Consider the following 144,179-nt stretch of genomic DNA (forward strand, 5'->3'; position numbering starts at 1 on the left):
TACCTATAGAGAGCGGGGCCATTTTTTTCCCTTCTTTGAATCAAAGGCCTTTGTGTATGCTCTAAAATAATAAAGACAAGCATAGCACTGTTGTTCATGCTGACAACTAAGAATGCAAACTAGCCGCTTATCTGTATGCAGCAATACAACAGAATTTTTTACATATATATATATATATATATATATATATATATATATATATATATATATATATATATATATATATATATATATATATATATATATGCACATTTAACCCACAAGCACCCCGCCCACTTGAAATGTATTTTTGCCATGAGCCACAGAGCACAGTGATACTCGTCCACACTTGGCCTACCCAGCCCCATCTCCCCCTCTTTTCTCGCTACAAACAATGCTGCTTAGGCTGCCGCACTTAATTGCGCATCATACTGGTACTGCACTTTCAATGTCTGCTAATCGACTAAAATAGCGGAGTCCCTCAATAGGTATATCCTTTCGTGCATTTTACAGGCTTTGCTTCGTAAGTTGATCAATCATTAACAAAAGCAGTCTATGCTTCCTATTCTTAAGGGCAATGAAACTTTCATGCCTTTTGGCACTGGAATATTAAAAACGTGCATCTCCTATGCATCTGGAATATTAAAAACGTTGTGCACTGCAGGATAACTCGCATAAAATATCACAAAGTGCTCCCTAGTGCAAAGAGGCGAGAGCGATGAGCTCCTTTTGTTTGTTTGCCCTTGACGGAGCATGTAACGAGGGCATGCGAGGCGAACACCACAGGCAGTAGTGCACATGCTGCACCTGTTCAGCTCTTGCGAAATTGGTCTGAACTGGAGAGGGTATTAAATGCGAGGCATTTCTTAGAGAACATCGGCGACTTTGGGTCTGTCTATATATATATATATATATATATATATATATATATATATATATATATATATATATATATATATATATATATATATATACATATATATATATATATATATATATATATATATATATATATATATATATATATATATATATTGTTACGGTGCATCATCGACAGGAGCAAGCGTGGCACTTAGCGAAGATGAAGAAGACGCCTGTGCGTTAGGCGCTTGCACGAGAGGCAACTCAGACATCTTGTTCGGCTGCCAACTCTCAATGGACGCTGTCCTGTAAGCCAAGACCTCGCTCCGTCACATTTGGTGGAAGTGCTGGGTAACCGCCTCGCAACGGAACTTCGCAGCGGCCGACGTTTGAAGGGTCATTCCACAACGATGACGGAGAGTACGGCGTCTGCATCTGCTCCTGGTGTTCCTGCGGCCGGAGATGATGCGGTAACTACATCTCCTTCTGTGACCACAACCTTTGTGCTCGAACCCCCGCGGGATCCTGGCACGTTCAGCGGTTCCGGCGATCCAGATGAAGTGGACGTTGAAGATTGGCTGGCAGAGTACGAACGTGTGAGTACTCGATACCGATGGCGCCCGACTCTTATGCTGGCAAACCTGTTATTCTATCTTAGGGGAACCGCCAAATCGTGGTATGAGAACCATGAAACAGAACTTGTGAGTTGGGCAGTGTGCAGGGAGAAAATGCTAGACCTGTTCGGAAAGCCGATTGGAAGAAAAATGGCCACGAAAAAAATGCTCGCGTCTCGGGCGCAGACCTCGACCAAGTCTTACGTCTCCTATATAGAAGATGTGTTGTCGTTGTGTCGCAAAGCCAATGCCGATATGCCGGAGGGTGACAAGGTCGGGCATATTCTTAAGGGGATTACGGATGACGCATTCAACCTCCTCTTCTGCAAAAATTTTTCTACAGTGGACGCCATTATAAAAGAATGTCGGCGCTATGAGCAAGCGAAGAGCCGGCGGATTAACAGCGTGTTCACCCGCCTGCCGAATACGGCTGCAACATCATCTTGCGAAGACCGTGCAAGAACACAGCCACCACCTCTAGATTCATCGGATCAGGTGACCCGAATTGTACGGCGCGAACTTGAAGCCATTGCCTCTGCTCCGGCTCACACCGCTGCAAGTGACACCACCCCACTCACTGCTAACATGGTTCAAGCTATCGTCCGCCAAGAACTCGCCAGCATAGGTATTCCCTCGGTGTGCGCTTTGCCCAGCCCGCAGCGAGCTTCATGGCGTCCACCCTCGTCCTATCGCAAGCAGCAGTTCACGGCCCGATCTCGCGACCCTGCGGCGTGGAGAACCGTCGACAATCGACCAATTTGTTTTCATTGCCACCGTATCGGTCATGTCGTCCGTTACTGCAATTACCGCTGGTCCTCGCCACCTCGGACTTCATCTCAACCTCACTACCGACAGGACAGCACCCGCTTCGCGTCTGCCGTGCAGCCTTCTCCGCAAAACAACTACAGAAGGTTCAACAGCCGATCTCCGTCACCGCATGGTCATCAGTCGCGTTCGCCTCCAGAACGTCGCCAGTCGTCTCGCTCACCGCAGACTCGCAGGCCGTCATCTCCATTCAACCCCGCTCCTGCCTACCCGGAAAACTAAACGGTGCAGCGCCCGGAAGTGACGCTGCATCTTCGACTCCCTCCACAAATCCTCTCTTGACGCTTCCGACGAGACAAAATTTGTTAGACGTTGCCGTTGACGGTGTGCCTATTTCTGCCCTTATAGATACTGGAGTGCACATTTCTGTAATGAGTGCGAACCTTCGCCGACGCCTACATAAAGTGCTCACGCCTGCCGCTTCCCACAAACTTCGTGTCGCTGATGGGAGGACCCCTGATGTTCAAGGGATGTGCACGGCCCGTGTGTCCATTGCTGGTCATCTTACATTAGTTCAGTTTGCCGTCATTGAAATGTGTCCTCATGACCTAATACTTGGTTTGGACTTCCTGTCACGTCATTCTGCGCCACTGGTGCTCTTCAGCTTGAACTGCCGTAGTTTGCCGATTTTCCAGCAGACTATTCTCCCCGTTTACGCTCTCGTCACCACGTTCGCTTGCCTCCGCAAGCTGCTACATATGTCACTTTGTGCTCACGTCATGTGCCCGACGGTGACTACCTCGTCACTCCTATAGTCGACGTACTGATGGCCCGAGACGTCGCCCTTGCTCACACTGTTGTCGCCGTCGCTAATAATACAGTGGTTATACCACTACTCAACGTGAGTCTCTTGACTCAAGTTATTCCGCAAGACATGTCTTTGGCCACCCTATCTCCACTTGACAGCTGCAACGTTACTGGTTTGGACACCGATACTACATCCCCCTGTCTTGGCCGCAATTACACTCTGCCTGCAGATGACATTAACAAGATGATTGCTCCCGACCTCACTGCAGTGCAAGCTGCCAGCCTCCGTAGTCTGCTAACATCACATTAAGACGTTTTCCACTTTGACCACCGCCCTCTCAGCCAAACAACTGCAGTGACTCACCGGATCAACACTGGTAATGCCAGTCCTATACGGCGGCGTCCATATCGCGTATCTCACAAGGAACGCCAAGTAATTCAAAATGAAGTGGATAAAATGATTACTAAAGACGTAATAGAACCCTCATCCAGCCCCTGGGCCTCCCCAGTCGTGCTCGTTCAGAAGAAAGATGGCAGCTGGCGCTCTTGCGAGGACTATCGCCATTTAAACAAAGTGACCCACAAAGATGTCTACCCTTTGCCTCGGATTGATGACGCCCTCGATTGCCTCCATGGTGCCCAATACTTTTCGTCTATCGACCTTCGATCTGGCTATTGGCAAATTTCCGTCGACCCCATGGATCGTGAAAAAACCGCTTTCGTTACGCCCGACGGCCTCTACCAGTTCAAAGTCATGCCGTTTGGACTGTGTAATACGCCGGCAACTTTCGAGCGCATGATGGACTCCCTTCTCTGAGGATACAAGTGGTCCATCTGCTTATGTTATTTAGACGATGTCATCGTCTTTTCGCCCACCTTTGACAGCCATATAACACGTCTGTCAGCTGTTCTGGATGTTTTTCGAAGAGCTGCTCTCCAGCTCAATTCTGCAAAATGCCATTTCGGACGTCGCCAAATCACCATACTCGGCCACCTTGTCAGTGCAGATGGTGTTCAACCAGATCCCGAAAAGGTGCGAGCAGTACAACAATTTACTGAACCACGCTCAACCAAGGACGTCCGAAGTTTTGTAGGGCTATGTTCCTATTTTCGTCGATTTGTCCGCAACTTCGCCGACATCGCTCGACCGCTTACTGATCTCTTAAAGAAGGACGTTCCCTTCGCATGGGGTATAGAGCAAGCGGGTGCCTTTTCGGCTCTTATCCCTCTGCTGACTACGCCACCAGTACTGGCCCATTTCGACCCAGCATCACCTACAGAGCTTCGGACCGATGCCAGTGGCCATGGAATTGGAGCGGTCCTTGGCCAACGACAGCACGGGAAGGACCGCGTGATTGCTTACGCCAGTCGTCTTCTTTCACCTGCCGAACGGAAGTTCTCCATCACTGAGCGTGAATGCCTAGCTTTAGTGTGGGCCGTGGCGAAATTGAGGCCTTACCTGTATGGCCGAACTTTTTCCGTTGTTACGGACCATCACGCTCTTTGCTGGCTGTCATCGCTAAAGGACCCATCTGGACGTCTTGGTCGCTGGGCGCTCCGTCTGCAAGAATACTCATTCGTGGTCCACTACAAGTCGGGACGCCTCCACACAGACGCAGACTGTTTGTCACGTTATCCGGTTGAAACGCCCGACTTGACAGACCTTGATTCAGACCCCTGCGTTCTCTCCATCCACGCTTTGGGTGATATCTCCACCGAACAACGACGTGACCCGTCGTTACTCTCCATTATCGAGCGTCTGACCTCTGCTCCGACAGACCCTTCCGTTCGCCTGTTCGAACTGCACGACAACATTCTGTACCGTCGCAGCTACAACGCTGATGGCCCGGAATTACTACTCGTGCTTCCCCATCACCTGCGTACCAGCGTTCTCGAACAACTACATGACGTACCTACAGCCGGTCACCTAGGCGTCTCTCGTACCTACGATCGTGTGCGACGTCGCTTTTTCTGGCCCGGACTGTATCGTTCTGTGGTTCGCTACGTCACTGCTTGCGACCGCTGCCAACGCCGCAAGCGCCCCTCTGTGCTACCGTCTGGCCTCCTACAGCCCATTGACATACCAACGGAACCATTCTTCCGTGTTGGCCTTGACCTGTTGGGCCCGTTTCCTACGTCCACCTCCGGAAATAAATGGGTTGCAGTCGCCACAGACTACGCCACACGCTTTGCCATCACTAAAGCACTGCCGACAAGCTGTTCCACTGACGTCGCTGACTTTCTCTTGTATGAAGTCATTCTTCATCACGGCGCTCCGTGGCAGCTGCTTACTGATCGAGGAAGGTACTTTCTTTCACGTGTTGTGGATGATATTCTCCGCGCCTGCTCCACTGAGCACAAGCTTACCACCGCTTATCATCCACAGACAAATGGATTGACCGAGCGTCTGAACCGAACGCTGACGCAGATGCTGTCAATGTACGTTTCGCCAGATCACCGTGACTGGGACAAAGCACTCCCCTTTGTCACGTTCGCATACAATTCTTCACGGCACGACACAGCTAGTTATTCGCCGTTTTATTTGCTATTTGGCCGACATCCAGCATTACCATTTGACACGCTCCTTCCTTCGGCTGCCCCCTTATCTACTGAGTACGCCAGCGATGTCGTTTCTCGAGCCCATGCAGCCCGTCAGTTTGCCCGTGATCGGCTGCACTTGTCGCAAGCGCAGCAAAAAGAACGCTATGACAGTCGCCACCAAAGCGTGCACTTCTCGCCGGGGTCTCTGGTACTTCTCTGGACACCAAACCGCCAAGTCGGCTTATCAGAGAAGCTACTATCACACTACCATGGCCCCTACAAAGTGTTACGACAACTTAGTGACGTGAGCTACGAGATCGCACCCCTAAACAATGCCTTTTCGACCACCTCACTCCAGACAGACGTTGTACACGTTTCCAGACTGAAACCGTATCACCCTCCTCGTTCGTTGCCGCCGTACTAAGCGCCGTGACGGCGCTTCCGCCGCAGGGGAGTGATGTTACGGTGCATCATCGACAGGAGCAAGCGTGGCACTTAGCGAAGATGAAGAAGACGCCTGTGCGTTAGGCGCTTGCACGAGAGGCAACTCAGACATCTTGTTCGGCTGCCGACTCTCGGTGGACGCTGTCCTGTAAGCCAAGACCTCGCTCTGTCACAATATATATATATATATATATATATATATATATATATATATATATATATATATATATATATATATATATGGGTAATGGCACAACGGGAGCGTTATCAACATTTATTTCCCAACAGTTTCGGGAGGGGTCCTCCCTTCATATATATATATATATATATATATATATATATATCCGTCTGTCTAGCCGCCTATGACTTTTAGCTCTCCTGGCCGTTTCCATAATGGTATCGATACCAAACGTGGTATGGCATAACATTACTGTATGAAGAATATATTCGACTAGTAATGACATGAAAATCGTAACATGTATGTCATGAATGTCATGATTTATATTTCATGGTCCTGCAGCTTTCGCGATGGCTTCGTTTACATGACATGTTGAAAAACTGGTATGATACGACATGATTGGATGCCGAACACAAGCGACCAACTCTAACGCAAAAATCATGACATGCGTGGCATGTAACCACATGACTACATGCCACACTCATGATGCGCTCGCGGCCGTATCGTAAGCGTCACATATAACAGATTTGGTTTTACGGGGCGTGACTTAATGACGAAGGTATGATACTGACGTAAACATTATAAACATGTGATGCGTGTCATGTAACATGACTGACTACATGTTACGCTTATGATGTGCTCGCGAGCCCGCCGCGGTGGTCTAGTGTATAAAGTACTCGGCTGCTAACCCGCAGGTCGCGGGTTCAAAACCGGCTGCGGAGGCTGCATTTCCGATGAAGGCGGAAATGTTGTAGGCCCGTGTGCTCAGATTTGGGTGCACGTTAAAGAACCCCAGGTGGTCGAAATTTCCGAAGCCCTCCACTACGGTGTCTCTCATAATCATATGGTGGCTTTGGGACGTTAAACCTCACATATCAATCAATCAAATCAATCAACATATACTCTTGTAGGGGCATCATCACCATCATCATTTTTTCCATCACCGCGCCGCGTCTCTCGCACAGCTGGCGCTAGCTCGAGCTGCGCGAGAATGAGAACGAGCTGACACGCCTGGCGTGGCGGACGCTGGTAGCCGACGTGGCTTCGCTTCAGGCCTGCAATAAAGTGGCGAAATCGGCACGGCCCAATCGGCCGCCTTCGACGTCATCTCACGTCTCTCCTTCTCTCGCCGCTACATTGGTGACCCGGAGAACACGCCCTTCGCCGAACGGCCCGCTGCAATGTTCCCGCAACTCTGCCCGCCAGTGCCGCCGTTCCAATCGACCTACCCAAAGGTATGGTTTATGCAACTCGACGCCGTTCTTGCGGTGAATGGCGTCACGGACCAGCTGCTGATGCACGTCATTCTTCTCGACGCCCTACCGGTAGAGTTGCGCCATCTCGCTGCCACTTCAAGCACCAGCCCGCAGCCTTACGATGCCCTCTGCACTGCGGTGCTCGCCCGCAGCGGCAACACATACCATCCGCTTCCGTTTACCCGCACCAGGCAGGTTTCCCCGGCGTCGCAGAGCAAGGTACGCACGCAAGCGCACGCAGAGCAAGCGACGGCACGCGACACCGTGGCCCTCGCCGTTTCCGCGACCACCAGCTCAGACGTCTCGGCCTCCTCCTCGCCGCAGCTGCTGGTCAGCTCCTCGACGGTGCCCCCTGCCGCTCCGCCACCTGCCACTGGTGCCAGCAATGGCCTGCCGGGTGCCTCGCCACATTCCACTCGCACCTCCCCGGCCAGCAGCCGACCACCCTCGGCGTCCCCGCTCCCAGCCCCTGTCGCTGTCTCTGTTTCGTGGTCTGCGACAGGCCCCAGCGCCGTGCCTTCGCGGAGCCAGAGCCTGCCCTCATCGTCGGCGTCGACACCGGCAACCACCAAAGCAACTGCCACCGTCGCCCCCCAGCCCGTGGCGCCGCAGCAGGCACCTACGTCGAGACCCGGCGTCGCACAGGTGGTTTCGGCTAGCCCCAGTCCTCGCACCTCTGGTGCCCCCCGGCTAATCCAGCCGAAAGAGCCACAGATCCTGCCCAAGCTGTCGAGCGGCAGCGCGAACATGACGACGCCTTCGGCAGTGGCGACCACCCGGTCCCAGTCTCCACGGGCAGCCCAGCACAAGGCCACACCGCGGCCCGCGCCTGTACCGGCGCCGCAGCCTGCGACCACAGTGCAGCGCGGAGCCGCGATGGGGCTCAACACGGGGAGTCCGCTGCTCGTCGGGAACCCCGCGGCAGCGCAGCCGGGCATGTTTCCGGCTGGACCTGCGCACGGCACTTTCCTGCTGAACCAGTACATTCCGGGCCTGGGCCACAGCCCGATTCTGATACAAGGCGCACTGGGGCAGACCCAGAGGTCTCTGGGACAGATAAAGGGGGTTCAGCTGGCCCTGCGGCCACCCCATGCCACGGGCCTGACCCTGGGACCTCAGACGGGGCCCAGGCCCCATGGGGAACATCCAGGACCGCCTGGCACCCCGACGCTTGTCATTCCACAGAACCTGGGGCCAAGGCCCAACATCTTTCTGGCACTGCCACGCATGATGTCGCCCCCCTCGTTTGCCATAGTCCCGGGACAGCCACTGACGCTGCAACAGCTGCAGGCCATGCTGCCCACGCAGACCATGCTGGCCCAGCCCACACTGGGTGCGTTCCAGACAGACCAGCACCAATCCCTGGTGCAGATACCGACGTTCACCCAGCCGCAGATACTGGCGCATGCCCACCATCACCACCACCACCACCACCACCATCACGGCGCCCTGTCGGTACCTCTAATCTCAACAGGCGGCAGTATAGTGTCCTCTGCACCCAGCGCCAACATTGTCATCCACCATCCTGTCATGACCTCGCGACACACGGTCCACTCTCGGCCTTTCCGACCAGGTCACCGTGAGACCCGCTTGTCGGCTACCACAGCGACCCGGCACTTCCTCCTGCGTCCTCTGCGCAACTCCCAGAGTCGTCCACCAGAGACACACTGCTTACCAATGGCCTATAAACGTTGACAACCTGGACTTGCCAAATGAACACTTTATGGACTGCCGTTCATGTACATAGCATTTGTCGCCCTCTTTCTTTTTTTCATATGCGTTCAAATCGCGCAAAGCGCTAGGGGGGGAGCCCTGTAGGGGCATCATCACCATCATCATTTTTTCCATCACCGCGCCGCGTCTCTCGCGCAGCTGGCGCTAGCTCGAGCTGCGCGAGAATGAGAACGAGCTGACACGCCTGGCGTGGCGGACGCTGGTAGCCGACGTGGCTCCGCTTCAGGCCTGCAATAAAGTGGCGAGATCGGCACGGCCAAATCGGCCGCCTTCGACGTCATCTCACGTCTCTCCTCTTCTCTTCGCGCACCGCTACACTCTCAATTGCGGGACAGTCAGTCATGTTTCATCTCGATGCGTTGTTTTCACATGTTATAAGAAAGTAAAGCTGGATGCTTAAAAGCTCATTCAGACATATGAAGCTTGCAGCATTGCTAGAAAAAAAACGTAGCTTAAAGGAGTCTTCACAAAAGCAAGCTTGTTACGAAAACACGACCTCAACTCATTGGGTATGGTGACGATACACAAGCCAATATACTTGGCGCATCTTATTGAAGGTTGTCGAATGACCTCGGACAAAACAAAGTAGCTCACCTTTGTGAAAGTAATTTAGGCTGAGCTCAAGTAACTGAGCACAGTATACCTCAAAATCTTTCCGTACCACAGCAGTTAGACCCAAAGTCAGTGGAGGTCTCTGAAAAGCGAACCCTTGCGCGGGGAATGGCAATGAAATCTAAGCCATAGCCTGGTGCTCTTCTTCCTTGGCTTTGGAAAAAGATATCACACACACACACCACCCCAGAGCCACCTTTGCGGTAAGTTATTGACCACTACTGATAATCTTGAAAAGGAGACAGAGCCCTACAGCAATAAAACAAATTATTCTATGTAAATATTCGCCCATTCAACTCTGTGGCTCGCTGATTGGCCAGGTCCAAGCTCTACAGTCATGTCTCCCGCTCCTCCAACGTGTGTGTTGATGGACGATGGCAGCAGCCGGCATGCTCAAGGCTAATCTTTGTTTGGGCTAACATGTGCCCAAAAAAATGAAAAGGCAAGGCACAAGCAGTGGCTGCAGCATACAACACATCAGCCGTTTATAGTCTGATCGTCGGCAAAACCTATCGGCTTTTTACAGTAGCCACCAAACATTCGAGTGTTATCGCTGGGGCTTGCGTAAACTCTAAAAAAAATCTTAATAATTCGCATCCTGCGCGTAATCTACACAATATGGCATGCCACAATCGCGAAGCTTCTCCTACTGCGGCACGCTCTGCACTCAACGTTGTCTAGTCTTTTAGGATGAAATCTAGATCATCAGCCTGATTACGCCCACTGCAGAGCAAAGGCCTCGCTTGTGTTCCGACACTGAACCTGGTCCCACAAAGACTGCTGTCACGTTATTCCCGCAAACTTCTTAATATCATAAACCCACCTAGCTGTGTCTCCTTCTCTCCCGGTTCTTTCGAAATCTAGTCAGTCACCAATAATGACTAGTGGTTATTCTGCCGACGCGCTACGCACCCTGTCACTGTTCATTTCTTCGTCGTGAGTTCAACAATGTCCAACAATATCCGAGTGTTGTTGCCGGGCGTTGGTGCCATTGGCTTAAGCTCATCTGCGTTGTTTTTCTTGTCTGGTCCTGTTGTATGCTAAGGTCATTTATGGAATGATGGCATGCCATCCTATGTCTTGTGTTCGACGTCGACGAAGATGGCCAGCTTGTCAGTGATGTTCTTACTTATGCACTCGGTGAGGCCATTGGTCTATGGGTGGTTGACGCTGGTCCAGTGGCGACTTCTGTGGATGCATCTTGCGATTATATCAGTTAGTACCCCAGTAAAGGCTGTTCTTCTGTCAGCGATCAGGACTACCCGGGTGGTGTGACGCACAATGGTATCTTCAATGCGGAAATTCTCTACCTTCAAGGAGCTGCCTTCATGCAGGGTCCCTGTCCATGCGCCGCGAGTGAGGTAGTCGGGAGCTACGAAGATTCATTTGTTTCCAGATTTCAACAGTGGGAACAGCCCCAGTAATGTTACCCCATTGTTCTACATTGTCTGGCAGGCCTGGTCGGCGGCGTCTTCCATAGCTGAGTGTCAGCAAGTCCCTGGGTAAGGCGTGACGTCGGCAGTTAGGTGACGACACTAGTACTTCTCTTGCATCCGCGCGGCGAAAGTGCGGAAATATCCAAGCTGCCGAGCCATACGAACATCACGTGCAGCTTCCAGAAGCTGGGCGCAACGCTGAAAGTGTAACAAGCAGGTAGTCAGCTCGAAGCGTCGAGAGAAGCTTCTTTAGAGAAACGCTATTCCGCAAAAAAAAGAAATGATTCCAGTCCTCACTTACATACCTTTGGAAAGATAGGGACCTTGCCACGCGAGATTCTACGCAAGTTTTGAGTTTCGGGTCGGCTCACTGTCGTTCAGTGAACTCGTTGGCACATACGGTCCGACAAAGCAGTCACCATCCTGCTCGTCCTGCAGTGGTGGGACAGCAGCTGGTTTCGGAGAGGTGAACCATGTTAGCAGAGGTGAACTGATGGTGGAATAAGGGTGCTCTACAGGACATGTAAAGCCGGCTACAAAAAATCGCACACATCAGAAGAAACAACACCGTGCAAATGATGGTGCCTGACATGCATTTAATGGCGCTTGTTAACGGGACGATCGCACTGATGAGTGCTCACTAACGAATACTCACACTCATGAGTTCTCACTGATACACTCACCCCTTTTAAATCAGTGAATGAGTGTCAGTGCACTCATGAGTGAGTGTACCAAACCATGCATTCAATGCGAGTGAACTATAGCTAGAGAACTTGCCGTCATATTCTTCTGATCGGGGTGACCAGGCGAAGAGCGTGAAAATGGTAAATCTCGTCTTCCTTAGCTCCGCCAAAGTCAAGTTCATTCTAACTCAAGACGGCTTCCACTGACATCTTAAATAGGCAAAAAAAAATATGTGCGCATGCTTCAGAAGCCTCGTAGCATGGTAGTCGATATTGACAGCTGAGGTCTCCTTCACGTCAATGCAAACTGCAGTAGTATGCTTGTAAGTGCGTTTGTGAAGAAAACATGGAGGGCGCTTGAGCTTCACCTTCAAGAATAGAACACAACAGCGTGATTGGGCCCTGTTGGCGTACCCTTCAACCATGCTTCAAGAAAATGAATATGTGTGGGCTTATCACTTGCCAGTTCAAACTACCCTAGAATGCCTACTGCATACAAGTAGTGTGGTGAAGTGCCCACTACGCCATGATTCTTTTTGCATTTTGGCTGAATACCTAGAACTCGCCTGTGAAGTTTCGCGCGTACCTGCATATCTACATACTTTATAATGAGTAGACACCTTCAAACCACCCGCTTCTTGCTCAATTCACTCATTTTGACACCTGGTACGATTTTAAAATTCGCCACGCCCAGTTAAATTCTTGTAACCAATGCCTTTTATTACTTGTAAAAGCCCGTTTACCTAGAGGCAGTGATATTCATTGCTCTTGTATCACTGAGGTACTGTAACGTGGTTGTAACGATGCACAAAACAATCTCATCTGGTTTTAATGAGACCGCTTCAATGATGAACTTGTCCCAAGAAAGAGAATGTCACTCAAGGTGCAGCTATATCGGACGACACAGTCGTCGGTCGTCGGGTCATCTAGTTAGCGGTAAGGCACTCAATGAAAAACTATAGTTTGTTTAGATTCTTGTTTAGAACCTTGTTTAGATTCAATCATCTGCTAAAGAAAACACAAAAAACTCCTTACGTACCGTTTCAACTAACAGCTCAGTAGAAAACCACGAAATGCGTGTTTTTTCTTTGGTGTCAAGAAACATTGGAAAACGTTTTGTTAATATGTTTTTCTTAGTTATCCACAGGCATATACAGCGATCACGTAAGACTCATTGAAATCACCGAGGAAGGAAAACAGGAAGCCACTTAGTCGTAGGTACTCTTTCGTAAGTTGCCAGCTTGTCAATATATAACATATATGGCGCGGAGGGAACGATCTGGTTTTGAACGTGAAGCGTCGTACAATGTTGCGACATCACACGACTGGCTCGAGTGACTAGATGTCCGGCTTCTTTAGCCGCCGCTACTGAAGTACGTAAAAAGAAAGTGACATTTGAGCGCGTTAGTGCAAGTTGAATATCTTAACGGAATGTCGGGAACGATGAACACAATTGGCACAAAGCACCGCCGTCATCTCGTTTATTTCTTGCTCGTCTTCCTCTTTGCGGTGCCCCTGCTAGACGTCGATACGTCAAGGCGCGCACATGGCTGCGAATAGGTCAACGGCAATATTGGGATGTTATAATGGTGCCGCAGCATCGAGTCCTTGGTTGCGTTATTCTATAGAGTTTAATAAAGGGACATTTTGGTGAGTTGGTGAAAGTTGAAGATCTTATAGAGGCACTATCGAGGCGCCATTGTGCAATGTCGCCTGGAGGGCAATGTGTGCTGTGTGTCCTGCGCAAAATGTAGGCACATCCATGAACTGTTAGCGCCGTCACCGTTAATAACGCCGCCATCGTCCTGCTGTCCCGCTACTTACGCAGCATGACCCACTCGAAGTTGGTGTATCAAGAATTTTCAGACGAAGATTTCTTTTTTTGGGGGGAGGGGGGGGGACAAAACGTAGACAAAAAACGATGAATCGGCACACCGAGGGCACCAGCACTACGTGGTGTGTGAAGTTGCTACTAGAGCTTATGTGAAATACAAGCAAAATTCCATTTTTGCTGAGCTTATACGCACTACGAGCCTACGAAGCAACAGTGGTGGAGGTGGTGAAATAATAGCGCTGTTTTTATCTTGAAGTTTGATCACACAGCGCTACTTCCCTTTAGCAGCTCTCGCAAGTTGCAATGATGCGCGTTGATGATGCACGTTGGACAATTATTGATGTATTCTGGTACAACAGGCACGCCCTTCTTGCAACGACATTGGATATTTAGTTCCTGTTTGGTAAAAATACAAAGTCATAAGCAAAACCATATTTTAAATAAGCGTGAGGAGAGATAGCTGCACCAAATAACAGGAACAAATCGCTTGTTTCGCGTCCTTTTATATTTTTTCAGCTAAGTCGCATATGCATGGTGATGATAATGAGGGATTATATGTAAGGCTCACACCCACTATGGTAGATTGGGCAAAATACAACTATTTATGGATAAAAAGTTATCAGTTATGAATTTGTATATATAGTAAATTATAGGATAGGTGGAAGAAACTGATAATGATTTACATAGATCTTTTGTCGTCCGCTTCGTATGTGCCGCAGGTGTTCGGTAGGCCCCAATACTCAGCACTGGCCCATTATAAAGGACAAAGGGAACCCTATGAATGACGTTGCATCAGGGCAAGCTTTATTTCTGAAAAAAAAGACAGGTGTAGTTTGAACATAATATATTTTTGCTTTAATTGCCTTAAATATTTAAACATGAGGTAAAAAAGGTAAAAAAATGAGGTAAAAAAGATTTTGTTGTGGACGTAGGGCCCCTCGGCGGCACTTCTAATACTAATGTACCGACCGTTTTAGTGCGCTAACGAGGGCGAGCAAACTAGGCGTTGCCCGTGTGATGACGTACGTAAGCGACCGGAGGCGCCTTGCGGTAGTTGGTGAGCGCCACGGCTCTGCAATAGCGCCAATTAAGGGCATAGTATCACGAGAAGAAGATGAAGAACGTCGGAGAAACGGGGCATAAGGACCTATTTGTGAATGAAATGGCAGGTACGCTAGCTACGTCATCTTTGAATGACCCGATAATTTGGGTATTTCTAGCCTTCAAATTCATTCTAGGCACCAAATTAGGAAGAAAAAAAACGCTTCAATCTGTCAAGTAATAAAATATGCCCATCACGAGGAATTCAAGTCGCAGACACTGGCCTATATATACGGCTGTCAAACTTCATATATGGATCTTTGTGTACACAGACCTCGTCTGTCAGTTCACCTAATTGTTCATTTTGCGGAGTACACGAGACAGAAAACCCCATCTTCTTTCCTTTTACATATACTCTACCTCACACAAAATTACTTCAGCTGCTTTCTTCTGACTATTTGTGGTATATTTAAATGAACCATGTATATTTTCTATAAGGCTTTGTTCCTTGTACATAGTGAAGGGAATAAATGGTGCCTTGCAGGCATGTCTCAAAGGTTGAGAAAGATTTAATTTCAAAATAGGTTTTCCCTGTTGCCTTCTTTACCTTATTGTTCGAATCCCCGCCCTAATTGCTTCCATTCTATCTTGGTATACTATATATTAGTTTTTATTGATACATAATTGTTCTGAGTGAACTAAAGTTAGCCTTTCATTTAAAACGGTATGTCAAAAATGATCCGGTGCTTCGCCAATCCGCCTGCGTGGGTATCATCCACAGTCTCTAGGGTCTACACTACACGATTACTCATCACCCGCAGCGGCAACGCTAGGCCCTTGTGGTCTTTCAGGTCGTCAAACTCACCAATGGCGACCACGTGGAAGCGCTCCGTAAGCGAATCAAGCATCGCCTCCATCGCCAAAGTTCCGGTGGCGCTGCTCTGGTGCCAGCTGTTCAGACCTCGAATCAGCCGCTGCGGATGCATCCTGCTTGTGCTGGGTGCGATGGGCTTCGTCACAGCCGTCACCATAAGCAAAAGTCTCGTGGCGTGGTCGTCCAGTGAGTGCCAGCTTTTAATTTATCAATCCAGTGCCCGATGGTTGTTCCTGCGAAAGTGGTTCACTAGCATGCGGATGCGTAGGTCTATTTAGCTGAACGTTTTAGACTAGTTCTGCGAAATTCAACGCACAATGTCGTAGGAGTAAATGTCGCGCAAATGCGGTTCAGATGCAGTGCGATGGCTCGCTTTCCTTGCTTACCGTACCAAATTATGGACTAATGCACAGTAACGAACAAGCTTTATCACCCCCTGAGAGAAGTCGTATTTTATACAAATGTGCAGGCAGCATATAACATGTTGTTCGGTTTTCAATATCCCAATAGTCAGGCCATGGGAACCATAAAGGGAACACAATTCATCTTTCTTCAAAAAAACGTATTCTGGAAAAGACTCAATGTAAGCAATTTAACGATTTACGCTCATGCTCGTCCTGACTGCAATTAGCAAAATTTTCATACTAGAGAGGAACTGTTGTATTCTCTGTGGCCTGTATATCCGTCTACGAATTAATATTGAATTTGTGGTAGGCTGGTACTGCGCTTGTCTAACACGAAGCGCGTCCTGCAATGCCAGATTCATGAGATAAGCGCTGCATTCCTCGAACTGGTGCAGAAATACCAGCTACATCGGAGAGATATGTGTGGAAGAAAGGAAGAAGTAGCGCTGAACTCCATCAGAACGCTTACTGTTGTGCGATGTGCGTTTACATCAGAGCTAGAATACAACTTGCGAGATGGCTGCGGGTGATTCCGGGCTGTCGTAACATGGAGGTGAAAGGGTTGCATAAAAGAAATATGACGTATTGTGATGGAGGTATACACAAAATTCAGGAGACTGTGGGAAACGAACGTTGCCCTGGTGGTGTGCCTGAAATATACACGATGCGCCGCCTTCGTGAGCTTGCTGAGAACCAGCTAGTAGGACAAAGCAGCCACGAGGTGCACTACGAGCATGTTTTAACAAAGGATAATTAAAGAAAATTGCTGGAGTGGAAATCATTGTGCAGAACTGAAGCCGTTCCTCTGGCAAGATGGCGGTAGTGGTGGCCATCTTGCTAGGGACATGATAAAGTATCACCGTTCAGCGATTAAAATTGAAGCGTTTCCCTCGCACGCCCAACAAGTTTAATGTGGGAACTTATTCGGGTCACATAGTGCTTCAAGTGCGTCTTACATGTACTAGTTTTCCTTAGTGAGCCTCTAATTGGAGGCAAATCTCTTTGAAGATTCAGTCATCCATACTCGTTTCTATGTGTTATTTCGCGGGAACAACTATCTTTTAATATATAACTAACGTAGCATTTACATAACATATCAAAGCCACTTGATCTTTAAGTGGACACTATCAGAAAAGAGCATGCTTCCGCCATCTTGGCAGTGGCAAAAGCTGGCTTCACTTCTGCTCGCAAGGCATTGGGGAGCTTCCACTCCAGCAATTTTATTTAATCCTCCTTGGTTTTAACGTGCCCTCGTACACGTCGCGTGCACTGAAACGCATGGTGAACCCGATACGACACTACCTGGCTTTGTCCGATGTGCGTCGTGTTTGTAGGTACTGTGGAACGCGCAGCACCAGTGAAGAATTGGACACTTTGCTGAAAACTGCGAAGCAGCGGGCAAGCAGCGATGCCAGCGATTATTCTCCGCTACGGGTTCAGCGATTTGGTGTGCGTGGTCGACTACTTTCGCGAGACTGTGTTGTACAAAAGGCGGACGCTGTCCGATATGAAGTACGTCTCTGACGTGAAAGAAAGAGTGGGACCTTTCGACGTAGTGCCAAGCATTGTACGGCGTAAACGTCTAAGTAATTGTGTTGAAATAGTGCTTTTGAAGCTCGACGTATACTGCCCAGGTTGCTTGTTGTGAGCCTGAATTGAAGTAAAATTAGTAGTTTCTCAGGCAGAACTGAGGTAGCATTTGGCCCTCTGAAAGCTGTTTTTGAGCGAGAACATATAAATTAGGTAGTTCATAGTCTTTTGCACTATATATTGCAAGAGACTACGCTTGCAACTGGTAGCGTGAACACCACGAAATGCTCGTATCGCTGTCTTTAAAATAAGCGTTTGAAGCTGACGGCGAATCGCGAAATCAATGTCCAAGGCAATCTTCACATGAAGAGCCAGTGTTGAGCAGAGATTAGTGGTGTTAGCGGAAATCCAAACATGTCGCACCGGTCGTCCTTTAACGAAGTCGGCTTGTCGTCATCTGCAGACCATTCGGAAGATTGTCGTCCGCAACCTTAAGCCTGATACTTTAAAAAAATGCCTTTGAACAATTTGGGTGAAATTGACTTCACGGTGGTTTCGTGCTTGACATGCAGTGTGTGGTCAGTAACGGAGCATGCGTAGATTCTCACGATTTTTCTAGCAGTGGTGTTCTTGTAACCGATCTGGAGCTGTGCACGTGACCTACAAATATATTACCATATTTACTCAAATGTAACACAAGGCTTTGTTTTTCTTTCAGATTTTTGCTACTAATGTCGACCCTCGCATAATGTGTAACAGTGTTATTTTTTTTGTTCCTAGACCTTATGAAATGTCACCCCGCGCGTTGCAACCGTGGTCGTCTTACAATCGAATAAATACGGTGTTTTTAATATGCGGCATGATGCTTACGCAACCCAAGTTCTCATCTGCTTTCTCGAACGCTTTCAAGGGATGCTCTAATAAGTACATGTCAAAATTTCTAGTGCAACGACCCATGTGCCTACATCCTGCAGGTGGCCTAAATTTCCGGAGCCCTTAACTACGGCGTCTCTCATAATCATATGGTGGTTTGGGGGCGTTAAACCTCACACATCAATCAATCAACCCATGTGCACGCCATGCGAGCACTGGCGTCGTTGTAGCTGCCATGTTGTAGAATATGGAATAAGTGAATCTAGATTCGTCACGTCATGTGCATTTTGTCAGTAAATTGGTTCGCGGGTTTAGTCAACTGCGTAAATTCTGCGAAGTATTCCGCTCTGAAAGACCATACCGTTACAAGAGATGTATGCCGTAGCGGGGGGCAGCGGAAATAGGGATGGCTCCGGGAATTCCAACTGCATGGTATTCTTTGTACTGTACAAAACACAGGCATCTAGCATTCCGCGTCCATAACAATGCGACCACCGCGGTCGGAATACCGAAGCCGTGACTCAAAGGTCAGACGTTGAGCAGCATGACCACTTTGCCACCTTGTCGGAACCTCCGATGTTTCATCAAGAGTGTGTCATTTTGCAACTTGAACCGAACTAAGTACAGGTGGCAGAGACAGATTAAAATCAAGTAATGAACAGTGCTTCAAAAAACGGGACAGATTTTCTGAAATACCCAAGTGCCGTAGCTTTCCGTCGGACAAACAGAAATAGCGCCTTACACATCTTTTTTCATTTTTAGTCTTTTCTGCAGAAACAGTTCTCCCGAAAGGAGCCATTCACCAGGCAGACTGGGGCCCTGCGACGCGATACGTCACGACAGCATCCGTAAGAAATTTTGCCCTACAGACGCACGCGCTACTATATTGCTCTTTAAAAACGCGGGCGTGGGTAAACAAATATTTTTTTATTCTATGCAGATTGTACCAGTACGTTCAGCAAAGCATTTCTGAAAAATTGAAGAAACACTTTTTTACCTCAAAAAACCAACGCCGCAAAACTTATAAGAATCTGTCCAGTACGAGCGGAGTTGCGAAGATTTGTCACACGCTACAACCGCATTCTCTCTTCTCTCGTTCCGACGAAAGCACTGGAAGCTAAGCAGGAAGGGATGGGAGGGGCAAGCAAAAAACGTCACGCGCGCCTTCTGATCTTGAACACTCTCTTCTTTTTTTTTCTTCGAATTCGCAAGTTTTTCAGTGGGATCACGCGCGCACGTGTTGACATGCAGCGGCCTCCCGGGGTGATCTCTGTAACGACCGAGTGCGCCATGTTCAAATCAGCCTATGGCCGATAGATGGGCTTACTACGAGTGAATTTTGGGCTTATTCCGTCATTTGTCGAGATAAGAGAAAGTCATTTTTAGGTGACTTTGATAATTTATTGTTAATTCCAGGCCACGTGCTGCGCTATATCATAGGGCTCGCGTGTTGTCGGCAGCCTCTGCTACCGATCGGCAGCGTTTTCTGACCGGGCTCAAAAAGTGTTGCAGGGCCCTATTAACAGTCACGTCGACTACACTAGCTCCCAAAGGCTATCTTTCGGTCTGACGTAACACACGCGCTTATGTTAGAACACAATTCCCAGTTTTACAACAACTAGCTTCAAGCTTCGTAGCGATATTGTGTATGTCATAAACAGTTGTCGTCAGGGGTCTAGAGATGACTGACCTGACTTTCAGTCATAGTTGATAAAAAATCCTTTTTACCCTTTACAAAAGTTCATAGCCAACACTGCGACTTTGACTAACGTTTAATGGATGCAAAAGTTTCTTTTTTTCGGACACTGTTTCAAGAAAATGTGCGACACTTTGGGAAAATGCTTAGCTGTTACGGGGAATGCCAATGATCAATTCATGCTTTACGCATCAGCTTTATTTTTTGCCTCCACCAAAATTTTCACTACCAACCAATGCTCACAAGACCAGGGAGCGTGTTTTCTTTGGCACAGGCCCCTTAACTATGTCCCTTTTATCATTTCAAAGACATTTATTGTCTTCAATGCGTGAAATGTGGGAAGGTGTTTGATCACATAGGCTGTATAATGGACGGACCGACGGACGGATGGACGCACGGACGTATGGATGGATGGATGGATGGATGGATGGATGGATGGATGGATGGATGGATGGATGGATGGATGGATGGATGGATGGATGGATGGATGGATGGTATTGGATGGGTGGGTGGGTGAGATTGCGTGGGTGGATGGTATTGGGTGGGTGGGTGGATGAGATTGGGTGGGTGGACGGTATTGGGTAGGTGGGTGGATGAGATTGGGTGGGTGGACGGTATTGGGTAGGTGGGGGATGAGATTGTGTGGGTGGATGAGATTGGGTGGGTGGATGAGATTGAATCGGACTGGATGGTATTGGGTTGGTGGATGAGATTGAATTGGACTGGATGGTATTGGGTGGGTGGATTTTTGGCGCGAAAAGGCATAATGCACTAGAATAGTTCACAATAACATATTTTCTGCCAATTGTCGTCGCAGAAATATCCTTAATCTAGGCCAGTGGTTGGGTGCACCAAAATCACTTACGAACGCAAAACTTAATCAAATGAATTCCAGGTGCCTGCAGTGCGGCCCACGCGACCAGTGTCCGACCACGTTGGTGCGCAACGAGCGAAACAAGCGTTCGACAGGAGACGCTCCCGCAAAGTGGCCGTCGCGGAACGTGTCCGCCTTGTCGCTGAGCATGAACCAGAGAAAATCGAGCCAACGGCGGTCAAAGAGAGAGGTGTTCCTGGTGGAGATCAAGATTATTCCGTATCTCATCGGCTGGCAGGTAAGGGACAGCCCAAACCCGTTCAGTCAATGTCTATTCGCGGGCCACCGGGCTAAGAGGACCAGATGTTTCAAGAAAGAAACTTCCGGGCTTAAGGACTTTACTAACGGTACTCCAACATTATAGTGCCCCGATGTTAACCAAAGATTGGTTTTTTTTTCCTGTCAAGTACATTAAGGTCAACGATAACTCTGGGGACATCATTAGTGTACTGGGTGTTGAAACGTTACTGAGTCCAAAATTTTCAAAAACCAAGAAAATCATGTGCTCCCTGTCCTCGCCATTTCTTTTTTTTTATGTATACCGCTAGGCGCCTTAAGATGGTTAAAAATATCATTTGGCGATATAGATAGTGCTATTATTGGCACTCACAAATAAATAAACGTGGTTAGTTCCCCTGTATTCGAAAACTCATAACCCGAAAGCGAAGCGTGCCTTTGCAGAGGTGGTTCAGCATTTATTGTGCACAGTTTCAGCGACAATAACCAGTTTGTCACTTTTAGAAAAGCAAGCAGCTCGAAACTTCCAATGCTCGTACACCTCAAGCATCCCGAAAAACTGGAATACCGCCCTGGTTACGTTTATACCAAAGTCGGGTAAACCTATCAACACTTAACACCTGCGTCCAATTTCTCTTACAACCGGCACAGGAAAGCTTATGGAAACCATGGTTCGAGAACGCCTCTCATGGTATCTAGAGTGCACAGGTGCCTTTTCTCACACAATTTGTGGCTTCCGACCACACAAATTGGCCCAAGACGTTTTACTACAACTCCACCGTGAAGTAATACAGCCTGAAACTATGCGCAGCAGCAATAAGGTCATCCTTGCCATGGACTTGAAAGGCGCCTTCGACAATGTGAAACATAGTGCTGTCCTAGCTGATCTAAACACCACAAACTGCGGTGAAAGAACCTTTTCCTACACGCGAGATTTCTTGTCTGATAGGGAGGCTTTTCTTCGCATTGGGGACGGCGAATATGGTCCCTACCTCATGTGCACGAGAAGCACACCACAAGGAGCGGCCAGGGTTTGCATTACGTTGGCCGAAAGAATTAAACACATTACTGAATTGTAATAAATTCTTTATTGAATAATTTACCAGATCAAATTCAGAAAATTTACAGCCTTGTAGCACATGAGTTTAACAAGTTAAAGAACACAAGGTGTTTTGTACGATTCTCATCATTCGTAAACGTCTATGACTATAGTAAACGTTATTCGGAAACGAAGCAAGTTTGCCGCTTTGATGAGCGCCTACAAGCGAGCATTGAGCACTGCTGCGAGTGCAGGGGCATCGAAAAATTCAAACAAAATGATGTTCTTGCCGAATTTTTTTCGATACCCAGGGGCAGACTCACGTCGAGATGACCGCAGCGAAAATTCTCCTGAAGTGAGCAGCGCGTCAGACTCTGATGAATCGGTAAGCGTGTTTTGATGGTCGTCTTTTGAAGATCTCTAGCGTTAATAGTGCTTTCAAAACAGCACTGTGTATTCAGACTATCTGCTCTCTCAAAAAAAAAGCAAAGAAAACTCAACAGGCAGGAGAGGGTGCCTCGATATCAAAATCCCATGATAACAACCATCGTTTTGTGAAGGTTAGCTGTCGAGCCTCAATTATTCAAAACAAAATCGCTAAACATTCATGATACGCAGCGTCCGAGCCACGGGGCCCTTTTACATTCAAGTAAGCATTTTTTTTTCGGTCATGTTATAATATGAATATTCAAATTTAGTTGTAACAGGAACAAGAAGAAATATAGCCGAGCCGTCTTGTATTTTGTTTCTTTCCCCCTCTAGCACTACCGATGGAGATAAATTATTATTATTATTATTATTATTATTATTATTATTATTATTATTAATATTATTATTATTATTATTATTATTATTATTATTATTATTATTATTATTATTATTATACCCAGAGTTGCCTTTGCAGGAATTGAAGTAAAGTATTCCTAGTGTTAAAGCCTTTATTAGTCGGCAACCAGCGATCATACGCTATTTGGCGACAGTCACGGCCAAGCACGGACTCACAGCGCGAGTGGCGTCCTTTTTGGGTAGACGCACTAGAAAGCACTCGAGGGTTCGACTCATTTCAGAGTTTGGAGGCATCGCTACACCAGCAATAATAGCTACCCGAATAATCATAGAATTTCTATATAATAGCTGCAAATGTAAAACTTTGCTTTTGCAAGTTACAGCATAGTGGCACGTGATCAAAACTAGTGAGACCTCAGAGTCTTTTAGTCTAATCATTGTGTGCGCATGCGCACACGCATGTTATTATTCTCTTGCTAACTCGCACAAGAGGGTGTGGATGCATGTCACGAAGAGTAATAGTTTTTGCGTAGCATTCATACACCGCCAGCTTTGTGTTTCTCGAGCCTTCACACCAACTAAAGCCTATTCGCGAAAAAAAATATTTAAGGTACTGATGAGCCACGTAATTTCTCTCCTCACAGACTACGGTTAGTGAAGAAACCGAGACGGGCGAGACGCAAACGACGACAGATTTGTCGAACGCTCCTCCTACGAGAACAGTCGACGGTGTACCAGCAACGCCTGAATCGGCAAATATCAGCGATGCCAGCATGGTGAGAAATTTCACAATTTGCGCATCTTAGCCCACTGCGTCACCTCTTGTTATAGAGCATGCACGAGCGGTGGGACTGAGTGTATATTTGGACTAACTTTAGCGTCAATATTTTGAATTTCGCCAAACGTTAGCAGGACAACAGCAATGTCACGAAAACATGCTTCTATTGAGAGTCTGTAAAAGTTTACTCCTGCATTGCTTTTGCTCGTACTTATAGCGAGAAACGGAGTACCTTACTCACTAAAGTTTCTTGCGCTGTGGTATAATTCACTAAAGCGAATTTAAGCCTATCCTGACATCGAACAAAATGTGAGCGGTGGTAGTCCTTCAGTGAAAAAAAAACTTCCAAATAGCTTTGAAAATGTTAGCCGCATGATTACATTCATCGCGCGTCTGCTGTGGTGGAGCAGTGGTTAAGGTGCTTAGCTGTTGACCCACTGTTCGCGGGTTCGGTTCCAGCTGCGGTGATCGCACTTCGATGGAGGTGACGCGGTAGAGCCCCGTGTACTGTGCGATGTGAATGCACGTTAAAGAACACCAGATGGCCGGAATTTCCGGAGCCCGCTACCACGGCGTCTCTCATGGCAATATCGTGGTTTTGGGACGTCACCCAACAAGACACGATCAGCTGTCATGATCGTCATGAAGGCTAAATAAGCACTCACTTCGTGCAGCCAAACTGTGTTTCTCGATTATTTAGACTGGCTGCGCACGCGTTCTTGGGGTTTGTCACAGAACTAGCGCTAAAAATGGGCGCGCCGCCAAATTCTTGCGATAACGCGCGGGAAAGACGCCCCGAGGTCAAAAGAAAAAAAGAAAACAAACGTCCAAGGCTCCCCGGGCGCGCGCTCTCTCCTCGGAAGCGTGGCTTCGCCGATGAACGTCCTCACCCCACATCGGCGGCCGAGCAAGCACTCGATTTTTCTAGAAGGAAAGGGGCGTGGTCATGCCGAGTTGAGTCATCCGACGCGGAGGGCATTCGAACCGTCTCGCCCTCTCCCCAGCCTCCGCTGCGCATCGCGCCGACGAAGTGACGAGAACTTTCTGGAAAGTCCCGCGGAAGGTATTTAACCGAGCAGCGGAGATGAGAGATCAGGAGAAGACGGAAGCTAGCGCCAGAGCGCGTTGGGTATCCCGCCGTGTAGTCGGCGAAGGTTTTGTCCGTAGGGACAAAGCAGGAGAAGAAGAGGATTTCCACCTGAGGGGTGAAGGCTCGAGCTACAGGCAAGAGCGTTGTCTACCGCTATCGAGCGAAGACGTGTGGCAACCGCTGCGTGTGTGAAGCCGACATGTTTCCGGTGAAGAAGTTTGAAGCTTGGAGAGTGGCCAATTGAAGACGCGAGGTTTCCTGGAAGAGAAACTTCAGTGGCAGCGGAACGACAACAACGCTGGACTTTGAGTGAGTGATTCTCGGAAGAGTATCATCCAGACTTTCGTTCCAAGAACTTTGGACTGAATAGGTTTTCTATCTCTTTAGTCTTTAAGTGTCTTGGTTGTTCAATGCATGCGAATGCATTGTAGTGCGTATCGTTGTCTGTGTCCGTTGTTTCGAGTGTGGCTGATTGTACTGTGTAGTACATTGTTTGATTGGTGACATATTGTCCTCATCTATTGTGTAGTGTGCATTCTTGTGTATGGTTTTCGATCTGCCATTATTGAGAATATAATTGTGTTTTGTTTATCAACTCTCGGCCCTGTCTTGTTCTTTGGGCCACAGCCGGCGTCCGCTGGCGTGCCAAAAAGGACCACTTCTAAATTGTCCACGCTTTCGTGGTGTGGTTCGGGGGGCCGATACTTCGGCCCTTGGAATTAGCCCGGCGATCGCCTCCCTAATTAACGGGACCTGTGTGTGACAAGGTTATTGTTGGTTTCCTAGAAACATTTCGATAGTTCGTGTTCTATGTTTTTCTTAGGATTGTTTGCTATCCTTTGAACGACCACAAGGTGCAGACTTATTCATCAATTAGCATGAAAGATGAGTTCCGACGACAGCACTCTCCGCAGAGAGCGTAAAACGGTTGGCCTTACGGAACAGCCTGTGCGACGTTTTGCGCTACAAGACTGAGCAAACACAGCACGTTAGGTCTTGTGTAGGGAACCCTTCTCAGGATGAGGTCTAAGTTACGTGGAGGCGACAGAATGGTGGGCAACACGGGAAACTTAAGCGGGGATCTCGCGGGTGAAGAAAAAAATTTGACCAATTGACAATGATGTTAAAGACTCGATTATATTTTATCCGATTCTTAAAGAGAAAGGAAGAGAAAAGTGAGCCCCGTAACTGTCTGCATCAGAGTGCGACACCTCAACAGTAGCTCACGAGGGATGGGGGTAAGGAGAGATTAAAAGGTTAATAGATAGAGAGAGGAAGGAGAGAGCGAGGCGCAGGGACAGCGAACTACGGAAGTAAAGAGGAGATAGAAAAGATGGACACGGTTGCAGGAGTCCGAGGACTGGGCACCACTCAGCGAGAGCTCTTGTCGGCGGCAGGAGATGGCGTAGGCGAGCCGGTCGGCCAGAGCTGCGCTGTCGTCAGAAATCGCGTGTGTACAACCGGTCGGCACGAAATCCACAGAACGAGTCGACCCTAGTCACGAGTTGAGTAACTGTATAAGGTACCTCTAAGTTACTCTAGTCACGAGCGCCGACGAGTGCTCCATTAGATTTTATGTTTGTTTCCAGTGTGCCTATTACAAGGCTTCTAACGAACAGGTTACCAGCGAAAATACTATTTTAAGTCATAACTGCCATCTCTGCCTTTGTATAGAAAGTGACACGGGAAGAGGAGAGCGGTTTGGCGTGATGCTGGGTGCCGCATAAAACTGCCGCGTAAAACTACTTTGAAGGCCCCATGTGGCCCCAAGAGGCAGTTTGCACGGGTAAGCCACAATTGGGCGACTCCTGGATTATACCATTGACGAAAGAATCACTCGGGGTTGTCAATGAGATATGTATTCAAATGATTTAAATGCCACTGAACAAATTCAAATGAAAATACTGAATACCAAATTCACGCGCATTGATAACTTTGTGCAATTGGTGGATTTTCATGCGGAAGTCAAGTACCGAGGACGGAGGTCGTCAAGGAACCGGTTATTAGTTCACATATTATCGTTGAATACGGAAACAGACATAGTATGCTTTTTAAAAAAAATATTATAGTACTTGCTAACCTTGGGGTAGTAATGGTCTGTCACATATGTTACAACCCTGCTAGTAAGTGCAGCTAGTAACGGCGAGGGTGGTAACAGTTACTACCTCTGCCGTTACTAACAGTATTGAACTGTTACTTCCCTGGCCATTATTAACCATGCGTAGAAACGTATAAAGATTTGATGAAAAAAGTAGCAACCAAAACTGCCGTGTTCATTTGCCACAATATTTTTATTAATACTGATCAAGTCAATGTCTCATTACTATGAAACTTTGTGTAATATTGCATATTGTCATGAACGCGAAGAATACACACACTTAACCAGTTCACATCGCTACCAAACTAAGCGACTCGCGGAGTATTTATAGGCCCTACTCAGAAGATGCATGTCTGTTACAGGGGAGCACTTTTAATTCAGAACAACGTATGAAAAAATGCAAACTTGGCGCATTAAACTCTCCTACCTGAATTAACGTGTTGTACTACGTCTTCAGACACATGTAATAAGTTGTATTTAAAAATTATCTGACATATCTATTTATTATAAAACTGCTACAAGCAAGCATTGCGTACAATAGCCAAAACAAGGCACCATACTCACTCACGTAGTATGCATTTTAACGGTTCATCATGCTAGTACATTGGAAGTTTAAAATTAACAATTGTTTCCGGAGCCTTATGTGCCAAAACTACGATATTAATATGAGATACGTCACAGTGAGGAACTCGAGAATAATTTTTACCCCCTGGTTAAGTTCGATCTGCTTGTCAAGTTTGTTGTATTTGCCTACTGAAACACGTGTAGCACTTGTTTAAATTTTTTGTTGATTAAGTTGTACTTCTCTATTTTGACAATAGCAGAGTGATGCTTACATATCTCATTTGCGTGATTAAAAAAATATTTTCTTTCTTGATTCATGAATATATTTGATGTCATTTTTCTGCTTTCAGATATGTAGAGACGATTCCCCCCATAATTTAACCGAGCAGGAATTACATACAATATCAGATTACATAGTGAACGACCAGGTAGCAACACGGTAGTAACGGTGCAAAAAAGTTGGTAATGGCTGCAGTTACTATGTATTTCTTTGCTGTTACTGCGTACTGACTAACAAACTGTGTACTAAAGCAGGTGTTACAGGTAGCAAAACGTTACTAATGGTCACCTAGTAACTGTTTTTAAACGTAGTTAGTAAACAGGTTCCAAAGGTTAGTAACGGTCGAAAAAACCACGAAACTTGTAAGCACTGCATTTACTACCTATTTTGCTTGCAGTTGCTACTTTTTTACTAAATTCGTTAAACAGTGTAGATAATGACGAGGTCTTGTTAGCAGATATGACGTCGGGTTGATAATATTCTCCTTTTCTCCACACAGAAAGAATAAAAAAAATGTTCGCCCCTTTTTTGTTAAGTATCTAACCAGGCGCACGAAAACGGCAGGTAACATCACAGTATACGTCAGCAGCTTATGTATTATCATACGTACTGGTCCTCCCTGCAGAGGCCCAACTGCTGTGCGATAGCTCAATCGGTGTAGCGCAAATGGTATATTGTAAGTTACCATGCAACTGTGGTAGTGAAATCAATTAGTATACTTAATTGAAGTGTAAGCTCAAATCAAAACAAGTGTGTTAGAATGCTTGACGTTTCGATCAGCAAAATTAAGAAATATATATTGCTGTTTTCTCGAATATTCCCCGTAGAACTTTTTTGGTAATGGTCGCGAAAACATCAGTTAGGCTGATTTGTTCAGATTTGCTGCATAAAAGTTTTCTCTTTCAGTGAACACCGTAATAAACGTGCACCTACCTAGGGACCCGATGTTTTCTTCATTTACTGATTTCTTTTAATGACGTGTTTAACAGGGTACTTTGAGTTAGCATTTTTTTACATGCGCATTTGCTATTAAGACGTGAATTTTTAACGGCACTAGAAGACCACATGGCCCATGCAGCACACTGTTTTGTGTAGAAATTCCTTGTTGTTATTTCATTTCGGGATTCGTCAGTGGTCAAAATGATGAATTTTTGACATTACCAACGGTTTCAACTGGCTGTGGGCGGTTCACAGCAATGTCCCTATACGATAAAGCAGCACAGGTCATTAAGAAATAACTAAGCACATGCCACGGTGGTCTAGTAGTTATGGAGCTGGACTGCTGGTCGGTAGGTCACGGGATCGAATCCCGACTGCAGTGGCTACATTTTCAATAGAGACGTAACTTCTTAAGGATCATGTACTTATATTTAGGTGCACGTTGAAGTACGCCAGGTAGACGAAATTTTCGGAGTCATACACTGCAGCGTCTATCTTAATGTTATAGTGGTTTTACGACGTTAAAGGCCAACCAACTCCGGCGATTTTTCGAGGTCAATTGATCTCAATAAAATTCGCTGAGTACGTTCCTTTGTGCATTTTTGTCATTTATGTCAAATTACAGTTTTGAGAGATGCACCGATTGTTTGCAAACGAATTTCAAAGATCGCCTCGAAAAGCTCACCTCGCTTGCCAGAATTATTAGCAACACTGTCTTTGTGACGTCATGTTTGGCCTGTCAACAGAAGTTACGCAGCCGAATCCGATAGAATCGCTACTTTGGCCACAACAGCGTTTATTGTGCGCCCACGAAGCAACGGTGGTGTTTGGCACTGGTATAGCACAGGAAAGCTTACTTCCTTCCTTTGTGCTTTTCGGCCGGCGCTTCGCTAGTCTGGCTTTCACAGTTTTCATACTCCGCGCCGGCGGGACTCCGGTTCTTACCAAATAGTACGTGATAAGCAGACAAGTCGCCCGATTTGGTTTCAGTTTTGGTATTGCACTTTCTTGCTTATAAAAATTATTTCCAAATTTTTTGAGAATTTCAGCCATTGGGCTCATGACAAGAGTGTCTCGGGAACATAACGCCATCACCTTGACATGGTCGAAAAATCGCCGCAGTTCGCCTTTAAACGCCATCAGATATCATTGTTACAAAATAACCGCCCAGACAACTTTTTATTATATGCATTCCGTGAACTGTGGATTCACCGTTCATCTTGCTTTCAAAATGCGAATATTGAATTGAATTGCGTTTGTTTGCAGCAAGGTGGCGAAGAATGACCAGGCTAAAATGCTGCACTGTACCACTTGAGGGGAACCTGGCCGCTTCATGCACTGAGCAAAATAATCTTTGATTTATGATTCCTTGTTTTTTCTCTGGAGTACTTTTCATAGGATTCGAAAATTGCCCAATTCAAACGCCTATCTTTCGTTGTTGTTTTTTTTGTTTTGTACTTAAGCGTTTTGTATATTATTAGTGATGTATATATCTTGTAAGTTGCGTGATTAGTGGTGTCCTGGTACTTTACTTTTTGAACCAGGTAACAGAAATGGAAGCAAACGAGACATCTGCTACGTGGGAACCAAGTTCGCAAAGCTCGACAGAGACACACGCGCACAAAAGAGAGGTGACAGTCATGTCTCCGAAACTATCAAGTGTCACCCAATCGAGCAAGGTACGAAACGCCGAAATGTCTTTCACGATTTTCGACCACAACCGCATTTACTCATTGTTTTTGTTCAGTTGAATATTTATAGCTTCATTATAAGTTCCCTACTCCCAGCAATACTGTCACGTGGTCGGGACGTTGAATAAGGCGAGCGTTGGCGTGTTACAGGCGAAAGTTTTTATTGCGACGAATCTTGACTCGGGAAATGAAAACTGAAGCTACAGCAACACGCACTGTACACTGATAGCGGCGAACAAAGCGCCAGCCATCAATAAAACTGATTTGCGGAGAGGCGCGTCTGCGGTACTGGCGGCATCGAAGGTTCGTGCGCTATCACTGGTAGCGGTTGCCAGAGCTTCCGAGTAAGCTCGACTATTCGCATTTTAAAACAATATCAGAAAACTGCGAAGCCTCCCGAACATCGAGACGCCATCTACCCTGATGGTTGCTAACATCTTTGATGGATGAAAAATGTGAAGCTAGAAACGGGGGGCGTGGCAATACTTCGAACCCGCGTACGTCAAACACGCATACAATACTATCAATACTGAGTGCGTAACAAGAAGTTGTAGAATTCTATCGAATATATATATTTACTATGTAAGATATTTGTGTATTCGATGTCTTTTACATAGAACTCTGTTTGCTCTCGTCAAACCAAATATATCCGGGTTTGGCTATATTTATTATTATTCTTGTGTTATGGCAATGGTTATGGCAATCTACCTTTCACATATGAGCCAACATCCGGAATGTATACAATTCTGCGATGAAATGTTGTACTGCAATATCGCTATACCTCTCTTACTATTCTCGTGAGATTTGCTATCTTTCATTGTTACTTTCATAGATGCGGAGCAGCTTATGGAGAAGATCAGTCAGGTGTGCGTAACCACCCTTATTGCGCACGCGCAACAGCTGGCCCAGGCACTAAGAATGCGCTCGTGCACTAGCGTGGTCCGGCCTGTGTAAAGGGCTGGGTATGAGATGTGGCCTTCTCTTAACACTCGCTCAGCAATCACGTGATAACGTCAAAGAACGAGTTTCTGCCGACGCGCGATGTGCCCACGTGCTCCTGGTGGCGTGCTCCAACATTTGTTCGGGACGAGCAACGGCAACAGAAACTAGAGTGAATTCACGGTCTGCTCCACTTGCAAGGACGCGTTAACATCGAACAAGGTGGCTGCATTGAGCGGGACTTAAGTCGACCCATGCGCTGCTTCGCATGACACTTATGGTTTCCCTTTAGTTGGAGATGGCGTAATTTTTAGAAGACGCCGCCATATGCCAGTAGAAGCAACCATACTGTCTTAAGAAACTTCGAGCGCAAACTAAGATAGCGGCAACAGTTAGGGACGGACACCAGCACTATCCAGTGATAGGTTTATTAAACGATATCACACTTATACACGTTTATATAGAAAGAAATGCAGATACACACACAACAGATAGAAACATCTGAAAGAAATAATAATAGAAAAAATGAAAAGCGAAATAAAAAGGAACCAAGAAGAGCACCCGGACCCTGTGTTCCTTCAGCCTTAGCACAACTTGTGCAAATCTGTCTAATTATTTTTTCATAATTTATTACACGAAAGTCACAAAGTATGGATAACTGATATAGAGCTCCATAATGCGGGTGATAATCGTAGCGATCACTTATCCCGTCGGTAGCTAAAATTTCGGTGAGTAAAGTCATTTCAATCGGAATCGATTTTATACTGGCTTTTTATTATTCCTTTCAATTGACTCTGTGTTCGTAAACAAAAGCCCTAACGTTTTTACGCATGCCTTTATGCCTGTCACTTTCATATTGTCGTTTTAAAGTTCACGTTTTTTTTTCGCTGCAGCAAACAAAGCCTTGGCCAAAGATCATCATAAAAGTCGACGTGGTATTCCCAACAAAGAAGCCCACCTCTACTTCTGTTCACATCAGCACCAACGTGGTAAACGCTGTGTTCTCTTCTTATATATTTAGGTGAAAAGTGATTAGGTGCTTGGTATCTACGTGTTCATACAATCTGACGGCAAGGGTGTCTTTTTGTGTTTTTTAGTACTGCCTGTCTGCTACTGCGCAGCCAGGAGGGCACACATCAGGAACCGTGCCTGTGCTTCCCCCCCTCTCGGAAAGTTAGTTTTTTCTGCCATTGCAAACATAACACAAAATGCCACTCCTAGACACTTCTGTTCCCGGCCTTCACTTGGGATCAAACGCGTGCCAATTCGCACTCTCGAAACAAATTTCTGCTGCCTACGACACTGCCTGTCTTTTTAACTATTCCTACGGCCCCGCGGCGGTGGTCTGGTGGCTAAGGTACTCGGCTGCTGACCCGCAGATCACGGGATCGGATCCTGACCGTGGCGGTCACATTTTTGACGGTGAAGAAATGCTTGAGGCCCTTGTGCTTAAATGTAGGCGCCCGTTAAAGACCCCGGGGGCGTGGAAATTGCCGGAGCCATTCACTACGGTGTCTTTCATAATCATTTGGTGGTTCCAGGACCACGAACTCTAACAATCATTGTTAATGTGGAAACCCTAACGCGTGAGTCGAGCACACAGCGTTAACTGGACAACACGGCAAGCGGAGAGGCAGCCAGCATTTTTTTTCTGTGCGGTAGAAGGCAGGGTTTCAACAATGCTTTGTGTATGACCGTGTGTGCGTTTGTTGCCTCGTTCGATCATTTTTAGTTGGGATGTGATCTGGTTTCACCCCAAAAGTTATAACCGCTAGGCACAGGCCACGCAACATTGTATGAGAACAAACTTTTTTTTGTTTGAACAGATCGGTCCTGACTACTTATGTAAACTTGAAAGTGCCACGCGTACGAGGACGCAAAGCGCACCTGTTCTGTTAAGTGCCCACTGGGTACTCAACTGCTTTGCGCAAGGTGTTTTTGACTGTTTGGGAAGCTTCGCGATTGCTGCAAATAGTACCGTAATTATCACGTGCAGAACGTGACTATTCAAAGTTATTCAAAACCTTACAGGAGCACCAAACAATAACGCCTGAACATACGATCATTGATTTATATTAGAGAGCACGTTCCACCAAATATCAGATTACCGGTGCTCTACATCTGTGATCGCTGCATCTGTGATTTCAGTTGAAATGCAGCGTTATTTTTGGCGGTTTCTTGTCCTTGCACGTCTCGCGTGGTCTTACCATCGACATTGCGACAAATGGTGGTGGTGATAATAAAGCAAGTGGTCCAGCTGAGATACAAGCACTCACATAAACAAAGAGTTCATTCTTTCTCTCGCCAGACTTCTTCAGCTGCGATGACTGGGCTAAAGAGCTCGAGTTCTAGCCACATTGACACCTCAGAGCCTCCATCCGTCAAAGCGATCGCCAAACAATGGTCATCGTCGTCAGTAGAACCCTATTCCATTCCCAAAACAAATCCGCTAAGAAGCAATTTTCTCCACAAAAATGCCCGAGAATTCCGCGTTTCTCTACTTGCTGGTCATAATCTGCAACAGAGCTTGGATATTAGGCGACGCATTGGGGTTGTTTGGATATATCGCATTTTGTATATTGGCCAGTTATTTTTTATTCAATTTATTTGTGAGCCCCACCACGGTAATCTAGTAGCTAAGATACTCGGCTGCTGACCCGCAATTCACGGGATCGAATCCCTGCGGCGGCAGCTGCATTTTCGATGAAGGCGAAATTTTGTAGGCCCGTGTGCTTAGATTTGGGTACACGTTAAAGAACCCCAGGTGGTCGAAATTTCCGGAGCCCTCCACTATGGCGTCCCTTATAATCATATGGTAATATTAAGAAGTTAAACCCCACATATCAATCAAATCAATCACTTCGTTTGTCAGGCTAAATATGACGCCAATGTAAAACGCTACAAATTTATTCCCCGGCGTGTGTGTGTGTGTGTGTGTGCGTGTGTGTGTGTGTGTGTGTGTGTGTGTGTGTGTGTGCGTGTGTGTGCGTGTGCGTGTGCGTGCGTGTGTGCGTGTGTGTGAGAGAGAGAGAGAGAGAGAGAGAGAGAGAGAGAGAGAGAGAGAGAGAGACGTGTAGAGGTATCGTCCATCTATCTTGCTTTCACCTGCAATGGCAGATGTGCAATGAACTTCTCCATGAGGTCTTAAGAAATCTTTCGATGACGGAATCACCGTTGGCTTAAAGAGCCAATCTTGAAAGCGGACTGATGCTGGTGATGTTGTGTAATAGTGGACACATCAATACCTAACCCACCTAACCCACTTTCCAAAGCAAAGTTGGGCAGACGTTTTTCTTCTACCAGGTGTCTTCGGCTAAGGTCACTCAAAGGACGGCCTCATATCACACTACAGTGAGAACTTCAAGGTCACCGCCAATTGAGTCAAGTGGAAAAGAAACGCTGCCATCCGGTGAACCATCTCACGTAAGTGCCTTCGGTAAGATTACATATCATTCACGGAAACAACTTAAGTTATCCTGAAACTTCTGGTAACCTTAATTTGCATTTTCTTCATTAGTGAAACAGTTTACTATTGAGCAACGTGACTCACGCAGCTCTATTCTAGTGTTCACACGATGAAAAGTGCGATTAGGTAGGTTTAAAATAGGGTGTCTGGTGCTTTGGACACTCCTCCTACTCTAAGTCACTCTAGTATTGGCCGAGAGCTGTCACTTCTGTGGTTGCCGTCACGTTTGACTGACGCTAATCTTTCGGTGGTAGGCTTCGGAACTCCTGCTAAATTTGAGAAATAGTGTCCCCTACTAAAAACTAGGCCCTGAATGGCTGTCCCACATACTCAGTGGCCTCGACGCTATTTCTTTGGTGCCCCGAAACTATTGGGACCCGTATTCGACAACTTCCTATTCCCAACTACGCGGCACGTTGTGATGTAACAGTTCTGGCAGATAACGCAGCGTCGTAATCCATACGAGAGGAAAGCTTCCCCCTTTAAGCAATTTTGCCCAAAATTTAAAGCAGCTTTGAAGTTTACTTTGCGTCACTAAGGGTATTGCGGAGAACACAGTTTCAAGTTATTTTTTATGTGTGTGTGTGTGACTACGCTAAATGCGTTTTGTCAGGGCAAACAGGCCCCGTGACGATGCATATATGCTTGATGTGGCTCTTATTGCGACAGAAATTATGTGAACACTCTCGATTGGATTTCACCGCCGTTGTCAGCGGTGGCGTTGATGTCATGCACCGTATATGTATGCGTATCGATATATGTAACGCAAAAAAAAACAGAAAAAAGACTCTGGTACGCGAAATCACAGGTGGGACTTCCATGTCGTGAATGCGAGGCGTTAATTACTGAGCCACTGAAGGGTACCTCCTTCAACGTTCAAACGACAAGCTATTTATATCTACCACTTACCGCTGTTGGCTGGCATGTCGGGGGGAGGGGGGGGGGTCTATCGTGTTTTCAGCAAGCAGCAAGATGGCGCAGTGAGCGCGCGGCAGCTCTCATCTCTCACGCGTACTTTGGCCCACGTAGAGAATAAGGGGGTTGTACGCTCGATCGCGTGACCTTATCTTGCAGTAGAAAGGATCGTACGTCTTGGCTAGCCTTTGAGTTTCGCAGGAATGACTCTGTAGTTACCGGGCGCACAAAAATCACTGCAATCGTTGCACAGCCTCCATTTGCGAAAAGGGCGCGCTTTTCAGACACAGCGAAGTAACAACTGTGACGCTTATTCGCGTTCAGCTGTATCTGTGAGTATGTTTCGTGCGTCATTTGTGCGTGAGAAACGTGGGGCACGTTTCGATCTGATTGTCATTCTGCGTGTGACCGTCCAATTTGTTGCTATCAAGTTCATTGCTTCGCCTTTGCGGTAAAGCTGTCACTTTTTTATACAAGTCTGTATTAGCGTATAAATAAAGGAGATATACAGTACAGTCCTTTCTTACATGACACAGCAGATTATTCTTAGGCACAGGAAAAAAAGTTTTCAATGTCTATTTCTAAGAATTCAGGCTCACCCTACGTGCAGTGGAAATCTACGTAATGGGACAAGCACTGCGAGGCCGATGAATGTGTTTGGGCAAACTGTGTAGTTGTGCGCCATTCATCGGCTTAAGAGGCATGCCAGCTACATTCTAATGCTTAAAGGTGGCTCATAGTCCGACGTAACGTTGAGGCTCACGTTCGATCACAGTTATGAAAAATCATAACTGTGATCACACGTACCTGGAAATCGACGTTATGTGAAGATGCGGAGGAAAGGTGACCGTGTTGCAATTTGTTTATTGAGCAATACGTCATCAAATGACGCTAAACATGTGTACAACTGTTGCAAGCACAGACATATGCCGAAGAGTTGCAGATGTTTATATAACCAGTTGTTTTCACTTGCGCAACGATGCCAACTGGAACATACGTATTAGCAACACCAGATGCTGAAATGAAGCGCTGATGCTCGCGAGGGTGCTGGCCCTGGACACTGCTACATAAATCTACTTCACCGCATGGAAACTAACCACAATCGACGTTAACACGACGTGACGGCCGTATCAGAGGAGTACATATGTGGTGTTTACAAAGTTGGGTAGGCAGCACTGCAACCACTATTGACGTTTCACGAAGATCGGCGTCTATTTGAAAAGTAGTTCCGAGACCTGGCGTAGCTCTGTGGTACGATGCTTCATTGCCACGCAGAATGTTTGGGTTCAATTCCAGCTGGGACATTGTCATTTATTCTTTGCATTTTTCGGGTCAATGCTGCCAATGTCGGGTACTTCCTAATGCTCGTGCGTTAAAATCACATATGTGTGTTCTCGTCGTTGCTGGGTAGATACCAAGTGTCACTCACCTATCGCACATACCCGCATACCAGCGGCACATACCCACCAGTGGGTATGTGCCACTGTCTGGCGGGAAGTGTTTGACGGCGTATCCGATAGGATTGTGACATTTCATGTCTTGACCAGCGCGTCATATTCATCAAACCATCTTACCCAGCCATGCTAATTTTGGTTCACGCCATGTTAAGCAGGTGTGCCCGAGAGCACCCAAACGTAAGTGGATAGATAGATAGATAGATAGATAGATAGATAGATAGATAGATAGATAGATAGATAGATAGATAGATACGCTCAAAGTCACCGAAGTTCGCTAAGAAGTGCTTCGCATTTAATACTACCGAGAAGTGGACGTTGCATTCTGCTGTTTTGCGTACCACAAGCTGCCCCCGATAGGGGGTGGTGGTAAATATATACGAGTAGCTTTGCACGGACATTAACTGAAGTTTGTCTTGGTTCATGCAGCGCGCTCAAGAAGACGACTCCGTCGTCATCGTCGCGTATGCGCTGCATCAACGAAGATGAACGCATACCAACGCGCTCCAACTTCCATTTTAATTATGTTCGCCAGTCCTTACACCACTACTTGTACCAGTGTACTGGACTGTACACTGAAAATGGTGCTTTAATTCACAAGTTTTCTTGCTTTCTTTATTGACCACAATGACAGCCACCTACACTATAGAAGTCTTTATCGGATACACAAATGTACGCATGTTAAAAGGCACACTGGCGAATGTTAAAGCAGAGATTGGTGAAGAAATAAAACTCCCTCGAAAGAAAGGAAGGTTTCCGAGTTAATTTAACCTCACAGGATTTTATTAGTACAAATGTGACAATCATCGGCTATGTTACTAGCTCTCCTTTTACCAACTCTATAGCACGAGTGGGTTACGCCTAATTAAAAACTGGCCTTTTTCAAGGACATACTGCAATGTGGCAGAAAGCTCCTCCTTTCGATGTTTCCGTATATGCTTAAAACATCGGTTCGGTAATTTCGCTAATGGTGCTATCAATTTTAACAGGCATCCATCTTGCCGGAAACTTTTGTACACAACTGGTTTCCGCTTCACATGTGTATCTGGTGTATGTAAAAGCTTTAGCTTATGGTATATGAAATGCGTGACAATGTTTTTGTGACGTAAACAAACAGCGATCATCTTTTGCTTTTACCAGGCTTCTTCAGTTCAGGAAACCGTACAAATCACCTCAAATTATAGCAATACAAAGATGTCACGATCAACAATCACTGAAATGAGCTTCGAACAAAGAGTGGTCACCAGAAAAACTGCTACTGATACTGACGTCACCTCGGTAAGAAGGCATTTCTTTGTTGTCACATAGCAAAAAACTCGCTCTTCTTTTATTATTAAGCAGTGTTTTAGATGGGTAAGAACCATAGGTTGGCAGCATCACTTATGAGTCGACTCTCTTAGACTCACTGAGGCTCACATTGAGCCTTGAGTCGGAGTCTGAGCGAGTCCAGGCGAGCAATATTTTGGTGAGTTTGAGTCCCAGTGGGTCCTATTGATCAAACATTTAGTGCATTAGTTTTAGGGTTATGGTATGTTTTATGAGTGAATCTGAGTGAACTACATACTTTTTTCGAACCTTTGGTCAAAACCACGTTTTTATAAGTTGAATTTTCATTATAATCGACAGTTTAGGGGGGCGTGAAACAATGACGCCTAATATATCACCTCACTGTCATCAAACTTCGCGAATGGGTAAGGAATGCTTCTGCATCTTGAGGTTATATTATTACAATATGCTATCGTTTTCCGCCGTTTGCAAAGAACCTGTCAGCCCTAAACTTTGTTAGAATATGTCTCTTGGGACGTAACAGTACACAGAGATAATATACCGGACTTGGAGAAGGGTATGTAGCCTGAATTCCTGCTTCGAATTTCATCAGACGCATTCAACAAAGACGGCCGGACAGACAACTTCGCATCACGGTGTGGTAAATACGTCGCAGTCACATGGCGCTACAGTGAGCTCGCATAGAATCACAGCATCTGCAGGATCGTCAAGTGCAAGTGACGTTATCCCGGTAAGATGCTACTTATAGTTCGTTCACATATATTTGTCAAATTACTTTTTGCTCAAACGTTCATCGCATTTTTTTTTGGGTGCGCGGCCGCAAGAGTCTCTTAACATCTATTCGCTCTCAGATTCAAAGCAAGCCTAAGCTTAAAAATATAATTTGTATGAGTGAAGTAGTTCAGCATGCTAAAGATATTACAGGGTCACTTATTGCTAGTATACAGCTTTTCACGGGATGCAAAAAAAAGCCGCCATGATGGGCCTCGTGCGGGAGTGCAAAGGCTAGTAGCCTAGCTTCCACAGTGGATATTCGAGGTGTCACGCCAATTTGCGAAGCCCAGGAGGGACTATTCTGGCGCACAGAGAGTCGTTCCTGAAAAGGTCTATAGCCACCTGGGCCGGTGACACGCTCGAAGTGTTTTAAGTTCTCACTACAGCAGTCGCTGCCACTCTTTGAGCCGTGTCACAACTTTGAAGCTAGGAACCTCAAGTACAACTGTGAGCTACTTTTCTACACGTAAAAGTAAATCACGGTGCCTTATTTACTCTGCGCCGGCTTACTACGCATACCTCGTAATTCGGTGTGGTCTATTTCCACGTTTATTTCACTCTAATTAACGGACAGTAGTTGAGAAACGCCGAAGTATTACTGCTACAAATGAATGCATTTCCTGCACTTACTATAACATTACCTTTGAGTAACCCTGTATCAATACCTCTATCAACGCTTGCATTGATAAATTGATATAAATATTGTCTATCTCTCATGGCGGCTGCAATGTAGACGTCTGGTGGAGCGATTGCCGTTTCTAGGTTATACACGTTCCTCCAGAACAGTAGAAAACGCTCATTCCTCGTTCCTTCCAAATATTGGAGCCCCGCTGCGCTGGTCCGGTAGCTAAAGTACTCGACTGCTGGCCCGAAGGTCGCGGGATCGAATCCCGGCTGTGGCGGCTGCATTTTCTAAGGAGGCGAGAATGCTGTTAACCCGTGTGCTCAGATTTGGGTGCACGTTAAAGATCCCCAGGTGGTCGAAATTTCTGGAGCCCTCAAATACGGCGTCTCTAATATGCATATGGTGGGTTTGTGACAGTGAATCGCACATATAAATCAGTCAATCAATCAATCCATCATGAATTCTCGTAACTAGCTCCTTTATTACATTCCAAATTTTTAAAGTTACATTTCGAAAATTTTAATGTTTCGTTACATTTTCCTTACATTGGACTTTTCGATCGAAACAAAGTGTTCAGTAATGCTGAGGCAAAACAATGCGAGTATTCTTGGAGCTCACATCTAGCTACAAAGATACGAATTTGACAACGCCGGCAGCAGAATACACATAGTCTGAAGAAATATATATAAACGCTCCTGGACGAATTTTTAACCAGGCACCAGCCACATCGCGGAGATGTCTAACTGCAACTTTTGTGCTCGCCTATTTTGAGTACAACACGTATGGAGCGCTTCTTTTCACCTTGTTTTCCACACGTGCAACAATATAAGATGTAACAAGGTATGCAGCGCATAAGCAATTACTTAGAACTTTGAGTTACCAAAGTCACCTATGCAGAGTCCTCAACCGCGTGAATTTCTTGAGTTACCGTAAGCTTAGCCTATAGTTTTACGAGCCACTGGACTGGATGCAAGTCTTGAGATTTGCTTCAATGTAACACAACTTTAATCTCATCTCCCTACCTTACCACCGCCATTTATTACTCTTTTGCTCACCCGCTGCTTTTCTCCGGTGGGGAGTAGCAGGCCAGAGAAAGCTGTAGCTAAAGGGCCATCTTATCTCCCTTTCTGCAAAAAAATCTCTCTCTCTCTCTTTCTCTTGACAATCACCTGCAATTTTTTTCATACTTTTTGTAAGCTAGTATTTTTGCCCACCTCGACGCTGCACTCAGTTTTGTATCAGCGTCAGTGCTTTGACACGTTCACGCAAATAATTGCTATGTAAGTTTTTGCTAAAGCGACCACTGATGCGTTGTACGATGCGCCCCAATGATAAATACATCTGAGATATGTGGTACAGCAAATCTGTCTTGCCTGAAAGAACTTGTCTTTTCCTTTTGTTTTTGATACGTGACGCCTATTGAATGTACAACATTGTGTCATCGCCGTGATACAGGAGATGAAGTCTACCGGTACGAACAGGGCGAAAGCGGCCTACCCCGTTGATACGTCCGATGAAATTACAACCACTCCTTACAACGTCTCCTGGCCGACCGAGACTTACAATGTCACGATTGCTGATCGGGTAAATATTTGTGTTTCTCTGTCTCGTAACAGATAGTTGTGGCATAACAAATGGCTAGGGATGTTTTAAAAATATCACATTGGGTATAGAAACGTGTATTGTACTTTCGATGCTATGGCACTATAGCTGAACTTTGCCCACGTAGTACATGCCTTTATTAAGCAATATCACGCCGGGAAGCTGGACGTGGGCGCAAAGCACAACGAGAAGGCAGATACAGAGGCGCACGCACGAACTATAGCCGCGGATCTCCGTCAACACATTTCTCGAAGCCTCAACAGTCAAATGCCAAAGAGGAAGAGTACTTCATCACAACCTACGGCGGTCGACGTTCTACAGTGGTACAGAACGAGCAAAAGCATCTACCCACCACCTCACTGATACCTACAACGCAGCGTAGCAACCACACTACGGCAGTTGCAAGTACAAGCCATATGAACTCCCATTTGGGTAAAGTATGTCTGCCCGAAGCTATACACCACAAATATATATGCCAACACTGCAAGAAGGCACGAGCGGACCATAGACGCCTTCTATGGCACTGTGCGCCATCGCCGAGTAACCAGGAAGCAATTCCAACTGTCGTCAACAGCAAGACCATCCGCCGAGAGCCAGGCAACCAATGAGACGTGGTCCAGGACAGGCTTAGCATTCTGTAACGCCAGCGGCCAAAAGTGGCACCCCCACAGGTTTGACGCGAGTAGGTTGCTGCTCCGGACATCCGAGCACGCTGGAGTCTGCCTTTAATTTCCCTACGCCTTCCCCCCTTTATGCTGAATCGTCAATGAAGTTGTTTCTCTCACTCCCGACCCGTAAGGCAGTTTGCATAATCTAAAATATCGCAAGAAAGTGGTAGTTGTGACATGAAATCATTCATTCGTTCATTTATTCATTCATTGATTCATTCATTCATTCGTTCATTCATTCATTCATGAAAGTGTCCATGACCTCAGTCAGTTTTTCTCTTATTTTTGTGACTGAGATGTCTGGCTTAACAACCACACAATTTTTTTTCTCGTGACCAATGGCTAAGTCTGTTCTGTGCCCATAGAACCAAGTGTTTATAAATCTATACATCATCCGTCATTTCCTTATTTTTCTTAGAGAACCAAGTATTCATCAATGATCATAATAACAGTCATCACTGCTTGACTTCTAAAAAGTAAAGAACTGCCTGCGCTAGCTTACACAATATCCCCAGTCCCTGCTTTACATTCCTATTTATTTTGCTTTGTTAAACGTTGACTTTAGTGTCTCGGTTATCAAGACGCATAGCCATTTAACAAAGAAAACCAATCAGTGCCTGCCATTTGAAGTTTGGCAGTTTGTCTGGAGGTTGTGCCATCACAATCGGAAATTTGCACTGTCAAACCTCCATACTACGCATTGCTTTTCTGACCAATATGGTTGTGCGGCAGTTGTGTAATGTTGCAGCTCAGTGCAACCTTTCGCTTTTATCTCCTATCTTTATATACACTTTATCTTCATATATAAACAGAAAAACATGTGAATCGTACGCGTCGCAACGAGTGCCGGGTAATCAATGTTTAGAAATGCCCTGCTTTCTTGTCATGTAATGTATTAATAATCAGGCTAGCCTACGTGGTTGAACATATAATCACGGGGTGTCCTTTCACTATCTTGTCGTTTATCGAAGTGGCATGGTTTATCGATGTGGCGTTTTTTAACGAGACATCAGTTTGTTGTTCATTGAATCTTCCTTCGAATTTGGTCATGTAAAATATCCCATTCTTCCTACATGTACTCACGCACACTTTCCGAGATGTCTCATATACTTGTACATTTCCACTGTGTGGACAGATGGAAGCCGGTCACGTGCTACAAGTATTACACGTTTGCCACAGCTACCGATGCGCTAATTTAAAGGGGCCCTGCAACACTATTCGAGCATGGTCAGAAAACACTACCGATCGGTAGTAGTGGTTCCCGACAACACACGAGCCAAAAAATATAGCGCAAAACGCGGCCTAGAATTCACAATAAGTTATCAAAGTCAGCTAAAAAATGCTTTGTCTTCTCTCGATAAATCACGGAACAAGCCCAAAAATAACTCGTAGTAAGCCCATCTATCAGCCATTGGCTGATTTGAACTTGGCGCACTCAGTCGTTACAGAGATCACCGCGAAAGGCCGCTACCTTTCCACGCGTGCACGCGCGATCACACTGAACAACCGGCGCCTTCGATAAAAAAAAAAGGAAGTGCTCATGCTCGGGAGGCACGTGTGTTTTTTGTTTGCCCCTCTAATCGCGCCCTTTTTAGCCTCCAGTGCTTTCGTCGGGAAGAGAGAAGAGAGAATGCGATAGCAGCATGTGACGAATCTTTGTAACTCCGCTCGTACTGGACAGATTTTTGAAGTTTTCGCGGTGATGATTTTTTGGGCAACACGCTTTTGCAGTCAAGTAATTTCATGGTTACTTAAAAAAGTGTTTCAGGGCCCCTTTAAGTTTGACGTGTGTCGGTTGAGAAATAGGACTATTACACCAGATGCCCTGATGGCCTGGTAATTACAGTGCTCCACTGCCAAACCGAAAGTCGCGTACTTTAAAACCCCGCCCGGTGTAGATTCCGTTCTCATCATGGCAAAATGCTAGGGGCACGTGTACTTATATTCAAATACATGTACACGTTACAGAAAAGCAGGAGGTCGAAGTTTCCGGAGCACCCCTCTACGGCGTCTCTCATTGCATATCTCAATTTTGCGACGTAAAACCGCAATGGATATTACTACAACATTAGTGCGCTGTATTATATTTTAATAAGATTATTCCCCTGCGGTAACAAATAAATTACTGCAAAATAAATTGGTATCACATTGAAATCATGTGAAATTTCACATGATTTTTGTGTTATATTGCATGCTCATTTTCAGTTTCTGTAATATGTATAACGTTTTGTGGGCTTATTGCTATTTCATAGCAACAACTTCTCATTCAGTTATTACCAACTCTATTTCGAATTTGTTTCGTTTACTTTATCCAACTTCTTATAGACTGCGACTTGGACCAAAAGTGACGAAGAAAAGCATTCCAGTAAGTTATGACTTTGATCTGCTGTAGGTCTTATTATTCATTGTCAACATTTTTCTCTTGCATTGTTTATGTCTAGGTGGGCACAGAAACACGCTGATACTGTTGTCCAGGGTTCGCTTTCTTGTCTAAGATGCCGTATTGCGGCACTAAGGAGTAACGCAAACGCTCTGTGAATCAATGCGCAGTACCTGAACGATAAAGCAGTTACTCGAACCTAATTGGTGTTTCGTGAACTATAGGTAGCATTTTATGTAACGTGAAGGGGCTTGGAAAGCAAGACAAAAAATTCAGTTCCGTATAAAATAAGGTGTAGCTTCGATAGTGTCAGCACTGCAGTCGACAACCAAACTAAGCTATGGTCCTAGCTTCGTCAGTCGTAGGAAGGGTTGTAAGCACTCGTTTACTCGGCAATACGTCTGTGAATTAACGCACGGAAAAAAAGCAAAATTAGAGGGGTGTCAACACGGGTTTGCTGTTTCACTGAAAGCGACGGTGAAAATAGCAATAAATGACAGGCAGGTGGCGACACCGCGATGAAATCTCTGCACCAGTTAGTCGCAACGTGATTTGTACTGGTGGTGTGTACTTATGTTTATTTAAATACATATGAGAAATAATATCATACAAGACACCATATTCTTTTCTAATTAAAAATAGCTGGGTAAGTTTAGACAACGTTTGCGCTTCAACAAACAACATTCGAGGGCTACCGGTACCACGGTACCTACGTCAGCCTCATTCTCGATGCTGTTCTTCCTGTAGATTTTTGTAATAAGGAAACTTCGACTTCTATTCCTCTCACTCGTGATAACTTCGCTTGCACAAAATTTTTGAAAGCAGCAGTTTGGAACGAACATATTGTCTTCAATGTTCTGGTGTTGCAACAAGTGGGCGCTGCCTGGCACATTAAAACGGCTCTTCACTAAAGACGTATCATGAGGCTGGTGAAAAAACTTTCTCTAACCTGTATTTTATTTTCTTCTTACTTTTTTTCGTCAGGCACTCGTCAACACGAAGATATAGTGTGGAACACCACGTTCTGCGCAACGGAAGGCAAGCGCAGAAAATGAGACGCTTTATATTTTCCTCGCTGTGTAAAAAACTGTTTGCGCCGTTACACAATAACACAACGGTACCTCTAATTATGTAAAATAAAAGATCGAATGAAATATTTCTGCAGGGAATTCCACAGCTAGCCTCGCGTCATTCACACACTTCAAAACATTTGCCATATTAATTCGTTGATTCCCGGTATTTGAATGGAGCAATTGGCTTCGATCATAAACTCTGTTCTCTACAAATATAAACACACTCTTTAGAGAAGACAATGAAATCGTTCTGATCAAGTCTTACCGATTCACAAGGCTAGAGGCTTTGATAACTCAACCACTTTACATCCCTAGATGTTTTAATGAACACACTTGGAGAATCAATCGATAACGACTACAAACGTGAAGCCATGGCACATGGCTACAAAAACCAATTTCTAATATTTCTCCTACATTCGTGTTCCTTGTTGCTAAAGCAGTATCCCGTCTTGCTGATATAGACTTGGCCGCAGCTACAATTCTATCTTGTTGATTATGATTGAGTACCCCTGTTATGCGTGGTCCGTGCAATACCTCCATGCGTCGCTGGTTCATTGGCGATAGCATGGATTGATAAAGGCACGTTGAAGAAAAAAAACTGTTCATTTCTGTTTCCCAATATTGAACTGTATACCAGCTTTAAAATGCTGGCCATGACGGAATTCTTGCCTGTTTAAAGGCACTGATTTCAACCGAATTTCATTTACGTTATTTATTTATTTATTTCAAATACTGCAGCCCAATGCAGGGCTATTGCAGGAGTGGGGTACATACAGTAGGAAAGAATATAAGTTACATCAAAACAAGTTCTTCATCAGAACAGATCACAACAGTTATCGCCACATTCTAAGCACAAGCGGGTACATTATTGTGCTGCAAAGGATATGCAAAAATATACAAGTCTCAAGCTCTTTAAATTCATACGTTTAAGCGCTCAGAAGGAAGCGTAGGGGCAGATAGGATGTAACCCCACAGTTACCGTTTAGAACGAATATCCTCTCTAGACCCTATGTGCATTAAAACGCCCATTTGTTTTGTTTTTTTTTTAGTTTTCATAACTCTTGGTGGTATTAGAGCCACCTTTCTCGGTGCAATCGCATCCTCTATAATGTGGCGTCCTCTGGTGAGTGATACAAAAAGAACTATGCAGTGGAAACCATGCTTTCCTGCTTTTGAAAATAAAAGTTTTGACTTCCGCGTTCTAGTGGCAACGTTCCGGTAAGTCCAAAATCACTTAATTATCTCCCAGTTATATTTTAATTGTTGTTTCAGTCTACCTGAAACAGTTTAAGATTACTTATCGCTCGTTTGTTTACTATAACAGCGAATATTTTTGTTATCAGGTAATGTTTTCTTGAAATGTGCATCGTAATGTACACTTGGTCTCAATGGGTGCAATCGCCTTCTTACGTTTTTAAATCGCATGTGGTTTGTGTTGAGCTCTTTGCTGTTAGGCTTTGGCAATTGTTCTATCTAATAGTATGCGATAAAAAAGCGGAATGTGTTTTGAGACGAAAACCCGAGCTGGAATTGTCGGACGATGAGGCTATGCCTTCACCAGTTCCTAGAGTCGAAATACAGGTGTGGTGCAGAATTTCACATTGAGCAACCGCGGAAGCTGCGGAAAGCAAAGATGCCAAAAACTGCGCTAGTAAGCCACATGCTACAGCTCGTAAACCAAAATCTAGGATGTTCTCTCCAAACAAAGTTCTACTGCACAACGTGTGGCATCTTCCTTCGCCTAACAATCGCCTGATACTGCTAAAAAGTTTCACAACATTTAAAAGTGCTTTTCCGAGCAAAGGTAAAATCTTGCTTCAAGGTGAGCATCGTTCATTTCTTACGCTTTGAGGCCCAGTGTGCATTATATAGCACACACTGTTGTGCTAAAGTTGTTTGTCATACAGTCACAATTTTTTCTGGTAATATATGATATGTGTACACATAAAAAAAATGTGCTTTAATTGCACCTGTGTCACAACAATTTCGCACGGGTCTGAGAAGGAGCAGTAATTAGTACTTTTTGCCCCCCTGAAAATTATCTGTGGCAGAAAGCGAATTTGTTTTATCTCGACCTCGTACTTAGCACATAAGTACGACATGTTCCATCTTCGCCCACTTGAATTCCTTCACATTTACATCATACCAAATGCAATCCAGTTAAAAGACTACAAATAACGCCCCCTTTCTTAGCTTTATTATCTGTTGGTTTTAAAAAAATGTTTGTCTATAGAAGAATAACGAGCTCTTCAAATGCTGCTTTTTTTTTTCGTTTGCAGAGACCATGAACTTCAACGTAATTACGAGCTAATGAAATAGGATTATTATGTTCAGCGCAGTCGATAAATTATCTTTTAGATTACCTTACATCTTATTTTCACATTTAGAAAACAGTTCGATGGCCTGTAGTGCTATATTTGATGAAGGCGGCAGTGTTTTCTGTATAATGCGTATTATAACCTACTACCGAGTGGTATTCCATATATCATCATCGTCGACGTCATTGATGTTGTTGTCGCTGTTGTTGTGGTCATCGTTTTCCCGAGGTTTAACCATGAAATTTTCCAACTGAATGGAATGAGCACAGTCTTTCAAAATTTCGGATGTCAAAGTAAACAGTATGCACTTCCACATTGGGTATGCAAATCAAGTGAAATTCCTGTTGAAGTCGACTTAGTAAATGAAGAAACATTACTTCGATAAGCAACATTCTAACACAAGGTTTTTTTTTTTGTAGCAGAATTATCTACATCATTCAGAACTAGGAACTTCCTATATTTACGCTCGTATAACTATTGTTCCCCGTAATAAACCAGCAATAAATAATTCTCGACAAATTCTAACGCAAATTTTTATTATCATTATGAACCGAATCGCACATCTCCATTGACATGGATTGAAAATTTCATCCGCTTATAGACAGGTGTTGCTAAATTCAAGGGCGCTCAACTTTCTCTTTGAAGCGCTTTTTTTTTTTCAATGGCGTTCCGCAGGCGTAACCAATGCCTTTTCTTTCGTGTACGAGAGCACATCTATTACAAAGCCTGACTTCCTGTACGAAGAGCTCTGTTTATTCAAATCACCATCGTTTGTTGAAATAGCTACGTAGCCGTATCAGTACTCTGAAAATTTTCAAAGCAAGCGTTTCACTACGCTGCGTCATACATCGCGTCGCAAAACCTTGTGCCACATGAGCGCGAGCGACGGGAGTGACGGGGTGGCAGGGGAGACTTCACGCCACGTGAACGGCTGCGGAGAAGTTTGGCAGCTGCGCTCGCTATGAGCCTCGCCGCTGCTGCAGTTCTATACTCGGGGACAACATTCTTTGGCAATGAAGGGAAGGCTACGGAACGAAACTCAGCGTGTGTCTCCGCTGAAGAATATAGTCTCAAATACGTCTGTGTTTTCCGCGTGAAGATAATAAAGAACAACATTAATTCATTTCCTACGGGATGCTGGTAATAAATAGAAACTGAAAAATTCAAGAAGATATTGATATTTGTTTTAATTCATTAAGTGTCATTTGACGTTCTTGCACGTCTGAAAGCGTCACACATTTTAGGTGCCCCTCACATTCAAAATGGCGTCTCCGTCTTCAGGTGAGTGCTCGTCACCTTCCAGCTATTCCGACTACTCCCTGAAGAAGCTTGTTTTGAATTTCATTTACGAATGGCTGTGTAAACAGACGCAGCCAGTTCTATGCAGTTGTATTATTCGAACATGGCTAGCATTTGAAAAGCAAGTCGAGCCGGACTGCTTGGCGGAAGAGCACATGCACTGTAGCTCCACCCCCGTAGCTTTCCTTTCGTCGCCACAGAATGTCGTCTACGAGTATAGTACACTCTACCTCGGCGTTACCACCTGACTAAGCAAAAGTTTACAGGATGCTTCTCCAGCGTCTGGTCGCCAACTGTTCAAGTCTGGTCGTGGACAGCGGACGGTCAGGCCGCTTGTGCGAGTGCTGCAGCTAGAAAGCGGCGGAATCTGGTGGTGTGGTAGATATAACTAGACGGAAGACCACGAAATCTAGGGGGCAAAGATGCCTGCTCAAAGACCGCCGAGAAGGAAGGTCCGATTAGCACTTAAAAACTAAGCTTGGCAAGCCAGAAGCGTGTCAAGTTTTAAGTTACTCTGACCGCCAAGCCAAACGTAGCTATCACTCGTTATCAGTTGATTTCAAAGAAATAAACTTCAAATATTTTTTAAAGATAAGTAAAGCCGGGTGAGCTGTATGTGGACGTGTTACTTCTTCGGAACTAAACATTCGTAGTGCATCAAAGCCACCACTAGTGTTTATCGCTTCCTTCGCGCAGCCAGCTACCTGTCCGCCATATTCAACAGCCTGCGAGACCCCTGCGACAACTTCTACAAGTTCACCTGCGCAGACTGGCACGCCGCCTCCAGCGACCTCCAGCAGTACGACAACGCCGACGACGCCGTTACGGGATTCATTGAAGAAATGGCCAGGACGGTGCTCGATGGTAATGCCGTAAACGTGCTATTTTAGGCGGTATCATCTTTAATTTAAGAACTAGGTGTTCGAGGCTCATTAGATAACTGACGCGGACGCATTCTCAACAATGGCAAATGAAACAAGGCACATTTTTGTATACATGGCAGCCCAATAAATTTCCATCACTTCTCATGATTCTTACTCTCAAATTTAGTGCGTCCGTATGTGGACGCGTCAGTTGCGCAGTTTATCAGCGACAACCTTTGTAAGTCTCTTAGAAGCACGCCTCTGACGCGTACGCGCCCTTCACCCTTCTATTTATCGCAGGTGGTAGACCGGCCGAGCTGAAGCCCTTATTCAACATCTGGAACGCCTGCAAACATACAGGTTTGTTACTCAGTTTGGCAGCCGATGCACAATTGTGAGGAGGCAGAAAATATGTGTCAAAATTCGAGTTCTAAGCCCAAACGTACCCAACAAAAGTTGATGCAGTATCTCACTAGTAGAGCCAAGCCTCAAAAAGTGCGGAGTGGGCCAGTCATCTTTACTTCTCGTTGTTTCTGTCTTTCTACCTGTGTTTCTAACTTTTTTTTATTTCCAGTTTTTCCATTTTTAATATTTATTTGCATCAATGTCGATTTTTCTAAAAACGTTTATTGTTTTCTTTCTATTTCTTGATTATTTCCTTTTCCTTCTATTTTTGTACGTGTCTTTCCCTGCCTTACGCCAAGCGACCACGTCAGGTACGACAGCCTGGGGAACTAAAATGATCCGCACTTAAATTCTGCGCACTGAGCGTAGACCTGTACACTCTAATACGATGCGATCACGTCTTTCCCTGGCCGTCTTTGATACCCCTAGGCACATATTATCTATAGAGCAGGGGCTCTTTGAAATTGATACGTATTATGTTTCCTAGATGCTTCTTAAGCCTCGCTTGTTTGCTTGCGTTGAAGTCTTGCAAATGCGAACTCGCCATTCACGGAATCCTTATACCCGAATCGGTTGCTCCCTTTTAGCTTTCTTGGGTGTCTGCAGCATTTGATAACGTCCCATGACACTAACAAAACATAATATAATAAACGAATAAATCAAGTTACGTTCATTAACTTCTTTGACCGTCCTTTTTTACTGCTTCAGACCCTCAGTTCGGCGGAAATATCACGCATCATTGTTTGCAGGTGTCGTGACGAATAGCAATCTGAGGAGCGCCTTAGCTTCCCTCGGACTCAACGTCAGCAAAGCCGCTTCCGTCACCGCGAGTGACGTATTACATGCGGCCGGCAACCTGCTGTACAAGCTGGACAACGCGCCCATTCTCTCTGTGGAGCTCGTCTCGAATCCTTGGAACGCAACGCCGAAGTTAATAGTGGTGGGCGTCTTCACCTTGCGCATACTCCTCCGAGCTCATTTTCACGTTTTAAAGTATGAGTTCGGTTCTTATCCTCGCTACATTCACTGGTAGTGCACTAGACCTGCCGCGACTTATAGCCTTAGTGCCACTCTGTCATATATCAGCGTAGGCATTAAGTGTCTAGTGCACTGCACAAAGAACACTAACGAGCTATAGCAGCCGTTCTAAAGAGCCAAAAAAAACACAATAAAATGCATCGCACGTTGTAGTGTCTCTTGCGCTCTAGGAACATACGACACAGTGAATTGTGGAGCATACCAGAGAGGCATTTATTTGCGCTTTTAGAATGTTTAGCCCACTAGCCGAAATATGCAATATTAGTATGCCAATGTAACACGCTGCGCAATCACCATACCTAGGAAATGAGCGACTAAAGTTCACCCGTGCGGAAGTGCTGAGGTCCTTGTACTTATATTTACGTGCACCGCTAGGGAACTCCATGTGGTCTAAATTTCCGGAACCCTCCACTATGACGCTTCTGGTAATTATAATCTGGCTTGTGGACATTATTTGCGGAAGTTCTCACTCTGGCCAGCAACTCGTGCCTATATCGGCTGAAGGTACCCCGAGAATGAAAGCGTCTTTTCTGCGCTGCTTCATCAGTATCGCGGCCCACAACTTAGCCCATGTTTAAGTAAACTAAAACCTACGTTCTCGTGACCTTAGGCTTATGTTGATCTTGATTGCTGACATGCGGTGATAAAAAGGAGCAGAGAAGAGAAATTGGAGGAGGTTGGACGTGAGCAGTGAATGATAAGGTGGAGTTCTTGGTCTACGGCTAAGGTCTCTATTACACGACAGCGTATACCGGTGAACCAGAAGTTGTCCGCCGTATCGTTCCTGCGGTTATAGCTGGTTGCGCGGCAGTCTTTCATGCTCACCCCCCTCCCAGCCCGAGTGAAAAAGACTTTTTCCTCACGACCCCGCAAGTACTCGCCATCAGGTGGCGCCACCCACGGAAACAATTGCACCATCTCGGCACGGCCCGTATTGCCCGGGAATCGCGCTTGCCGGACACGCTAGCGCCATTGCAGTGGGCAAATTGTCACCGATAAGATATCGGCTCTTGAGTTGCAGCTAGTTTTCTCTGGCGCAGAATTGCGTGAGTGGGTTGAGGCAGAACAGGTGAGGCAAGGGGATGAACGCGCGGCTGAGTGAGAAGTGAGCAAGGAAGCTGATAAGAAAGTGAAGCAAATCCTTCAGCTGAAGCTAAAGTTTCAAGAAGGAGCTCCGAAGGTAGATGCAACTGCCAATTTTAATTTTATAGTTCAGCCAGATAGTTGTTCTTTAATGCATAGTCCGCAAAAATGGCTTCCATTGTTCAGCGGATGTAAGCGTGCCCAGTACTTCGGATCAGCTTGTTGTCCACTATTCTGAAATTTTAACATATATATGCGTATGTACATAGTGCAGACGGACCCACAGAAGAAGCAAATGAGGTATCTCTTTTGTTTTCTTGTATCCTTGTCGTCATATCCACCATCTTTCCTGACCTGCAAGAAGCACTGTAACATACCAAGAGCTTATCTGTAACAATATTCAGAGCTTTTCTCGCATCTGTGAGATAAATTTGTTTAAATCCCGAAACTCGCGTGCGATTATTTGTCACGAGATATTACTGAACTGAATTTCAGATATTATTGTTAATGGACAGCTTCTTATTGGTGTAAGTGGTTAAGAACAAAGCCCGATCACACAGAAAGCTAATGTAAGCGTGGGCAGCTTATTGTGACTTTGCAGCTACCGTATAATTGCGGTGTGCGTAAACGTAGACAATAGAGCTCACACGCAACAAGGCTTGCACATACGCACGCAAGATACGTTATCATAAGCAACTCTAGTTGGCCTCTTCGCGCACGCTATTATTGCACTCGTAAGATCTGTGATCGGGCCACTTGATATTACAGAGTGTTCATCTTGCAGCAATCACACATGCGATCTATACTATATGCCCCCAACGCCGCAGTGGTATCGCAGTTAAGGTGTTGCCCTGCTGAACATGACGATGCGAGTGTGATTTCCTGCTACAGCGGCACAATTTCAGTCAAGGTTGGGTGGAATAAGTGCCCGTGTACATTTTTTCGGTGTGGTTTGACCAGGGGGTCAAATTTAACCAGGAGTACGCTACTACGGCATGCCTCAAATGCGTATTGTGCTCCTCGCACGTAAAACATCTTTTTAACCCGAAAGTGTTTTATGCCGGGGTCCACCAAGATTTCAGTGACGTACTTCCGTCAGAGAAATCACGTCTAAAAATATCACACATGTTCATAAGACAGAAAAGTTCCGTCAATGGGTGCCGAACCCACAACATCTCTGTCAGCTAATATAGCTGCTGGTGATGCTATCCACTGCACCACGGTGACATGCTTTGTACGCTTTATAGATGCGCCTTTTATATTGCCACAAGGCAGTAGTGGGATTGGGGCATAAAGCGGTAGAGGGTCCCTGGCTGAAAGAAAAGACTACGAGGTGAATAGAGACTGGTTCCAGCCCGCCAGTGCGCCAGGCATTGTCATCGCGTGTAATCGTTGTAAATATCTGTAAATATACGTTTTCTTGTAAGATTATTGGTGGAGGTGCCGGGATACGCCTGCCTGGCTTTTCCGGCAAACCAACACGGAACTTCAAAGTGGTCGCCACCTTCATTTTCCTGCAATGGCTCAACAGGCCCACCCACAAGAGCAACAACAGCCGCAGCTGCAGCAGCAGCAGCACCAGCACCAGCACCAGCAGCACCAGCACCAGCAGCACCAGCACCAGCTGCCTCCTCTGATTCTCCTGCCTCCACGAGACCCCGGAACCTTCTCGGGGACAGGCAAGGACAAGGTGAATGTTGAAGATTGGGTCGCTTTGTACGAGCGCGTGAGCGAATACTATAGGTGGGACCCTACGTTGATGCTGGCCAACGTTGTATTTTACTTGCGGGATACGGCGCTCACCTGGTATGAGACGCATGAGTCGGAGTTGACCAGCTGGGACGTTTGCAAATTGAAGCTTCTCGAGTTATTCAGCAGGCCATTTGGGCGACAGCAGGCTGCGAGGAAAGACCTGGAATGTCGCGTGCGGACATCGACAGAATCATATGTATCCTACATACAGGACGTATTGGGCCTCTGTCGAAAGGTGGACGAGAACATGAGCGAAACTGACAAAATCGCTCACATATTCAAGGGAATTGCCGATGACGCATTCAATTTGTTGATCGTTAAAGATTGCGCCACCGTCGACGCGGTTGTGAAGGAGTGTCAGCGCTTCGAGCACGCCAAGAATCGTCGCATAACCCGCCAGTTTGCGCGTCTGCCTAATACTGCAGCCACTTCGACCTGTGAAGACAGCCCCAAGTTCACGCAAGCTACATCGTCCGAAAATGTCACCCGAATCGTTCGTCGTGAACTCGAAGCAATGGCTCCTGCAGCCATCGCCTCTGACGGTCCTCAAGACAACGCATCCACCGTCTCCCTCATCCAAGCCGTCGTTCGCCAAGAAATAGCAAATCTCGGCATCACACCTGTTTGCGCCGTTCGCACCACCGAGAGCTCGGCTTCTGTTAACCAGATTCCGGTGTACCCTTCACGCTATCCTTCACGCTACCGGAACCCTGCTGAATGGAGAACATCGGATGATAGACCGATCTGCTTTCACTGCTCTCGCGCCGGCCACATTGCACGCTACTGTCGCAATCGTTGGTCATCCAATTCATCTTGGAACACTGGGACATGGCGTCGCTTTGAAGGCAGTTCTCGCCGCTTTTCTACTCCGTACGATCCACAGCCTGCTCCTACTAACGTTCAGGGCCGAAGGTTCAGCCGGTCACCATCACCCCAAGGCCGCCGATCTCTCTCGCCGATGATTACTCGATCCAGGTCCCCTGCACGACCTGGGCCCTCAACCTCGGGAAACTAGACCATGCAGCTCCCGGAGGTGACGCTGCATTAACGACCCATTCTGCAAATCCTCTGTTGACGATTCCTACACGCCGCAATATTTTGGACCTTTTGGTGGATGACGTTACCGTTACAGCCCTCATAGACACTGGTGCACAAATTTCAGTCATGAGCGCTGCTCTCTGTATTAAACTGCGAAAAGTGATCACGCCTCCTATTAAGTGTGCAGTAATGCTTGCCGATGGGAGCACATCTGCCGTTCTCGGCATGTGTACCTCTCGCGTGTGTATTGCTGGGCGCCAGACCGTCGTATTGTTCACCGTGCTTGAGCAGTGCCCACATGACGTGATTCTTGGCCTCGACTTTCTCTCTGCGCAATCCGCCCTTATCGACTGCTCGACGGGTCTTCTTCAGTTGGAACTGCCTTTTGACGCAGCTGTTGCCCATGACGCTCAAAGTCGCCTTTGTGCCACCGAGTTCCTGCATCTTCCGCCGCAAGCCGCGACTTACGTGCAGCTCTTGTGTGATCCGCCTGTGCGCGATGGTGAATATGTCGTTTCACCTATTACCGACGTTGTGCTAAAGCACTCCATTGCTGTCCCGCACACCGTGGTGAGAGTATGCCACAATCAGACCCATCTGTCTCTTTTGAACTTTGGTTTCTCCACGCATGTGCTGCCTGCTGGTATTAAACTAGGCGTCATGTCGTTGTTGCAAGAGTGTGATATTTCTGAACTGTCGGCTCAGCAACCTATTCCGCACGTCAACTTGCTCACAGCGCCCAACCTGTCAAGCATTGACATTGCCAAAATGATAGCGCCAGATCTTTCGCCCTCCGAAGCACAAGACCTCCACCGTCTGTTGACATCCTATGCGGACATATTCGATCTTGACAACCGCCCTTTAGGCCAGACATCAGTTGTGACCCATCACATCAACACCGGCGATGCCAACCCAATTCATCGCCGCCCTTACCGCGTCTCCGCTGCCGAACGCTCTGTCATCCAGAAAGAGGTCGAGGAAATGCTCGCCAAAGGCGTCGTCGAACACTCATCTAGTCCGTGGGCATCCCCGGTCGTGCTTGTCAAGAAGAAGGACAACACATGGCGGTTTTGCGTCGACTATAGACATCTCAACAAGGTCACTAAGAAGGACGTTTACCCTTTACCAAGAATAGATGACGCCCTTGACTGCCTTCATGGCGCAAAGTTTTTCTCGTCCATTGACCTTCGATCTGGTTATTGGCAGATCGCTGTTGACCCACGGGACCGAGAAAAAACAGCATTTGTAACCCCCGATGGGTTATACCAATTTAAAGTAATGCCGTTTGGGCTTTGTAATGCGCCGGCCACCTTTGAGCGCATGATGGACTCCCTTCTGCGCGGCTTCAAATGGTCCACTTGCTTATGCTACTTAGATGACATAATTGTTTTTTCACCGACGTTCGCAAGCCATCTAGAGCGACTGTCCAGTATTCTCCAAGTATTTCGCAACGCTGGTCTCCAGCTCAACTCCTCCAAATGCCGTTTCGGCCGTCGCGAAATAACTGTACTTGGTCACCTTGTTAACGCATCTGGGGTACAGCCCGATCCAGACAAAATTCGCGCATTGACTCAATTTCCCGTGCCCTCTTCTCATAAGGATGTCCGGAGCTTCCTTGGTTTATGCTCCTATTTCCGCCGCTTCATCCGAAATTTCACCGATATTGCGCGGCCTCTCACCGAGCTTCTTAAAAAAGACGTCCCATTTACTTGGAATTCGCCTCAGAGTGCTGCATTTTCGGCACTCATTGCAGCCCTCACGACTACGCCAATATTAGCCCACTTCGATCAGACTGCCCCGACAGAAGTTCGTACGGACGCGAGTGGCCACGGAATTGGTGCTGTTTTAGCTCAGCGTCAGCATGGACGTGACTGCGTCATCGCCTACGCCAGCCGCCTTTTATCCCCTGCCGAGAGGAACTATTCCATCACCGAAAGAGAGTGTCTTGCTCTTGTATGGGCTTTCGCTAAATTTCTCCCGTACCTCTTCGGCCGCAGTTTTACTGTTGTAACTGATCACCATGCACTCTGCTGGCTTTCCTCGCTAAAGGATCCCACGGGACGTCTCGGTCGTTGGTCTCTACGCCTCCAAGAATACACCTTCTCGGTCGTCTATAAATCTGGTTACCTCCATCAAGACGCCGACTGCCTGTCACGGTATCCAGTGGATCCACCAGACGCCACAGAGAGAGCTACGGAAACTTGCGTCTTATCAATATCAGACTTTCTTGATATCGCTCCTAGCAACGCCGCGACCCGGATTTACTTCCCATCATAGAAAGCCTGAGTTCCGCTACTCCGCCCACTTCCCTGAACTTGTATTTCCTTCATGAAGGAGTTCTCTACCGCCACAACATGCGCCCTAATGGTCCTGACCGCCTTCTCGTCGTGCCTTCCCATCTGCGTGTAGATGTTCTCCGACAGCTTCACGATGAACCTGCCGCTGGTCACCTGGGAGTCACCCGCACTTATGATCGCGTCCGGCGCCGTTTTTTCTGGCCACGCCTATATCGCTCTGTGCAAAAGTACGTCGCCAGCTGCGACCTTTGTCAACGTCGAAAACGACCAACATCGCTTCCAGCTGGCCTTCTTAACCCTATTGAGATCCCTGCTGAACCATTCTACCGCGTAGGGCTCGACCTTCTCGGGCCATTTCCCACTTCTGCCTCCGGGAACAAATGGGTTGCCGTGGCGACCGACTACGCGACACGTTACGCGATCACCCGCGCTCTTCCAACCAGCTGCGCTACCGATGTCGCCGACTTTCTGCTACATGACATCATATTGCATCACGGCGCTCCTCGACAGCTCGTTACTGATCAAGGCCGATACTTTTTATCTCGCGTCGTCCAGGATATCGTACGTTTCTGTTCCACGAACCACAAGTTGACAACGGCATACCATCCACAAACTAATGGACTTACAGAGCGCCTGAATCGCACTATCACGGACATGTTGTCAATGTATGTTTCTCCAGACCACCGTGACTGGGACGCAACGTTACCCTACGTCACCTTCGCTTACAACTCCTCCAGACATGACACCGCAGGCTATTCCCCGTTTTACCTTCTTTATGGACGGGAACCCTCTCTGCCTCTTGATACACTCCTTCCCGCTGGTTCAAGCTCCCCTGTCACATACGTCCACGATGCCATAGAGCGAGCCGACGCAGCACGACAGATTGCCTGAGAACGACTCATGCTTTCTCAAGCCTCTCAGAAAGATCGATATGATCGTCACCACCGCGAAGTTTCGTATGCACCAGGTTCTCTCGTACTTTTGTGGACCCCATGTCGTCACATCGGCCTCTCAGAAAAACTTTTATTTCGCTATGACGGACCATACAAAGTCCTTCGCAAGATCACCAACCTCACCTACGAGATACAGCGAGTCGTCGACGAAGCGCACTCAATGCCACCACCATCCACTGTTGTGCACGTCGTCAGACTGAAGCCTTATGTGTCACCCAACACACCCCTTTCGTGACAAGCGCCGGGTCGGCGCTTTAACGCCGCGGGGTAGTGCCACAAGGCAGTAGTGGGATTGGGGCATAAAGCGGTAGAGGGTCCCTGGCTGAAAGAAAAGACTACGAGGTGAATAGAGACTGGTTCCAGCCCGCCAGTGCGCCAGGCATTGTCATCGCGTGTAATCGTTGTAAATATCTGTAAATATACGTTTTCTTGTAAGAATATCTACCGCTGCCCTCTCACAGTACTGTTGGTAAAGTGTAATAATGCATCATGACAGTGGAATCCACGATTACTTCCTTTAACACGTCGTTTTTACGTCTCCGTCGTATTTGTCGTGTTTTCAATAGGAGTAGTAAATTTTCTCAATGCTTTAATATATTGCCAGGTGGTGACCTTACCCAAAGTGTCGGAGTGACTCATAGCATCCATCCATAGCAAAAATAGTACTGCAACGCATAGAGCAACGCGCCTGCTTCACCCGGATGTAACTCCACGTTCCCCGCTTACGCTTGCCACGCAAAAAAAATAGTGGCTGGTCAACACCGAAGACAACGCGCGTAGCGTTTCAGTGTAATCGAGCAGCGGCGTTCAATACCACCAGTAGGTGACCTTATTCCAAGTTTGGCGAACAATTAGTCATGCTCTTTTGGCTGTCACACATGTCTCTTTGGCTCTGCTCTCACCCAGTAACTACTACAGCTACCACAGGATCCGTAACCACAAGTGCATTTTTGATCATTAATCACTCAGTATTCATAGATGTTAGCTGTCGGTATGCAGATCTATCACTATAAGCGCCAACGTGGATGTATTTACGAAAAATGGTGCTTTTACTGTCAATGAGGAAAGATATATCTATGAAGCGCTCTAATATCAATGTACTTTGTAACGCTGCGTTTTACTTTCGTGTGATAGCAATTCCTATGACGTAGGGAACAACGATGTTTTTTTTCTATTACATACTGATTTGGTGCCACTGTTTCTCCTCGTTCACCAACCGCAGATTTGTTAGTTTACCAATTAGTCATGTGGTGCGCGTGGCATGTAAGCAGAATATGCGGCATGCTGGAAATGATCAACATTTTTTTTTGTTGGGGCCATAGATGTACAATGCTGTAAAATATGTGGCAAGCTGGACAGTCGACATGGACTCGAGAACTCAGACAGACGTTCATTAGCGTCCGGTTGTGGTGGAAAAACTTTATTGGTTATTGAGGAGCAGGGGTAGAAGCGGAAAAAGCGAGTAGGTGAGTCACTATACCAGGACTCCATTGATCCTCGAAACACGCTCCGCCGGGTCCGAGAGGCCTCTTTGGACCTTCAGCTCTGGCCGAGCGAGGAGGTTCTCTCACGGCTCCCTAGAGTACGCTCGTAACCCAGGCGAGTCTGTCTCATGTGGTAATGAGCTCTGAGTGTAAAGAAAATGATGGCTTCTAGTCTTTTCTTTGAACGAGCTCTCTCGCCTGCAGGTTTTGTTTTTCTTGTGTGATGAGCGCGGGAAACTCAAAAATGATTTTATAAGGGCTGCTATGCATACCTTAAAATCTATGGCTGTAAGCGTCTCTACAAGCTAAATACGTCTGCATCGTGGATATGTCCCTGCGAAAGCTTTGTTCTACATATTTGACGCGGAAAACTTGTCTGTGCAAGCTAATACCTGTACTCCCATTCTAATAGTTTTCAGACTTGAAAATCACTATGCGACTATCTTCACTTTCTACGTGTCCGTCTATGCTTTTCCGCAGCTGGGAGAGCCGGACATCTTCGTGAGCCACGTCGACGTCCAGGCTGAAGCCAGCAAAAAGCAACTCCCGGCTCTGGCCTGCAAATTTTTCAATGCGTGGGCGTATTTGGGTGAAAGAAACGACACCCTCTGCGAAGCTGTGGCGGACATCGCGTTCGCACTGGCTAAGGTTGATCACTTTTCTTGCTCTTCTTATCATAAGTGGTCTCCACAATACCTTCGTGTGCTTCTGACAGATATTGATTCGTTGATTGACTGGGTGATTGGGTGATTGAATCATTTACCGAATTAAAATTTGTTTTATAATGTAAGAACTTTCTACGACTTTGTACTGTCCTAAAATATAAACACCTACATATTTAAGTTATCGAAGTAAAAATCTTGCAGAAATTACCAAGGTTTCTGAATTCAGCTGTTCCTATTATACAGCTTAAACGTATTGTCCTAACTACTGCAATGAAACGGGTAGGATTACCTTGTTGTTATAGAGCTTAATATACGCCTACCATTAGCATTATTCAAAAGGTGCTGTTTCTTGAAACGTTTAGTGCATACTATTTTGGGCGTTCTTGTTTTTGCAATCAATTCTCACATTTCTCGTAGGAAGCATTTGTTTGAATTTAACTGTATAATTAAGTTTTTCTATGTTCACTGCGCCGTTATTTTTTCACTCCGTGATTTTTTTTCTAAGCGAGTACTCGGCATACATTCATCTAGTGGCGCAAATATGTGCATGCAAATGCTGTATATGCTGCTAATTTCACCTCTCGGATGATGTTTATAATTTTCTTGCCGCTTGCTCGCGGGTTAGGTGGTAAACATGTGTTCTCACAACTAGCTGTTCTTACTGTTCATAGCTTGCACGTACGGTCAATGACGCATAACATAGCTCAAACATAAGACATAGAAGACGTCATGGCATTATGACCACGCGGCAAGTAACCCACTTCAGTGAAATAACCACGTCGCTTAAGAACATTATTGGTCCTATGTGTGAAGCAACCAGCATGAGGTGTACCGATAACACCAACGTGACATCTCAAAGTTCACACCACGTAATGTTGGTTCTGTTATATGGCCGTTACAAGGACGTAAGTGCGAGCCGTCTATACTATATTGTCGCAACGTGGAAAGAACAGGACACAAGAATTCGTTTCGACGAGAATAGCAAGGCTGTATTTGCACAAAAAAAACACAACACAAGAGCAGACGCCCCAACGTCGTCTTTTTTGAAATGCCAGAAGCTGCTGCCCGTGCTGCTTCCTTTGATCTCCTCTGTTGTGCTGCCGGCTATTAACCGCGACATTAGCCTCCCTTCCAAAAAAGCATTGTCCCGATACTTCATCGTCATGGCGGCAGAGTTTTTAGTCATTGGCAGCCTACGTGTCCATTCGCACACACAGGGCTTCATCCACATCACGCGCACAAACTCTGGTGCATGGCTGACGCCTTGAACGATGTAGACTGTCGGGAATAACCTCATAGCTGAACATCACTGAGCCTTCGGCGGACTTTACGGCCCGATGTGTTTAGAAAAAGTGGTTAACGATTTAGAGTACTATGTACTCTACTATGGGAGAGCTGGAAGCCGTCCCTCAGACGATTGAAGATTGAGAAAAAGCGCTTTTCTCGCACGCCCGATGTACCGCCGTGAGAGCTTCTGTTAGAGACGACGACGGCAAACTGGTCCAGACCCACACGCTCTTTCCCGGCTCAAAGGAAACTGATTGGGCACGCAGGTTATAGCGCCAATCGTGTCGTGGTCTTGCAGGAGACGAATGCGTTTGTGCACAAGTTGTAGAGCTTCTAGCAAGCTAATTTATGCAGTCGGCACTTCTTTCGGCGCCATCGTTTTTATGCAGTAACATCAAGGATAGTTGTGACTTCAGAGTCATGGAAAAGACGGAGTGGTATCGTTCGTGTCGTCTATTGCTCTGCCGTATTGTATGCGAAAGTGACATAAGGCAGTATCATCCCAATTTATATGTTCCACATTGTGGTACAGAAGGCACTTGATCTTGCCAAGGATGAGGAGCCTGTCGACCACGCATTACAATAACTAGCTGCCCTTTCAAGCGACAATGTTTCTTCCCGTCACGCACACACCTAGGTGACCTTCCTTTCGCCCTTCGGAACGTTCCTCCTTCCCCGGCTGCTTTTGGCACTGGCTGCTCGGTGACTCTTTTTCTAGACGATGTGCGTTGACTGCGAGTGTATTCTCGCCTACCGGCGCGTCCGACTCTGTTTCTCCAGCGTCGCCATCGACTCGCGTGGGAGCGTGCTTCCACTGCCGTTCACAGCAGCACTAGGCCAACACTGCCGCTTAGCCTGCAAGGACCCGCCCCTGTGTGCAATGCGGAAGGAGAGGACCTTACTGAACCACCTGCCGATCCACAAGGAATTTATATACTGACAGATCGGGATACATTGCAATTTCTCGTACTGTGACGGTACCTGCTTCGACTGGGCATGTCCCACGTTCCATCCGTTCACGTTCCAACTGCCCGTGCTCCTGTTGTGTCACGCATCGACATGCCTGCTTCTTCAAGAGTCACGCCAAACATTACGGGACAGAATGCGACTGCTGCTGCTCTGATGGTGCCTGCTCAGGTGGGGTCTGTTGCGATGGCCGATGCTGCGCCTACTCATGTTCCGACGGCACGTTCTCCTGCTGTTCTGGCTACGACCATGATACCTACCGTTGGGCATACTCCTGATGCGATTGAGGCTGCCATTGATCTTCAAGCCTCGGAGGCACATTCACATGCCGCGCTACCGTCGACTGTGCCTGTCTGCGTGCTTCAAGTCCACCACTGAGGCCAGGAGAAAAAGCCTCCTCTCGCAAAGGCATAGAATTCACCTGGCGTTTGTTCTTCTACCCTTTCAGCACATTGTGGGCTGCCACAGTTCTGCCAGATTGCACAGAAATGGCATCAGTACAGGCGTGGACACCGTAGACTGAAGTCCACACAGTCACTGATCCTCTTCAGTGGATCAGTGACTGTGTGGACATCCTCTTTCTAGGCAGGGGATGATGTGGTGGTGAACTCGTCCAAGTGTACATTACTCTTCCTTTTGGTGTCATTGCTGTGCATTTCTTTACTTTTTGTGTATACTACAAGTTTTCGTTCTTAGTTTGCATTAATTGCGTGTTAGGAACTAGCACGCTTTTCATTTCAAGGAGGCGGGGAGACGTGGGGTTGGGGTTTCAATTACGGTTCTGGTTTCGGAGGACGTTGTACAATTTTATATGTAGAGCTGCTTGCGCACGTAGTTGCCGCCCGCCTCTCTGCTGTGTCGCTTGACCTCCTCCTCGGCCGGCGCTTCGAGCGCCGGGCCTCTTGACTGTCCGTGTGTCACGTCCGAGGCACGTTACAACACACTGGATGAAGAGTTCATGGGTCGATTCTCTCGCTCCACCTGACTGCTGTGGGCGGAAACAGATCAGACGCCTTTGTAGAAACGGCACTGGTGCAGGCATCAGAGCCTTAGACTCAAAGGTGACAGTGACTACGGACGTCCTTTCTCGGGGTAGGTGATGGTGGGGTGGTGCATTTGTCAGCGTGCCTTGCTTTTGTGTGTATGGTGTGCCCGCTGTGCATTTTCGTCCTTCATTATGCACTCTGTTACGTGTTACCCTGGTATGCTGTTATATTCAAGGGGGGGGATATGTGATATTGTGATTTCGCTACCAGTTTCGGAACCGGTTCAACGGTCCCCAGATAGCGCACTACCATTGTATATATTGTCCTGTAAATAGTAAAGAGAGTTTCCGCCTGGGTATCAGCTGTGTCACTTATCTTTCGGCCCGCGCTTCAGGCGGCGTGCCCCTTGGTTATAAGCGCGTCACCTCCAACGAACGATACAACAACAGTTTACGCTGCGAGGTTCTCTTCTTTAAATTTGAACTCCTTTTATCCGCAATAATACAAACGGTTATCGAATGAGAGCTTCCATCACTAACACTTCCGGGCTTTCTTGACAACCGTGCTGTCTTATGGAATATTCCCGGTTTTATAACATTATATTGTCGCGTTGTGAACAAAGGCGACGTTCACAAGGCGGCTTTACGCGGACCATCTCTCGAGAGTGGTCGGCACAGTGCAGTCAAAACAAAGGAACTTGCGTTTGAACTACGTCTTCGTCTGCCTTTTTCTCGCCGGCAGAATGAGCGCGTAGCAATATGCATGTAATGTGGTTGGCAGGTAATGATTACCCCCACAAACACATGTGCGTGCGTTCATCGTGCCGGCGCTAAATAGAGGTCTTTGATATTATCGGTGCCCTATGTCCACGTCGTATAGCATGTGTGCGTGATATTGTGCGTCTGATGTGCCGATTTCCTTCAGACCAAGGACGCTCAAATGTGCAAACAGTGGCCAGCCTAGCGCGGTCACTGGCTCTGTTCTCGATACATCGATAGAAAAACGCCGCTACCCGTTTCCCAGTGTGCGCCTAAAACGAGAAAGAGATGGGGGAGGAGGAAGCAGAAAGTTAGCATGAGGAGAGAACTCGGCGGAACTCCTAGGATAGACGGATGAAACGTTAAATGGTTTTCTGCGAGCTATCTGGGAGCCCCTCAGTCGACATCTCCGTGTACGGCCCGTATGCGTACGGTCCACCAGCTAGAGTTGGTCATCCGAGCTGGTGACTGGAAGAACGGCCTCTCAAAATGAAATGTACTCGGAACGGGGTCTGTCACCAGGGGATCGAGGCAACTCCATGGTCTACGCGCAGAGCATAAGTCCAGGATTTTGAATGAATATAAACAATGTGTGTCACCCCTTCATGTCCTCATTGTTTGTACTGCATATCATTCTAATTATCAATCAACAACTTGTCGTAATTATCAATCACAACCCTTAGCCACAAAGACAGTGGAAAAGGCCTTGGTTGCTTGGTGAGGTGAGGCATTTTATCGTCGAAGCTCAGTATCCGTGAAGAAATTTGGCATCGTATGTTGACGCTGCTTCCCGATCCTCTAAAGCTGATCACGACGCATACCTTGTCAATAAAGTTCGGTTGTAATACTGAATAACGGTTACCTAAGGTTGAGACATGGGCTCATCTCTGAAAGCTAAAGTTATGCTTGTGAGAAGTGACACATTACGGGGATGTATGGCATGACAGCACGCTAGCACTAAGATTCACATGAATGCGACCACTAAATGGTAGATCGAAATGGGTAGTTCGACTTTCGCAATTAAATTTAAAACCTGGCACACCACAGTGAGAGAGAATGGGAGAGAAGATTAGTGAGACGGGCTGCCGGTGCGTGTGCTGCTGCACTCACCATGACACTGCACCGTGCTCCCGACCGGGCTGCAGAAATTAGGTGCCTCTCTCCTCTTCTAACCACTACCACCACCACCACCACTCACCAGAGAAACACACTCCCCAGACACATGTTGCAGCTCGTTTCAGATGAAATATAATGTGCCGTACATGTAAACGTTGTCGCCTGGCATGACCATTGCTTCACTGTTATGCGCTAGTGAAAGTGCCATTTGTGCCGCATTCATGCGAACACGGCTTCGACTGTCACATAATTCATTTCCTTGCTCCACCTAGAACACTCTGGCTTTTTATATATTATCAATTTGGTAGACTGGGCGAGTTAGTGATTCATTATAACTTATAATACGAGTGCGTAAGGGTAAAGAAACACAAGGAGACAACGACAACCGTACGTATGTGTCCTCTTTCATCTTTATGTATTTACGCCATCGTATTTTACGTACCAGCTTATCTAAACCCACGTTTCCTTTTTGCCGCCAATTATACAAAATTCGGGCAGAAGAAAGCTGAGCGTGGCCACTAGCTGAGCTGTCTCCACATGTAAAGACTGTCTTCTGCATTTGTTTGCCTTTCTTTTCCTCTTACAGATGTCACGGCTCGACCAGCATGTTAGCCAGCAAATGAACTTGCACTTGGTCGCCTCGCATGCTTACATCCGTATGTTCATACCGGTAAGGAAAGCCTTCACCATTCGCGATAATCCGAAACTTCTGTTTCTATAGCTCAGTACGTGTTTCTTTGCAGGCAACTGCGTAATTGCCACAATTAATTGCGATTCCGACTTGACATTCTTTCGAAGTGATCTACATAACGTGACAAAATGGTGCCTCTCGTAGGGCGTCGAACTAAATGTTACTGTGTGCAAACACATGCACGTCTATACGCGTGACTTCCATTTTCCCATCCGACTAAAACTGAATCTCCTGCCCAACTCCAACTTCTTATCACTACCTTCATGTCTATAGATATAATGGCTTTGAAAACAACACAGCGATATCTTGATAGGTACTTTTCTCTCCCCCCGCAGTCGCTAAATCTCTCCGATTGTACCACCTACGGTTACGCACACCTTCAACACGCCTTGCTTGAGAAGCATGCACATAACGCTGCACCTGTACAAAGTATTATGACAATACAAAAGTCATCTGCTCGTTTCAATTTATCTAACTGTAGTCGCAACACTATAGCATCACTGGAATGCAAGCTATTCTTTATCTTTCTTCTCTAGCCACCGCGTCATCTTTGAACGATTATGAGATACATGAGCACGGAGTTGCATTTCGTGAAAAAATCATGAACTGAACAAGCCAGTCATCTCGTCGAAATGCCACTATAGTGCATAGCTGGAATCGTTGGACGTTTTGTGAATGCATATATCTGGAAATTGGCTAGTATGCTAAATATCTAAACGACTGAGCATGGCCACCATTTCATACTTGTCTCCCGACAACTCTATATTTTTACCATATGAAAATGTGACCTCATTACTTAGGCAATGTCAAGAATTATCACAGAATGCGTAACGTGATAAGGACAAGGATACACACGGCACGCTGTCTGCCGCATACACTATCCGAAGATTTTCAGCAGTCCTCGCTCATATAAACCGGCTGTTTATGACAAAAGACATGGCTATAATTATTCTAGAGGTGGAGCATCTCTTGCTCGTGGGTCCGGCGTCCACACTAACACTACGCATGCGTGACTCTCCTCCTTCCCTCTCTCCAACAGCTGCCCATTACTTTCTGCACCACCCGCTAGCACTTGCTCCCCCATTGCGCATGTGCGTCCCCTCGCTTCCCTCTTCTCTCCTACGCTCTTCCTATCCTGCCTCGTAATGCTGACGCAGGGAGTGTCTGCCAACCTATGCTCACTGCTAGAGCTTCCTAAAATTAACCAGAGGGAACTCTGCCGCAGCGATCGTTCAGCGATCATGGGAATGATGGGTAGTACGCACATTTGCCTAGTCTTCGTACTTTCTGGTGGTGCATTGTACTTGTGGCTTCGATTATTGCTGTGTTTCGGTTTCGTTTCGAGAGAAACAACAAACGCTTTTAAACTTCGTGACTCAATTGGAAAAAATAAGCCTAGAAGAATAAGGTTGTAAAGCCCAACGGCTGAACATTTGCTGATCTTGGTTTCGTGAAAAAAAACAGCTCTAAGCCACACGAACACACACGGAGCCAGAAGTACGAATATCAGACGAACCCATGTACTACCCATTATTCCCATGCTCGCTGAAGCGCCGTGCGTTGCAGCTCCCATAGACACTAGCGCCAGAGTCCCGTCTAGTGTATACTTAGGAAACTCTATGCGCTCACTCTCCCCTCTCTTCTAAGCATTCCTCAATGCTGCACCTCGCAATGCCGATACAGGCAGCATCTGCTAGCAAATTTCTTGATTGAAAAAATACAGCATATCCACGGAGTGAATGAAGATGAGTGGGCGAAGCTCCAGAGATACATACGGAACTCGTGAATCCTTCGTGATTTTTGCCCAGTCGAACCGCATATCCACGAAGTGAATGATAATCGAAAAGCTTTCTTCGCCTGCCTGCATGCATGCCTGCCTGTCTGTTTATCAAAACATCTAAAACGCAGCACGCGCCTCCGCGCCATTTAGGGATCAATTCGACTACTAGCGATGTGAACGTCATCTAATGAACACTTCACGTACTAAGGGTGGCTATGACAGACAACTACGGTGGACAAACCTATGCCTTTAGGAGATTCACCCCTGAAAACGAACTGCTCATGCTGAACAACTGCGATGCTCCACATCACGTACCCCAAAGGCAGATCATGTAATATTTAAAAGTAATGAGGGATAAGCTCATTGTTGTTTGCGGTACCAACTACAAGGACATTTCATGTTGTCGGTTCTTAACGCAATCAGGAAATGTCCCAAAAAACAGGCTCACCTTCACACGGGCATCCACTCAAGAAAAACACCCCACACAACTCTGTGTGTGGGTTGTGTTGAACGTGAGCGCGTTTTCCTAAGTTTAGCAAATTGTTCAAAGGACCTATGGTATAAGGAGTCACCAGCTAGACTAAAGGAAAAGTTCTGATAAGTACTTTCAGCCACACTCACGGAGCTGTCACCATGTCACGGACTGTGGCCTGCCTAGGGCTTCTTGTAGAATGTAGGACTGCTATTCAAATCCACGTCAGGCTGACCACTTAGAACCATCACCAGGCTTTAAAATGCTTCGCGTTCCGCAGTGTACGTGGTCACATACATACAGTGGTGTCTATGTAAGTATTGCGAGGGAAACTCAGAATCCAGAAACTGGTAATATAACTCAATCATTGCGCCGTGGTTGTACGAAGACAGTGCTGGATGCTACAACAGCGGATAACCTACAACAGTCCTGTATGAGTAATCATCTGGCATCTTTAGTCAGCATTACTTGGTGTTATTCAATATTAGCCATAATTTTCACAACCCTATACTCAACACAACTCAGTGCAAACGATGTGTGGTAGTATGCAATGGAGATTTTTCTTGAAATTTTCTAACTTGGTGAGATGCCTTGTTAGACGGCACTGCCTTCGATATCAACAGATGAACCAATATTCTTTTTACCGAGATTGCTCATCGCACCCATGCTACAGGATGCAGGTGCGAAAGAACCGTGTTTGAAACAGCACTTGCGCACGCCAGACACAGATTGCTCGTATGACTAGGAAAACAGGAATAATCGTTACATAGGCCCTCGGCTGTCATGAAGGGGATGCTGCTGGAGTGGATGTTATGGAGGGGATGCTGCTGTGGAGTGTATTCTATGGCCGTGAATCGTGTGCTGCAATCGGTAACACAGGAACACGTGTCAAATAGTGTCGCCACTGACGCCTACCTACACCAGAACGTAGCTCTGCACAAAGGACAGGATATCACTGTCGCATTCAACTTTTAAAGGCAAAGCTTAAGGTTTCGCCAATTCTTTACTATGGGCCACATCACATGATACGTGAACGCCATCTACGAAGGTGCACTCATATGACATGGTTTACGTGAGTGTTTTATAATATTGTCTCCAAACATACTGCGCATGCGCCAAACTTCGGGTTGATAGTAATAGGCGACGCTGATTGCACTGTTGTAACACCCGTCACATCTCCCGGATGCTTCATAAGATTCGCAGAACGAGCCGACAAGTGTATTCTAGCAGTAAGTTATTCGTTGTTTTAGACAATACCGCTTAAATTATACGCTTACTTTTTCTTTCGCAGTTCCTGTCCATGATGAAAGGAGTGGAAGACTACATAAGTGAAGACGCCACGTACGTCGTAAAAAATATCTTGCAAGTTGGAGCCTTAAGAGATCTTTTGACGTCGAAGCCGTAAGTGTAGACCCTTTCCACGTGACGCCATCATCAGCACGCACGCTACTGCTGGAGACGCGCTAGCATAACCTTTCTCTGATAATCTAAACAACTTAACACTGATGTTGAAACTGTTTCACCAAGCAAAATATGTTGCATTTAAAACAACTGTATGCAGATGAGGAATACACATGCATATGTAAGCATGCGAGGCAGTTTTGTAATTTGATGAAATGCCAGATAACATTACCAAACACAAATACTTCTTCAGTTTGTTCAACTATGCATGACGAATTCAAGCAGTTAAACATGTTCATTTGTATCAGTAGCCAAAAAGGGAAGTTACAATCACGTCATGTGCATAAAAAATAATGAACTGTTATTTATATAACCGACGGACTCTAGTAAAGACTTGTTGACCTGGGATCTTCCACAGTTAACACCTGTTTCAAGAGCTAACCACAACAGTGAAACGAACAAGTTACGGATGCCAGCGGGATGCGTGATACATTTTCTAGAGAGCGCACTGGGCCGAAAGCTCAGACTTAAAGTTGCATGCATTGTATATCAGATAAGCTGGCGGCACTTGATCGCCATTGTCCAAGAGTAACACCGTTTCTTAGTTAACGCCCTCATCTCAGTAAAATTAAAAAATGTCGACCACACGTGCAGACTACATCCGAGAATATATGACGTTTCCAAGCAGAACATGGCTCATCTTACCCAACTTTTCAAAGCCACCTTTTCTATGGACTACGGTGGACAGCAGTTGTAATTCCGAAAACTCGGCGCTCTACCTCATTCACACCCCTATCAACAGAACACGCGCGGTGCCTTAAACACACACACACACACACACACACACAACATATATACATATATATATATATATATATATATATATATATATATATATATTAAAAAAGGGTTTATTGGCGACTGTTGGGACGGTGGTCCTACGAAGAAACACGATCGTGCAAGAGCAACGGTCAAGCAGATGCCGGCGATGATCAGCACGAGCCGAGCGAGCGAAGCCCAGCACCCAGTACCCGAGCGGTGGCGATGTTGTTTGCCAACGATGCTCTTTCTTCTTCACAATTTGCCCCCGCCGACAAAGAGCCATCCTGGCGACCTAAGAGTCTGGAGGCAGAGAGCTATGATATGGCTTAAGGCGGGCGACGTGGACGATGTCACGTCCACGCCGGCGCATGTCGTCAGATGGAGAAAGTGGCTCGATGAGAAAATTCACCGGCGAGGTTTGCTCCAAAACGCGGTATGGGCCCTCGTACTTTGGAAGGAGTTTTGAGGAAATGCCGGGGGTTAGGTAAGGAACAGCCAGCCATACAAGTGATCCCGGGGAATAGCTGGGGCTTTGTGAAGAGTCGGCGTTGTTTTCTTTCTGGCGCTGTTGTTCTTGTGACGTAAAGGTGCGTGCGAGTTCACGGCACTCTTCCGCATTTCGGGCAGCTTCGGACACAGATGGGCATTCGGATGCGTCAGGACGGTATGGAAGGAGAGTATCGATGGTGTGGGATGGTTCGCGTCCATAAAGAAGAAAGAAAGGTGAAAATCCAGTGGTAGACTGTGCCGCGGTGTTATATGCGAACGTGATGAATGGAAGAATGCGATCCCAGTTAGTATGATCGGATGTCACATACATGGTGAGCATATCGCCAAGGGTGCGGTTAAATCTTTCCGTGAGCCCGTTAGTCTGCGGGTGGTATGCCGTGGTCTTGCGATGAACAACATGGCATTCAGAAAGCAGAGACGTGACGACTTCTGATAGGAAGGCTCGACCTCGGTCGCTTAGTAGTTCTCGAGGTGCACCATGTCGTAGTATGAAGCGATGAAGGATGAAGGATGCTACGTCCCGCGCAGTGGCACTTGGAAGGGCGGCGGTCTCAGCGTAGCGTGTTAAATGGTCCACAGCGACTATGATCCACCGATTTTCATCTGATGTTGTCAGTAGAGGGCAATAGAGATCAATTCCGATCCGATCGAAAGGTTTCGCCGGGCACGGAAGCGGTTAAAGCGCACCGGACGAGTGGAAAGGCGGTGATCTGCGGCGTTGACAGTTAGGACAGCCCATGACGAATTTTCGAACGAAATTATACATTCCGCGCCAGTAGAAGCGATGGCGAATGCGTTCGTAAGTTTTGAAAACTCCGGCATGACCACATTGGGGATCGTCGTGAAAGGAGGCGCAGATTTGTGATCGCAAGCTGCGCGGGACAACCAAGAGCCACTTACGACCTTCGGGGGCGTAGTTGCGTCGGTGTAGCAGCCGATCACGAATGGCGAAATGAGCAGCTTGACGTCGGAGAGATTGTGGTACCGCAGTGGTTGACGATCCAGAAAGACAGTTAAAAAGGGAAGCGATCCACGGGTCCTTGTGTTGTTCACTGGTAAAGGAGTCGAGGTCGAGAGATGCGATGGAGTTGGTACCAGTGGTTCCGCAGGCTGAATCGGGAGGTAAAGGCGAACGCGACAGGGCGTCGGCGTCAGAATGCTTGCGTCCGCTGCGATAGATGACACGAATGTCGTACTCCTGGATTTGGAGTGCCCACCGAGCTAGGCGGCCAGAAGGGTCTTTCAATGTGGCGAGCCAACAAAGTGCATGATGGTCCGTTACCAGGTCGAATGGGCGACCGTACAAATAAGGGCGGAACTAGCGAAGCGCCCACACTAGCGCCAAGCACTCTTTTTCAGTGACGCTGTAATTGGCCTCGGCTTTAGTGAGTGTGCGATTCGCATAAGCGACGACGTATTCGGAGTATCCCGGCTTGCGTTGGGCGAGGACGGCGCCTAGACCAACCCCACTAGCGTCTGTGTGAACTTCCGTTGCAGCTGTCGGGTCGAAATGCCGAAGAATTGGAGGAGATGTTAGCAGACTACGGAGCGTGGCAAACGCGTCGCAGTCAGAAGACCAGGATGAAAGGTCTGCATCACCGCGTAGGAGGTTGGTCAGTGGTGACGTGATCGATGCAAAATTTCGCACGAAGCGCCGGAAGTACGAGCATAGTCCGACAAAACTGCGTAATTCTTTCAGTGTAGAAGGTTTCGGGAACTCAGCGACTGCTCGCAGTTTTGCAGGGTCGGGTCGAACACCATGCTTGAAGACGATGTGCCCTAAGATGGACAGCTCTCGCGCGGCGAAGCGGCACTTTTTAAGGTTCAGTTGGAGCCCAGCGTTGGTTAAACACGTCAGAACCAGTTGGAGCCGAAGCAGATGCGTAGGAAAATCGGGAGAGAAAACGAGAATGTCGTCGAGGTAGCATAGACACACAGACCACTTCAGTCCACGCAGTGTGTTGTCCATGAGTCGTTCAAACGTGGCAGGAGCATTACAAAGACCAAATGGCATTACGTTAAATTCGTACAGGCCATCTGGTGTAATGAACGCAGTTTTCTGGCGATCAGCTTCTGCCATAGGAACCTGCCAGCATCCAGATCGTAAGTCTAAGGAGGAGAAGAATTCGGCTCCTTGGAGGCTGTCAAGGGCGTCGTCTATGCGCGGTATTGGATAGACGTCTTTCCGCGTCACCTTGTTTAATCGCCGGTAGTCGACGCAAAATCGAATCGATTCATCTTTCTTTCGAACTAGAATGACAGGAGATGCCCAAGGACTGTGCGATGGTTGAATAACGCGACGGCGTAGCATCTCTTCGACCTGGTCGTTGATGACGTGACGTTCTGCAGCAGAGACACGGTACGGTCTTTGACGCAATGGCTGGTGCGAACCGGTGTCAATGTAGTGGTGCACTGCGGAAGTCTGACCCAATTGTGGCTGAGAAACGTCGAATGAATTCGCGAAGTGCTGGAGGAGATTAAGGAGCTCGGCGCGTTCATGGGCACTTAAGGTGTCGGCGATAGAACTCGAGAAGGTGTCACTCGATGAGCATTCCAGTGGAGAAAGGGCATGAAGTCCGGTCGAGGCGCTACTGCATGATTCGTCTGGCATGTTAAGTAATAAAGAATCGAGGTACTCCACTCGACCGAGACATTCGCCGGCAAGTAGCGTAAGCGGTGCAGAAAGGGGGTTGTGGACGAAAATATTGCTTCGGCCCGCAGTGACGTCGAGTGTAGCGAAAGGCAAGGAAACGGCTCTGCGGCTCATGAAAATGTCGGAAGGTGTAAACATTACTGTAGCATCATTATAGTCATCGCAGCAAACCGGGACAACGGCAAGAGAGGCTGGCGGAATTTCAGTGTCCTCACGCACCACAAGTTTTGGCGACCGCTCAAGGGTTTCGTGCAAAGGTTTGTCACACAGGTGCGAAAATTGAACTTCAGCGCGTGCGCAGTCGATGATGGCATGATGATTTGACAGAAAGTCCCACCCGAGGATAACGTCATGCGAGCACACCGAAAGGACGATGAACTCGACAACGTACATAGAGCCTTGGATGAATATGCGGGCCGTACAGGTGCCGAGAGCTCGAACTTGTGCGCTAGCTGTACGAAGCGATAGTCCAGAGAGCGGCGTGGTCCCTTTGCGTAGAGAGCGGCAGAGCTGGGCGGCTATAACAGAAACGGCAGCACCTGTGTCGACGAGGGCAAAGGTAGAAACACCATCGACAGATATAGCGACGACGTTAGCTGGTGAAGTGCGAGGACTTGAGCATTTCGACGACGGCGCAGTTCTTGCCTCTGGAACTGCGGCGTTCAGTTTTCCCGGTTGGAGGAAGCGGGTCTAGGACGCATTGGGGTCAGTGATCGCCTGCGAGGAGACGGGGAGCGGGGAGAGTGAGTTTGAGGCTGGGGTGACCGAGACTCAGGAAGGTTAGTGTATCCATACTGCGGTGAGGGATAGGGAGCAGGTATGTGCATGGGCTGTGGGTCATACGGTAACGGCCGAGAAGCGTCGTGGAGTGGTTGGAAGCGACGGCGACAATATCGTGCCACGTGTCCTGGAGTACCGCAGGCGTAGCAGATCGGTCGATTGTCAGGAGTGCGCCAGGAATTGCTGACTCGTGGTGCGGCCCAAGGTGTCGAAAAAGGGGCGGAGTGGGGAGCAGCTGAAGACATGGGTGGCAAATGCTACTGGCGGGGTCTGCTACGTACCACCTGGGCATACGTAAGAGGCGCGGCCACGGGCTGCATAGCCGGCGCATGGGCAACAGGCATGGCCACAGGCTGCTGGTGGGCAGCGACGGGAACAGCCTGAGCTACCTCTTCGGCATAACGTCGCGAGTGGTGAGGGCAGACGAGCGGACGGCGGCTGCTGCGTGAAGGGAATCAACGACAGTTGCCGAGCTACTTCTTCACGCACGAAGTCTTTAATCTCTTGCAGGGTTGGTGAGTGGTCGGGAACAGAAGTGAGAGTGGAGAGCGAGTCGGCGTGTGAGGAAAATGGCCGAGTCAGGGCGCGTTGCTTGCTCAACTCGTCGAAACTTTGACACAAAGTGACAAGTTCCTCAACGATGCAGGATTACGGGCCAGGAGCAGCTGATATGCACCGTCATTTATCCCTTTGAGGATGTGTTGAATCTTCTCCGACTTGGACATGGTGGTGTTCACACAGTTGCAAAGACCAATAATGTCTTCGATGTAGCTGGTGAAAGATTCCGTTGGCTTTTGTGCGCTAGTCCGCAAGCGTTGTTCGGCTCTGGACTTGCGGACTGCGGGTCGGCCAAAAACGTCAGCAAACAAGGTTTTAAAGATGGACCACGTCGTAATGTCGTTTTTGTGGTTGTTATACAACATTTCGGCCACGTCAGTGAGGTAAAAGATGACGTTAGTCAATTTGTCCGCGTCATCCCACTTGTTGTTTGCGCTCACCAGTTCGTAGTTAGCGAACCAGTCTTCCACGTCGGTCTCATCAGCTCCGCTAAAGACCTTGGGCTATCGCAAACGAAGAACGCCGGGGTTTCTGGGGGATGAAGTGGAAGAGCCAGGTTGCGCGTTGTTGGTAGCCATGATGGGAGGTAGCGTTCGGTTGCGCAGCTCCAGGTTCAGGCGACGGCGAATGGCAGCACCCAGGTTCAGGCGACGGGGAATGTCAACACCCTCCACCAATTGAAAAAGGGTTTATTGACGACTGTTGGGACGGTGGTCCTACGAAGAAACACGATCGTGCAAGAGCAACGGTCAAGCAGATGCCGGCGATGATCAGCACGAGCCGAGCGAGCGAAGCCCAGCACCCAGTACCCAAGCGGTGGCGATGTTGTTTGCCAACGATGCTCTTTCTTCTTCACAATATATATATACAACATATACACACACACACACACACACACAACATATATATATATATATATATATATATATATATATATATATATATATATATACGTGTGTGTGTGTTTGTGTTTGTGTGTGCGTGTGCGTGCGTGCGTGCGTGCGTGCGTGCGTGTGTGTGTGTGTGTGTGTGTGTGTGTGTGTGTGTGTGTGTGTGTGTGTGTGTGTGTGTGTGCGTGTGTGTGTTAGCTGTTTGAATCGGAGCGAAAATTCTGCGCAGCCATGCTTATAAAACAGTCGGCTGTGGAAATTTTGATCGGCTGACTGATTAGACTTACCCTTCAGTTTTTCACATACACCTGGTTTATCGTCTGGCGTAAGACAAACCACGCGATATTTTCGGGAGGCTACCTCGGCAGCCTCAGGCTGTCCTAATGGTGGCGCCTCTAAATGTAATTGTATTTAGGTGATTTAAGGAATTGTTTTTATTGCGTTTCTCTGATTTCGTTCCTGTGATGAGTAGTTCAGAACGCGTAGTTTTTTCAGACAAACACAAAGATAGCAAGGCATAATTCGACTGTATACGACCAAATATATGAATGTGCAAGTAGCAAACTGTCGGCTGTTGAAGATTTCCCAGTGGTGTCAGTAATTTCAACCAGGGCAATGTGTTTATCGAACGTCACACTCACTGCGTGATACCGTATAAGTCTGCACAGATTCATACTGCGAAACTGAATGGAAAGATTTTGGTATTTGAAGATATGATTCAAAAATATTTGTACTCTTAAGACCCTCTTGATTTCTTTTTAAGGCTTGAAAATTCTAGTGGCAGATTGCTGGTGCGTGAAACACTTTTTACTCACTTAAATGCCAGGCGCGAAAATGACACACACTAATTTTACGAGAGATGTGCTTACTTGACCTGCATTTAGAAGAATTTAAAATATTTTTTTGTATTTGTGGCTGAGTGGCGCGAAAAATTATTGGAGTGCCCTATCAGCACTACCTGCCGTCACCACTATAGGAGTACCTGATAGCATTAAGTAGCGGATGATATGGTCACCTAAGTTTTCCGGCGTATTGGCATTGGACGAAGAACCATAAGCTGATATAAAAAATCATTATAAGATTGAAATTTTCCTTTGTTGTTGTCTTAATTGTGACATATTTTGTCCCATTACATTTCTTTTGATCTCTTCTCATGTGGCCTTTCGGTATGGCTAGGCATGAGGTGCTAGCGTACATGGCGTTCCACACGACCGTCTACCTGGCCCCCTTCCTACAAGGCAAGGAGGATCTCTGGGGCTTCGCTATGTTCATGCTGACGAAGACGCAACGGCCGCAACCAGTGCCCAAGTGGCGGCTCTGTCTGCGACTCGTGGACAGGCTCCTACCCGGTCCCCTTGTGGTTGCTATAGAGCTGGTAGATGCCAGCACGCCATTCTTCGCTGACATCACGGCACGTATCACAGAACACCTCGAGCTTCTGCAACTGCTGTCTCAGACTAAGGAAAAGTAGGGAAATTTATCGATATATTTGACCGACTTATGGTATACTCGGCTGCCTGCTATCACACTTCAACTCGACGGAGACATTGTGGAGCCCACTGTTGAGCGGATCAAGAGTAAGCATGTCAGAGCCGAACTCGCCAGAGCCATTGAAAACCGTAAAAGGATACATGTTCCAGTGTCTTCTCTTGCAAACAAACAAGTTGCATAGGAACCAAGAAACCCATGCAGGTATCACGGCTGAGGCCGTCATGTCAGCAACCTAAGCTGCGGCAACCGTATCATATCTTTGACGGAGCCCTGTTGTCGAAACTCAGAAGGTCTTAGAACGCTCTGAACTAGTGAAAGATGGCTTGATGTAACCAATTAATGTTCAGCATTGACGTTGTGCCGTGAAGAGAGGTGCCTCCCTCCCCCCTATTTTTTTTCACTTTATATTGGCTAATCAACGAGTCCAATAGCATTCATACATTTTCCTCAAGAACCTTAAACTGTCGCGTATTATGCGAAATTATATTTACCAAACATTTTTTTAAAGGAGGAAAATATGCACTCTGTCAGCAACTCAATTTTATTGAGCAACATTGAAGTAGCTGGTGATCTCGCGCTCGACCTTCTTCCTGTCACAATCTAGGAGTAAAGGCTTCTGAAGAGTGAAAAACAAGAGAGCGTGCCAAAAAATAGGCCCAGAGCTTTTCATAATAGTCGGAATCCTCTTTCGTTGTCGCGTTATGCAATTTTGGGAAAAACTGCGACCATATCTACCGCATCAAAATGTGTCCTATGAACTTGAACTTCATCTTTGTTTTGCATCTATATATGGTACAGATAACAAAAAAACAGAAAAAAGTCACGTAATGACTTCACGAGGTCTGTGTGTCTTTGTTTGTTTTTTTATAAGGACAACGTATCGGCCAAAAAACGAATTATGCAGAATCACACGAACGAGATTACACTATTTTCTCACTGACATACAAATTCTCGCGTGCTCATACATGAAGAGTGGCTAAACTTCCGCTCACTTCTTTCCAAGAAAAATTTCTGGTTACAGCCTTGGTGTTGGAGAGCTCGATTGTGACCATGCTGTATACGACGAGCATCTTCAAAGCGCTCTGGAGCGCTCGACAACGAGCAGACGAATTTGCCACAAGACACAATATTTTTTTTACCTTCATTGCAATGTGATGGATGACAAGAGATAGCAATTTTTCTCCGCTATTTCGTCTTTCCTGTTTTCTTTCTGTCTCTCATTTGCCCACTCTACCCGTGCAGGCCGAGGTGATGATCGAAGAAGTGCGATCTTCTTTTATAGAAGAGGTCATGGCAATCGAACGCCTCGAAAGTTGGACCAAGCATATGCTGACAGTCAAGGTGAGTAGAGATCACTACGCGAAGGCCAAAAGCAAGTTCCACCCGCGATTCATTGTCATATATATTATGCCGGTAGTTTATTTTTGTTCATCTAATAAAATATCTCGCTACAAACTATAAGATGTCGTTCGACTCCGTGCTATTCTACACTGCTGCAGTGCAGTTAGTTTTAAAACTGCACAAAAAGAAATGTAAACTCAGTGCAGCCAAGTCCCATTAAATCTTTCCAAGTCAAAAAAATCAATAAATGTGAAGCGAGAAATAAACTCCTGACTTTTTCTTCTTCAGTTTATGACCTTGGTTTTGCAGAACAATCTAATGACGTCATTCAGCATCTCAAGCTTCGAAATATCTCAACCTTATATATTACGTTTCTTTTAAGCTGTAGTAAATTTTAAGCTGTATTTTTTGGAGATTCTAATTGTGGGCACCTTCCGGTAGACCTAAACCTCGACACCACGCACCATATTTAGTTTGTTATAAATTTAGTCATAACTGTAGCTCCATTACAACAGGAGGGGGTTATAGAATGCATACATATCAAAGCATGTGAGACACTTATGAGACAACGAATTGCACAATAATAAAATAACATACATGTATTATTGAAACACAGCTTGAAACAAGATATACTCTACGAAAATTTCTCCAATTGCGGCGGCCTAGTCTGACTCAAAAAAAAAACCCCATCTTAAAATTCCGCTTACATACGTACTATTCTTAATAGAATGTCGCAATGGCAATGCTGCCCGGTTATCACGCCTAGAATTATTTTCATGAGAGGCAGCTGAACGCCTGTGAAAATTCCTTCTTACGTATTCCTGCTCTTCATAGCGAAGCCGAAAAATATTAGGTTCATGAACCACACGGGTGGTATGTCACGCCTGTCTGTCCACTACCTCGTCTTACGTTGCTTCACTCACCCTGTAAGTAAAATTAGCATACGTAAAACGACGGACACATACAGGAAATGGGCCTGGGCTCGTTCTGTGTCTTTAATTACTTTACTGTGTGTGTCTCCGTCGTTCTTGCCCTGGTTTTCTCAGTACGCCTCGTTTGCCGCTTGCCCAACTGTAAGCGTTACTATAAAGCACTCTTTGTTGCTATTGGTGAAACCTTCTCCGAGAAAGAGAGAGAAAGAAACAACCCTATTTATCCCATCCGAAGGGAAAGGCGCTGCGAGAATGTGAAGGATTCAACTCGCGGTAGGCCTCCTCTACCACCTTAGCTCACCTCAGGATAGGTAAGCGTAAACAGTCTAATCAAGTGTGAGCGTCTAAGCTTGCCTTCTACATCACATCAACGCTATGAACATCTGCTGCACATCGTCCCAGTGCTGAACAATCGGTTTTACCGTCGTGCTCATTCATCTAGCGTTCATACACAAAAGCAATTAGGTGTCAATACGGTGTTTCTTTGATTGAATGCTATTGATCACTGCAACATGGCGACTGTTCATTAAAATTCAACTAAAGGGCACATAGAAAATTCCAAGCGTAAATTTTCATTTTCTCGCACCTGCAGGCCCAGAGTATTAGAGTGCACACGTTCTTCATGGCACAGTACGCAATCAACGTGTTCGTTAATAACACGATGACACAGGTAAGCAAAATATTCAAGTAGTGTCATATCCTTTCGACATAGACTCGGGTAAGCTTTGTAAAGCAAAAGTAAAGTGTATTCTCTTACCATCTATCATCCATAACGAGAGTTTCGTAGTCGTTGTCATTGGCCTTTCTCAATGTACAGTCGGCAGAAAACTTGTGCTGATCATTAACACATTACGCTGCGTAGCTGTGTCTCTGTACATAGCCGAGCAGTCAGAAGGACATATGGTGTATGTGCCTCGATATTATTTATTGCATGAAATATCCCTCTTCCTCACACGCTTGACTTCTCTTGGAATCCAGTCTATTGCTTTTAATCACGAGCGGTAATCCTGCCTTCTCGCTACATGCCCTGCGTGTTCGCAATGCTGGGACTAAACCTACCAATGAGAGCGCACCGAAAGCGATTTCTTAGGGTTATCTCGAAAACAGATCTTCAGAAAATTGCACCTAAGTTTTCCGGCAGCCGCCATGAACTCTGGTCACGTGAACATTCGGCTAATGTCGCGTAATGTAAACGGAAAGAAAGGTAGCGCAGATTTTATTTTGTTGTTGTTGTTCTTATTGCTGTTCCTTTGGCGGAGTCCGTGTATACAAAAAAGTGTGCACCGGTCTGCTTAACTGCAAGCAACCTAATAAACGCGTTCCCTCTTTTAAACATATCGTTTTCAGTGCACAACGATGATGATGGTGATTGCAAAGACGGTCCTCTTCTCAAAGTTAGCTTCAATAATCATGAACGCTAGGATTAATGTTCCTGCATTTAGCTGCCATGACGTAGAAATCCCTCACTGGTCTTCCAGATTCAAAAAGAGATACCATGGAAGAAGGATAGTCCCTTCGAGTACTTTCTCAATGTCAGCGCCTTCATGGCGAAGGACTGGGCAAGTCCAATACGCCATCCGCTCATAGAGCAAAGGTGAGAGACCACAATAGAGAAAACGTCCTGCATACGGCACTTGTTGATGGCTTATTTCGGTGGCATACTTGCAGACGTCGTTTTTCTCATTCGCGAAGATTAAACCCCTTTCTCTTTGCGACAACTTCGTCAATGTAGCTAATGCTGGAATAAATCTGAACAAAACAATAAGACACGGTCTCAACTTCCAAGAGTTTAGTGATTTCGTGCGAATAGAGCTACGCTCATCGTATACCAGCGTAAACCCCTTCACAAATACAAAAAAGAGGACGCGGACACAAGCACTACCGATAAGCATCTGCTTTAATGCGAACGCATGCCTGATATATTTACTACTGTTGACACCTTCACAGGTAACAAATGTGCTGTCATCCTCATATCTCCAGCAAAAACGAATAACTTCAGCAGGACTTAAAAGCGCTGATCTAATCAGGCTTTTAAGACATGCTTAACACGCGTTTTTTCTTTGAAGTGCTCCCGATTAAGCCGCTGTTAGCGCGATGGCATTACAGAGCTCATTCCACAGAAACTCCGGTGTTGGCGTCGGTGACGACGTCGGCGTCGGCGTCATTGGTTGTGAGCGAAAAATCTTGTTCATGACCAAAAAATCAATAAATATCCAAATGAAACAAATAATAAAATAATCGTAGCATATCTATGGAGTGAATGATGAATCATGATGAGTGAGGCGATGCGGCCGTCCATCTCTCCGTCTGTGTCTGTGGATATGCTGGGCTGGCTGCGCCGCCGGATATACGTGGGATAGCGCTAGACATTAACCAGCTTCATCCTTCAAAAAGTTGTGTTTAAGTGAGGATGCAACCAGGGTAGTTTGTTCTACCGAGCGAGTGTTCTACCAAACATCCACGCGTCTGCTTGTCAATGCAATGAAAATAACTTCCTTTGCTTCGAGATGCCGGCAAATTAACTTTCATACTTTACAAACACACGCGTTCTGTATACATGCTTCACAATTCAACATCGAATAATGCAGTTGTAATGTGAGGTACCAGCTTACTTTACCATCGGGCGTCAGAAGATGCGGTTATCATGATGACTTCGTGATTCAAAACTGGTCACCTATTACACAAAGCACACACGTCACTGCACCTTTTCCCTTAAGGCCACTTAGCGGGTGCATGGCAAGCGCGAAAGTTTTCGTGCACTAAGTGTTTCAAGTACGCACTAGCGATAGGATATCGCTATTGCGTTCAACTCATAAAGTCGAAGATTAAGCATCCCCATTTCTTTTTACCTCGTTAGCTACGTATAGGGACAATGTGCAGATGAAAATCGTCTTGTCTGTTGTTTTATTATCAGGGTCATTGCTGCTACTGATGATTATGGTGATTTTGTTTGTGTTGTCGACATCGATGATTTTGTTTTATTGTACCAGTCACTGATGGCATCGATGATTTAGTTTTATTGTTGCTCTTCGTGATAAAATCGATGATTCTGTTTCATAGTTGCACTTGCTCCTCCTAGTTTTGTTGTTGCTGCTGTTCCCGTCTACATATCAGTGAAAGTGAGCTTGGAGCACTCAGTACATAACCTGATCCCTTGAATGTGCACCAAAAAACACACTTAAATATTTTTCATTATAATTTCAGGTGAGGGCTCTCGCTTTTCGATTCCGACTGCCAATTCAACCCCCACAGGAATGTTGTAGGTAAGATCGCTAATCTTTTCTAACACTCCTCCACACACACGAAAATGTATCACATGAGCATCAATCTATCATGATGCAGAACTGATGTCTTCAATAGCATGTTGCCATTGACAAAAGGTGCTAAAGGATTACTAAAGAATCTATGCAGCTTGCCTGAAAAAAATGTTTTAATGACACTAGGCAAGAAAGTAATGCGCGGGTTATTTAGTGAAGTCATGAAACCTCATTCCTTGCGAAGTATACGAGATAGCGGCTCGAGTTCATGCTGGTTTGATGCCGGGAAACGCTTAGCTCTGAGGAGAAAAGAAATGCTCGCATGAACTTGTTGGGTGGAGGTGGTCATCGTGGTTGGTCGCGGGCGTTCATCGTGGACTTGCCTTGTTTTCCTACAGCCCACACAACAGGTGTACGTGCCAGCAAGCACTACAGATAATGGCGATGATAGTAGTAACATGTCAGCGTAGCGGCGAGCCATGACGACCCGCTAGCAAAAGCTGCGCGAGCCGCCTGCGTACTTTGCATAGAGCCTGCTAGGCGCGTGTTCCAGACACCCACTTTACGCGGCGCATGGGTTTATTAAATGCGAAGCTTTTCTCAGGGAACTTCCGTGACTTTGAGAGTGTCTATCTATCTATCTATCTATCTATCTATCTATCTATCTATCTATCTATCTATCTATCTATCTATCTATCCGCATATGACCTTTAGGTATCCTGGCCGTTTCAATAATCGGATCTATACCCAAATTGGTGTGGCATAACATAACTGTATGACGAGCATAACTGACTAGACATAACATGAAAATCGTGTCGTGTATGGACGTGTATGCCATGAATGTCATTATTTACGTTTTAGGGTCTTCGATGCTCTTGCGGTAGTTACGTTCACATGACATGTTGCAAAACTGGTATGGCATGACATGACTCCTTGTCAAACACAAGTGACAAGCCCTAACATGGAAATCATGACGTGCATGTCATATAAGTCATGACTACACGCCACACTCATGGTGCGCTCGCGTTCGTTTCGCTAGCTTCGCATATATCAAATTTGGTATTATGGGACGTAAATGCATGACATGACTGTTGCAAACATGATTATCATGATATGGGTGTAGTGTGAAACATGGCTATATGTATGCTCATAGCGTGCTCGCAGCCATTTCGCTAGCTTCACATATACCGAATTCGGTATTACATGACGTGAATGGATGACGAAGGTAAATGACACGTCCAAACAAGATTATCTTGATATGCGTGTCATGCAAAACATGGCTACATGCTACGCTCATAGCGTGCTCACGGCCGTTTTGATAGCTCCCCCATATACCAAATTTGGTATCACGTGAGGTGAATAGACGACGAAGGTAAATGTCACGTCCAAACATAATAATCATGACATGAAAGTCATGTACGGCATAATTTACGTCCGCCTCGTAACGTTGTGCTAATTTTAATGTGGCATGCCAACCTTCCTCATTCGTGCTTCGAATATCATTGATTCCCACTGTACGTGGGATCTGCGTTTTTTTTTTCAACAGGCTGCATAAGAACCCCACCGAGGAACGGCGGGGGTTCTTATGCAGCCTCTTGAAACGCTATGGCGTTTCACAAGGTCAATTTCTGTTAAAACGTTGAAGCGCAAATCATGATTTCTGCAATACTCAGGCAAACCTTCATGTTTTAACCACTGCACAGTCCTGTCATGTTTCAAATAAACTTTCAGTGAGAGCTGACAGAGCTGCTGGGATATTTTTCCTTGCTTTCCTCTTCATAGCGCCGTTAATTCTAGCGCTGCCTTTTCAAAGCTGTCCGACTCCCGTTTTTTTTTTTTTTTTCGTTTTACACTGTCATGTGAAACATGCATTTGCTAGTGCAGTATCTTGCCTCACTGTTTGCATGGTTAATTAAACATAAAAATGCGATCCTTCAGTAATTGAATATATCCATGTACCTGATTTCTTCGTCACTCCTAGTATTTTCATGTCACAATCGGGCAGTGGTTCCGCTAGCCATGTTCAACCTCTCCATGCCAACATCAGCGAGAGAGAGGTAAGCTTGTGCCAATGGCATTTTTTCTATGAAAAAAACTCACAGGGGCCTTTACTCATTCTTCTAAGACATTTGAAAGGCGAAAGCCCACTGATGTGGTTGTTTTAGCGCGCATTTTATATCGAGCTGCAAGCTTCTCTACATCACGTTCACTCATTAAACTTGGTTATTTATCTGAGTTCTTGCCTTATTTGCTTCGATTATAATCATAGACATTGTTATGACGCAGAAACAGCAGCACTCTAACGCAGGACAGCTCACTTTCTCGCTGTGTGTGCGCTTGGTTGTTCTTTTCGTGCTGCATGTTTGATGTGACAATATATGCGCCATCATGTTTTCGTCGTTTAGTGCGGTTTTGAATTCCTTAGGCGTGGCACGATTATTTTTGCTGCACTTCGGTTTCTCCGCCTTGTCATGTTTATGCCATACATAAAAATCATTAATTATGGTTGAATCTTGCTGCCCACCCCATGGTTGGCAGATTCTTGAAACCAAAGAGAAAAAAAAACAGTTGTAGCACTTTCTCACATTTTTCGGAAGATTATTTTTAGGTCTTGCCGACCGCGCTAAAAGAAACCCCAAGCGCGCCTTTTATACACAGCAGATTATCGCCCTCGTCACGTTGCGCAATCTTCGGCATCGGCATCAAACTGTCAAAAGTATACCACGCGCTCACTTTTCCTGAAACTGACCTTTCTTGTGAGCTTTTTTTGAAAATATATTTTGAGGCTTTATCCGTGGTCGTTTGCGCAATGACTGTTTGCTTTCTCGCTTACGGTGATATCTATTCGCGCCATACGCTCGTAAACGCAATGCGTCTTATTCGTCTTTCGTGGACGATTACGGAGAGAGTCATATGCCATTACAGCAGTATTTATGACACGCGGGCTTCCCATTCCTTATAAATCAACGCCTAAGTAGAATCAAGATGGAAATAGCACCTAATTAGACGGGGTACCTGTCGGCTTCTACTAATGCTCGTCTTCAGAATTACCTGCGTGCAGAGCTAGTACTTAAGATTGAAGGTTACTTGTTACGTTCTATATAGATGGCTCGGAACAGAAGTTTTGTAAAGTTTTTCAACGACTATGGTCAGCATTGTCAATATGCAACGTCGTCCCTTATGGTAATGTCTGTGCAGCTATGAGTTCATTTTGCATGATTTTGGTGCCACTGTTATTTTTACTTCGCCAGTTACACAAACTATGAAATCATCAAATTGATCATTGGAACAGCAACGTAACTATTCATATGTTGTTTACTTGGGTATAGCACTATATGCATAGGTTAATGCTGTCTCCATTAATGACAGAATGAACGGCGAGTGGACGTAGAATAAAGGCAGCCATCACATTCAACATGCGTCCCCAACGAGCGATCATGTTAGAAAAATGGTCATGATGTCGATGATAATGTACTGGCAACGTCAAAGTGCCAAAACATGTCAGCTGAATGAGCTATAGCCTTTATTAGGTATTTGTTACTCAGAGTGCGTAAGAGCGCGACAGAAAACGAGGTGGGCAGGTGATATTGATAAGTTTGCAGGTTTAAGGTGGATGAAAAAGCATATGACCGGGTTGATTGGCGGGACATGTGATAGGCGTTTGCCCTGCAATGGGCGTAGTAAGGGTGATGATGATCATTATAATGTTGCCTCAGAACAGAAGCGGAACCCACCATACTCTCTATATTTATTACTGGTCTATAAAAAAACAGTGTATTTGTTCAAGAACACCCCCCCCCCCCGTGCCTCATTTCAAATTAGCATGGGAACTAAACACGTGGACAAAGTTTTCTAAATATTTCCTACCATACAGAAGAATTTTCCCGAGAATCTCCTCTTGGAACTTGTTAATTTTGTATATAATACATAAGGTATTTCATTGACGTAGGTCATGAGCCTGATAACAGAGTAGTTAACAGGGTCCGCGCAGAAAGCCAATTATATTCGACGATCGTCTCCTTCTCTTACAAAAAAGCAATCTTTGTCAAAAGCACGCTGCAGTAAGGAGAACGGCAACAAACTCATGTTTTATACCATGTAAGGCTAGCAGAAAACTCTCTTATGATGAAACTTAGCTTTTTTTGGGACACATTTGTCAACGAAATGTCGGCTTATGATATTTTGCCGCACGCTAAAGAACCCCAGGTGGTCGAAATTTCCGGAGCCCTCCACTACGGCGTCTCTCATAATCATATGGTGCTTTTGGGACATTAAACCCCACATATTAATCATCAATCATGTCGGCTTATGAAAACTCGGCCACTGCAGCAAGCGATTCGACCTTCATGCTCTCTTTCACTACTTCGCAAACCGAGTGTAAAAAGCAGAACGTATACGAAGGTGTGATCCATCTGCTGATTGCTGTAACGATACAGCTCGCGCAATCGAACCCTTTCAAGCAAAAGTTGTGGTATGCCGAAGCCACGCAGTCACCGGTTCAACCTGCGAGCCTTTCGCGTGATGAAAGACGGCCGGCGTGTTTCCATTCTATTTGGCTTCCCTTACTACTTTCGCTCGGACGTGGAGCATACGGCGCTTCCGAAATATTATCCGAAACCTCCAGATGGCGACGGCAGCGATGACAAGACAAGCGCCCGGGGATCTACACATTTGCTCTCACAATATAGTGGACCTGGGTGGTCAGGTTTCACGTCTGGTATCTTTTCCCGCCTTCGTGTAATATCTTCCATTGTCATCGTTCCACGGGGACACTGCTTTTCATGCTCATTTTATGATATCCACGAGGGCTGGTATTGTAGTATTTTTTATTGTGCCATATACAACTATTTTTGCTACTATTTTGCAGGACGTTTCATATACCCAGAATCAGCACTCGGATTTCCGCCTGTCTCTTCAGGGCGACATTTTCAGGTGAGAGCTTCATTGTATTGCTGACTATCACCGGGCGCGTTGAGTTTTTTTTTTCTGGGACAAGGCGGGGGATGGGGGGAGGATACTTACTGGCACGTGTTTTCATAGGGAGGGAGATGAATAGAGGAAAGTACGCGTCAAAGCGTCACAACCTCGGCCGGCGTAAGAGGCGACACTCACGCAGACTCTCACATGCTGTGCCTTTTTCTTCAAACCGGGACATTTAAAACCTCCTCCAGATTTGTCACATAACCACGTTTAGTAGTCACACACATTCAATCGAGCTTATCTCGCCGGACTCGTTGACACTCGTGCATCTGTTTGAGACCGAATGAGTCGTGAGACTTAGCGAGTCCACTTAAGAGCGAGTTTCTACTGAACATCCGTAGTACTTGTATGCCACACCGGAGGCCTGGCGTCCTCAGGTGTGAACGCCACTTGTTCTTGCCGTTGCCCTTGGTCTAGACGAAAAGAAAGGGCAAGACACATTGTGCATACGATCGATTGAATCTTCTGCATAGGCAAAGCGTCTTGACTTAACCCCAATAGGCTGCTTATAGGCGCAGCTAATCACTTTTGTGAAAGGCATTGTGATGTTTGAAGGATAACTCGAGGTTGCGCGTTCCAGCAGCAAATTCATAAGTATTATTGTTCATTGCTCAAAAAGAACACTGCCAAAAACAAATGCGGCGTGCATTTTGGGCCTAAGAACAACTTCTTTTCTTGTAAAAATTGAACACGATTGGTTGCGGGGTAATTAAATATTCAAATATTTTCTAATGAAGGTTAATTAGCAAAACTCGCTCAAATAACGTATTTTTTATATGATAAAGAGTGCCTTACAATTAAGTTGTGTGAAATTTAAACATATTCGGATACAGCATCACAGTTCGCGCCTGAAGGAGATATGAAGTATGGTATAGACAGAACAATATCGTTTTTAAGCAGCTCCCTAAAGAAAAAAAATATCAAATAATTTTCCACATAGAACCTGTAAGAACAAAAATTATACAATAATAGTTCTATAGTCACTAAGCTATGACATGAAGCAATAATACAAAAAGAACAAATTTTAAGCGACAGAACAAACTTTAATAAATACGAATTCCCGTCCGACCTTTTTTTTTTCCCCAGACACATTTCGACTAATGGCTCAGTAGGAATCTTGAATGCCAGATTTTCCAAAAAAGACTAAGAAAGCTTCATGTTTGTCCTGAAGTCTTCATGTTCTTTGTTCATGCTGTTATTGTGTATGTTCTATAGCTCATCACAGGACGCAGATACAAATATAGTGGAAATGTTCAGTCTTTAATAAGAGTTTATTATTGAGAAAAGTATTGAAACAATATACGCCGTAGAAACAAGCACCGTATCGACCAATACTTGCGGGTATCGCTTGATTGTTCTTTCCTTTATTTCTTTCTTTTTTTGATGTTCTTTCCTTTATTTTCAGATAACTTTTACAGACACACTGATATAATCCCGATGGAGTATACCTCGAAGCACGTCAATAACACCCTGAATTGTCTGACCCGGCATTACAAGAATAAAGGCCAGGTACAGTGCCTCTATTGCATCCTCTTTCGAACCGCTAATATGACGGCAACAGTTTCTTTCACACGAGCAGCACAGCATGTGCCAAATTCATTATGTTTCCTTCACGCACTCCATTCCTTCAGCTGGTCGCGCCCGTCGACTCATTATCAGCATTGATTTTTGCGAGTGATTCCGTGTCCTGAGAAGTTTTTGTCATTATTGATTCCTATTCTCTTTTGTGCTGGTAGTTGAAACAAGTGTAAATAAACTACATATGCGACGAGTCTTTCTGTTTAATATCATTATTCAGAGCCCCCCGTCATTAGTTTTATAATGTAAATGCAAGGTCAAGAGCGGTATCAGTGTCGGTACAAAAGCAGCAAGAGCTAGCCGGGTGTACGGGCAGCGTCGCAGCAGCAACCAGGCAGTCTTAGCTCGTGCCTCGCGCCAACGCGTCGATGTCGCTGCAGTAGTGGGCATTCCTCTTCACTACAGTTTATGTAAATGGAGGCGAAGTTTTATACTGTACTATGTCAGTGCGCCTTACAGAGCATTAGGTTCTCTTAATGTATCTGAGGATATGATTGTCTTTCACGCTTCGAGACATGTATTTCCTGAATCGCTAATGCTATAGAGCTGTCCCTAACAAAAAACTTAGTGTAATCTTCATTTTGAACGTGTTCGTAGTGAAGGCGAGTGTATCATGACAATAAAAAAAATCTCGTTGAGGCAACGTTTCTTAGTTTATCCCAAGTTATTTAGTCTTATATGTTTTGACTATATTGTCTATCGGTCAGACGTATAGTCTACGGGTCATAAGGACATTCAAACTATCTGACTGTGCTCACTTTTTCGTGTTAGCTTTAAGGTCACGTTTGCTGCATTGAGTTGTCACTAACCACACGAAAATTTCATTCGCAGGAAATGACAGGATTTGAAAAAGTGGAAGACTGCACCGCGGTCATTGTGGCCTACGAGGTACGTCTTGTGCACCACCACGTCTTGTTTTAGTCATTACTGGCCAGGTAGAAATATGTGAAATAACTGAATACCCTAGCGAAAGAAGAAGCAAGCCCGCTTGCAAAATGTTTGCTGAAGATTAGGGCGTACGTATCATCCACTAATAAGGTTGGAGGCGGGTGCCAGGGGCGCTTCTCGTCAGTGACAGCTGTGAGCTGTACCACGCACCCAATCCGGCGAGTGATCAGCGGCACTTCCATGGTGTAGACAGCTGCATGGCCGGTCACTGTGTGGCTTCTGCCTCAAGGGGCCTAATTTTGCTGCTCGCGTTACCTCAAAAGAACTAGAGGCAGGCGCAGTGCACTTGCCTCCCTCTGTTCAACCATCACTGCTTTATGTCAGCAGTGGCTATTTCCACCAGCATTGTGATTGTGGTCGTGGCTATCTTATCAGATGTGTTAGTATTTGCTTGCGCATGCATGATGCCGGATCAATTTAGGCACTGTTTACAACTACAAACTTTATTTTGCAAAGCTTGCTGATGCATTGATATCGCAGTCAATTCATCGCGATGTGGGCAAACCTGTGATCTATATATTCTCCTTCGCCTTGCATTAATTTCGCTCTCTTTCCTATTTCTTTGCGCCACGTACGGCAGACCTTCCAGCAACGGCTGTTCAGCAAGCAGTACCTAAATGCCGACTACAGACTGCAAGGCCTCGGAAAAGTCACAGCAAATCAACTGTTTTTCGTATACTACGCACTGGTGAGACTTTCTGTGGTGGTAATTTCTGTATACTGGTTGGGTTTTCTAGTCCTCTTCAGAAAAGCTTGATTAAATGAGCACCATCGCTGCGAACAGGTCAAGGTTCAGTTTAATTTATTTATATACGAAAGGTCATCTTATCCCATCGAAAATTAAGAAAACATTTGATATAACAAAACATAACAAATTAATAATGCAAATTAGGAACTAAAACTGAAAGAATAACGAGACAATAAAAGCTAACCCGTGTTTTAAGCTGCTATCCACGCCGCTAAAAGACCAAGCTTTTGAAAAATGAGAAAATTTAATACTGAAAAACGAATGTTTGTAGCTGCCCGTGCCATACATGTCGCGTGCTAAGTTCCCTAACTAATACGGCGATCTGGGCGAATCAGTGTATTGCCATCTCCGGGTAAACGTGCAGTGCGGCGGAGACAATGAACGAGAAACGGACGACACGAGCGCAGTCTTTCAAGCAAAAAAATTTATTTCGTTCACAAACGAAAATGCGTTTAGGTCACGCGGTCTCTTGTGTACCGGGCAATCACCGGGTGACTTCAAGGCATTTTTGTTTGCGCACGAAATAACTTTTTTTTTCTTCGGTTAAGAGTCAGCGCTCGTGTCTTCCGTTTCTCGTTCATTGTTTATGCCGTGCTGCATTTTCGCCCAAATGTGCTAGTTTCCTTGTCAAACATACCCCCGAATGAAAAAAGGCCCACAGTGGCCCTCACAATTGGCTCTATAGGGACTATCATAATAATCAGTAGTCTTTATTAAATATTCCTTTCATGTTTTTTTTTTTTTTCAGAGCATGTGCGGGCGGCCCCACCTGAAGAAAGCTGGGATGACAGCGGTCCTGCAAGATCGGTACGTGTTAGGCTACTTTCTGCTCTAGTGGCAAACTACCATGTGAAGCATCGGTCGAAGACTTGACACTGTAAATTACGCTTTCGCAAACATACGACCGCACAGGCATCCATTAACTCTCGCGTTTTTAAGTCGAAAGCCTGAAATGGCCCATAAAACGCGAAGTTTCGCCGCAGCGTTTGCGGAGTAGAAAATGAGTGAAGCAAAAGTCATAATCACGCAGGTACATCATGATATGACGTAATGATCACGTCACAGATCTCGTAACGTTGCTTTGTCATTACAACACCGCATGACGTAACCTCACTTGATGACGCCGTCATATGATATTGTAGCTTAGTCAAAGGTCGTCTAAATACGGAGGAATGGCATACCAACGTTGGGTGCCTACGATTTCGGAGGCACTCCACCTGGTGGCGGTGCGTTAAACACATCGGTACCACTTCCTGGTGCTGCGTAAGCGTACTAGGCACGCTGCCAGTGGGCAGCTGCATGTGACTAAATGCAGATTAGTAGGCCTTGCGTTCGTCGTTCACTAGGTGTTGTAACAGCGTGTAAATAATCTAAATAAGCACGGAAAAACTAGATTATGCGGTCTAGGTGATCCCCGCGTTCGCGCAGCCTGTACTTACCGCTGGAACGCATTGCCGTGGCGTATAAGCAGGCGCAAACACAGAGAGCGGTGACACACCAATTCAAAAGTATTTACCTCGCTTGAAACAAAAATAAACTTCATAGAAGTTTCTGAGTAAGCAGGCAATGAAAACGTCGAGCTAATCTGCGATTGAGCATACTTCATTAAGACCGCCTCAATATTGATTTCACGGCACAAAAATGAACATTTTTACTACTTTGTTGCCACCTGTACACTTCACTCAGCACTATATACGCCTGAAATAATTTTCGGTCTACAGTAAAACATCTTGAAAATATGCTAATCTAAACTGTCAGATTTCGTTAAAAGTTGCCTCTCTAATAAAAAAAATCCCAATAGAGATTCTGTTCTTCCTATTCGAGGCTGCATAAAAACCAAGAAAGCGTAAACGTTCGTAAAACTTAAGTAAAAGCCTACCGTCGTTCTAAAGGCTAAAGTTTGTCTTGAGCAAATTTAGAGAGAACGAATTTTCTTTATGTGTGTCACGAGCCATGGCTTCGAGCTTTCCGAAATAATTCACATGAGGGTCGCGGTACTGCAAACGTTTTTTTTTTTTTTTTGCAAAATGATGTACTGGGGAATTACCGTAATTTTACGTGAATTATACTGATTTCTTTGTCAAGCAACTCAAAGATGGTCGAGCACCAAGGTTGGAACAGTTCGCATGCAACACCCCAGATCTCTTTCACATTCGAGCATTCTTCAGTGAATGGCTGAGAAAATCTTCGGAGTTCTTTTTTTTTTTTGCAGCATCGCAATATATCTCTAACACATCAGAATTTTTACATTTCTTTCGATAGAGATATACACATGCGTTTCAACTGTACAGTCGCACACAGGAGTATTCGCTCGGCACGCTCGTGGGGGTATTCAGAAGCACAGGGTCACCTCACCTGTCAGCCCTGCTGCGGGAGGGTTTCATGTGTGAGAATTGCAGGAGCGGGACCGGAGTCGGTCTCTTGTTTCTTAATACAGTGCTTCCGGCCGTCGAACAACTTTCGTCGTATGTGAAATTTTAAAATTAATGGAAATTAATTTTAAATTTAAAAGAAATAATTGAACATTTCACGAAGTGTGTGGTCTTAGTTCAAGCCACGTTTCATGCATATATCAGATAATATATTCACTTTAGATAAGGGCCAGATAACTGTAAGTGTAATTATTCAATATTGTTGAGTTTCCCGGAAGCTCAGACGGTTTCAGTTGAGATTGTGTGGCACCTGGCGGAGCGGATCTGTCAAATGAGTATTCTCTACAATCCGCTTGGGCAGCACGGCTGAACACTGTGTTGACCCAACGCACACCCACGCCAATGAAGTGTGCCTTGCCTTTGGAGGTTTGGAGAGCCTGACACCTTAGCGAAAAACTAGGGTCACCTTCATGGAGCTTTTCACCTGCTTTTTCTACAGCAAAATTAAGCTCTCATGAGATAACAGCAAGGGCCGTTATTGGCGCCGTATTTGTCCGCCGCCAACACCAGAGGTGTGCGTTACCACCATCGCGCGGAATAACACAGCAAAAAGCTATCAAAATACAATACCGACAATAGAATGAAATTCGCACCTGGGCCCCTTGCGCGGCAGCCCAGCGTTCTACCACTGAGCTACGCTGCTGCTCGACATCGTTGCTAACTGACGCTATTCAGGCTTCATCTCTGGTAAGTGAACATGTATAATAAAGCGTTTTAGAACATAAAAGTAAAAGCAGGGCGTCCGACAATATTGATTACGCGACGAGCGGGTCTTTGAATGTTCCGATTCGTTACAAAAGCCTCGGTTTATTTTCTTCATCATCGTCAGCCGCAGCATCAACAATGTTGCGGGTACCACGTTTTTCCGAACAATGACAAAAATGGCCTAGGGGCCGCTTCCGTACAACACAAAAGGTAATATTTATTATGTAGTGGGTACCATGCAAGTTTGCTTGTAGTGGCTGCCACAATAGTGTTTCAAAAAACTTTCGAGAAAGGCCACTCTTTCAGCTTCCGCGGTGATTGTGCTGCGCGTTACAGGCCCTCCTGGTGTGTTTGTTTACAGTTTATATCCATTTTTTGGAGTTGGGAGGTTGGTGGGTCGAACCGACAGTGCATATGCTGTTCCTCTGCAATACTGAGCTCGCGTTCTTGTGCAGCGTCAACGTGCCCCTCATGAACCTGCCGGAATTTGCGAGCGCGTTCAACTGCCCAGATGACTCGCCGATGAACCCAAGGAACAGGTGCAGCTTCTGGAATTGAGCAGGACGGCCTATTTCACTTGCTTCGGATTAAAAAAAAACCTAAATTAATTCGTGACATCCCCCGTGTTGCTATGTCGTCTTTTAACCGACATTGGGCTTTCCATTTGCTTATTTGCGTGTTTGTTTGTTTCTTTGTAGAAATTATTTCGAATACCATTTGTGTGTATCGTCGATGATGAGCGGTGTGTGCTTAAGAGAAATACCAACGCATTTTTACATGAGCCAGAGAGGCAGCAACTAGGATTCATTATATGCCGTATTTTGATAAAAGTGACAAAGTAGTATTTCAGAAACGGGATGTCTGATATACTAAGCCGGGGAGCTGAAACTTGGACAGCAATGCAGAATATTGAGGTACCCGTGCAACCAGCCTCGCAAAAACAGAGGGCCTTCACGGTAACGTTTACTCAAACAGAACTGGGAAGTGAAAATGAAACCAGTAAAAATTGTGCTTTATTTATGCAAATCCTCACGTTACAATCAAATATTCTATTCTAGCACGAGCTTTGTGATGCGCCGGGTTAGGGTGTATTTATATTGTTGATTCTCGGAATAAACTACGTTCATGAAAGTTAGCGCTATGTGTGTGTGTGTGTGTGTGTGTGTGTGTGTGTGTGTGTGTGTGTGTGTGTGTGTGTGTGTGTGTGTGTGTGTGTGTGTGTGTGTGTGTGTGTGTGTGTGTGTGTGTGTGTGTGTGTGTGTGTGTGTGTGTGTGTGTGTGTGTGTGTGTGTGTGTGTGTGTGTGTGTGTGTGTGTGTGTGTGTGTGTGTGTGTGTGTGTGTGTGTGTGTGTGTGTGTGTGTGTGTGTGTGTGTGTGTGTGTGTGTGTGTGTGTGTGTGTGTGTGTGTGTGTGTGTGTGTGTGTGTGTGTGTGTGTGTGTGTGTGTGTGTGTGTGTGTGTGTGTGTGTGTGTGTGTGTGTGTGTGTGTGTGTGTGTGTGTGTGTGTGTGTGATCTGTCCGATCCTGGATGCGCTATACATCGAATGCTATGCATAACCAACCAGCCCGCCTTGCAACCTTAGTTGGTTTCCCGGAGGCTTGGGCCGACGCCCTTGGCGGAGCGACGGCTACCTGTTCCTGTGCGCGGGTATGAGCTATACTGGGTGGTACCTTGAAATCGATATTTGGCTCTTGGGCCTAGTGCAAGAATTGGCAGGAGGCTCAGAAGCGCCTCGGCTTTGATACGTCACAGAAAGTAATGGCCAATTCTTGAGGCGTCCTCTCTTCTGGTGGCTTCATCAGCCCTGAGTGGTTCTTGGGGAGTTCATTGAGCACTCGCCGGTGTCATCGCTCTTTCCGGATCAGGTAATGACTGGATTGCTTTCCACTCATTCTTTGTTTTGTTTTGTATAAGTAAGTGGCTCATGATGATGATGATAATGAATATGATTGGGACCTTTACCATGGCTCATACCCACTCGGGGGAATCGGCCAAGAATTTATGTGAACGTTTTAGGCATTCCAAGCATTAAGTGTCGATAACAAAAAAGCAAAACGTACCTAGAAACGGAAAGATTTCAGAAATTGTTAATTTTTACCATTCAGATCGGACAGCTCAGATATTTCCAATAAAAGTTTTAATAAAAAAGAATAAAAACCTGTCTTGCTTACATTCCTTACTTCTATAATATTACCTATACAAGTAAAAATTTAGTCGCATTTATTTTGTTTTATGTAAGCAATCGCAAACAGCATCAAAAGCGTTCCGGTGGTCGATGCCCACAGTCGAAGCACCACAGGACGGTAAATTGTCAATTGTAAAATTCAGCCTTAAAGGATGCTAATGGGGATATAAGAAGTGATTTTTTTGGTAACCTGTAACGGCGACATGAAAAAAACGCGGCTGATCCACCTGAATAAAAATCAGCAGAACACCAAACTGAAACGCGTCCTTATAGAGATAGTTGAGCGTTTATTGTGCATTGTTTCAGAAAGAGCAACGAATTGCAAAGTCACGTTAACAAAGGCAAGCAGCTCGAAACTAGCAGCGTACACCTCAAACAGAAAGCACGCACGAAATTGGCACACACAGGACGAGCGCAGACTAACAACTGCCACAGTTCCACACTTAAAGCACGCTCTTGACACAGAATGAAAGACGCACGAAACGAGCGCAAAAGTAGACAAGCGCGAATAACTGTCACAATTCTTCCTGCATCGTGCGTCAGCACGCTCCTTTCGCAAACGCGGTCACGGTAGCATGCGAAGTGACCTTAGTCCTCTCCCGAAATCGCGGGTCTGATTAGCGCGCGCGCAGGAGAGACCACGCTCCGTGGAGGCGGCGCTTCGAGGAGCGGATGACATGAAGGAAGGAAAAAAAATTGGCCCGAATCTGCATGTTACACTGCAAATGTCGTCGAAAGGCGATAGTCTTGTGTCTGGAGAGAGTGAAGAAAACGTTTATTTGATGTTCTGCGCAAGAAAATCGGTGAATGGTATTCTGGAGGCGCTGCGTTAGAGTGCCTCAAGCATGAAGCGGAGGCGAACAAACGCATCAAATCACGTCCCACTTGAGACATGAGCGCCATCTTGCAGTTTTCTTGGAAAACTGAGCACGTGGCTTTGAATCGGGTGTCCGCACCTGTTTCAGAGATGATAAGGCGTAGAACGCAAGGCGACGGGTAGGTGCCACCACAGTCTCGTCTTAGCAAAGCGTTGGAAACACTCGCCTTTCCGTGCAAGTGTGGCATGGTGAGCGCAGCGTGATAAGCGCTACAACCCTTCAAATTACTTATGTATGCATTTTTTTGTAAAAGACGCACATGCAGAATATATACGTGTTGTTATCGTGCCCCAGACATGTGCAATAATTGCTTTTTCATTGACAATTGCACAAGTATGAACGCTGAACCTTGAGCAACATTGGGGGGCGCTGCGGATGGGGTCGACCGTTTCAAGTACCCGGTGCCGTTTAGAATGTACAAACAGAAAATGTACACACAGACAGACCAAAATTTTTGCGTCGAAGGTCACCAAGAAAGACGATCGTCTTTAAAAAACTTTCTCCGTGAGGGGACGACCTCGAAGCACGCCCAACGCGTGACCATCGTGGCTTCTCGCCACTGATAACGAAAACGACCTAAAGATTCGAAGCTCTGAGGACTGCCAAACTGTCTATGCTCTATGTAAATGACTTGCCGTGCGCATTCCAGACAACGTGTGCTCCGTGGCGTAGTGGTTAGCACCGCGCGCTGAGAATCGAGATGCTGCTGGTTCGATTCCGCGTGCCGCGCCGCGGTGGTCTAGTGGCTAAGGTACTCGGGTGCTGACCCGCAGGTTGCGTGATCGAATCCCATTGGTGGCGGCTGCATTTTCGATGAAGGCGAAAATGCTGTAGGCCCGTGTGCTCAGATTTGGGTGCACGTTAAAGAACCTCAGGTGGTCGAAATTTCCGGAGCCCTTCCTTACGGCGTCTCTCATAATCGCATGGTGACTTTGAGACATTAAACCCCACATATCAAATCAACCAATTCCACGTGATGATAGCTTTCCTCCTAGGTTTTTTTGTTTTTTTGCAATCTCTTGTTATAATTTTTCAATGTGACTTTCATGACGGATGTACGCCAGCGTAGCAGTGGTGGACCCCAGCATAAAAAAACTTGTGTTTTAAAATGGTGATGGATTATTTGCACTTCCAAACAGAAGTTACGTTGTGGTGATAGCGCCATGAAGTTATTGTAATACGTCATCATAGTCAAGTTACTATGACTTCCAGTAGTCCAGATTTACACCACTGGGTTTTCCACGGAATATTTAAATGTCTACATTCTTTCCATGATAATGATTGCATGGATTCCGCACGGAGTGAAGAGCGAAAATAAACGTTTTTTTTTTCTTCTTTTTTGAAGCCCCTTTATCCTCTTCTTGTTGCGATGAAAATTTAGAAACGAAGTTTGTACAACTCTATTAGCTCTTCAGTATTCTGCTGTAAGGATGGTAGGCGAGCGTTACAGTTGTTTCGAATAAGAAATATATAAAAAACAACTCATGACGCAATGCGATAAATTGTTCACCAATCGACAACGGGGTGAAACCATTATAAAAGGTATGTCTCGAGGAAGTGCTTTTCCGACTGTTTCTATAATTATTGAAATGCTTACTTGTACAAGTGCCAAGCATACTGTTGAAACGGGGGTTTGACTGGATCCCACGGCTGCTATCCCTTGTTTAGATGTCGGGACTTTGCCGTTATCGGCACCGAGGACTCAGGATGTAGACACCGAGCATGAAGATACTGATTAAGAAAACTTTACGGAGGTTTATTTTACATTATTTGCAAGCGAGAATGTATCTCCACAAGATGAATATCTAGACAAAGATGTCCTACATCGTGACGATCTCGTCGAAGGCTGTTCAGTTCTGTTCTGTTCTAACTGTTTTACTGTGGAGAGGTTGAGGTCCACATTGCCTCGGCCAATCCATATCACGAAGGCTCTGGCAGGAGCCATCTGCACCTTGTTATCAAGAGTATTTTTTCGTTCACCCTTAGATGGGGGAATGATTTTAAACTTCTCTGTCCAACCACCGACACACATCAGAGACATCACTTTAGGCAATTTTTTCCGAAAGGCGATTGTTTCCGAAGGCAGTCTGGCTCATGACGTCGTCCATTGGTCAAGGCTTGTGTGCATCCGCCTGAGGAAAAAAAAATTGCCGTAATCCGTATCCGACTGCAGCCTCGTACGTCTTCACCTTCACACATCCCGCCTTCACTTCGTGGCCCAATGCTTCACTGTAGATGAGGGCAATCAACGAGATTATCATTAGGATCATCATCACCGTCCCCGGAGGTGTTCCGCGTGCGATTAAGAACGAACTAAGAAGAAGAAGAAGCGATTCCTCCCGGCTCGGTTGTATGCGGCGGTCTCGTCTCCTGCTGAGTCATGGGGCTGGACAAGCTGGAGGCGCTGTTTATCTCCGTGTACTTCTTCGTCATTCTCGCCGTCGGCGTGTGGGCGGGACGCAGACTGCACATCGATGTGCACCGGATGTTCTCGCTTCCCGTTCAGGCGGACGGCGCACATCCAGCAAACGATGGCGAGTACTTCCTGCTGCGATACTTCGTCTACAACCGGCTCATGCCCATGCTACTGGGAGTATCCTCTATGACCGGTAAGTATTAGTGTGAAAATGTTTATTGGTGGTTGAGCGATGATACCCTGGTCAGTGGCGATTGTGGTGACGATGCAGCGTGAGCACAGTCCAGTGAGACAGCAGGGATCAGAAGCACGAGCCGAGCAAGCCGAGCGTTGATTGATTACTCAATTGCTCAATTGATTGATTGATATATTGATTGATTGATTGATTGATTGATTGATTGATTTATTGATTGATTGATTGATTGATTGATTGATTGATTGATTGATTGATTGATTGATTGATTGATTGATATGGTGAGTTTAACGTCCCAAAACCATTATATGATTACGAAAAACACCACAGTAGAGGACTCCGGAAATTCTGACCACCGGGGATTTTTTTTAACGTGCACCTATATTTGCGAACATGGGCCAACAGCATTTTCGCCTCCATCAAAAATTCAGCCGCCGCAGCCACACACCGAGTGTTGGTGATGCTGCTGCATAGATGGAGGTGCATAGTCAACAATATAATAATAAATCCCGTCCACTAAATTAGGGAGGACCTTCGCATTCGATTTTGTAACTCCAAAATAAACACCACGATGTTGTAGAAATGGAACCCGTATTAAGGTATCAGTTGAACAAGCGCATTGATTGCCACAAGGGAGTGCTAAGGCATTCGTCCTGTCGGAAGTCTCTGTTAAATTGGCACTAAATAGCTACACAATTTTTGCGCATTAGTAAAGTACAGTTTCACAATCTCGAATACACCACTATTAGCGCGACACGACGCTTAGTGAGTGAAGAAACGCGCCAAAAGGTAAATGCAGGGGGTGACACCATTTAGAGATTCCCGCTCCAAACCCCATGATCTTGATAACTTATAAAAATGAAATAATTTGACCAATGTGGGCGCCATAGACCTAGCGTACGTTTCATGAAATTCCGTTCAGCCGATTTTGTGAAAATACAAATTATACATTCTGAAACTTTTAACGTCACGCGTGCATGTTTTGATGACAAATTTAACAGTAAAAATCCTACCTTAATTTTCTCCACTAGTAATGAACTTACTGTAGTGATGCATATCGCTAGAGTTCTCATTGTTTCTCAATAGTTACCCTTTAAATTTTTTTACCTAAAGCTTGAGGCAGTATTCTTGCTGGTTATAAACGTGTCTTATGCGGGCAAGCTTTGCATCAGAGTTTGTCGCAAGGATGATAACCGCAGTATGCAGATTGAATCGCTACTAACTGCCATATTCTAGAATGTCCCTTCACTCAACGCTTCCCCTTGACTTGAAGAAGTCGATTCGAGTGCCATCTCATGGCAGGCCAAGTCACTGCATATCGGGAATAATCTGCAGCGATTCTTGAAAAGCGCAGTGTTAGTTTAAGTCGAGCAGCGGCGCAGTGCTCAACTCAGTCAAGTGAAAGATGAAAATCGAGTCGAGGAGCGTTTGTGAAAACGGGAGTAAGGCTAAAAGCTCGGACGCTCCTTCAGACATGTGAATTGACCGGCGGTGCCGGCGGCTACACGAACGATGCTAAAAAAATCATCTGATGACGTCATTATAAGATTACCATCAGTGTGTTTTACTTACCCTTAGTTGTTATTTATTCATGTCACATAAACGACACTGCCATCTCCCCCATTCACCACTCTTAGCGTTCAACCCCGCTTGCGTCTGCAACGTGTACAATCCGCCAACTTCAGGCAGCCCAGTAAACCATATTTTATAGCTGGCGGCCCCAGTGTCATCTCAAAGTCATCAAAGACTGTATTCTAAGGCCAGGCACGGCCTGACCACAATTCCTCTATGAATTTGTTTTCGCTTGAATAAAGTTGCTTTTCTGTCTGTCAACTCGTCTGTAACTGTACTATAGGTTGTGATCGTGCGCTACACTACATTCTGGTGCTTTGAAGTTTTCCTTGTTTTGCTGTCGAAACACAGCGACATGGGTTGGCGGTGGATTCCTCATCGGCGCGGCAGAAGCAGTCTACAAGTACGGCATTATCCGATGCCAAGCTCCTTTCGGCTACGCTCTAAGCCTTGTTCTCGGTGAGTACGGCATGACAGTGTCTGATGGGGCCTCGCACCCTTGTTTAGTGGGCGAAACGATTAATTAGGTCTGGCATTGAGCGGGCACTGACAAACATCTGTCATCCGCGTTAGGTATATGCATCAAAATTTTCAAGTTATGCGAGCAAACATTCACGCTTATTCCAGCTCATTTTGAAGAACAACGGGAGCAGGGTTAACCCTGTCACACGTATACCATATATCGTACTCTGCGCCGAGTTTCATACATCACTCTTGAGACTTAAAAACGAGTAAGTATAGACTAAAGTAACATTTGTTATGCATTTTCGCATGTTTTTATATGTGAAAGCCCCGAAAACACATTACCGTACTTATGCGATGGCACTCAAATTGCAATCGATTCTTGGATTTCGTACTTATGGGCCTTACGCAAGCGCAGATCGCTGCTCAGAACTTTGAATACGAACCGCAATATAAATTCTCTGTCTAAAACGCTCCTGCTCCAATTGCGGTGTTATGATTATATACATTGTGACATAGTACTACTTAGTCAACTGTCCAGCCTTCAAACCTATATATCTCTATAAGACAGATGTGCTATCAGTGTTACATCAGAGCGTAGAAGCTTCCGTAAGGGTACTTGGTGCAAATTAGTTTTTAAATATTCGATAAATCAATCGATTTTGTTATTTTGGCATTGATTGATATGTGAGGCTTAACGTCCCAAAACCACCATATCATTATGAGAGGCGCCATAGTGGAGGGCTCCCGGAATTTAGGCCGCCTGGGTTTTTTCAACGTGCATTCAAATCTGAGCACACGGGCCTACAGCATTTTCGCCTCAGGTGTTCAACGAACCCCGGTGGTCGAAATTCCGGAGCCCTCCACTACGGCGTTTCTCGCAACCATATGCTGGGTTTTGGACGTTAAACCCCACATATCAATGAATCCATCAAAAATGCAGCCGCAGCAGCCGGGATTCAATCCTGCAACCTGCGGGTCAGCATCCGAGTACCTTAGCCACTAGACCACTGCGGTGGTGTTATTTTGGCAGTAAAATATGTTACAGAGCGTAAAGCATACAGACGACGGTTCCAAAGTACTAGACTGCAACGGGACTCTCAGAGATGATTACTCGTAAAATAAAGCAATAGCAGCTCTTTGAACCATAAGAACAAAACAAACAATACACAAAGCAGAATGAAAAAAGGCATAATACCAAAAAACTAATTTTAGATAACATGTAAAGCAACACATATTTCGCACCAATAAAGAAAAGGACAGAAAAATCATTTAAAAATGTTTCAATGAGCATTGTGCCCAACAGGTTGCAGTCATTGTGAGATGTCTCTATACGGAATATGAACTTCAGTTTCAATTTCGGCTTCATATTTTTTTCTTTAGTGGTAGGACGTTCTACTCACGTTGCAAAAAATAAGCGTTGATCTAATCTGACTTCGGTTTCATTCAACTTAGTACTGAGCCGGGTGATCCTTCATTTCATAGATTCTCGTTGTTTTTGCGAACTTATGACTTGTCTGGACTTGCAGAAGTGAACGGCATTGTGTGCATTTCATTAAAAGTAGAAATTTTTGTTTTTACTGAGTCGGACTCCAAGCAACCTTAGTTTCACTTTCGTTTCGAATAAAAAAAGCACTCAGATTTCTATTCACTGTTCCACCCTACAAGCACGAAATGTTGATGCAGTGTTCCAAATGTTGTTGAATGTCACGCAACATTGTTGCGTTAATGTTACCTGGTGTTTCTCAACATTCAACAACGTTCTACACTGTTGCGCCAGCAGTGTTGCGGTATTGTAGCAGTTTTGTTAAAAGAACGTCGCACAATGTTGAGCGATGTTAACCCTTGATCGGCTACATGGCTTCAACATAGTCTTTCTAACTACGCCTATTCCCTGCAAAACTGCTGGTCTCACCTACGTGACATACGCAAATTTAAAGATTACTCAGTAGCTAGCCCATATTAAATATACCATTGTTGCAATGCTGGCCGTACTGAGAGTGCGGTCGTACAATTGCAACGCACATTTTTGTTTTTCGAAATAAGTTTCTTTAGTACCGCGTGTCTGAAACGCCCGGCCAAGGATTCGAAACTGCGACTTTTGCTTCAAAGTGCATCGCGTTAAATGGCTATGCCACGAAGTATATGACTTCCAGCTTATCAATTGGTGATCTCTTTATATATACTATATACCGCGGACGTTACGCAGAGCTTGAAGAGGCTCCTACATTTCCTTTATTGCCCGTGAGAGGGCGCCAGGAGCGCATTTTAAAAGATGCCGCCTTGCTCACTTTCTCCCGCAGTTGGCATGCACACATGCCTTCTACCTGTATCATCTGCACTTAGCCCAGCAGGGCGTAGTCACTGGACGTGGTGAGGGATGCGAAGGTGATTTTGCTCGCTGCAGCGAGTAATTTGCTAAAGGAGTCACCCGCTAGCTAGAAGAGCCAATGTACGGTCATTTGAAAGTACGTGCATAGTCGACACCTCCAGCGTGGTACTCAAACACAAATAACTAACAGCTGTGATAGCTTAGCTAGCGTTCGTCCTGGGTATACACGTGTTTTGTTATCGTGCGTGCTTCTTTGTGTTTGAGCTGAGCCCTGTAAGTGTGAGCTGTGACATTTTTTAGTTCTCGCTTGTCTTGTGCGTATTCTTTTCAAGCGTACTTTGTGATTGTGCAGCGCAATGGGAGTTTCTATCTGTTTTCTATTCTTGTCACATTGCAACTTGTTGCTATCGCATTCATTTTTCGCCCTTGCGGCGATACTGGCTTTATCGCTTTCAATCTCGTTTTGTCCGGAAAATGTTTCTACGCCTCGTGTGCATGTGTGTTCCCAGGTGGCAGCCTGTTCGCATCCAAGATTCGCTCCACGAACGCGCTGACCATGATGGACCCGTTCCAGCGCCGATACGGCCACCTGGTTTGCTTCTTGCTCATGCTGCCGGCGATTTGCGCCGAGATCGCCTGGTCGGCAGCCGTCCTGGCAGCACTTGGTCAGTAGCATTGGGTGGTGCAGTCGTGATCATTGTGATGTATTTGTATACGCCACTACTTGTTTCGCACCGGATGCCAATAGATTTGCCTAAAGAACAGCCTAAAGCAGTGCATCGCTATAAAACTATGCGCGTTTTCAGTAAACTCGTAGTTTCGGTACACCGTAACTGCGTCATTCTCTACCTAACTTAACCCTTAGGGGGCTCAAAAAGACTATGAAATTAAGGCTTTGACGGATTCCCGTCCGGCTGGGATGAATTATTGTATAAAAAGACAAAAGCGCCGACTACAACACAATAAAAAATGTAGCATGACGTTTCAGCACCCAGAATACACACGAGCCTTATTCACAATCATTTGTAAAAGATTGTTAACAAGCCTGCCATTCTGGGTGATGGAATGGGATATTATATTTTTTATTCTGTTGTAGCCGGCACACTTTCGTCATTTTATTCTATAGGCGTACAAAGGCCACATAAGAGAACTAGGAATAACATACCTCATCTACCGTCATTTGACGGTAAGAGAGTGCACTTACACAAGCACAAGAATGTCACAATACCTTAGCTTGTTATGCCTCCGCTTGTCCATAAATCTGTCGCTGTGATACCACAAATGAGTGACATCAGCAAGGAACCTAATTAAATATCGTCTGCCCACCACGATCAAACTACGTCAAATCTTCACAGTATGGGGCTGGCTAATGATTCTTCAAAACTGTGGTCGCAGAAACAGGATGGCCTCTCTGATTCTACCGTATAAAATCACTGACAGAAATGCTTCAACGGAACCTCAGGTCCTCGTACCTTTAGAGGAGGGAATCTGGCAAAAAAGAAAATGAGTATTTGCTCGGCTTCAAACGTTTTTCTGTTGCCGATAGCCCTTGAGGATTAGGCTATAGCGGGCGTCCGTCAATACTGAATTAAACTACCCCTCCTTCACCCCTCCATTTCTCTACAGTTAGGACACAATTACTGGCTACAGCCTCTAACCCAATGGATTGGGTGCTGCGAAGAAAACTTCAATAAAATGCTGTCTGTCCTTTCTGTATACTGCTTCAATGACCGATTACAGTATAGAAATTCATTCTGGCTATCAAAAAAAGCTTGTGTTCAAGATAACATGCCTTCCCTTCTAAACAAATTGTGAAGAAAGAACACTTCTTACTTTTTCTTGTGAGTCACGGCTTGCCACATTTATAGCCGATAGCTCTCTTGAAAGATGAACGTTGACTATCTTTTCAGCGTGAAATGCTTTTAGCTTTCGCTTTCCAGTGACCTCCAAGCGACGAGGTATAAATCGGAGCCATCCTACGAATGCATCCGGGCAATGAGTGGGAAGTTAAGGAAAGGTATTCTTTGGCCCCAAAGCCATTGCACAGGACCACTTTATTTACTCTGGTAGCAGAGTGAAAAAGATTCAAAAATATCACTTTTGATTTTTTCTTAATGTTTGTTCAGAATGTAACCGAAGCAGTAATTACTAGACTGCTTAAGTTTCATGACGCTCATTATTAGAGCTACAAATAGGCGCCATCAGAATGACCACCACAAGTCGTGAATAAAGTCAGGTAATTTCTCCACAATCGTAATAGTAATTAGACCAAGGAATGTATAGGCACGGCCGTTGGATAAAAAAGAAGGTTCTGTTTATCCAGCGGCCTTGGTCTAGGGGTCGTTAATTGTACTTTATTACGCTCGTGGCCTTCTTCGGCAGCTAGATGGCGTGTAAACTTCTCAGGGTACTTCAGAAATTCTCTCATCGCTCGGCTGCATGAACACTTCAGAAGCCAAGGCAGCAGCACGGCAGGATCACTACGCAGCAGCAGCTAGCGTTCACCGCCCAGACCCTGCAATAACATTCGGGGAGGCCGAAGTAAAGAGGGCTCTTCCTCGAGCAAAGCAGGACGTTGGGGCCAGCGAAGCCCTGCAAAAGGGCTACCAGGTACAACAGTCCTGCATACCAGTCAAACCTCGCACGGTCCCGCTCACCCTCGACCACAAGGCGGGTGTTTCCCGCAGACGCAGGTAGTCACCCCTCGTGCAAGCCAGTGCCATAACGGTACACGAGTCTCAAGGGGAACGTACTCTTCGGTAGTATACGAGTACATGCAGCAATGCGCACCAGCAGATACTCGAGTACGCGGCACTCAGTCGATGTACCAAAATAGACCACTTGTACCTATCCAACACCAATGGTAACCGCTGCTTCTACCACAAGACCTCCAGCGAACACAAAGACATGCTCGGCGAGTTTCCAGCCGCACAGGTTGTCTACCCTAACGAAACGGTACCATCATGCTCTGCGATAAGACGTCGACCGCTCGCCCAAGTTCAGCCTTGCTCTTCTCAACGTGCGGTCCCTCAACGCACAGGTCGATGACATCGAACATGATCCCGCCCTGACCGCAGCCCACGTACTCTGCCTCACGGAGACGTAAAACGCTAGAAACATGCACGTCGATGCATTCGTTCCAGCCGTCAGCACCAAAAAAGGTGAAGCATCCTGTGGGTGGTGTACTTTGTAAAATATCTCTTGTGTACATATAATATATATTGTTCGTGTGTCATAAACCAATCATCCTTAAAGGGTAACGAAGGCCCGAGCTCTTCGAAGTATACCCTTCTACTTAGCAAAAGAACACCTCGTAGGTATATATAACGTATATAGTACATTTAAATTTATATATAAGGCGTCCGAATGCCAATTAAGGAACATTTTGTATGTAATGTATATATAACAACGTTGTCACGTCTATATATGATGATACGAGATGTTTACGGAGAATTTTCGGGTTACTAGATCATCTCCGAGTAAGCTCCTCTGGCATCGTTCACTTTGTGGGCATGGTGGTGATTTTGAGCATATTGTAGTAATTCCGATATAGACTCTAAGAAAGTAATGTGGATGGAAAGACAACTGGAAAACCAATGTGCCACAGGCAGAGACTAAACCTGCGACTTTCTCTAGCGGTTGTATTTAACTATATCAGAAAAACCTTACAATCAAATATATGTAGCTCTTGCTTGACAATACATCGTGGGCTGCACATGATCTGTTCCATGCTCTCATAAGCAACTTTCCTGTAAACATCAGTTATAAATTAAGCGTCTGTCATGTCAACTGCCTTCAGTTCTTGCCACCACTAATACTTTTACGATAACTTGCACTGCAGGTACATCGGTGCGTGTAATTGCGGAGGTGAACGCGTCGATGTCCATCATATTTTCGGCGATTCTCACTTTCATCTACACCGCCCTTGGGGGAATCTACTCAGTCGCCGCTACGGACATCCTGCATATTGCCGTCATGGTGGTTGGGCTGGTATGAGTGGTCGTATTTCTCATGCACACAAGTTCCACGAGAGCTCTGTAATTAAAAAAGAACTCTGAACATTTTGAACAAATATGTCGTGTGTGCACAACTGCAGCTGAGAAAACAGGGTAGAAGTTTCAGATAGTCTTTTTTTTTTCAACAACAGCGGCATCTCTCATAATCATATGACGGTTTTGGGACATTGAACCCCAAAAATTAATATTAGCATGTAAACATTTTGGTCTCTGAAATAGGCGCATTTCTTTAAACCAGTGTTTTGTTGAGTTGCACGATACCATGTTCGACCATTAGTGTTAGTTGGTAGACTTCGTAGAAGATTACATAATATTGCTGTCCCATATATCGCTTCAATTTTAAGCGAAACTTGGGGGTAAATTTTCATACTGGGACCACCATTTGAAATCCATGTGAAGACTAAATAAAATACTATTCTTGAAAAAATGAATCTCGCAAAAAAGGATAGTGTTTTTCTGCGGACATTTGGCAGATATCAGTCCTGGGAAGCAGAATCTCTGACAATTTTGTGATTATCTCCGGGTATCATTTTGTCACCTGCCTGCACAGGAGCACATTTTTCTACTAAGACTATGCTTCCCTTTACTATCGAAATTAACATCTTTTTTTAAATAATAGTAGTTTTTGGAATGGTTGCAATTTAGCGTCCAAAAACCACGCTATATCTGACGTCTTGCTGTTACGACCGCCTTGCTGCTCTTTGACGTGCGCCAGAATGTAAGCGCAAGGACCTCTAGAATATTGCCTGTATAAAAATGGGACCACCGTTGCCATGATTCAATCCCGTGACCGTCGTTTTACTGCAGTTCCTCACACTTTGTGCTTTACAAAATATCTATAATACGGAAACATAATGAAGTCCTTAAACGGAAAAAATTCGGCAGCTTGTGTTCTGCAGACAGTCTGCCAATATAATTTCATAAGCTGAAAACTGCGGGTCGTGGAAAAAAACACAACTTCTGTAATTTTTAAATATTATAATGACAGAAAGCTAAGCAGGAAAAAAATAGTCACAATTACGGTATACTGCCGAATCTGAGCGCACCTCTTTAGGTCAGAATGAATTGGCTGAGGCCTCTGCATTTGGTATGTAATTTCTCTATTTGGTACACAATTCTGTATACTGGTACATGAATGGCGTGACCGGAGGATGATTTCGGGCAGCGTATTTCACAACAACCGCCGCAGACGGAATAAGCACGACTGCCTCGCTAACCGGCAAACCGCGGAAGGTAGCGCATGTGCGCGTTTCAGGACAGCCGCCGCAGACAATCTTCCGCTCATGCGGCACTTTGTTTGCGTAGATGGTTCATTCTACGCCAAACTTCCCAGCTATTCTGGTGACTACCTTAAATGTATTCTAAAGACATCGTGATTTTTTTTGCGTTGGAAACAGCGAATCGCTAGAATATTTTGGAGATAAAAAAAATGTGGTCACGTCAGCGCTTTCCGAACTTTCCAAAATGTCATCTGGGAGTTTTTTCTGAAAATAATGTTTTTTACGTGTCCCGCTCCACCTTGCTATCCGCCTTTTGGTCTATATATTAAGATAAATGTGCTTGTGTAGGGTGCTTGAAGCTAAGTAATATTAGCGCATTTTTTTCTGCCGTATAAGTCTCCAGGAGTTCGGCCAAAATGCGTTACCTTTGCGTTTTTTTTTCTGGCGATACTGCATTTTGTATGAGTATTTAAGCAATGAATGCTTACTTCGCTGAAAGCATACTTTGTGGAGAAAATATTTTTAGACCCCTCAAGTAACTACACCATAAGCAAGCTCGCCTTCAAACACCCTACACAAGCACCTTTTCTTAATATAATAGAAACAAAAAAGAATTACTTATAAATTTATATTTTTTGAAAGCTATACCCAGTCGACACTCTAGGAAGTTCAGAAAGCACCCCCGTGACCAAAGATTTTTTTCTCTCTGAAATATTCTAGCAACTCACTGTGTCCAATGCAAAAAAATTAGCACGATTTTTTTTGTCGAGTACATCTGAGATGGTCGCCAGAATGGCTGGCACGTTTGGTGCGTAACGACCCATATGTTAGCGCTAGACACCTTCACCGCATACCTTATTGACGTCATGTGCTACCTTCGGACGAGGCGCACTACTCTGGCGCCACGGGTCGCTGCCGCGCTACCTGTCATCTCGCCACCATCATTCCCTCTTCCCTGCGTTCTCCCTTGCTAACGCCGTCTTTCATAAAGCTCCTGCATTCAGGGGCTTAACCCCCGTATTCAGAAGCGCTCCAAGACTCGACTTTCACCCTTCACTTGACAGAGTTGAGCACTGCGCCGCTGCTCGGCTGAAAATTATGCTGCGTTACTCAAGAATCGGAGCACGTTATCGCTGATATGCAGTGACTTGCCGTGTCTAGAGACGGCGCTCTCGTCGGCTTGCTCGGGTGAAGGTGAAGCGTTGAGGGAAGGGACGTTCTAAAATACGGGGGTCAGTCTTTCATCCTCCGCTGCGCTCTGGCGGTTACGAATATATGTCAACGTCGCACCAACGGGCGCCTGAAAGGTGCGCGCGCTCTCAAACGACAGTTTGAGGCGCGCTTTTTGCCGTGATATTGAAAATACGAAATTTCAACTGAACTCGCACTCGAGTAGTACTAGCACAAAATCCAGATACTGACTGAGTTGTGTTGCAACAGGCTATAGGAAAGCGTATGTCATGACAAGAGGCATAAAATCATGACAAGCTGCTTGTCACTTTTGTTGTGGTATAAGGCCCGGTCCTGCATATCAGCACACCGCCGTAATCGAAAATGTTACGAAAGCTGAATGAAACAGTATGTTGATCACTTGATCACATATGTATTTGCGCGTGCAAGTTGAGGCTTGCACAGTTTTTGCATTATGTGCATAAATTCATTACATTGTATTAGTTAAAATTGAGCTCTTAGTATCTTACGCTTTTTATGCGCTAATTAAAACTAGCAAGAAAATGTATGACACGCGATTTTCTCTTCTTGCTTGGTTTTTTTTTTGTGCCCTCAGATTTGCATCACCTGTGCAATTCAACTTCTTGCAGTGGTTGTGCGTTTCATATTGCGTGACAAACAAGGCTATCGACACCATTCCTTGGCCCGAGGGCAACTGGATCGGCACATTGAGCATCGAATATGGGAACTCGATCATCGATGAATTTGCCACCACTGCGCTGGGAGGCATACCCTGGCAGGTAAATACGCAATGAACATTTTATTCCCAAATGAGCTCTAAAGTGGGTGTTTTCGATTTGTTATAATCAAACTTGCCACTTTTGATTGAATTGTGGGGTTTAACGTCCCAAAACTACCATATGATTATCAGAGACGCCGTAGTGGAGGTTGCCGAAAATTTAGACCACCTGAAGTTCTTTAAAATGCAACCGCCGCAGCCGGAATTCGATCCCGAGACCTGCGGGTCAGCAGCCGAGTATCTTAGCCACTAGACCACCGCGGCGGGGCAACTTGCCACTTTTTAGCATTCGTTTGGCTAAGAACTTGAGAACACCCCATAACAAGGTATTGTAGTCACTATATGCTTGCAATCTTGCAAATCCTCGTTGAACTTATTCGCCCCCTATCATTCTTCACGCTAGTTTCTAAACTATGGAATTGCTTCTATTCTTCAAGATGTGCATACGAAAACATAAACAGGTTAATATGAGAGAGTTTTTTATTAGTGGCGTCAAAAGTTTGGAACCTCAAATAACTTTGCGGGTGTTAGCACTATAGGGCACGCAGAGCGTAGACTTTTCGAAAAGGGTGTTGCGATGGCACTCTGCCCAAAGACATCTTTTGCATAAACAAATAGTGCGTTCTTGCCTAGCTGAAGCATTTCCCCGCGGCTTCCATACGTATAAAAAGAAAATCGCGACCAACGGCGTCTAGTGAACCAGTACTCATTACACGCGTTAGTTGAGAAAAAGTGGCAGCTGCAGTCCTTATATCTTGCTAGCTTGCAAGCACCTGTTACATTTCGAGCCCGATTCAGTGCACTCCAAGCGCCATTACATGAGTGGTTGCAGCCATGTTTATTGGACGCAAAGGTTTTGAGGCTGGCTCTGGGTTTTTTGCTAAAGTGCAAACGAAATAAAACATGATCGATTTGTCGTAGGAATCAGTAAGTACGAATGTGGAACGTGTCTTCGCAGAGGTAGTTGAGCGTTTATTGTGCATTCCTATGCGAGTTTTAAGGAATGAATGTTACAGCAACAAGTTGTAATGTCACGCGAACAACGGCAAGCCACTCGGAACTTGCAGCAGGTTTCTCAAGCAGCAAGGATGCACGAAAAGAACATACACAGGATGAGCGCGAACCAACAACTGTCACAGCTCGACACTTAAAACGCTTTGCTTAAACGCAGATGGACGTGCGGACCTAACGCGCATATATACACAGGATGAGTGCGAACAACTTCCACAATTGTTACTTTGTGAGCAGCGTGCTATTTTCGCAAGCACTGCCGCTGCAGCTAGCAAACTGGTCTTGGCGCTTTCTCTAACTTGAACGCACACTTGCGGTGAAAGTCCAAGACATACATCACGAGACGAGCGCGGGCGCACGAACTTCAGTAAAAAGAGCACAAAATATCTGTTTCCGTTAAAGAGCAGAAAATTTGGAAGAAATTTATGTATGGTTCATGTGAATATTCTTTTTAGACACTGAGAAAACGGCACCTCGAAATGACCAACAATTATTGGGGCGTATAGGGTCTACCCAGTACCCTGCAACACTTTTTGAGCATAGCCATAAACAACTGTGCATCGCCAGTTTAGGCTCCCGAAAACACATGAGTGAAATGTCATAGCGCACCACGCGCCCTAAAATTCACAATAAATTATTAATATTGCTAAATATCGCTTTCTCTTCTCTCGACAAATGACGATAGAAGCTCACAATTTACTCGTCACAGTCATTGTATTAGTCATCGGCTGATTCGAGTGCACTCGGTCTTACAGGGGCTGATGCGGGAAACCGCAACTTTACACGCGTCCGCACAAAAGAGCCTTGGGTTAGAAAGAAAAAATTTAAAGTGGTCAAAGTCACGAGGTGCACGTGACGTATATTCTTTCCCCGTGTCATTCCTCCCTGCTTCCAGCGCTGTCGTCGTGAGGAGAAAAGAGAGAATGCAATTGCAGCGTGCGACAAATCTTTGTACCTCCACTTCTACTGGACGGATTCTAAAAAAACTTTTGCGGTGCTGAAGTCAGGAGGTGATAAGCTCCTTTAGCAAATCCATTCTATAACGACTTGAAAAAGTGTTACATGGCCTTTTTAAGGCACGCGCGCAAATACACGCGTGGGGTGATGATTTTTGAAGCATGCCCGTTGAACCCTTCGCACCATCTCGCCAGTGATAACAAGAGTACGCTGAAATCACCGATCTCTGAGTACTTTCAGGGGTAAATGGTGTATATAAATAGCGCGCTGTTCGCAACCTGAAGAACGTGCACTCTGTGGATGAGTTGGTTTGCGCCACGCGCTTTAGAGCGTGAGGCCGTACGTTAGATCCGCGGCTAGAACACTTCTAGTTTTTTTATCATATCCAAAAATATATTTCACATCATCATATTTGTGACCGGAATACGTCATTGCAGCCATGATGGACCTCGGTATGAAACGAAAATGACGTCACTGTTGCGAAACGGGTCGGTGCCGCTTCTGCGCCTGCGCGTCGCGGCGATGCCTCCAAACACGGGTGCCGGCGATAAGAACACTCTCGCCCGAAATAAGCAAGGAAACTGTATGTGTGCCCCGATTGTGGGGCAGTCGTTGTAGAACCTTCAGTGCGGAAACATTAAAGCTATGTCATCCCACATCACCAATGAAATACCAAATGCGGTTTTGGTCTCGCGCATACACAATGACTCGGCGTTATTTCTTTGGGGGCTCTACTCTAAAACTACATATTAGCAGTGCAGAACATTTCCTCAGCTGCTTTTTACCATTTCGACCAAATGATCGGGTTCCTTCACACCTGCAGGGCCGGGTGGCCACAACAATGCGGCACACGCGCACGGACGCAAACAAAGTTGGCGCCTTCAAGTATGACTTGCTGATTGCCTACAAAAAACCGTAAGACAAAGACTCACGTCCCGTGCGACCTACATATACCCGTACGCCATAGGTGCATCAATCATACCGCAGAGTGTTCCTTAGCAGAATGTTCATAAGGTAGAATGTGTAGGGTGCGCCAAAAGTTACCAAGCCCCACTGCTGCAGGAATGCATAGCACAGTGACCAAAAAACTTTTGACTAACTCTGCACCTTTAGGAATGTATGTAAAAAGCGTATTAAGAGGCACGTTTTTAGGACGCTTAAATAGCGTCACTGAGACGCTACTTAAAGAGACGTGGGTGCAAAGTTTCAGTTATGGAAACATGTTATCAAAAACAAAATGCGTCACTCTGACGAAAACCTACAAATAGTTCCGTAGTTTTGCTGTAACTTTCTTAGAAGGTAAACTCAACGCCTTCCAGCACTGTTTAGGAACATGCTCATATGTAAGCTGCCTGTCACATTTCTCAGTCGGTATGCTCAAAAATGTAAAGCAATCACTCTCTGATCCACAGCGATGGTTAAACAGATTTTTAGAATATAGTCACGAATGCTTACTCCAGTGAGATCATTTACACCTGAAGCTGTACTTTCTTGCGGTCGGTCAACATTACGCCATGCATTTATGAACCAGTCATCAAATGGAAAACTATGCTTTCATTTCTTTGTTCACCAATCCAAGGTGTTCTTCAAGTTCATGCTGGCGTGCCGGAGCAATTTCGAGGCGCAAATGCTGTGCTTTCTGTCCGCCCTTGGCTGCCTCTTCTTAGCCTGCCCCTCCATGATCATCGGTGCGGTGGCCAAGACTACAAGTACGCACTCGTTCAGAGACATTTTTGTGGCGACGTTGGGTCAACCTAGCCTATCCACATAATGAGCCAACCATCAATTATCCCATAGCCGCGTGTAAAAGACACTTTTTTTTGTGCTGTCTGATGTAGGTAAATCTAGTAAGATCTTGGTCTTATATTTTTTTCATGAAGACTCATACAAGTTAGCCGCGGTGCAACTTTTGGTGAAATTCAATCGTATAGTTATGTTTTCTCATGCATGCGCGCATGTCCCTCTATGAACGTCTCTTGTGAGGTAACTAATAGATGATCAAGGATAGGGCCAGTTGTTTAGTTTAACAAAGAACCATGGCTTAACTTATAGCGTGCTACTGGGACACAAAATCAATGTAGAGAGACCGACATGGAACAATACAATCGTGAACTAACAACTGTTTATTCTTTATAATTATAAATTATTCTGTATAAACGAACAATTGTTAGTTCACGATTGTGTTATTCATTGTTGTTCTCTATGATTTACCTTCGTTTCCCTGTAGCACACTAAAAGTTTACACGAGGCAACTGAAGGAGCTATGAGATGCGCAGTCAACAGAAGCATGCATGGAGTAGCGACTTGTGTAATGGTAGCTTAGTACCTGTCAGTAAGTTTGAATTTCGAAGTTTAGTCAGTGTTTAAAACATATACAAAATATAAACATATTATTACAGAAAGAGGTCTTATAGTGTAAACACTGTAGGGGGACCTTATTATAATGATAAAACAACGAAATACTACTAAAACGGATGCAGCGTAACGTTAATAGTAAAGAGTATGAAAATCTAAACAATGACGATTCCAAAAGTTATGCAATTTAAAGCACAAAAATATCGGGAGAAGGAACCGTACTATAATAAAAGCAGATACTAATCACAATGACGTAATTATAGATGTGTTTGAAGAACACTTAACAAAGGATGCTATTCGTTAAAGATTACTTCTATAAGCTGATGTTTGAATGACAAAACAGAAAATGCATGCTTAATAATATTTAGCAAAGAATTCTAGAGTGTTATTTTTAATAAACGCTAACCATAAATGGTTCGTACCTTCGGAAGTAAAAAGTTGGTTGTTTGAGGAAAGATGGGTAATGTTCGGATTAGAAAGGTCTCAATTGAGAAGAATTTTAGAAGGCTGGAGTTCTTAAATACTTGTTAAGTGAATGTGTTGACAATAAATCTGTTTATGTTGTAATTATTTGTTATTATTAGTTCCCGATACAAATCAGTAACATGAGAGCGTCGGCAGCTGCAGGTGATGATGTGAATAGCTTGATTTTGTACGTGTTGGAAAGAAGAAAGATGATAATAACATGTTTGGCCCCATGAAGCAATGCAATAGTTAGGATGACTGTGAATCAATGCATACTATACAGTGATCAAAGTTGTGAAAAGTTGTGTTATTCACTGTGGTTCTCTATGATTCACCTTCGTTTCCTTCAGAACAATTAATAACATTAACATGCCATACTTGTTGTTGAGTGGTTAATTATTATTCATTCATTGTTACTATTCATTGTTGTTTTCTGTGATTCGCCTTCGTTTCCCTGAGCACAATTAATTATTAACATTAAAATGCCATAATTATTGTTGAGTGGTTTTCTATTCGGATCGGTCTTTCAATTTCATATGGAGAGGAAGGGACGAGCTCGTCTTTAACGAGTGGTAAAGTACAGGGCGTGATATATATAATGCTAAAGTTTACCGCAGATGGTCAAGTGGTTGCTAAAATTTCCCAGTGGTTGTTACCGTTCGATACCACTTGATACCACGCTCTCTATTGCTATCTAACCATTGGTTAAGAATGGCTGTACGCGTGTAGTATTTGTCACATTAATCCTTGATGCACTTTGTGCCTGAGCCTGTGAGTGTATTCATGGATACTAGGAGCCATCCTGCACGTCTGCCTACTTGCGGATGGCAATAGAGATCTGTCTGAGTTCTTAAATACGCGTCGGCTATTATGTTTAGCAGACGCTACAATAGCTGACGGTACCAAGTCTGCTGGTGTGGGCTATGTAGTGCTATAGTGTGGACTATCTACTTCTTCACTCTTGATCAAAAAGTTCCTGGTTTTAAAATTTATCTAATGCTAAAAAGTGTATGCTCTCAGGAGACTCCGACTAAAAAGTCCCAGTGCGATCGATCACCCGGGGACTTCTTAGCTTTCGGTCAAGTATACTTTAACACTGCTTCCACAATGCTTGGTCACCGATTCGTTAATTCTCTGTTTCACTTGACTTCATTGTACTTTAATGTACAATTTAATAGCCTTTAAACAACCTTAATGCGCAACGGCTCAAATTGTGCATTTTTCAGGTTCACTTTAATTTTTGCTGGCTTCACATGCGCTAATTATTGCTTTTGATCACTCGGTATATAAGTACGCTAAGTCACTCTCTTTCTTCACCCTTTCGATGTTTTCTCCGCTCCACCTGGTTCTTTCCTATCTCCGCAATGGGCCTGCTCGATCTTTCTCTTCTTGTACCGCTTGTATCCTCGACATAGGACGCCAGATTCCTTCGCTAACGAGCCATAACAAACTTAGTTGTCAAACAGCATTTTAGTTGTCAAAAACAAACTTAGTTTTCAAAAAGCTTTGAACCACGCATAGTACAGGAAGCAGAAATTGACAAATATTTTTCTCATTGAACGACTTGCCTTGGTCAATAAAACAATTATTTTTCCTCTGATTCATTGAGCGAATATTCGTTTACTTTTAGATATTCGTCATTATATCTCTGGATGTAAGAAACGCTTTGGAAAGGCGTCTTCCACTCTTGTCCAGCGTCGACAAACTTTCCTCGATGGCGCAGACTTCACGGCTTTCGGCTACACCGGGGGACACGTGCTGCGGGACACGGACATGCACGACGTCCTGCCGTACAGCTTCCGCTACCTGGTGCCCGCCTACGCGTCGTTCATAGGTCTAGGCGCCATCGCGTCCGCCGTCATGTCTTCGGCTGGGGCGTCGGCGCTTAGCGCAGCCTCGCTCTTCACCAGGAACGTCTACTTCAACGTCATGAGGCCGACCGTGAGTGAATCCACGCCAGTCGGCACGCTTAGTCCAGGACAGTAGGTGGCGTAGGCGTACTACAAGACAGGCGGTAATCTACGCGACGCATAGCACAATTCGCTTTAGGTAAAATCAAGCTAATCAATGAGCATCTACTCCTAGTGCCCCAGAGTCCAGAAGACGAGTGATCGATCGGAACACATCTAACACCGATAGGATAGATGGTTCTCGGTGAGTTTTTCTAAGATTACTCTTTAGTCAAGGTGTCTTCACCGGTAGTGGGGAACAGTATGAAAGTTTCGTGACTGAAATAAAAAAAAGACACGTCCATGCCAGGCGAACGTGCATATGTTGACACCATACGCAACCTTTCTCTCATGTCCACACTTCGTTCTCTTCTTCCTGCTATAGAGATTTCAACAACTACTCGGGGATGAAATTTGCTTTTTTTTTCGTGAACGGCTTTAAATTCCACCCCCTCCCCCTCATTGAATAGTTTACTGCATGCAACATAGTTGCACAATGACTAAAAAAAAATTGAGATCACTTCCGTCTTCGAGTCATCTTGGGTGGTTTCACGAGGGACCCCGCAAGTATTTCGGTGACGACCGATCAAAAAAATTGCCCGCAGCTTCCCTCGGGGGAACACTGAGGAGGATGCGGACCATATAATTGGTTAACGGGGTGTTAAAGTGCGACTTACTTGGGTCGATGGCTAAATTGGTTAACGTGGTTGTGAAATGGGGTGTTAAATTGCGGCTTACTTGAGTCGATGGCTAAATTGGTTAACGTGGTTGTAGGAGGGGGTGTTAAATGAGTGAACACGTACACACGTATGCGAAAGGGCGGCGCTGGTCGAAGGGACGTCGATCATTGTGTTTGTGGATTCGTTGGAATTCATTTCACCGCGACCTTGGACGTCGACGCGCCGTACAAACCAACCGACGAGCGGCAACTGAGCGAGCGAGCGCCGACCTTGAGTATATATACAGCACGACGGCGCATGCACTGTCAGCTGTTGAATGTTCTCGAAGCGCGACGCCACATGCGCGTCCACTGGAGAATCAGGAGAATTGAAGATGTCGAACGCGGTGTGTAGAGGAGGAAGGGTGCACAGATGGTGGAGGAGTGAAGCGCGCGCGGTGTGTAGAGGAGGAAGGGATGCACAGATGGTGGAAGAGTGGGCGACGGCGCGACGGCGCATGCGCGCGCGTCAGCTGTCGAATGTTCGAGAAGCGGTGCGGACGGCGCGGACGGCGCACTACAAGGCGCGAGTATAAGATGCTCCGCATCTAAAACACTCTCCCGCAGGCTAGTTCGGATGAGATGGCTGCGGCTGTTCGCATGAGCGTGTGCCTTTTTGGTGCCACGACCACTGCCATGGCGCTAGACGTGCGCTCCATCTACACCGTGTGGAACCTGAGCGCTGACATCGTCTACGTCCTCCTCTTCCCGCAACTCGTCTGCCTCTTTTACCTGGCGGAACTCACGAATACCTACGGTGTTCTTGCCGGTACGCTCGTTTTTCTGGCCTGCATAATGTCCATTACTTTTTTGCGGACTAGTTGTTCATTCTCAAATATAGATCTGCTGCATCAGCAGAAATGAAGCAGAAGGGAGACAGAGTGTAGTTCTAACCAGTGTGCGCTCTATCCTGTCTTCTGTCGTCTTTCTTTCTGCTTGGACAGCAAGTCTAGATTTCTGCATATTAATATTTTGGGACCTTCGACCGTATCATCAAGCGATCACTTTCAGGAACACAAGACTTCGCGAAAGTGGCGCTTCACATGTTGCCCGTCTGCCGACCACATTAATCTGGAAATGTATTGATCTTTGTTACGAAAGTGGGTCGAAACGTTATTGCTTATGTAAACACGCCAACGGTTTGGTTGGTTATGTAGGGAGCTTAACACACTAAGGTGGCTCGCCTTATGAGACACGCCATAGTGGAGTGCTCCGGTTAATTTCCACCACTGTGGTTCCCTATTGTGCAGTGATATTGCACTGTACAAGAGCTCTCACTATTACGCCTCCATAAAAATGTGACCACCACAGGCTCAGTCTGACATGTGTCTTCCGGGTCAACAAGCGAGTGCCAACTGAGACAAGTTGGTATCATCCTATCGCTGACACTGATCGCATGACAGCATCACCACTTGATACAGTCCGTGATCGTGATAGTTCGGGATAACGTAAATTTACGGCCAGCTTGAAAACAACGGAAGGACGAGATCCCCTCCCTGTACTTAGAGCGACCGTAAGGATGGCACGGTGTCTTATACGTGTTTAATTAATGGAGTAACGGTGACGTGAACAAACGCGTGAGCACAGACATTCAGTTTATTTTTTTTTTGCTGACTTATGACTACTTATGTTATTGTTATGGGTTAAAAGAACTACTGGACCAACATTATTGAACAGGACCTTGGTATAGCATGCCTCATTACTATAGCGGTTTGGGCTTGACAAACCCCACCATTTACTTTTACATGCGACCAGTAAGATCACCGCAGGCTCCTGCAGGATTACCTCAGACGTCTCACAACATTTTTTTTTGTGTCCTTTTTGCTTCTGTAGGGTTTCTTGTCGGTCTTCTGTTGCGTACGTTCTGTGGTGAGCCACTTATCAACGCACCCGCGCTTCTGAGGCTGCCGCTGTGCCGCACAATGTGCATGATCGCCAGCTTCAGCTGCACCGTGGGAGTGTCGTACGCTTCCAGAAACCTGTTCGCGCGCCGAGTGCTCCCCGACTTCTTGGGCTGTTTCGTCGTGGTTGGCGAGGACGATCAAGGCCGATATTTGGTGCGTAGTGGCCTCGGCTCAATCTCGGAGCCACTGGCGCATAAAGACGCAGCAGTCGCCGCCACGGCTGGCACGCCCGTTCCAACAACCAGCGCCGGATCCGACGACCCGGAGTTCAAACCCGTAAGATGCAATGAATTTGCAGACCTGGCGTGAATCACGTAAATGCAGTGTATGTACACGTAGTGTGCTCAGAAACTATAGCCACCTCATGCTGTCAAAGGTGCCAAAACAGCAAAGCGCTTTTGTGACAACTCGCGCTTTTCCTGAAGCATGCGAGAAACCTTTCGCAACTTCAGAAATAAGGTACGCATAAACCTCCGCTCTCATAGCCGGTCACCGTGTCTCCATCGCACCTTTCCTCCTCGCGGCTTCGCATAGGCTACTGCCTCTCCGGTAAAAGCAACTTGAAAACACTGCTTCGTCCGCAGCCGATGCAACCTAGAAGTGTGGTAGCTTGGGCTAGTTGGTATGGCATGACGATAGTTATAGCGCGAGAACAAAACGACGACACAGAGACAAGAAGGACTTTCGTGTCCTTCTTGTCTCTGTGTCGTCGTTTTGTTATCGCGCTATAACTACCGTCGACCGATGCAGTCACACTATTTGTGGTTGATGATGTTTGATGTTTTATGGCGCAAGGGCCATTTCACGGCCAAAGAGCGCCAGTTCATCTTACTAAAAACATGGACAATGATTGTGATAAGCGGCTGTATAAGGGCCATAAAATTCCTCGCGGTAAGGCGGGTAAAAACATACAAGTAATAAAATCATGACCATGTCGTGAAAGGTGTGTGCGGTGTGAATAGATGACAAAAGTTGGTGATAATAAAAGACGATGGTGGATATGTATGGCATTAGCACAAGTGCCTCACTCGTTCATACCCTTGCGTCCAAGGGCCGTGAGGCAAGTGCTTTCTTGTGTAACCATCGCAGCAAAAACCTCTCTGGAGAGGTCATGCTACGGGATGCCCGGGTATATGATGTGAAAACTATGAATTTCTTTAAAAAACGCTAACAATGATTTGTGACTAAAAAGCGGTTCCCTACCGACGAACATTGCAGGGTGTAAAGGTATATGTTGTCGGTAGGATAGTGGGAAGTGGTGTCTTCTTAGACTGTCTAAATGTTTACATTGAATTAAAACGTGAAGAACTGTTAATGTCTCACCACATTTATCACACAATGGTGGATCACCACCGGATAAAAGATGTGTGTGTGTCATGTATGTGTGTCCTATCCTGAGTCTTGTTAGTGTTACCTCTGTTAGACGTGATTTTGATACTGGTGGCCAATGGCCAAGGTGTGGCTTGATAACGTGTAGTTTGTTTTGTGTGTGTGTATCCCACTTGCTCTGCCAGTAGTCCCTGAAGTTTCGTTTGAGAGACGGCTTAAGATCAAGGGCCGGGATTGATATAGATGTAATGGCGGTGCTCTCATGGACGGATGCAGCGAGCTGATCCGCCCTCACGTTGCCTTGGATCTCACGGTGCCCTGGCACCCAGCACACTACAACATGTTGTTTGTGTGTGTAGAGTGTGCACAAAATAGAGTAAAGTGAGACAAGGACTGGGTTTTTTTGTTTTTTAAGACTGTGCAGAGCCGTTACCACACTGAGGGAGTCTGTATAAATTACTGCTTTTTGTATTTGTAATTGTTTGATGTGTTTAGCTGCCACCAGTATCGCGTAAGCTTCCGCTGTGAAGATACTTGTGCGTGGATGTAGAGGGCCAGCATCCGAAAAGGATGGGCCGACAGCAGCGTAGGACACAGAGGAGTTAGTCTTGGAGGCATCTGTGAAGAACTCAGGACGTGTGTATTTGTGTTGAAGTTCCAGAAATTGTGTTCGGATATGGGCAATAGGTGCATGTTTTGTAACCTCTAGGAAAGACACATCGCAGTCTATAGTCTGCCACTGCCACGGTGGCGGGTATGCTACAGGAGCCATTAAACTGTGTTCGAGTGACACTCCAGTGTCCTCAGCTAGACCCTTCAGGCGAACTGAGAAGGGCTGCCTCATTGAAGGCCTATTTTGAAAAAGAATGGAGCTCGCCAAGTCATTAATAGTAGAGTATGAGGGGTGCCTCTTGTCTGCTTTCACCTTAAGGAAATATACAAAGGACATGTAGGTTCTTTGCAGATGAAGCGACCACTCATTTGACTCCACGTAAAGGCTTTCTACGGGGCTGGTGCGAAAAGCACCCGTAGAAAGGCGGATGCCCAAATGGTGCACGGGGTCCAGCATTTTCAAGGCACTTTGAGTGGCAGACTCATAGACAACGGACCCATAATCTAAGCGGGTACGAATAAGGCTTCTATGGAGGTTCATGAGGCATTGCCTATCACTACCCCACGTAGTACGTGACAACACTTTTATAACATTCATGGCTTTTAAACATTTTGTTTTTAAATACTTTATGTGTGGTACGAAGGTCAACTTGTTGTCCAAGATTAAGCCTAGGAATTTATGCTCCGCATTCACAGACAGACGTTGGCCGTTCAGTTCAATGTCGGGTTCTGAGTGCATGCCTCTCTTTCGAGAGAACAAGACACACGTGCTTTTTCCTGGGTTCAGCCGGAATCCGTTTTCCTCTGCCCATTTGGAGACCTTGTTTAAACCTAACTGAACCTGTCGCTCACACATTGCTAGGTTGCATGACTTAAAGCCAAGCTGGACGTCATCGACATATGTGGAGTAGAACATGTTGCGGGGGATGGACAGGTGCAAGGAATTCATTTTTATAATAAAAAGTGTACAACTAAGTACACCACTTTGCGGTACTCCCGTTTGTTGCAGAAATATTTGGGAGAGAGTACTGCCCACACGGACGCGGAATTTCCGATTGGACAAGTAACTCTCGATTATGGAAAGCATTCTACCGCGCACACCCAGGTGAGACGAGTCTCTTAATATCCCAAAATGCCATGTTGTGTCGTAAGCCTTCTCGATATCGAGAAACACTGAGAGGAAGTATTGTTTGTGGACAAAAGCGTCTCGGATCTGTGCCTCGATACACACCAGATGGTCGGTGGTGGATCTACCCTCCCGAAACCCACACTGAAATTGGTCGAGCAGATTGTGTGTTTCAACGAAATGTAAAAGTCGGCGGTTTGTCATTTTTTCAAAAAGTTTACAAACGCAGCTGGTTAGTGCAATGGGCCTATAACTTGAAACTGAGGAAGGGTCCTTGCCCTGTTTCAAAATAGGGATAACAATAGCCTCTTTCCAAGAAGCAGGGATGGTACCTGAAAGCCAGATAGCATTGTATAGAGAGAGTAAAGTTTTTCGCGTTTCGAGCGGCAAGTTTTTCAACATTTCATATGTGACACGGTCGTAGCCTGGAGCGGAATTATTGCAAGAGGTTAGTGATGTTTGTAGCTCAGCAAAGTAGAAAGGTTGGTTGTATTCCTCGTAATTTCTGCACTTGGATTCTAGTTTCGGCTTTTCTATCTTTGCTTTGTGTCTTTGGAAAGCTTCAGTGTAGTGTGACGAGCTAGACACCTGCTCGTAGTGTGCACCGAGGAAGTTCGCTTGATCTTGCAGGCTATCACCTTGTGTGTTTACGAGTGGGAGTGAGTGTACTTGCGTTCCTGCTACCCTACGAACCATGTTCCAGACTTTAGCCTCTTGTGTATATGAATTTATCCCTGATAAAAACTTGTGCCAGCTTTCTTTTCTGGCCTGCCGACGCGTTCTCCTGCCTCGAGATTTTATTTTCCTAAAGCTCTCAAGGTTTTCCGCTGTCGGCGAGTTCCGCAGCAACCTCCATGCCCTGTTCTGCTCCTTTCGCGCATTCTGGCACTCAGTGTTCCACCACGGAACGTGTCGTTTGCCGGGCAGTCCAGATGTTTGTGGAATGCATTTGGTTGCTGCGTCAGTAAGAAAAGCCGTGAAGTACTGCACAGCTTCATCTATGCCTAACCCGCATATGTCAGTCCAATTTAGGTAAGTAAGCTTTTGAACTCGTTCCCAGTTGGCTTTGTTTACCAGCCATTTGGGACATGTGGAGGACATTCATTTGTTATTGGTGTACTCAAAACTAAAGGGAAATGGTCACTTCCGTATGGATTATCTATCACTTTCCACTGAAGTAATGGTACAAGTGAAGGAGATGCGATACTGAGGTCTATGGAAGAGTAAGTTTTGTTGGCAAGGTTATAGTATGTTGCCTCTTTCCTATTCAACAGACATGCACCCGATGAAATGAGGAATTTTTCAATGAGACGACCTCGGGCATCACAGCGAGTCACCCCACAGACCATTATGTGCGTTCAGGTCCCCAAGGACCAGATAAGGTTCAGGTAGTTCGTCGATTAAAGACTGGAATTGAAGTTTTTCGAGACGGTGGTGCGGAGGTATGTACAAAGAGCAAACAGTGACAAGTTTGTTTAGAATAACTGCTCGGACAGCCACCGCCTCGAGGGAAGTTTGAAGGGGTAATTGTGTGCATGCTATACCTTGACTTACTATAACCGCTACACCACCGGATGGTAGCATGGCATCATCTCTATCCTTTCGGAAGATTATATAGTTACGTAAAAAGTTTGTGTTAGTTCGTTTTAAGTGTGTCTCCTGTACCACAGCACTCTTGGATTGTGTTCATGGAGGAGTTCTTGTAAGTCATCGAGGTTTCGAAGAAGGCCTCAGATGTTCCACTGTAATATTTCTGTCTGCATATTTAAACAAGAGAGATGCTGCTGTGTGTACAAGGAGTATCCTGTGTTGGAGTGAGCTCATTCATTCAGGTGGCAGGACGGTTGTCCGGCCCCGTTATTGGTTTTTTTTATTTTTCTTGGCGCGCTCCAAGGAGGCGCCCCGCTCTTTTGGTACCAAGGGTACCGTTGTATCCATTGCCTCCTCAGAGGCACTGGGTGCCCGCACATGCGAGCTCGTGGTTCGGATTTTAGGCCTCGCTTGGTGAGGGGAGGCCTTGAGACCAGAGGACCCTGGAGTCTCCGGCCTCAATTCGCTAGGAGGCGGAGTAGCCTGAACTACTGCCGCCTTGGGGGCAGGTGCCACAGCCGTCGGCTCGCTCTGCGCTGGCCGAAGGAGTGGCGAGGGCTGGTGCGGCGTTGCCCCCTGACGCGCCGCATCAGCATATGTAGCGCCATAAAATGGCGACACTCTTCGTCTTGCTTCCTTGAATGTGATATTTTCTTTAATTTTCAATGTGATGATTTCCTTTTCTTTTTTCCAAAATGAGCAAGACCGTGAGTATGCGGCATGATTTCCACCACAGTTCACACAGTGTGATGGTTCTTCGCAATTGTCAGAATTGTGGTCTGACACTCCACATTGTGCACAAGTTTGGTGACCACGACAGCTTTGTGAGCCATGGCCATACTACTGGCATTTAAAACAACGACGTGGGTTAGGTATGTATGGTCTGATCGACGTCTTTGTGTAGCCTGTTTGAATACTTTCTGGGAGATTACTGGAAGCGAACGTGAGTATTAGGTGTTTCGTTGGTGTTGCCTTGTTGTCTCTTCTAATGGTGATCCTTTGTACATTGGTCACATTCTGACTCTTCCACCCCTCCAGAAGTTCCTCTTCAGTCAAGGTGAGCAAATCAGCATCAGATACTACTCCACGGGTTGTGTTCATGGATCTGTGTGGCGTTACAGTGATGGGAGTGTCACCAAAAGTTGAAAGATTCTGTAGCTTTTCAAACTGTTCTTTTCCTCGGACTTCAAGGAGGAGGTCTCCGCTGGCCATTTTGGTAACTTTGTACCCGGCTCCAAGAGTTTCTGTGAGACATCTGGCTACTACAAAGGGTGATACGGTTCTGGCTTGCTTGCTGCTTATTTCACTATGTATAACATGAAAATGGGGGAAGTTTTCACTTGATCGGTTGAAAAAGCCTAAGTCTTCGGTGCGTACACGCTTTAAGGCGGTACGATCACTTAATAGGGGAAATGCTTTATGCATGCCAGTTTAATTTTCTTCAGAAGCGTTGGCGGCCACCCACCACGGAGCCCAACAAGGGGACGCTACAAGTTTGTGGATGCTAAAACCTGCAGACGCCAGCCGTACAACGCAACTATAACCCAATGCGCTTAGACCAAGGTAGGCTATTTGCACAGGGTTAACACTCGCCGCCAGGAAGTTTGGAAGTAAACAGAAGAGAGTAGAAGACAGGACAGATAAACAGTAAGAGATAAAGACGAAGATGTAGGGAGAGAGAGATAGGAAAAGGCGACTGCCGATTTCCCCTGGGTGGGTCAGCCCAGGGGTGCCATCTACGTGAAGCCTGGGCCAAAGGGGTGTGTTGCCTCTGTCGGGGGGCCTTAAAGGTCCAATCACCCAGCGTCAGCTCAACCCCCAGGATTCCCTTTTCCCCGGACACGGCAAAGCCACGCACGGCTAGGCGTGGGAGAGAGTAGATACTCCCCCGTTAGCTCGGGTCCGTGGTGTCGCTACACACCAAACGCCTGCTTTATCAGGCGCCCCTGCAGGGCACTATTTGTGGTTGTATCTGGAAACCAGAGTTTCAGAACCACAGATATTGATCTGCCGCGAGGCTCAGACCTGGAATAGCTCCGGTATTAAAAAACATCCAACCTTATTCGCTACCACGTCAGCCAACGTAATTTGGAAATTTTCCTTCCATAAAGACATCTAGAAGACAGTCATGCGCCTTCGTAAATATTTTCCTCTCAGCAGCAAGAGTCATTCACTGGAAAACGGTCTAGCAGGTATGACGTCTACTGAGCGTTTCTTCGACTCCAGCAAATTTTAATAAATGAAACAACATGAGCAGGGATATTGTACAAATTTTCGTCGAAAGCTAGGTGACACTCAAACAGAAGCCACTTGCAAAACTTAACAGACTATTAGGTCGTTGTGCTATGGACAACTTTATAATAAAATTGTGGTATAACCACTTCACTGATGACTGCTTATCAGTGAACTATGAACCGCTTTCAGCCAGAACGTCACTGTGCATGCATAGACTTCGGTCATGTCCCACGGTCACATCGCAGTCCTGGGAACTTGGAGTAAGAACGGGTTAATTTTTAGATTATCGCATTAAATCATGATTAAATCTTAATTCAATGTCACTTTCCATGTTTCTGCATGAAGAGTTCTCATGAACTTTGTACTAGAATAGCTAATGATTTGTGTAACAAACTGCGTTTGTAAAACAATATTTGTTATTCATCAGGCTCCCTGCATCAGGCTGCATGCGACTTATAAATGTTTCTAAAGCGGGAAATTCTGCTGACAGGAACCTGAATTGAGTCGAAAGAAGATATTCGTAACGTGATGACGTGGCTTATCTCCAGGTTCCAACGGTAGTGCTTACTGCAATGGTGGGAGCGCAAGAAGTAAACGGTTATGAGCTCCGACTTCAGCAAAATGCATTTCAAGTCACCTTATTATGACGTACTTGGCAATTGTATTGATTACTGCTTTTAATCATCGATGGCACTTTTGGAACTACGTGTCGGCCAATGGCAATGTCATCCACATGGATTTCACGGCCAACACCGAGGATCTGGGCCAGCAGCCGAGGAGCCGTGCAAGCACGAGGTTAAACAATGTTAAGGAACAACTTGGCCGTGTCCGAGGTAATATGAGATGCATCGCACAGGATCTTTGTGGTCCCAATATTGCAGTGCATTAGTGATCAAGTTATAATTTCTAGTTACGCAGTGACATTCTGCACAATGGCGAGGGATAAGGTTGTCCTCAAAATGTACGATTGCCCATTGCAGACTTAGTCTGGTGTGTGTTCCAGTTTAGAAGTTAGACGAACGTACCGAGACGTCCTCTGGAGCGCTTTCTTTAGCTTGCATTGAATGATGTTAAAATCGTCCGTCGTATTGCGCACCATTGTGCAAAACCATTCTTCCTCAGGAGGAAAACCTGCCATGCTCACAACTTTCGAAGCAGAAGTGTCGTTCATTTCTCTTACCACACGCGCACAGTAATAAGGGGCACTGCACGTCATGAACCCGCTATCCCGCAAGCGGAAGCCTTTTGAGACGTCCAAAGCGTTATTTGCCTGTAGCATTCGACGTAGTTTTAGTCGTAATAGCTGCAGTTTGCCTTATTAGCGAGCAGGCAATACTGCACTGTTTCAAACTTATGTTCCGTATTCTATTTTGATCATACATGTGAACACATACGAAAATGCGTTACGTTAGCGAAACGAAGCAAAGAGAATCGGGTGGAGCATGCCTCCTCACGAGGCACACGCTCGGATCGTGGAACGAGACCAAGTCTAGTTTTTAGCTTACTCGTTCACTATAAGGGCTAGAGTGATGTGTATAAGCAGACATCGTTTTCGTGATTTCATCAGGATGCCGAGACGCCAGCGACGCCTGCAGCCAGCTCGACCATGCGCTCCGGCTCTAGGCCACCTGCAAACAACGCCGCGTTGGCACAGGTTTGCACTACGAGCCTCTGGTCTCGGGACTCCATGGTGCCGTGGAAGCTGCCGGCGCAACAGCCGTGCACCGCCCTCGAAGAATTCGCGGAGAACGCCATGCCGACCAGTAGCAGCGTCCCGACCACTGCCGAGGCATCGGCGGTGACAGGCGGCGGCCACCTGGCGGACGTCACCGCAGTTGCAGTTAGTCCCAAATCCAGCAAACCGAGATGCCTGCCGCTGGTCGAGGAAAAACCCGACGAGAGCAAGGGTGTGCCACTGACGCCGAAGAAGTCCAAAGCCACCAAACGAGACGGCTCGTCAAAGAAGGGGGCGCAAATGCGAGCCCCTTCGAGCGCGTCCATGCCGTCGAGCGTGCCCAAACGCAGCGGCAGGAAACGTGGCGGCCAACCTCGGGAACCCGAATGATGGAACATGATTGACAGAGAATCATTAAGAAAAACATATGCTTGTGTATGTGCGTCTGTCATCGACTTTGACATCGCGTTGTAAACTGTGTTTTTCTGTAATTTCGTATAGCGTTTTCCCGCCTTGTACGAAACTGCGGGCACTTTCGTGAGGGTGAGTTTGTTTTTCATATAGTAAACTGTAAGACACAAGCGCGACTGCCACGTTGTGCCATAAATTTCATTTTTTCAAATGTTAACGTGCTCAGTCTGCGCGTCTTAAAATAAAACCTATAAGGACAGTCTATCGCTCTGCCTGAGTACATGCCCTACTGTGTATCGTTAATTATTTGTTCGGAGTCGAGCTGTGTTCATTACTTCTCGTCACAGTGTGCGCACGTTACGTAGAAATTAGGACACTGTTTCAGCACTCGTGCTACACCATGCGCAGGATGAGAAGATAAAACATTCATGGTGCACTCGAGCTCGCATTTTCGTGAAGCTGCCTACACACGCTTGCACGCACACGCGCACACAATTCTATGAGAGTGACACACTGAGCCCTTGATTTTTTTTTCGATGTCTTTGCAAATGGTAGGTGCTTTGCAATTATATAATCGTTAAATGAATGCGTTTGGTCTTTTATAAATGTTATGTTGGCATATTAAAAGAGCACGGAGCTAGAATTATTCAATCCAGAAAACGCTCTCAGCGGGCCCAAAAATATTTGAAGGTGATGGTGGCCCGTTTGTGCTTATTTCCATATTTCTCGATATCACCGACAAAGTTGACCGAAACTGTTAACGTTGGATCGGAAACTTTTGAAGCGGAAGATTTTAAGCCGGAGTTGAAGATTTTATTAACGTGTACGTGTCACGTAAATAGCTTCCAAACAATTGCATAGATCGGATGTGAAAGACGAAAAGGTCAGTCAACGGGCGTCAAACCCACTATCTCTCGGTCAACGACAACTTATCGCGCGGTCAATTCAACTGGTTTGAAAAATACTCAAATGAGTTTCTTTTTTATGTGGCAATTACCTAGATGTTTAACCCAGACTTGATATAAATAATCAACATTGCATTACTAATTAGCAATGGATTTTCAGGTACTTGAAGAAAGGGCAGTGCATCTGGCACGATGCTTAGAAGACACGTACAACATACAGGGCCAAGCATTTCACTTTTATATGCATAAAAAAGGAATGAGTACATCGTGATCACTTTCCTACTTTTCTGTTACTCCAACACACCCACATCCAGCCCGTGCAACATCACAAAAAAAAGCGATAGCGCTAACGAAACAAGTCTCTGCACAATCTCTTCTTAAATGTTATAGCCCGGCTTCGATTCAGGTCGGATGCCGCAGTCACGCCGCAACAAAACGAACCTCTGTGCCTGTAACGTTGGTCTCTTTCGAACTAGAGTAGAGGAGGACCTGTAAACTGTGTTTCACTCTATACGCCGCGAGAAACTGCCCTAGAATGCCCACTGCGAGTGCCACTACCAACTGCCCAATACGCCAGAATTCTTTTTACCTACTAGCCAGGGAAGGGCACACTACGTGGCTGAAAAAGCAACGACATACGCAGCTGCTCAATTAGTTCATGCTTTTGCTGGTGATGGCGATTGCTTTGTCTAAGTGCTTTCTAATGTGTGAGTTCTAAGAACACTCACTATCAAGTTGTGACGCTATTCCATGCATCTGGCACGGAATACTACAAGGGTTATAGAGATTTTTATACAGCGTTTATTTTTCAAAGGAGTTTGAAGCAGTGGTGTGGCTCTGGGTATAGAACGCATGCTCACTACGGGGATAGCCGCCGACTAGACATTTCAGTGGAACTAGTTAATCATTATTACGTTTAAAATGTGACCAACTGATACAGAATGAACTCTATAGAATAAAAGTAGGTAAAGCTAACGAATGCTTTTGCTAGTGCAACAAGGCCCAAGCCCCTTTTATCGTTAATCTTTTGCGTAGTATTTTTATAGGGCTCCCGCAGTTGAGGCTTGTCTGTAGACTGATGGGCAGTGGATCTGAGCTAGGTGTTCCAGCGGGCTGCCAGATCCGATGATAGCTTTCGTGCCCTTGCTGAACCTGTTCCAAAGGTGGACACCATAGCTGCCATTCACCTCCTCGAGCACCTTTTCAGTCATCGTTGGATCAAAGAACATCTTCCACTCGCCAAAAGAAACCTTGAAGAATGTTGAAGAGCTCAGAAAGTTCACGAGCCGAGCATAAAACGGGGCATGGCGCAATTGAGTCAGCAACAATGGGCCGCACGATTGAAAGCTCCGTGGATCGTACTGGCGTGCACACGCCTTCATGAGCGCTCTCACAGCCGGATGCATCTTGCGGAAGAAAAGCACGCTGTTGGTCACATGCACTTCATCTTCCTCGAAAGCAACGGAGTTTTCTATTGGCTTAAGCGACTTCAGAACAATTATGTCTAAATCCAAGTAAACACCACCACGCTTCCAGATAATCGCGTAGCGAAGAAAGTCGCTCAGATGTTCTACGAGAGAAGAGCTTTCACGTAGTGCACGGCGATTTGAATACAGCTGCGACAACGGAGTGCCTGCGAGTTCAGTGCGCGGCCTTAGCCGTGCCGACGAAAAATTCGGCAGCTTTGAGAGTATGCGACGGTAAGCGCAAGAGCGAAGGTGTCGTCCGGTGTGAAGTAGGTGCACGGTGAAGTCGCCGTTGTGCCGGCAGGCTGACTCGATGCTGCAGGCTTGTCGGGCTGTTAGCTTTCGCCGGCCAGATGTTTCGAGGAACCATATATCGTGAGCTTCCCTGGCCGCCGGTTCTACGGAGAGAAGGAAGAGGGACTTGGTGACTACGATGCAACTAACCTTAGTGGCGGTAAAAAAACATTTATCTACCTCTGAATCCAAGACTTTCTTCTTTGTGGCTTATCTTTGTTACTTTGCGGCACTATGCCATTTGGCATAAACTTTAAAAAAATAATTCGCACGAGCTTCACACCGCAATTATGTACAAACTATGCAGTACAGCTGAGCGTTCGCTTGGCCTTAGAGTCATAGAGAAATATACTATACAAGAGGGACCACTGGAGCTTTTTTGTGGCCCAGCAAGAAACAGTCTGACCAAACACTAGATGGCGTACCCATCCTCACTTTTACTCCTTTGTTAAGACATGTATCCTCAGGTGGACAATGAATACCCAAGTTTGGCATAGATTTTATGCAAAGAAGAAAGTTTATTAATTTGTGCAATTTTTTATACCCGCTTCACATCATGTCCCACTGAGGACATTCAGTGCATTGCAACAAAAAACAGTAAAGTATGACTAGAAAGTGTTGTCTTTCTGCATTTATTTTGCACGAAGAGGCACATTCAGGTGGTTAAGATGTACTGTACATTTACTCTCTACGCGAAAGCATGGGTGTGAGGCCTAGTGTAAAAGACACTCATTTTCGGAGCATGAGGGTGCGGGTTCCAGTCCCAGCGTCAGAAAGAAGAAAATTTAGTTATTTTATTTATGCTGAAGACAATACCGGGTCTGACCAACCACTCGTGACGCTGAAAGCAGCGCAGTAGCTGGACCAGAGGTCCCTACGGGAGTGTCCGTTCTTTATGTAAATATGTTTCTCTATGTATAAGTTAGCTTCGGTGACGCGGGCGTTCTCGGACAAGCTGTAATAAGATCTAGAGCTTCACGCCCCTAAACTACGATATAATGACAGACGTCGTATGGAGGGCCCCTGAAATTATGACCTGGTGTTCGTTAAAGTGCAGTGACATCGCACACTACGCAGGCCACTACATTTTGTCTCCATCGAAATGCGACCACCACGGCCGGGATCGAACCCGCAACCTTCAAATCAGGGCCGAGCAGCGTAGTCACTACTCCACCGACGCGGACTTTTCGAACAATCAAGCGTCGGTGTTCCAAACTTGCAGCCCGCGCTACTTCCCTGGCGGCAAAACGAACTCTTATTTGTGAGACGGTGTGCCCTTACGTTGCCTATTTCGGTACTGAATTGACCTGTAGTGCCGTTCCTTCATGTAGCAACCTCTTTTAACAGACAGCTTGAAAGAGCTCGTTTCACAGTTAATCCGGCGTTAGCGTCGTTGGTTGACCGAAAAATCATCGTCTTTGCATGACCGAAAAATCAGCCATCTTTGCGTGACTGCAAATAAAAAAATTAAAAGTTCCGGGTCTGTGGTGTTGGAACCCGAATTGTTTGCGAGCAAGCGGGTGTCCTGGCACGCAGCCACACCCCTGCTTGTGAATACCGTGAAAATAGCTTCCTCGGCTTGGAAATGCAGTGAAAGTAATTTTCGTGCTTTACCAAACACAATGTCCTGTATACATGCTTCACACTTCACAACATGCCATGTTGCCGTAAAAATGCGTGGTACAATTGTGCATTGCAATCGGCCGTCAGAAGATGGAATAACCGGAATGACTTCATCGGTTAAAGCCAGTCACCCACTAAAAAAAATTCCGCCATATCCACGAAATGAATGATGATGAGTGGGCGAAGCTCCGGAGGTAAACCTGGTAAACCATGAATCCTCTGTACATTTTGCCCACTCGATTTTATTACATCGCTCCCCCTAGCGTACGTCGCCGCACTAAATCGAACGATTGCCTTCAACCAATGACACGCGCCATATGTGACATCATTCCTATTTTATAAGATCTCGCGTCTTTCATCAACTACAAGTACCGCTTTCTAGATTATAACATCTTGCATCTTTTCATCATCAGCTACAAGTACCACCATCTAGTAAACACTACAAGAACTAAACGAGAGGTGGCTACGTACAGGAGACGGTACCGCCATCTAGTGAACACTGCAAGAACTAAACTAGAGGTGGCTACGTAATGGAGACGGTACCGCCATCTAGTGAACACTGCAAGAACTAAACTAGAGGTGGCTACATACAGGGGACGGTACCGCCATCTAGTGAACACTGCAAGAACTAAACTAGAGGTGGCTACATACAGGGGACGGTACCGCCATCTAGTGAACACTGCAAGAACTAAACTAGAGGTGGCTACATACAGGGGACGGTACCGCCATCTAGTGAACACTGCAAGAACTAAACTAGAAGTGGCTACATACAGGCTACAGGGGACGCACAGCCCACACCCTAAGGAGCTTCGCCCCTAAAATGGCAGCATATCCACGGAGTGAATGACGGAGAGTGGGGCGAAGCATTCGTCCGCCAAGCGTCCATCTGTGTGACCGTCCACGCGTCTGTTCGTGCGCCCGTCCCTGCGTTCGTCCATGCATCCGCCCCTGCGTCCGTTCATGCGTCCATCCATGCATCTGTCTGTGTGTCCGTTCGTCCATCTATTCAACACTCTAAGTCCCACCATCTCGCATCTTTTTATCATATATTCCCCATATAGAAGCACCGCCATTCAGTGGACATTCCAAGGACTAAACGAGAGGTGGTACACACACACTTTCTTACGGCTTGCGCTTCAGGTCTACTTCCCACCTTCAACCACCTTGAGTTCATGGTATATACTAGTTCACTGTATTCATGCCACTGCGGCTCGATGCTCGCTAAACCTTTCTAAAACCAAGGAGGTTACGCCCAGCGAGTATAACCTAGCAACCTTTTCCTGTCAGATAGTGCTCAATGTACATGCCAGTGGCTGCTAATGTGAAATTAGAGACAGGAGGATTCAGCTTTTAATTTCTTACGGCTTGCGCTTCGTATCTGCTTCCCCCCTTTAACCACCTCGAATTCATTCATGGTATATACTAGTTCATTGTATACATGGCCCTGCGGCTCAACGCTCGCTAAACCTTTCTAAAACTAAGGAGGTTACACCCATCGAGTATAATGTAGCAACTCTTTCTTGTCCGATAGTACTCAATGTACAAGCCAATGGCTGCTAATGGGGATCGCAGCGTGCACGTTGACTAAAAGCCGAATGCTCCTGTCTCTCATTCCCCATTAGCAGCCATTGGCATGTACATTGAGCACTATTTTTTATTGTTAAACAACGCACAGAAGAAATCTCCCACCGGCACCACCTTGGAGGTCAAATGTTATACCTATTTCGGGTATGTGCCACTGGTGGTTACGTACTACAAGGGACGCCCAAGCCACGCCATAAGGAGCTTCGCCCCTAAAAAGCGCAGACGCGGCTGCTTGCATAACCACGTCGTGGGTGCATAGCACCTTTGAAAAGATTTAATACACTAAGTGTTTGAAGTACGCACTAAGAATAGAGTATCGCTATCGCGTACAACTTTCAAAGGCGAAGCTTAAGCCCCCCCCCCTTTTTTTTTACTTAGTTTCGGATTTACTTGGCCTATAGCACACTTCTTTTGCCTATTCCAATCAGTATGTACTTGACGTGTAGCGCTCTTTTTTATCCATGTTAGACAAAGAGGACGCACAGCCTCTGTGTGTGCCTATAGTACGCATGTATGCTGCCAGCGCGCGGCATCTGCAAGTGTCACCGGCAGAGCTTCTCACCGCGTTATAATGTCAGTGATTCTTCGCGTTCACGGACCCCAACTGTTCTGTGTGCGTACACTTAGAGCCAGGAGACTTTTTCGTGTGCAAGAAAGCGTGCTTTACAAAACAACGCATAATTTCAATCATTCAGGTGATGTCAGTGTTACGGTGTTTTACACACACGAACACATACAGACACGCACGTACGCACACACACACTTCCTCGTTTCACATCGCACGCAAGACAACGTGTAATGGCGGGACCAAAGATATTTACGGTCGTCGCACTAGTCTTGCTCATCGTGCCACCGGACCGACAACTCCGCAACATTTTACACAAAATTATAGAACTATTTTAAATGCGAAGCATTTCTTAGCGAACTTTGGCTACATCTATCTATCTATCTATCTATCTATCTATCTATCTATCTATCTATCTATCTATCTATCTATCTATCTATCTATCTATCAATCTATCTATCTATCTAGCCGCCTATGACTTTTAGCTATCCTGGCCGTTTCGATAATGGTAGCGATACCAAACTTGGTATGACATAACATGACTGCATGAAGAACACATTTGATTAGTAATAACAATAAAATAATGGCACGTATGTTATGAATGTCATGATTTACATTTCATGGTCCTGCACCTCTTGCGGTGGTTTCGTTTACATGGCACGTAAAAACTGAAATGGTATGACATGATTGCATGGCGAACACAGGCGACCGAACCTAACATGAAAATCATGACGTGTGTTATGTAACATGACTACATGCCAAGATTATTATGCGCTCGCGGCTGTTTCGCTAGCGTCAGATATACAAAATGTGGCAATATGGTACGTGAATGAATGACAAAGGTATGTGACTGGTGCAAACATGATAACCATGAGATGCGTGTCATGTAACAACATGACTACATGCTACGCTTATGATGTGCTGGCGGCCGTTTCACTAGATTCACTTATACCAAATTTGGTACTACGGATCGTGAATAGATGACGAAGGTATGATACTGGTGCTGAAAAAAAAACATGAGATGCGTGTCATGTAACAACATCACGACATGCTACGCTCATGATGCGCTCGCGGCCATTTCGCTAGCTTCACATGTACCAAACTCGGTATTACGCAACGCGAATGCACGACATAGAACACTGACACATACAAACATGGTAATCACGACCAGCGTGTCATGTAACAACATGACTATAAGCCACGCTGATGGTGCACTCATGGCGGTTTCGTTAGCTTCACATGCCAAATTTGGTATAACGTGACGCCAATGGATGACGAAGGTATGGAAATGGTGCAAACATGATAATCATGAGATGTGTGTCATGTGATAACATGACTACATCACACAGTCGTGGCGCCAATACGTTTCGGCGTGAAGCAGTGCACGTGCTCACTGGCGTTCATTTCGTTGCGTCATGCCGGCGTTGCCACGCCAGGCGCCGGTCCTGCGATATACTCGCAGGCGCGCGCCACGCTTCACTGCTTTGGCGTATGCGCGTTTGAGTGCGTCCGGCGTCCCTCCGTCACAAAAAGAAGGAGACGCAGCGTTGTCTGGGTAACGCATCGGCGCGAATTGCAGCATGTCGCATTTCGCGCCGGTTGCCGTGCAACCGCGCCGATGGACGCTGGTCGCACCTGGCGTCAGACTACAGAGTGCTCGCGTTTTGCTAACGTAGCATCGCTGTGTCCAGCATGCGCGCGCGTCAACGCTACATTGGAGTATATTGGGTCCCTCAGGATGCGCTCGCGGCCGTTTTCACAGCTCCACTTATACCAAATTTGGTGTTACGTGACGTCAATGAATCACGAAATATATGACTGGTGTAAACATGATAATTCTGACACGCGTGTCATGTAAGAACATGACAACATGCCACGCTCACAGCGTGCTCGCGACCGTTTCGCTAGCTCCACATATACTAAATTTGGTATCACGTGACGTGAATAGATGACGAAGGTAAACGACACATCCAAACATGATAATCATGACACGGAAGTCATGTACGGCATCATTTACCTCCACCTTGTAACGTTGTGCTGACTTTAAAGTGGCACATATAAACATTTCTCATTTGTACTTCGCATATCATCGATTCCCACTGTACGTGGGATCTGCCTTTTTTTCTGAGAACTTAAAGGAACGCGGTCATAGGGCTTACGCAGGAATGAAGATTTAATTAGATGCTTTTGGATGTTTCTTTTGCATATTACCAATGACCCTCAGTAATCCTTGATGTTTTGAGCCAATGAGAAATCACAAATCGGTGAGTGTCTTTTAATGACAGGTAGAGTTACTGACTATAATGTTACATGATATTGGTCACATCTGCTAAAATAACTGATACTGTGTGTTTAGAAAAAGTGGGTAACAATTTAGACTACTGGGTACTTTACTATGGGAAACAGAACCCTTCGATACGATTGGCTAAATTGTAGCCAGTTCACGTTATAGCGCTTACTAATGCAAGTTCTAAAGTACACCGCAAAAGGTTTTATTGCGCAAGTTCCAATGTACTCTGCGAAAGGTTTTAACACCAGCATGGTCTCCATCGCATGTCATTCTATTTATGCGCTTGCTTCTTTCGCACTTGAAGTACGTCCTTATGCCCATTTGGGGCTTTTAAACACGGGTACATTTTAGGACCGAAATATATCTGAAAACAGCTGTCACTTGAGAAAAGTATACATCTCTTGCGTACTGCCAGTTTTTACATATGGGGCTGAAACATGAAGCGTTACAAAGCAAAAAGTTGGATTACGCCGAGCACATTGCATCGTAAACTTGTAGGAATAACATTAACAGATTAGTGGATCGCGTAATGAGTCAGAGAACCAAAGGGATTGCCAATTTTCTAGTTGACAGCAAGCAAAAGCAATGGACCTAAGCTGGCCACGTAATACGTACAACACACATCCAGTGTACGAGCAACAGAATGCTCACTAATTGATGGGAAACGCAGTCAAAGAAGGCAGAGAGTTAGATATCGTGACAAATTGAAAAAAAAAAGAAGTTCGCAGGGATGAAACAGAATCAGTTCTCACAGGGTTCAGCATGGGACATCGTTGGGAAAGGTCTTGAGTGATACTTGAGGTTTAACATACCAAAACCACCGTATGATTATGAGAGACACCGTAGTGGAGGGCTCCGGAAATTTAGACCACCTGGTGTTCTTTAACCTGCACCCAAATCTGAGTACACGGGCCTACAGCATTTCCGCCTCTATCGGAAATGCAGCCGCCGCAGCCTGGATTCGATACCGCGACCTGCGGGTCAGCAGCCGAGTACCTTAGCCACTAGACCACCGCGGCGGGGCTAGGAAAAGGTCTTCGTCCAGCAGCTCGCTAAAACAGGCTGAGGATGGTGTTGAGTGTTAGAGACGTTTTACAAAAATACTATAAAAGTAAAGCTGCTGTTTCTGCACTACAGTTCTTCGTCGAGGCGTCCGTAGTTTGCCTCAAACGAAATGACCTGTTGCAACTAATTACATATTATCTGTTATTTACCATTTCAGTTATTGACCTGAGGGCAGTTAATTATTGAAAGTAGTAGCACATAGAAATTTATGATATGCACATTTTTTTTAAATCACACATGGTGCCCGTGGTTTGAGATATTCATTATTGATCATTACGACGATATCAAAACTCATCGCGCCCAGCGCGCACGATATACACAGGGTCTGTTACACCAGACCTGAATTACGCGCGGCAAGAAATTCATGAAACGCAAGGCGCGTCATGGCCCGAGCTGTGAAACAAGAGGAAAAAGTATAATTGTATATCGAGCGTCGAACGCGACGCACGGAGAACCAAGTGACCCGGCGTCCGAAGCTCCGACCGAGAAGTGACAGCCGAGACGCGGACGGGAATTCTCCCTTTACTATTTACAGCATGCTATATACACTGGAAGAGCACCCGCTGGGTGGCCAAGGTACTGTTTCCGCAACTGGAGCAGAAACCTATATACCACTGTAATGATAGGACTGAGCACTATGTTAGTGTGCGTAAGTTTTTCTGAATCCTTCCCCCTATGTTGACTGGGAACCCGTTCGCTAGCATCACCTGTACATCCCGCAAAACATACCATGGTGAGCCTTGAAGCAAGAGAAAGAGTTACACTGGCACTCACCGCTGTGTTGAATGGGAGCTTGTTTCTTGGTATCAACCATCATTAGCCACAGAACAACCGTGGTGAACAAACTGGCGAGTATCACGCGGGTAAATAGACGACGCCTCGAAATAGTCATTTCACTCTTTAAATAATGAATCGTAGAGGCCATGACGCGTACTTTCTTAACGGCGACAACGTTTTCTATCTTACATAAATGGCTTAGAACCTTGAGGTAATAGCAGCGCCGAACGTATCAGGTATGTCCTCGTCTTCTTCTGCATTCTCCGAACGTGCCAGCTTGTCCATATTTGCTGCTGTAGAATTTGACTCTCGTACATCAGCCGTATCCCCTGTCCTTGATGCTGCTCTTAAATTGAGCCAAGTGGCAAACAATGCTTTGAAGAACAGCTGAACGCATTTTAAAGTGAGAGCCCCGAATGTTTTATAAGAAAGGTGAAATCGTAAAGAGCCTGCTTGCGATGTAAAAAAGAAAGCCCTAGAATCGTTGAAAAAATGCTGCAGGCATTTCTGACGAGGGAGAAAAAAGGCGAGCTGAGCTTAGGCGAAAGCAGAGGAAAGGCGAGATGAAGCCACACCATCCGCTATTCGAGCCCATAGTTCGTTTGAAGCTGCACACAATTTTGAAGAGGCACGCGTTTGCATGGGGTTGGTATGTGTCCCATAGAGTTTCCTAATATACACTAGAGGGAACTCCGGTGCCAGTGATGATGATGATGATGATGATGATAATGATGATGATGATGATGATGATGATGATGATGATGATGATGATGATGATGATGATGATGATGATGATGATGATGATGATGATGATGAACCTTCAGCTGTGCCAGTGTCTATGGGAGCTGCAGCGCGCGGTGCTTCAGTGAGCATGGGAATGATGGGTAGTGCACAAATTTGTCTAACCTTCGTACATGTGGCCTACTTTTGGCTCCGTGTGCGTTCGTTTGGATTGGACCTGTTTTCTTACGAAACAAATATTAGCAAATGTTCAGTGGTTGCGCTTCACCATCTTATTCTTTTAGACTTACCTTTCCGATTCGGGTCACGAAGATGAAAGGGTTGAATTTTTCTTTCAGAAAAAAAACCGAAACACAGCAATAAACGAAACCGCAAGTACAATTCGCCGCCCGCAAGTACGAAGATAGGCAAATGTGTGTACTACCCATCATTCCCATGGTCGCCGTACGATCGCAGCGCCAGAGACCCCTCTAGTTAATTTTAGGAAACTCTATGATGTGTCCTATTCATAGGTGGATGGTTGCTACGAGCGTACCCTCTGTAACTGGAGTGGTGACATGCGTGCCACCATATTCGACAAAAAATTTAGATGATAAAAAGAAAACTCCTTCACTGCTCTAATGGAAAAACGTCCTTATCTTTCCCACTATTTGTTTTTGATTATTCTCGCTGGTTTTCTGCCACTAGCCATCTCTTACTTATTTCTTGTTCTGTCGCGGACGTGTTCAAGCCTTTCAATGAGGTATCTAAAACCAAAGGCTTCGTGTAGGCTCCTACCCAAACGTCGACCTGCTTGGATATCTTAATGTTCAATCAGCGTCGTTTCCTTTAATTTTATCACTCCATGTGCATTGTTCTTCTTTACTGAATATCGCTTTAATAGCTACGCATTTTAAGGCAGCCTGATATCACATCCACCAGTAAAGTGCTACCTCTTAAATTAATATAAAATGTCTACCTCCTTATCTAGATTTTGCCCTTTTCGTTAATTACTCAGAGCCGGTCTTGTTTCCATCCCTGCCACCCAGTAAACCCTCTTCGTCTTTCTGACATGACACTGAGCGGCTCTTTGTGTCCATATCGCTTACACTGCTAGCCGTATATTTATTGGTGAGCATGCATTCTTGTTCTTTTTTTCCACTATGTGGCAACGCCCTTACTATGCAAATAACACAAGACTTTCTCTGCCAATTTACTATCTTTCGCCTCACCGCGGTAGTATAGTGGCTAAGGTACTTGGCTGCTAACCCGCATGTCGCGGGATTGAATCCCGACTGCGGTGGCTTTATCTTTGATGGAGGCGAAAATGCTGTAAGCCCGTGTGCTCAGATTCAGATGCATGTTAAAAGACCCCGGGTGGTCGAGATTCCCAGAACCCTCCACTACGACGTCTCTCATAATCATATGGTGGTTTTGGGACGTTAAACACCGCATATCAATCAAGCAATCTACTCTCCTTCATATTCATTAGCCTCTCTCTGAACCTTATTTTGCGCTGAGCTTGCGTCACCTCATAGAGGGACATTAGCAGAGGTGACGCAAGGGTGCTTAAAGGCGTTATCGTCATGTCTTCGAGTCACCAAGAACGAGCAAGATGGAACAAACTTGACAGACGCATGATATTGGAGTGGGAAAGCACGTCGGTTGCATCACGGTTAGAAGTCATTCAGACGCATGTGTCACGTAAGCAGTCGTATCGAAGCTTTATTAGGCGTCGCACCTCCACCACTCACTGAACCAAGGTAGACCGACGACTCCAACTCATAAGAGAGCGCTTGCAGCGGCATGTTTCACTGCAAATGCAGTCGAAAGCCGATAGCCTTGCGTCCGTACGGAGTGAGTGAGTGAGTGAAACAACTTTATTCGGTCCACAATAGACGCGAGTAAACTCAGCGTCACCTGGCTAGGCCCACTCGGAGTGAATAAAACTTTCATATGATGTTCTGAGCGTGAAAATCTGGAATTCTGGAGGAGAGGCGGCTGGAGTGAGACGCTGTGCGGACGTGTTTCGCATGAGCTCCGGCCCGGTGACCGACTATCGGCGGACGCGCTTTTTTCTGGACTTGCTGTCAGTGGGCTCGTCTGCAGGAGGTTGCCCTGTACCTACGGACACCACTCGTTTAGGCAAGTTTGTCCCCGTTTTGGAGTTTCCGAGATTTTCCTATAACCCCGCGGTGGCAAGGCTAGGCCTATCTCCTAGGCAAAGCCTGGCCTGGGCCGCGTCGCCCGGCGTCTGACTTGCGCCCGGTGACCGTGGGTCTTGTTGGGCTGAAGATGGAGTACTACGTCGA

General features: G+C 45.8%; 4 protein-coding genes across 4 annotated transcripts; 3 read left to right on the forward strand and 1 right to left on the reverse strand.

Annotated features, from left to right (window-relative positions):
- Positions 1-18,896: 18,896 nt before the first annotated feature.
- LOC142785084 (uncharacterized) lies at positions 18,897-81,020 on the forward strand. The gene is made up of 19 exons (XM_075883491.1): positions 18,897-19,314; positions 21,058-21,274; positions 22,624-22,697; positions 23,743-23,874; positions 30,392-30,526; positions 32,371-32,466; positions 34,781-34,900; positions 38,453-38,590; positions 39,192-39,329; positions 41,454-41,582; positions 44,594-44,633; positions 50,035-50,202; positions 50,502-50,561; positions 51,356-51,546; positions 60,732-60,899; positions 66,616-66,699; positions 70,264-70,373; positions 77,763-79,418; positions 80,943-81,020. Exons 4-18 carry the CDS (start codon positions 23,872-23,874, stop codon positions 78,055-78,057), a joined length of 1,875 nt encoding a protein of 624 aa, XP_075739606.1. The 5' UTR covers positions 18,897-19,314; positions 21,058-21,274; positions 22,624-22,697; positions 23,743-23,871; the 3' UTR covers positions 78,058-79,418; positions 80,943-81,020.
- An 849-nt stretch (positions 81,021-81,869) lies between these two features.
- On the forward strand, positions 81,870-96,035 carry LOC142785085 (membrane metallo-endopeptidase-like 1). The gene is made up of 9 exons (XM_075883492.1): positions 81,870-81,944; positions 83,555-83,613; positions 85,589-85,664; positions 88,475-88,539; positions 89,993-90,096; positions 90,997-91,053; positions 91,694-91,801; positions 92,610-92,668; positions 95,454-96,035. Exons 3-9 carry the CDS (start codon positions 85,627-85,629, stop codon positions 95,554-95,556), a joined length of 534 nt encoding a protein of 177 aa, XP_075739607.1. The 5' UTR covers positions 81,870-81,944; positions 83,555-83,613; positions 85,589-85,626; the 3' UTR covers positions 95,557-96,035.
- Positions 96,036-100,441: 4,406 nt separating this feature from the next.
- LOC142785161 (high-affinity choline transporter 1-like) lies at positions 100,442-109,032 on the forward strand. The gene is made up of 4 exons (XM_075883616.1): positions 100,442-100,670; positions 102,594-102,701; positions 105,546-105,701; positions 108,878-109,032. Exons 1-4 carry the CDS (start codon positions 100,442-100,444, stop codon positions 109,030-109,032), a joined length of 648 nt encoding a protein of 215 aa, XP_075739731.1.
- Positions 109,033-132,523: 23,491 nt separating this feature from the next.
- LOC142785162 (lactosylceramide 4-alpha-galactosyltransferase-like) lies at positions 132,524-133,672 on the reverse strand. Its single transcript, XM_075883617.1, has 2 exons — positions 133,669-133,672; positions 132,524-133,347 (listed from the first exon to the last, which is right to left on the reverse strand). The coding sequence occupies exons 1-2, from the start codon at positions 133,670-133,672 to the stop codon at positions 132,524-132,526; spliced, it is 828 nt and encodes a 275-aa protein (XP_075739732.1).
- Between the last annotated feature and the right edge of the window lie 10,507 nt (positions 133,673-144,179).

The sequence above is a fragment of the Rhipicephalus microplus genome, unplaced genomic scaffold (assembly GCF_043290135.1).
Source record: "Rhipicephalus microplus isolate Deutch F79 unplaced genomic scaffold, USDA_Rmic scaffold_18, whole genome shotgun sequence".
NCBI lineage: Eukaryota > Metazoa > Arthropoda > Arachnida > Ixodida > Ixodidae > Rhipicephalus > Rhipicephalus microplus.

Bases quoted from the DNA above. Each gene is read 5' to 3' on its own strand.
- LOC142785161 (XM_075883616.1), top strand. From the start codon at position 100,442: ATGGGGCTGGACAAGCTGGAGGCGCTGTTTATCTCCGTGTACTTCTTC. The intron at 100,671-102,593 runs GTAAGTATTAGT...GTCGAAACACAG, and splicing joins GGGAGTATCCTCTATGACCG to CGACATGGGTTGGCGGTGGA. The intron at 102,702-105,545 runs GTGAGTACGGCA...GTGTGTTCCCAG, and splicing joins CGCTCTAAGCCTTGTTCTCG to GTGGCAGCCTGTTCGCATCC.
- LOC142785085 (XM_075883492.1), top strand. From the start codon at position 85,627: ATGTTCAACCTCTCCATGCCAACATCAGCGAGAGAGAG. The intron at 90,097-90,996 runs GTACAGTGCCTC...TTTCATTCGCAG, and splicing joins ATTACAAGAATAAAGGCCAG to GAAATGACAGGATTTGAAAA. The intron at 91,802-92,609 runs GTGAGACTTTCT...TTTTTTTTTCAG, and splicing joins TTTTCGTATACTACGCACTG to AGCATGTGCGGGCGGCCCCA.
- LOC142785084 (XM_075883491.1), top strand. The intron at 50,562-51,355 runs GTTTGTTACTCA...CATTGTTTGCAG, and splicing joins GAACGCCTGCAAACATACAG to GTGTCGTGACGAATAGCAAT. The intron at 60,900-66,615 runs GTTGATCACTTT...TTCCTCTTACAG, and splicing joins TCGCGTTCGCACTGGCTAAG to ATGTCACGGCTCGACCAGCA.